Below are 138297 nucleotides of genomic sequence, written 5' to 3'. Positions count from 1 at the left end.
TGTCATTTTTAAATTTAAGATCGACAATACCGACTACGTCGTGTTCGCTACTTCGGAGTCCATGAAGTGTTTCAGGTGTGGGAGCGAGGGGCATGTCATGAGGAACTGTCCCGAGCTGGACAGGGAGCGGGAGGAGGAGCGGGGCGACGCGGGGAGGAATAGAGACACCGGCCCGCAGCCACAGATGCAGCGGGCAGACAGAGATCGAGCCCCGGCGGAGGAGACAGTCGCCGGTCGGACCGATGGTACCACTGATGCCGTGACGGGGGAAGAGCTGCCCGGAGGCGATGACGCACAGCTGGGGGACGGGGTCGAGGCAGCGGGGGATAGTGACGACCGAGACGCCGGGGGGAGATGGTGTTGAGGCGGTGCACGGGGCGCTGGTTAGTGACGAGGAACAACCTCAGCAGCCAGCAGACGGGCGGACAGACACACAGGGTGTAGCCGAGGAGGAGGCAGGGCCAGGCTCGGCGGTACAAGCCGAGGCGCCGGGTGGAAAAAACGCACTAAGAAGGTGCTGGGAGGGAGCACGGACGGTGTTGGTAAATAGTGGCAGTAAAAGAAGTGGTGGCACAGTAGTGAAGCTGGGGTAGCGAGCGGCTTGGTGGGGAAAGGTCCGGCTACACGCTGGAGCATCGCGGCTCGGAGTGACAGTGAGGGCGGCTTCACGGATTCCTCTCTCGCCTCCTCGTCCTCGGTGAGTCAGAGCTGCAGTGAAGGATATCAGGAGGTTTTTAGAGAAAACGAAGGGAAAGAGGTCTGTTGTAGTGGAGCAGTTTTTCCCAGATCGTGCACGCCTGCTGGCCTCTATTAAGTTTTTACAGAAACCCTGACCTATCAATTTGTACAACACTCACTGAAAACCATGGTTGGGGTCAATTCCTGTTTTTCAATTCCAATTCCTCCTACAAATCAATTCAAAATTGCAATTACTTTTTGCATTCACATAATATTCTTTATTGGAATTGAATTGAAAAGGGAATTAAAAATTGAATTGGAATTGACCCCAACCCTGTTGAAAACAAAACAAAAAATACAGATCTGGTTCTTCAAATCTTCACTCTGGTTTCATTCTGTGTCGTAGTTCATTTATCTTGCTGTTAATTGCACCACCAATTACACTCTTTGGGGTACTGGGCAATTTTTTCAAGGTAGCCCCTAAAAAACATGTATCACATAGATTTAATGACTTGCACATAGATATATAAAAATCTTTGAATAAACATACCACATATCTTTGAGAAGGGTTCATTAGTTACATATTGCCACAGTAAATCAACATTTTTGTGTGTGGGTGTATTTAAACGTTTTGGTGTATGCTCTTAAACTTGTCTTACACTAGTTCATAGTAAAATCTGTACTTGGCGAAGCAGCTATGCAAAGGCAGTCTTTTCTCCATTAATACCTTGCTTAAGCATTACATTGATGTGGCACAACTGGACTGAAATGTGAAGTATTTGCTCAAAAGTCAAATTTAAATGAGACATGAAAGTTTATATTGTCAAGGATCCCATGGCACTATTCATTATTATTATGTATTAATATGTCTGAAGCATTAATCCAAGGTGATTTACAAGGTGTTGTTGAAAGAGTGACGTGGCTGAATTCTAAGTCAGGCTTCCCTCAATCAGGTCTAACAAATTTGTTATGACTCCACCTTTACTGCTGTGTAGTAATCTGCTGGTACAAAATGGCTGCACCCCAGAGGGTGGTGGGTGAAGTGAGTCTGTAGAGCACTTCGGGATCTTTCCAGCTGCTACATGTAAGGTATTATTATTTATTAATAAATTAACTCTAGTCTCTGAAACTAAAACAAAGGCCAAAGGAACATTTCAAATGCTAACCCTTTGTGTTCTATACAGTTAAAAAGGAGAGTTAGAAATTTTGTACAACAGCATTTACATACCATATATGGCTTCCACCTTTAAGCGATCCTGAGGTGTCTTTTTCTCCGAAGTTGGATCTCTCTTGCTGCCACCACCACGAAGATTGCTCTTTAATAATGTTGGAAAGTCAAAGACAGCAACCGTCAGGGTTCTTGCATATGACGTATTCGTGCTGCACCTCTCTGCAAGGATCCAGGACAGTTTGTCAATGTAAACTCCAGTGCCTGGGAATATTTCCACCTAAAAGACAATGGTAAATAAAAAACAAGTTTATCCCCAAACTATTCTTATATTATGTTAAGTGGAATACATTATCAGTAAGGCTGTGATTTTGTTACAGAAATGTGTTATTAAAGACCACAGTATGTCTCAATTCTAAGTTTATTAATTTACAGACATAATAAAGTCAGTGAATCTGTGACACCCATAATTCAATTACATTCTTATTATCAACTATAACTATGAATATAACTGATAATGTAGCATCATTAGATTGTTTACAACCAATATTTGTTTTCAATATATATATTTTTACCTTGTCTTTGTAATATTGTAGACCAAGAGTGTTATACCTGTTTTGGTGATTCTTTGTCAGATTCAGAACAATTTGCTGTGGGGCCACTTGATGGTGACACACTTTTGTCTTCATTGCTGATAAATGTGGCTTTTGTTACAATTTTTTTCAGATTGTCCAAAAGGTCTGGAATCTCTGGAGAAAAAAACCTTAGTATTAAATGATAATCATTTCTAGTAATATATTTAATACAAAGTGAAAACAAAACCATCAATGCCTGCAATTATACTTGAGAGACTTGCTCTATGTTATTGGCAAACTGACCTTTTTGTGGGTCATTAACATTAGCTACGAAAAAAATAGAAGAGATAAAATACAAGAATTACCAGGTCTAATGCAATGCATATAGTCATTAATGTAGGATTATGAAGTTATGTTGAAAAACTTTATTTAATAATCAGTATTATTAAACTATTAGACAGTGCACATTAAGAGTCTGTATTGTGGTTCTAGATTACTTCAGTATGATCAACTATAATACATTACTCTGGAATCTAAATTACTGAAGAATAACATTTATCAAGGTAAGGAATTATTTGCTATAAATAAAAAAACTTACCATCAACCATACGGTTTCGAAGACATTGGTTTTCATTTTTAAGTCTTGTGTTTTCCTTTTCGAGCTGCTTAACGTTTTGCTGTAGCACAACTTCACTGGACTCTTTAAATGTCTGTAGAATATGACGGGATCTAATTCTTGATGCTCCATCGGTTTTCTTTCTTATTTTGTGCTGTATTCAGAGAGAAAAAGAGTTTAAAATGAATATATATATATATATATATATGAAAATGATTTAAAAAAAAACAATCCTGCAATACATTTATTTAATATTTGCAGTAATTATCTCACCGGTAACTGTGGTTCATCAAGGTCACTATCATCTGAAATTTGAAGTTTTTTGTTTGGTTTAGGTACTCTCTTCATTTTAGGACAGGGCATTTTTGTTAGGTCATTAAGTTTTCTTCTTAGTTCGCCTTCTTTTCCTAAAATAAAAATAAAATAAATAAAACCCTGCATTATGTCCACAGATATTTGGGGATTATATTTATGTGTCATAAAAATACTGTGCTTTGACCATACAAATTAAGATGAACAGCCAACACTGAATCAAAACTGAAGTTAAATTATATCTGGTTTAATTTATTTTGTGATTTGGGGGATTTTATTGTAAAGCACAACACACAATAAATCGTTCTTACAAATGCCAGTCAAGTATGACGAGTTTTTAGCGCCCTCACCACCACCTACCATGTTATAAGAGTATGTTAGAAGTACAACACATTAATAACTTAAACATTCATTTCAAATATACTGTGATTGTATATATCAAATAGCATGTAAAGACTTTAATGTTATTTTTTTTTTAAATAAACATTGTTACCAGTCATAATGATCTGCGCTTCATGGACAGGCCATCCACCTTTTGGAGGTTTGTTCGTGTCTCTCCACTCTGCTCTGAAGTTTCGAGTCGTCTCTTCGTCATCATCAGCAATGCTGAATAAATCAAAATTGCGAAAGCAAGCAGTGGGAATCACGCTGTAAGAGTCTTTGTCGACCCCGCTTTCCCACTTCACCAACGCGTGCATCACCGCCATACTACCTTCACCTTCTCGTCCGTTTTTTCTGCGCCTTTTTCCCCCAACAAGTCACGGCACAAAAAACAGTCCCGCTCTGCATTCTGGTACTTGGCGTTCTTAATAACACCAACAGGGTGTAATCGCATAGACCATTCGAGTATAAAGTACTACATATCCCATCAGTTACAGTTTTTTTTCATCTTCTGAAACTGCAATTTAGCACTTTCAACTGTTTCTTAGTGATTCCTAGAATTACTAACCGGTATTGTAGTCAATGTGTTTATAACCTTTTTTGTTTAACGATTTGTGTGTTATCCTATGTGATCCCATGGTCTTTGATTTGGTCACGGAAGTGATTTGTCTTTGATTTGTTGATCTAGAGTTGAATTTTAATTAGTTTTTCCCTTTTGTATAGTTAGTGTAGTGCTACATTTAGTCTTTGTTTTTAAATAAATTTGACAATTTATATCTTTGGAATTGGTGTCTGCGTCCAATGATTACAGAAATTGAGTTCTACAAGACTCCAGGATTCGTGATAAGGTGATACTATGAATTCACTTCTTTAATTGAAATTTAAAAGTGTACCTTACGCTACATATATATATATATATGTATGTATGTATGTCCAATTGCTTTGACAATACAAATGAATAGAATTGAGAGGGAGAGAGAGAGAGAGAGAGACAGACAGACAGACAGACTGACAAACAGAAAAACAGACAGACATAGACACACACACACACACACACACACACACAGAGCCAGCCAGCCAGCCAGCTCAGCGATGACATCACGAGCCTCTCTCAGCTGACTGCTATGACATCACAGAGCACGTACATTCCGTTGCTTGCCGTCTGTCAACCACTCAGTCACTGCCAGCCAGACTGGCTGGCTGGCTGGATGTGGGGGCTGCTTGCTGCTGCTGTGTACCTTAGCAAGCTTATTTGCTTGACCGGCCTTCCTACTCCTCTGCCCACATGCCCACCTATGCCCGATCTGCTGTTCACCTGGATCACAGCTCCGCCCCAACAAGGCAGATCCTCCCAAAAATGGTACAAACTCACCCACGATCCCCTCCACGGAAAGCTTTAGCAAAAGGCAAAAGCGTTATACGTAATGAAGAGGAACCCGAGTCCAAGACGCATCCGACCAGCCATACATATTTGTGTGTATTAAAGATCACATTTTCTTACATTTAGTTTTTCTGTACTTTATTACATCTTATTGTGATTTATAAATGTATTGTTTCTTTTCCATATGTATGTATGTATGTATGTGTGTGTGTGTGTGCCTGTCTCTGTGTGAAAGTGAGTGTGTGTGTGTGTGTGTGTGTATGTCTGTCTGTGAAAGTGTGTGTGTGTGGGTGTGAGTGTCTGTCTGTCTGTCTGTCATGTAACTCGCACATCTGTGAGGGCACCATTTTTGCAGAAGAGATGTACACATTTTGGAGCAACATATGCTGCCATCCAGACATCATCTTTTCCAGTGACGTCCCTGCATTTTCAAAAAGATCACATTTTATTACATTTTGTTTATCTGTACTTTATTACATCTTATTGTGATTTATACTTGTAATGTTTCTTTTCCATATATATGTATGTACAGTGGGGGAAAAAAGTATTTGATCCCCTGCTGATTTTGTACGTTTGCCCACTGACAAAGAAATGATCAGTCTATAATTTTAATGGTAGGTGTATTTTAACAGTGAGAGACAGAATAACAGCCACAAAATCCAGAAAAATGCATTTCAAAAAAGTTATAAATTGATTTGCATGTTAATGAGGGAAATAAGTATTTGACCCATTTTCAATGCCCTGGCTTAGGGAAGGAGGTTCTCACCCATGATTTGACGGTACATGGCCCCGTCCATCGTCCCTTTGATGCGGTGCAGTTGTCCTGTCCCCTTAGCAGAAAAACAGCCCCAAAGCATAATGTTTCCACCTCCTTGTTTGATGGTGGGAATGGTGTTCTTGGGGTCATTCCTCCTCCTCCAAACACGGCGAGTTGAGTTGATGGCAAAGAGCTTGATTTTGGTCTCATCTGAGACCACTTTCACCCAGTTCTCCTCTGAATCATTCAGATGTTCATTGGCAAACTTCAGACGGGCCTGTACATGTGCTTTCTTGAGCAGGGGGACCTTGCGGGCGCTGCAGGATTTCAGTCCTTCATGGCGTAGTGTGTTACCAATTGTTTTCTTGGTGACTATGGTCCCAGCTACCTTGAGATCATTAACAAGATCCTCCCATGTAGTTCTGGGCTGATTCCTCACCGTTCTCATGATCATTGAAACTCCACGAGGTGAGATCTTGCATGGAGCCCCAGACTGAGGGAGACTGACAGTTATTTTGTGTTTCTTCCATTTGCGAATAATCGCACCAACTGTTGTCACCTTCTCACCAAGCTGCTTGGTGATGGTCTTGTAGCCCATTCCAGCCTTGTGTAGGTCTACAATCTTGTCCCTGACATCCTTGGACAGCTCTTTGGTCTTGGCCATGGTGGAGAGTTTGGAATCTGATTGATTGATTGCTTCTGTGGACAGGTGTCTTTTATACAGGTAACGAGCTGAGATTAGGAGCACTCCCTTTAAGAGAGTGCACCTAATCTCAGCTCGTTACCTGTATGAAAGACACCTGGGAGCCAGAAATCTTGCTGATTGATAGGGGATCAAATACTTATTTCCCTCATTAACATGCAAATCAATTTATAACTTTTTTGAAATGCGTTTTTCTGGATTTTTTGGCTGTTATTCTGTCTCTCACTGTTAAAATACACCTACCATTAAAATTATAGACTGATCATTTCTTTGTGAGTGGGCAAACGCACAAAATCAGCAGGGGATCAAATACTTTTTTCCCTCACTGTATGTATGTATGTATGTATGTATGTAAGTGTGTGTGTGTCTGTCTCTGTGTGAAAGTGTGTGTGTGTGTGTGTGTGTCTGTGAAAGTGTGTGTGTGTGTGTGTGTGTGTGTGCGTGTGTCTGTCTGTGAAAGTGTGTGTGTGTGTGTGGGTGTGACAGTGTGTATGAGTGTCTGTCTGTCATGTAACTCGCACATCTGTGAGGGCACCATTTTTGCAGAAAGAGATGTACACATTTTGGAGCAACATATGCTGCCATCCAGACATCATCTTTTCCAGGGACGTCCCTGCATTTTTCAGCAGGATAACGCCAAACCACATTCTGCCCAGATTACAAGCGCATGGTTGCGTAGGCAGAGAGTGCGGGTGCTAGCATGGCCTGCCTGCAGTCCTGACCTGTCTCCGAATTGAGAATGTGTGGCGCACTATGAAGTGCAAATTAAGACAACGAAGGCCCTGTGCAGTTGCGCAGCTGAGGAAATGCATAATGGATGAATGGGGGGAAATCCCACTTGCTAAACTTAACCAAGTGGTGTCTTCAGTGCCCAAGTGCTTAATAAGTGTTATTAAAAGAAAAGGTGATGTTACATAGTGGTAAACAGTCGACTGTCCCAACTTTCTTGGTTTCTTTTCACTGCTAATGAGATGCTGTAGAGTGAGTTTTCAGGAGCTCTAATCGTATTGATGAATTCATGCAGCATTTGTAATTGAATTTCAAAAAGAAATCCTTGCTGTCTGGCCTGTGTGTATGAGATGTACTCTGTCAATCTTTGGCTAACAACTGAAACATTGGTAGAACAGAAATGGCAACATAAAAAAGAAAAGTACATTTTAAAAGAGCACATTAAATAGGATGAATATACAGTTTTTTACAATCACTTTGTCACTAATTTCAGAACCTTGATGTCATTTTTCAAAACTAGACACAAAACTCAAAACGGTCATCACTTGTAACACTGCACAATACAATGTTTTGAACATTGAACAGCCTTTCATATCTTTAAAGAAACCTAGCACTTGCAGACTTGTTGGTTCAAATAACTCATTTATCATGAAATACCATAGTAACATAGTAACACAGAAGATACCGATAGTTTCACTGTGTAGTTGTTCGTACAATCATTAAATATTGTAGTACAAAATATGTGATACATGTTTCATTATGGTACTACACATAAATACATCACTGTAAAAGGACTAGTAGAGAGAATACTACAGACACAGTGGAATCATTGAACAAAATCTGAAATGTATTGATGCAATACAATCAAATCACACCATAGGTTTCTTTGAATCCATGCAACAATAATTAGCTACAAAAAAGAACAAAACTACAGTAAAATGTCAACTGCAGTGTTCCTCACCTGGCTTAGTGTAAAAAGCAAAACAAAGGATTGATTACTGTACTTCTAAATTTCCATCAGCCCTGTGTTCAGGTTCAGGTTCTCACAACCATTTTTCACAAGAGGCATCTTGAAACTGAACATACCTGAACATACTCAGTCATCAGCTGCTTCACTCTGTCTGCATTTCTTTCAAAAGGCACACTATACTCTGTGCTACACATTGGTATGCAGTATACAGTCATTTGACAATTGAGAGTAGCCTAATGTTTAGTGCATGCTGAAGACTTGCCGCTTCTCAGTACGGAAATTTCTGATGATTGAGGCCACAGTTGATCCTGAGTTGATTCTGAGGTTTGATTGAATCATTGTAGCTGCCTCAGTCATGGTCATGCCATGATTTACAACATGCTCTACAACTATTTCTCGGATTTCACTAGACACTATTTGCTGTTGCTGCCGCTGTCTGGTCCGTGGCCTTGTCCTCTACCACGTTCCCCCAACACCTCTCAAATGAGGCCCATGGCTGCCTCTCTGGTGAGGCCTAAGCCCTCCTCTATGACGAGGCCCACGACCACCTCTCAGAAGGGGTGCATGTCCCCTTCCATTCCTTTGACCACCACGTCTTCCTCCTCCCACTGCTTGACCTCTATTGTGACCTGGATGACCTGCCGGCTCCATGTTATCACTGTGTTGCTGGGGTGGATAGCACTCATTTCACTCGATACTCGTACCACAATGTGAAATCAATCATCAATAACCAGTTGGCAGTATTGGAAAAGCAATTACAAGGGCCTGCATACATACAGTAATGTCAAATCTGATGTGGAAGAACAATCATCTTCAACCAGGTTGGAGCGTTAGTTGCAATGCCTTTAATACACGCAGCGTGGAGAGGAACAGTGACTCAAGTAGATCCCAAAGTCGCTCTGCCTTCATTTTAACAGTCAGAGCTTTCATACACAAAAATCAAAGAGCTGGTTATAATCAGAAAGTCATTACTATGTTATCTTAAAAGTTAGCTAAGCAGAATTTATATCATTATAGGACAGAGTTCATAGATCAACACATGGATTAGGGAGCAGGCACTTCAATCATACTGTTTGACATTGTCTCCAAGATTCTCATCGTAAATAACAAACAGAAATCAAACTACCTTCTGGCCTGACCTTCTAGCTTGACCTTATCTTTCTTAAGTATACAAGAGAGAAAAACAGGTATTAGAGAAAGAATTTCTAACTTTCCTTCCACACTGAAAACATGGTGTGGAAAAGTGCTACATGATGATGAATGATGATGAAATATTACATCCATAGATAATGTAGTCCAACTGGTTCATGCTCCTCGGTTATTGGTGTCAATGGATCTCATTATCCTGAAACTTTCATGATCGAAACATGGAATATTGTTTGTCAGTTTCCATAAAATTATGCATTAAGAGTAATGCAACAGTCACTTATCATTTTGAGCAGCTGTATCAATTGATAGTTAGATCTTTGTAATGAAATGAATAGACAGTGATCTCAGATGTAATGTGTGAATTGCATTTTGAAATGGTAATACTTTGATGTAAGTTGTGTCATTTTAGTTCAATGAACAAATGATCTGAGGTTGATGTGTATTGTATCCAAGCAATTGTAAAAAAGTGTTAGAGTTTTGAAAAATGTGCATTTTGATCATCGAGTGTGAGTTTAGTGTCTAGAGTTTTGAAAAATGACATCAAGGTTCTGAAATGAGTGCCAAAGTGATTGTAAAAAAGTGTAATATCAGGGGACAGTGGCTATTAGAGATCTGGCCTCTGTATTAATGTAACAGGTCACATTGTATGTGTACACTGATACTTGATAGTATAATATAGTACAAGTAAAAAACATACATAGGTATCATAGAAGTATTTTGCAGAAATGATTATGGATAGTTATCAAAATGGAGAGGAAATGCTAAATCCAGTCTCCCCAGGCTGAGCTTCTATTGCTGCACCTGCTAAGTGGCTGCTGGCCCCACTATATGGATAGAGCCACACCAAGTACAAGAGTCTCCCCATTGCTATTTATATCTCCCTATCCAGTCTTCTATAGGTGTCAGGGTGGGGTGCCTATTCCCCTGCATGCTTTGAAACCTATAGCACCTGGGACGCACACTTGGGATCCGGTTCCTCTGCCCCTCACATACACATGAGGAATCCCAGGTGCTCAATACGTCATACTGTCTCTTTCATCTCATGTGTAAACTATGGACAAATACATGACTAAACGTGTTTAGTTGCTTTTCCCAGAATGCTTTGCGCCACGATATGCAAATAACGGGGACTATGATTGGCTCCCTGACATTACCCACACTGCGACTGATGCTATCCATTTCACTACCCAACAAAGACCCATAATATGCGTGTGTCTGTCTGTCTGTCTGTCAAAGTATGTGTGTGTGTTTCTGTGTGTGTCTGTCTGTCTGTGTGTGAAAGTGTGTGTGTGTCTGTCTGTCTGTCTGTCATGTAACTTGCACATCTGTGAGGGCACCACTAATGCCGAAAGAGATGTACACATATTGTTTATTTTCCATATATATGTATGTATGTATGTATGCATGTCCAATTGCTTTGACAATACAAATGAATTGAATTGAGAGGGAGAGAGAGAGAGAGAGAGAGAGACAGACAGACAGACAGAGAGACACACATACACACACACACACACACAGAGAGCCAGCCAGCCAGCCAGCTCAGTGATGACATGACGAGCCTCTCTCAGCTTACTGCTATGACAGCACAGAGCACGTACATTCCGTTTAACTAATCGTTAAACAAAAAAGGTTATAATTACATTGACTACAATACCGGTTAGTAAGACGAAGGTGAGTCTCTCGTTAGTATTATTAGTCAGACATTAAATAACTACGCAGGTTAGTATTTATGTCAGGTAACTTCTCGTTATATATATATCAGTCTCATTTACGTTTAGGTGCCGAGAAAGATCCTATTTGTTACCACAATTTCCCTTAACTGATTATTATTCAATGATTAAGGATAGGCAGGGCCACCAATAATCTAATGTCTATTAACTTGTGTCAATTTCAGACTAAACAGTTAAACAGGAATGAGAAGATATTTCTCGGCGTTGACAGATTTTATTTCTAAAATTATCAACAAAACAGTTTAATGCAACACACATTTATATTTAAGAAAACTAAATGATATTACACATTCTAGAGTTATGAATCACAGATTAACATTTCTAATTGATTTCTCAAATGTCATGAATCACAAACTCCAAACTGTTAAACTTATCTGAACTTCGTCGCAGAGAGGCCTCTCTGGCTTCGGGCTCAGATAACAGCACACGGCACGAGGTCTGTGTGGTTTGGAACAAAGGCAGTCTGGTTCGGCTTTGTCCAAGAACTTCCACTCAGTCGATGCACCTGGAAGTTGGGGTTTCGGGAATGTAGAGTCTTTTCCAAACAGATTTTCCACTGGTTTGAAGGCTCCAAGACTGTGCACAAAATCTTCTTTGTAAGCAGGGTTCCACCGTAGTTACTTGAAGACGAAGTCTTTGAGGAAAGCAGGGCCCTGTTTGTTCCAAGGGTCAAGTTTCTTAAGACTCAAATAGCTATTTAAGTGACTGACACTTTCGTATTCAGTCGACTTAGTCAATTGTCCAGCTGTAAAACTCCACTGATCAGGTGGGTCTGTAAAGTTATTTATTTAATAAAGTCCTTTAAAAGAATTCTTCGTACGGCTCAATCTCCTTCTCCCAGTTTAACTCTTCTGTTGCCGGCAAAGACTTGGTTGGTTTCTGATTCCGGTTCTGGCAACAGAGCTACAGGTTGAGCTGTGGCAGCGAGTTTCTGGTTCAGGTGAGAGAAAGAGAGAGAGAAAGACTGTCCGCTGTTCCTTAAAGTCTGTCAGATCAGTAGGTGATTGGTCCCTGAGTTCTTGAGATTGGATTTCGGTTTCAGCCCCCAGTGTCCTATTGGAGGGGGGCTTGATTTATGACTGATGTCAATCCATGCCATCTTTTGGAAATGCCGGTTGGCCCGGGTTCGTAGCTCTATGTCGGGATTTCAGCTCTCATCCACTTCAAAGAGTTTTTATCACCTACAGGCCCCTTTCTCCAGACATCTCATAGCAGAATTCCAAACTATTTGGCCTCTTCTCGGTGCCATCCTCCCCAAAACTGTCACTTTGATGCAAACCAGTTCCAAGCTGATGAGCTAAGGAAATCTGATAACTTTGGTGGGGGAGAGGTCTTCTTTAGATCCGTGCTTCAGCTCAGAGCCCAAATACTCTTATCCAAATACACCCAACATAACGCTACATATGTATGTATGTATGTATATATGTGTAGAAGGAAAATTAGAAATTATTTTCTTACACCTGTTTTTCTCTCTTGTATACTTAAGAAAGATACGGTCAAACTAGAAGGTCAGCCCAGAAGATAGTTTGATTTCTGTTTGTTATTTACGATGAGAACCTTGGAGACAATGTCAAACGGTTTGACCTATGTGCCTGTTCCCTAAAACCATGTGTTGACCTATGAACTCTGTTCTATAATGATATATGTTCTGCTTAGTTAGCCTTTAAGATAACATAGTAATGACTTTCTAGCATGTATGGATGTATGTATGTATGTATATATATATATATATATATACACTCACCTAAAGGATTATTAGGAACACCTGTTCAATTTCTCATTAATGCAATTATCTAACCAACCAATCACATGGCAGTTGCTTCAATGCATTTAGGGGTGTGGTCCTGGTCAAGACAATCTCCTGAACTCCAAACTGAATGTCTGAATGGGAAAGAAAGGTGATTTAAGCAATTTTGAGCGTGGCATGGTTGTTGGTGCCAGACGGGCCGGTCTGAGTATTTCACAATCTGCTCAGTAACTGGGATTTTCACGCACAACCATTTCTAGGGTTTACAAAGAATGGTGTGAAAAGGGAAAAACATCCAGTATGCAGCAGTCCTGTGGGCGAAAATGCCTTGTTGATGCTAGAGGACAGAGGAGAATGGGCCGACTGATTCAAGCTGATAGAAGAGCAACTTTGACTGAAATAACCACTCATTACAACCGAGGTATGCAGCAAAGCATTTGTGAAGCCACAACACGTACAACCTTGAGGCGGACGGGCTACAACAGCAGAAGACCCCACCGGGTACCACTCATCTCCACTACAAATAGGAAAAAGAGGCTACAATTTGCACAAGCTCACCAAAATTGGACAGTTGAAGACTGGAAAAATGTTGCCTGGTCTGATGAGTCTCGATTTCTGTTGAGACATTCAGATGGTAGAGTCAGAATTTGGCGTAAACAGAATGAGAACATGGATCCATCATGCCTTGTTACCACTGTGCAGGCTGGTGGTGGTGGTGTAATGGTGTGGGGGATGTTTTCTTGGCACACTTTAGGCCCCTTAGTGCTAATTGTCATCGTTTAAATGCCACGGCCTACCTGAGCATTGTTTCTGACCATGTCCATCCCTTTATGACCACCATGTACCCATCCTCTGATGGCTACTTCCAGCAGGATAATGCACCATGTCACAAAGGTCGAATAATTTCAAATTGGTTTCTTGAACATGACAATGAGTTCACTGTACTAAACTGGCCCCCACAGTCACCAGATCTCAACCCAATAGAGCATCTTTGGGATGTGGTGGAACGGGAGCTTCATGCCCTGGATGTGCATCCCACAAATCTCCATCAACTGCAAGATGCTATCCTATCAATATGGGCCAACATTTCTAAAGAATGCTTTCAGCACCTTGTTGAATCAATGCCACGTAGAATTAAGGCAGTTCTGAAGGCGAAAGGGGGTCAAACACAGTATTAGTATGGTGTTCCTAATAATCCTTTAGGTGAGTGTATATATGTATGTATGTATGTATGTATGTCCAATTGCTTTGACAATACAAATGAATTGAATTGAGAGGAAGAGAGAGAGAGAGAGAGAGAGAGACAGACAGACAGACAGACAGCTCAGCGATGACATCACAAGCCTCTCTCAGCTGACTGCTATGACATCACAGAGCACGTACATTCCGTTGCTTGCCGTCTGTCAACCACTCAGTCACTGCTAGCCAGACTGGCTGGCTGGCTGGATGGGGGGGCTGCTTGCTGCTGCTGCGTACCTTAGCAAGCTTATTTGCTTGACCGGCCTTCCTACTCCTCTGCCCACATGCCCACCTATGCCCGATCTGCTGTTCACCTGGATCACAGCTCCGCCCCAACAAGGCAGATCTTCCCAAAAATGGTACAAACTGATCCACGTTCCCCTCCACGGAAAGCTTTAGCCCAAAATAAGGGACACATTCTGTAACAACATAATGGATGCCCACCCAACCTGTGACAAAACTTAGAAAAAAGAAAAACGGTCAGTCCTCCTGGGGGAGGGACACACAGCCACCCTGGCTGCCCAATATGTCAGCGCCTACCACAGCCTGAGGGACACAGTGACACACGAGCACCGGCTGTAAATATAATGTAAATACTCATTTGTAATGCATGTCATTGTATTTCAAAAAAGGAATCTGGAAATAGTAAACCAATTTTCTTTATTTGTATGTATTTAAGATCACATTTTATTACATTTTCTTTTTCTGTACTTGATAACATCTTATTGTGATTCAAAATTCTATTATTTATTTTCCGTATGTATGTATGTATGTATGTATGTATGTATGTATGTATGTATGTATGTGTGGAAGGAAAGTTAGAAATTCTTTTCTCACACCTGTTAATCTCTCTTGTATACTTAAGAAAGATAAGGTCAAGCTAGAAGGTCAGGCCAGAAGGTAGTTTGATTTCTGTTTGTTATTTACGATGAGAACCTTGGAGACTGTCACGGTCTCCCCTGCTTCTACCTTAGTTCACCACCAGAGGTCTCCCTCTCCCAAATACTAGTTTAGTGCTTCTCTTGTCCTTTGTCCAGTCAAACCAGTCTTTCCACATTCTTCCCTACCAGGTGCACCTGTTCTGTCCTCCTCTCCTATCATTGGTCAATCCTTCATTCACCTCGTTCAATCCCTCTCTCCTTCACAGTACACAGTACCCCTCTGTTTCCTAGATTCATCGCGAAGTCTTGCATTCTCTCCTGAATCAATTCTAAGCCTTGTTTCTTGATTGCCTTCCCGTGTATTTTTGACCTCTTGCTTCCTTCTCTCGTTTACCCCTTTCGGATCTCTCTACTAGCCTGTTCGCTTGATCGTTTGACCTGGACTGTCCCTGTTTATGCTCTCTCGTTTTGCCCTTATTGGATTATCTGCTTCAACTCTAAAGCCTGCACTTGGATCCTTTCCTTTTCCTAAAAAAACCTGTGATTCTTATATGTTCAAACCGAATATTGTAAGGGACATATATGCTGCAAAAAACACATATATAAATTGCATAATATTAATGTATTTTTAATCATATATGTCCTACATACAACTAAAGGCATATAGTTTTTGATGAAGTAAAAACATAGGAAAATAGTGCAAATTTAATATGAATGTCCAGCATATGAAGACATGTATAGAACACAGTGCAGTTTAGCAGTATAAGGCTGTACTTAACTCATGCTCTTGCCTTGTCCTAAGTGGAGCCCTATGCCTATAATCAAACATGGTCATATACTGTATAATCAACCTTAGATCAACTGCTCTTTCAAATCCTGTAGGAAAATGAACAGTCCGCATAAAGGTCAGTGATATTTTGACAGCAGATCCTCGAACCAGTTTCTGCACTGTACAATTTCCAAATTTGCCAACTGCATATAAGTGATATTGGTCATCACTGACACAGAGAAAGTGTGAAACCGTGAAAATACTGCCATCTTTCAATATCACAACCGAGTTGTTCCTTTTCTTTGTCTTTGTGTATGTTTGGCTTTGAATGACCTCTCCGTTGATAACTATTCTGCTGTAGTACCTGCCAATAGAGGTCCCAGGTACATCTAGCAATGCATGCAATGCATTCATATTATTTTCAGACACTGGCCTAATCTTTGGCACTCCAAGTGCAAGTCATATCTAGTATAATTCTTTACATGACGTTTACCAGAGGTCATTTCTGTGTAGAATGATTTAATTTCAGGTGAAACATCATTGGATGAGCAGGCCTTAGCTATGCGTGGCAATGCCCGAGACCATGCTACTCTTTTGCAAAGCTGCTGAGGCACTGCATTACTGCTTTTGACTTGCTTGAGCAAGTAGCCATTATAGCTCTCAAACATGAAAGCAGACTGGGCCCAGAGAGGACCCAAATTCTCAACACTCTTAGTCAAATGCAGAAGTGAATGCATATTGTAGGTCACCTGATCTTCGCCATACAAAGACTGAACTGATTTAACATAAAGCTCAAGAGCCTCATGAGCATGGTCAATATCCTCTTGGCTAATGTCTGAACCTAGCAAAATGCTCACACCCTCCACAAGTAGAGCCCAGTGGCAAAGATACCTGTTTGGAAGTATCCCCTCCAGGACTGGCAAACTGTAATATAAAAGCCAGTTCTGTCATTCGTGAGCTTTCCAAAACCTTAGCTCAACAATAGACCGTGGGATTCTGGAAAAAATGCTTAGAGGCTTGATTGCTAAAAGATTTACATCCACTGTTACAGTGTTCAAACCAACATACCATGGTTTACTATAGCTTTTGGAATCAAACCATAAAGTGGCTATTTGCCGGCAAACCCCCAGCAACACACAATGCATGTAATCAGGGACCATGCCATTGATCAGGTCAAAATCTGGCAAGTCCACAATTGGAGATGGCCCTTTTATGCCCAAAATGCTCTGTTCATTATTTTTGGCAATCTCACCTATTTGCACAGTTGTGTCATGATCTCTAAGGAACACCTGGATGAAGACAGTGCCCACACCCATACTCTCCATTAAACTGCTTGAAATTTTGCAGTAAAGGTCGTGCAACAGCATCACATATGGCACATAATGCATAGACCTTTGTCGTTTTGATTGAGTGATCTACTGGATCCTGCCACTGAAGACCTGTTTGTCCAAGACTTTTGCATTCCTCCACAAAAGGTTTGAGGAAGCTAGTCATTTGTGGTTTTGATGACCCAAACCACAAGGCACATAGTATGACATTTGTATCTCTTTCCTCTGGGGGTAATTCATTAACAGAGCATAGTAAGGGCCATATGCTGTATTTAGATGACTGGAACACTGGCACTCCATCACAATTGAAAGACAGGGAAAAGAATGAATCACTAACTGATTTCAGATATTTGTACAACTTCCCATCTGAAAAATCTGTTATTCCATCTGTTTTGGTCATTGTAAATATTTGGAATAGGCTCATTCTCCAAAAGAGCTTGAAGTTGATTCCTCAAAGGTATACAAATAAAAAATTGACCCAGCTCTAAACTTTGTCTCACAGATGGTATTCTGATTTGTCTACATAATCTTTAAACTCCTTCTCTAGCATGTACTTGCTACTTGGGATGCTTGCAGCATCCCCACTACATAACCTTAACAGCTTCAGTAGGTCCTCCATTAAAGCCTCTGTTACATTGTGCTTCATGGAAAATGCGAGGATGTTCAGCCAACTGGCATCTGTGACATGGTCATTTGAGGGACCTGAAGACACCAGGTTTGATTGGTTGGTATTCTGTAACAAATGGGAAAGAATCCAAATTTGAGTGATCATAAGCAAAGTGTGTACCAAAAGAAACCTGTTTTACTCTAAATGTTGATATTCTTGTTCAACAATATGGCAAGCTGTTTTGACTGTTATTAATTCCCAGGATGTTCATCAAGATTAAAGCTAGTGTTCACAACCCACCCCACCATCTACCTGTATGCTCCTTTCACTTTTACAGACACAATAATACATTACATTTTAGCATTGCTGTTGTGCTTAGATTTATATTGGTGTCTTGAGATGGAAGCCATCTCCATAGGCTACAGATGAATATATTATTATGACATAAAATTATTAGCCATGCATAATATTTTACTGACAGTACTAATGCCAGGCTGCTAATTTATAGAATGTCTGTAAACCTAAAATGGGCGACATATCCTGCTGAGGGACACTAACATTGAGACGCTATGGCGAGCAGTGAAAGCATTGCTCTCATTTCTTGGTTTCATGTCGAAAGGGTGTTTGTTGTGAATATTTAGATATGGTGACTTCGTTCATTGTTCAGTTCACGGGCAGCATTTAAAAACAACATGACCAGCTGTAGTGGGAAATCTACTCGCCTTCAGATATGTTTGTCAATGCATTTTACAACATTTTAAACACATTTTTAAAACCTTAAAACTTAACATAACTTAAACTAAACATTATTTGTACAATTATGTTCAACAATAAGTATAATGCCTATTTATGAATATATTATAGTTTATCATATTTAATACACACATTTCTAGGGCCTATAAATTATCAATATGACCAAAACTTTGCTGGAAAAACAAGTTTTGCCTTGTTTTCCACCTGGTCCGAGTACGACGAGGAATCATTCTTTCTTCTTGGCAACTGTTAAAGCAACACAATTTTCGTTTCGCCATTTTGCATAATAGAAAACACATCGCTACATGTAGGCAAGTGAATTAGGGCCATAAGACCATACAATATGCCGATTGGTTGATGTTTGAACTGCTGCGCGGGATCCAATAGAAATCCAGATCACTGACTCATTGAAGCAGCCAGACAGCGGTAAAACGGGCCGTTGCTTTAAGTTTCAACAGAGGTTTCAGATCGATTAAACATGGATTTCTAACGTCACCCCGAAGGAAAGAATAATTGTATCTTGTTGTAATTATTACTCAGGGATTTGTGTTGATTCAGGTTGGTTCATTTAGTAATTTATAAGCAAAGTAGTTGGTTTGTTCAATAAGACAACAGTTGCAAGAGTTAAGGTTACCTTGCTAGGAGCTAACTGAGCCAGCAACAACTTTGATATTGCCCTTGCTTCGTGTATTTAGGTAACGTGAACTGGATTCATGTATTTGTTGGTTTATGTTGAATGGGTATTATACCGTTAACATTAGACTACATTTACTTTTTTTACTGTCAAGCGATTCAGTTTTGAATCTATTTCATTACACAAATCTACCTACGTTGGTCAGGGGCGGGTGGGTTAATTGAGTTAAAATATTTGAATCGCGTTAGTTTCTCACAACTAACGTTAATGAATCAGATTACCGCGTTAAATCGACAGCCCTCATTATCGATTGTACTAATCTTTCACAGATCTGCAGCTAACTTGCATGCAGCTGACATTTAGCTGGCCTAGCATTATGTCTGTGTCTGGCAAACTGGTCTTACAAAGCAAAAATGATGCCCATGACGCTACAATCAGACTCACAAGACACAAAACTGTGACCTTCCCATGTGAGATCTGATGAAACAGCCGTGATCTAAATTCACTAAAAGCCAAACTCTTCTAAAGCCCAAGGTGTGATGAGAAAGTTTGCAGTGGTCCAATGGGTCAGTGGGGAGGATGCTGGGATGTATAGCGAGGTGGAAACCGAAGCCATACGTAAATATGATGACACCAAGATGGATGACGATGGATACCCGCAAACTGACTGTTCAGCTGCTGTGGAATGGCAGAAAGGGAAAAAGCCAAAACATGGCTGGCCAGTGTACGCTGCCTCTATCAAGTTCGTGAGCAGTAAGTAGACCTATCTAATGCATTTTGTTTTTACACTGTCGGGGCCAATAAATAATGTGAAGCTGTTATGATACACGGATATACGGATTCAGATGAAACTGATGTTGAGAATACACCGGTAAGACTGTTTGTATTCCACTGTCACCGAATGAATGTCATGCATATAATCACACACCATTTACTTAAGTACCAATTCACATAATAATACATTTGAACTTAAAAAACAAAGAAATCTGGTATTAAATCTAGGCTAAGTCCTACTGTTATTTAGAACAGTAAAACCAGCAGTGACAAAAAGTCTATGCAAGGGAAGTCAATCACCTTCATTTATATAGCGCTTTTAACAATATGAATTGTTTGAAAGCAGCTTTCCAGTGATAAGAAATGAAAGTGACAGAGATTGTTTTGGCTTTACAGCAGCTCTAGAATAAAGTTATTGTCCAGCTCAAGTTAGTTTTGATTGATTGACTTGCATGCGAAGATCATTAGTTATTAACGACAACGTTGTAACAGAAAACCCTTAACGCGCTCCGGCCGCCCATCCGCACAAAACAGAGCCTGGTGGCTCAACAACGCGCTCCCGGAAATAGGTTCCAAGGTGCGAGCGATTATCCGCTATCTGTGCGCAAACATACGCAACCTCTGCGCAAACACCGACAACAAAGTAACCTTCTTGTTTTTGCACCTGACTATGTCCAAAATATGCATGTCATTAAGAACTGTGGTAACACTTTATTTGAATAGTCCAGAATGATGCATTAGTTAAGCATAAGTACACTAGTAATTCTGATTAGTAAGGACATATTACCCATTATTTAACATGTATTAAACATTTGAAGGATCAACATTCTTTCATATTAACAACTTAGCAAACCATATTATTTGTGTGTAGTAATGTACCTCACCATCTATTATGTTAACTGGACTATGTTTAGTTATCTTCTACTCATTGATTAGCATATTCTGTCTTGATAATCTCTGAATTGTGTTCAGGGGACGGGGTTTATGTCAATTCTAGGGTTAGTGATGTCACTAACCCAGCCGTTTGTTGTAGTCCTTAAAAAACGATTTCTTTAACAGCAAATATCTCCCTTTGCTTTGAACTTTGAGCTTCGTAACTTTGCAGATGTTGTTTATGCTCAAACAGCAACATTACACACTAACTAAAGTTAGAAAAGTGAAATCATATTCAAGCACCCCGTTAAAGCTCTGATTTCAGAGAGAAGCGCAGAGAGCTGCTATTTGATTTGCGCTCATTTCATTCCTAAAGTTTACACACATTCATTTCACACGGACATTATTGCCTAGTGATTTCAGACATTTAAGTTTCGTGATATGATCCCCTGGCTCACCTGTTATCCATCAAACACAAGCTGTGACTGTCTCAGCCTTAGCCGCATATTATTCGGCAAAATTATTCGTTATTGGTTTTGAAGCCATTATCCGTGCCTTTCCGAATAAGGTATTGTGCTTCGGGACACCCCTAGTGTAAATCTTTACAACAGGGAGTCCAATTCTCTTTAGTACTGTGTTGTTGGCAGTTTAGCCATAATTATTGCCTTATTCTAGGCCAATAAACATAAATATCACTGAATTAGTGCAATAATTAATGTGAATATAACTTTCACTTTAGAACAGGCGGTCAAATTGTCTTTCTTACAATATTTGAGCAATTTATAACTGTAAAACCAGCACTAATTAAACATAGTTACTAGCTTCATATTGTTCAGTTAATTTAATAGATACATTATGTATAAGGTACACTTATAAATTTCAATTAAAGAAGTGAATTTATAGTATTACCTTATCACGAATCCTGGAGTCTTGTAGAACTCAATTTCTGTAATAATTGGACGCAGACAGATATAAATTGTCAAATTTATTCAAAAACAAAGACTAAATGTAGCACTACACTAATTATACAAAAGGGAAAAACTAATTAAAATTCAACTCTAGATCAACAAATCAAAGACAAATCACTTCCGTGACCAAATCAAAGACCATGGGATCGCATATGATAACACACAAATCTTTAAACAAAAAAGGTTATAAACACATTGACTACAATACCGGTTAGTAAGACGAAGGTGAGTCTCTCATTAGTATTGTTAGTCAGACATTAAATAACTACGCAGGTTAGTATTTATGTCAGGTAACTTCTCGTTATATATATATCAGTCTCATTAACGTTTAGGTACAGAGAAAGATCCTATCATTACTTGTTACCACAATTTCCCTTAACTGATTATTATTCAATGATTAAGGATAGGCAGGGCCACCAATAATCTAATGTCTATTCACTTGTGTCAATTTCAGACTAAACAGTTAAACAGGAATGAGAAGATATTTCTCGGCGTTGACAGATTTTATTTCTAAAATTATCAACAAAACAGTTGAATGCAACACACATTTATATTTAAGAAAACTAAATGATATTACACATTCTAGAGTTATGAATCACAGATTAACATTTCTAATTGATTTCTTAAATGTCATGAATCACAAACTCCAAACTGTTAAACTTATGTGAACTTCGTCGCAGAGAGGCCTCTCTGGCTTCGGGCTCAGATAACAGCACACGGCACGAGGTCCGTGTGGTTTGGAACAAAGGCAGTCCGGTTCGGCTTTGTCCAAGAACTTCCACTCAGTCGATGCACCTGGAAGTTGGGGTTTCGCGAATGTAGAGTCTTTTCCAAACAGATTTTCCATTGGTTTGAAGGCTCCAAGGTTGTGCACAAAATCTTCTTTGTAAGCAGGGTTCCACCGTAGTTACTTGAAGACAAAGTCTTTGAGGAAAGCAGGGCCCTGTTCGTTCCAAGGGTCAAGTTTCTTAAGACTCAAATAGCTATTTAAATGACTGACACTTTCGTATTCAGTCGACTTAGTCAATTGTCCAGCTGTAAAACTCCACTGATCAGGTGGGTCTGTAAAGTTATTTATTTAATAAAGTCCTTTAAAAGAATTCTTCGTACGGCTCAATCTCCTTCTCCCAGTTTAATTCTTCTGTTACCGGCAAAGACTTGGTTGGTTTCTGGTTCCGGTTCTGGCAACAGAGCTACAGGTTGCGAGTTTCTGGTTCAGGTGAGAGAGAGAGTAAGAGAGAGAGACCGTACGCTGTTCTTTATAGTCTGTCAGATCAATAGGTGATTGGTTCTTGATTTTTTTAGATTGGATTTCGGTTTCAGCCCCCAGTGTCCTATTGGAGGGGGGCTTGATTTATGACTGATGTCAATCCATGCCATCTTTTGGAAATGCCGGTTGGCCCGGGTTCGTAGCTCTATGTCGGGATTTCGGCTCTCGTCCACTTCAAAGAGTTTTTATTACCTACAGGCCCCTTTCTCCTATCTCATAGCAGGATTCCAAACTATTTGGCCTATTCTCGGTGCCATCCTCCCAAGACTGTCACTTTGATGTAAACCAGTTCACATGCTGATGAGTTAAGGAAATCTGATAAATTTGGGGGGGAGAGGTCTTCTTTAGATCAGTGCTTCAGCTCAGAGCTAAAATGCTCTTATCAGAATACACCCAACATAACGCTACACTGGTTAATTCTGTTCTGGGAAAACCACAATCCTGCAGGTTTAATAAGTCTCTCTACACATCAGTCCCTGAGTACCTTCAACCAATGGTCATTTTGACCAATTAAGCCCAAGAATTGAGTCAATTAAGTTGTCAAGGACTACCCAGTGAAGACGTGAACTCACGACTAGGTCACACTGTGAGCTCACCAGAGCAGACATTACACTGAGCTCACTGTGAGCTCACTTAGCGCTTTTCCAGCGACATGGTGCCGGTGCTGGAGCCGGAGCTGCTGCTCGGCCTGGGATCCAGCTGATCTTTTTTGAACCGGCCCGCTTTTCCACCGGTTTTGACGTCACTGGATGTGGGCGTTCCCAAGCATGGAGTAGAAGTGGAGAAACACAGCAATTGTAATCAGCACCGAGGCGACTGCGTCTTTAAACCCCATTTAACATCACAATCAAACTCATTCCGCGTCTATGGCAAATCGTAACCCTAATGTTACAAATGTTCCCTAAACACCTATTTTGCAGGATCAATAAAAAATTATTAGGATTTTTTAAACTTTTACTGACACACATAGTTAATAGCAATGTGTTATAACTTTACCGAAAATAATAATCTGTATATCTTTAATTGTTTAGACGTTATTAAGATATAATGCATCTTTCACATAGGGAACATTTGTAACATGTTAGGAAAAACAAACAAATGATTTGAAAATATTCATAATTACAGCATACAATTTGTCAGGCTTCATAACAATGGTATTTATAACATACTCTGTAAAAATCAAGCAAATAGCATTTGTGGTTCACGAGAAAATATGTATATATAATCAAAGCTATCAGACTATAGCAGCCGGTGTATGAAGACACATACGATTATACAGCATTATTTGGCAGCTTCGCAAGACCTAATTTTAAACGTTGTTGGTAAGTTAGATAATTAGTGGGGACCCGCTATTTGCAGTTCTTCCCCTCCATAATTGCTAAAATAAAGTTTTACTGACATTTTATTGACCCTACCACTGCATAGGGCACATCTGTAACATGAACGCTACTGAATGGCACATACATTGAAAACTACGGAGAACTGAGACAAATCCACTTTACACTTCATAAATAATCTTAAAACGTTTCCAACCAAGGCAACACCCACTTGAAATACGTTCATTCTCATTTTTGGTAAACAAAAAGAGAGATTGTTACATATGTTCCCTATGATGCATCTACAGAGAGAGAGAGAGAGAGACAGACAGACACTAACTCTCTCTCTCTCTCTCTCTCTCTCTCTCTCTCTCTCAGCTGGGAGTGTGTGGGAGGGGTCTGCAGTGAGCGGGAGTGCTGCTGAGAGCTCTGTCCTTTGGCTGCGTTTTTTTGTTGCTTTACTTTTTTCAGTTTGTTTATTTTGTCTTCTGTTTTCAGTGCTTTTCTTATTGTGGGGGAACAGGGGAGGGGAGGGGGGAGTACCGGTAGTTCTTCCCGGGTCGGGGGGTCGGACCCCCTGAATGCGTCTTTTGAAAAACTGACCCGACGCCATGGAGTCAAGATCGCTCCGGTGCAGTTCTGCCCCCTAGAGCAGTGTGTGTTAGCGGTTGGGGAGGTAGCAGGGTGTGAAAATATCAAGTCTGCTGCCATTGTTATCTTCTTAAAAACCACTGATCTGCTCAATCAGCTAGTGGCTAATGGCACAGTGTTAGACGACACTTTCACCCCGGTGTTGCCGCTCGCTGCTCCTGCCCGGAAGGTAACGCTGTCTAACGTCCCTCCGTTCATCCGCACCGGCTCGGGCAGCTGATGTCCGGCATTAAGAGGGTCCCGCTGGGCTGCAAAGCCCCGCAACTGAAACACGTCGTGTCCTTCCGAAGGCAGCTGTATATGATCCTCAATAACATCAATGAGGATCTTAATGTCATTTTTAAATTTAAGATCGACAATACCGACTACGTCGTGTTCGCTACTTCGGAGTCCATGAAGTGTTTCAGGTGTGGGAGCGAGGGGCATGTCGTGAGGAACTGTCCCGAACAGGACAGGGAGCGGGAGGAGGAGCGGGGCGACGCGGGGAGGAATAGAGACACCGGCCCGCAGCCACAGATGCAGCGGGCAGACAGAGATCGAGCCCCGGCGGAGGAGACAGTCGCCGGTCGGACCGATGGTACCACTGATGCCGTGACGGGGGAAGAGCTGCCCGGAGGCGATGACGCACAGCTGGGGGACGGGGTCGAGGCAGCGGGGGATAGTGACGACCGAGACGCCGGGGGGAGATGGTGTTGAGGCGGTGCACGGGGCGCTGGTTAGTGACGAGGAACAACCTCAGCAGCCAGCAGACGGGCGGACAGACACACAGGGTGTAGCCGAGGAGGAGGCAGGGCCAGGCTCGGCGGTACAAGCCGAGGCACCGGGTGGAAAAAACGCACTAAGAAGGTGCTGGGAGGGAGCACGGACGGTGTTGGTAAATAGTGGCAGTAAAAGAAGTGGTGGCACAGTAGTGAAGCTGGGGTAGCGAGCGGCTTGGTGGGGAAAGGTCCGGCTACACGCTGGAGCATCGCGGCAGCCACCGGGGACGCCTCGGGCTCGGAGTGACAGTGAGGGCGGCTTCACGGATTCCTCTCTCGCCTCCTCGTCCTCGGTGAGTCAGAGCTGCAGTGAAGGATATCAGGAGGTTTTTAGAGAAAACGAAGGGAAAGAGGTCTGTTGTAGTGGAGCAGTTTTTCCCAGATCGTGCACGCCTGCTGGCCTCTATTAAGTTTTTACAGAAACCCTGACCTATCAATTTGTACAACACTCACTGAAAACCATGGTTGGGGTCAATTCCTGTTTTTCAATTCCAATTCCTCCTACAAATCAATTCAAAATTGCAATTACTTTTTGCATTCACAGAATATTCTTTATTGGAATTGAATTGAAAAGGGAATTAAAAATTTAATTGGAATTGACCCCAACCCTGTTGAAAACAAAACAAAAAATACAGATCTGGTTCTTCAAATCTTCACTCTGGTTTCATTCTGTGTCGTAGTTCATTTATCTTGCTGTTAATTGCACCACCAATTACACTCTTTGGGTTACTGGGCAATTTTTTCAAGGTAGCCCCTAAAAAACATGTATCACATAGATTTAATGACTTGCACATAGATATATAAAAATCTTTTAATAAACATACCACATATCTTTGAGAAGGGTTCATTAGTTACATATTGCCACAGTAAATCAACATTTTTGTGTGTGGGTGTATTTAAACGTTTTGGTGTATGCTCTTAAACTTGTCTTACACTAGTTCATAGTAAAATCTGTACTTGGCGAAGCAGCTATGCAAAGGCAGTCTTTTCTCCATTAATACCTTGCTTAAGCATTACATTGATGTGGCACAACTGGACTGAAATGTGAAGTATTAGCTCAAAAGTCAAATTTAAATGAGACATGAAAGTTTATATTGTCAAGGATCCCATGGCACTATTCATTATTATTATGTATTAATATGTCTGAAGCATTAATCCAAGGTGATTTACAAGGTGTTGTTGAAAGAGTGACGTGGCTGAATTCTAAGTCAGGCTTCCCTCAATCAGGTCTAACAAATTTGTTATGACTCCACCTTTACTGCTGTGTAGTAATCTGCTGGTACAAAATGGCTGCACCCCAGAGGGTGGTGGGTGAAGTGAGTCTGTAGAGCACTTTGGGATCTTTCCAGCTGCTACATGTAAGGTATTATTATTTATTAATAAATTAACTCTAGTCTCTGAAACTAAAACAAAGGCCAAAGGAACATTTCAAATGCTAACCCTTTGTGTTCTATACAGTTAAAAAGGAGAGTTAGAAATTTTGTACAACAGCATTTACATACCATATATGGCTTCCACCTTTAAGCGATCCAGAGGTGTCTTTTTCTCCGAAGTTGGATCTCTCTTGCTGCCACCACCACGAAGATTGCTCTTTAATAATGTTGGAAAGTCAAAGACAGCAACCGTCAGGGTTCTTGCATATGACGTATTCGTGCTGCACCTCTCTGCAAGGATCCAGGACAGTTTGTCAATGTAAACTCCAGTGCCTGGGAATATTTCCACCTAAAAGACAATGGTAAATAAAAAACAAGTTTATCCCCAAACTATTCTTATATTATGTTAAGTGGAATACATTATCAGTAAGGCTGTGATTTTGTTACAGAAATGTGTTATTAAAGACCACAGTATGTCTCAATTCTAAGTTTATTAATTTACAGACATAATAAAGTCAGTGAATCTGTGACACCCATAATTCAATTACATTCTTATTATCAACTATAACTATGAATATAACTGATAATGTAGCATCATTAGATTGTTTACAACCAATATTTGTTTTCAATATATATATTTTTACCTTGTCTTTGTAATATTGTAGACCAAGAGTGTTATACCTGTTTTGGTGATTCTTTGTCAGATTCAGAACAATTTGCTGTGGGGCTGTCAGAACCACTTGATGGTGACACACTTTTGTCTTCATTGCTGATAAATGTGGCTTTTGTTACAATTTTTTTCAGATTGTCCAAAAGGTCTGGAATCTCTGGAGAAAAAAACCTTAGTATTAAATGATAATCATTTCTAATAATATATTTAATACAAAGTGAAAACAAAACCATCAATGCCTGCAATTATACTTGAGAGACTTGCTCTATGTTATTGGCAAACTGACCTTTTTGTGGGTCATTAACATTAGCTACGAAAAATATAAAAAAGATAAAATACAAGAATTACCAGGTCTAATGTAATGCATATAGTCATTAATGTAGGATTATGAAGTTATGTTGAAAAACTTTATTTAATAATCAGTATTATTAAACTATTAGACAGTGCACATTAAGAGTCTGTATTGTGGTTCTAGATTACTTCAGTATGATCAACTATAATACATTACTCTGGAATCTAAATTACTGAAGAATAACATTTATCAAGGTAAGGAATTATTTGCTATAAATAAAAAAACTTACCATCAACCATACGGTTTCGAAGACATTGGTTTTCATTTTTAAGTCTTTTTAAGTGTTTTCCTTTTCGAGCTGCTTAACTTTTTGCTGTAGCTCAACTTCACTGGACTCTTTAAATGTCTGTAGAATATGACGGGATCTAATTCTTGAAGCTCCATCGGTTTTCTTTCTTATTTTGTGCTGTATTCAGAGAGGAAAAGAGTTTAAAATGAATATATATATATATATATATATATATATATATATATATATATATATGAAAATGATTAAAAAAAAAACAATCCTGCAATACATTTATTTAATATTTGCAGTAATTATCTCACCGGTAACTGTGGTTCATCAAGGTCACTATCATCTGAAATTTGAAGTTTTTTGTTTGGTTTAGGTACTCTCTTCATTTTAGGAGAGGGCATTTTTGTTAGGTCATTAAGTTTTCTTCTTAGTTTGCCTTCTTTTCCTAAAATAAAAATAAAATAAATAAAACCCTGCATTATGTCCACAGATATTTGGGGATTATATTTATTTGTCATAAAAATACTGTGCTTTGACCATACAAATTAAGATGAACAGCCAACACTGAATCAAAACTGAAGTTAAATTATATCTGGTTTAATTTATTTTGTGATTTGGGGGATTTTATTGTAAAGCACAACACACAATAAATCGTTCTTACAAATGCCAGTCAAGTATGACGAGTTTTTAGCGCCCTCACCACCACCTACCATGTTATAAGAGTATGTTAGAAGTACAACACATTAATAACTTAAACATTCATTTCAAATATACTGTGATTGTATATATCAAATAGCATGTAAAGACTTTAATGTTTTTTTTTTAAATAAACATTGTTACCAGTCATAATGATCTGCGCTTCATGGACAGGCCATCCACCTTTTGGAGGTTTGTTCGTGTCTCTCCACTCTGCTCTGAAGTTTCGAGTCGTCTCTTCGTCATCATCAGCAATGCTGAATAAATCAAAATTGCGAAAGCAAGCAGTGGGAATCACGCTGTAAGAGTCTTTGTCGACCCCGCTTTCCCACTTCACCAACGCGTGCATCACCGCCATACTACCTTCACCTTCTCGTCCGTTTTTTCTGCGCCTTTTTCCCCCGACAAGTCACGGCACAAAAAACAGTCCCGCTCTGCATTCTGGTACTTGGCGTTCTTAATAACACCAACAGGGTGTAATCGCATAGACCACTCGAGTATAAAGTACTACATATCCCATCAGTTACAGTTTTTTTTCATCTTCTGAAACTGCAATTTAGCACTTTCAACTGTTTCTTAGTGATTCCTAGAATTACTAACCGGTATTGTAGTCAATGTGTTTATAACCTTTTTTGTTTAACGATTTGTGTGTTATCCTATGGGATCCCATGGTCTTTGATTTGGTCACGGAAGTGATTTGTCTTTGATTTGTTGATCTAGAGTTGAATTTTAATTAGTTTTTCCCTTTTGTATAATTAGTGTAGTGCTACATTTAGTCTTTGTTTTTAAATAAATTTGACAATTTATATCTTTGGAATTGGTGTCTGCGTCCAATTATTACAGAAATTGAGTTCTACAAGACTCCAGGATTCGTGATAAGGTGATACTATGAATTCACTTCTTTAATTGAAATGTATAAGTGTACCTTACGCTACATATATGTATGTATGTATGTATGTATGTCCAATTGCTTTGACAATACAAATGAATTGAATTGAGAGAGAGAGAGAGAGAGAGAGAGAGACAGACAGACAGACTGACAAACAGAAAAACAGACAGACACAGACACACACACACACAGAGCCAGCCAGCCAGCCAGCTCAGCGATGACATCACGAGCCTCTCTCAGCTGACTGCTATGACATCACAGAGCACGTACATTCCGTTGCTTGCCGTCTGTCAACCACTCAGTCACTGCCAGCCAGACTGGCTGGCTGGCTGGATGGGGGGGCTGCTTGCTGCTGCTGTGTACCTTAGCAAGCTTATTTGCTTGACCGGCCTTCCTACTCCTCTGCCCACATGCCCACCTATGCCCGATCTGCTGTTCACCTGGATCACAGCTCCGCCCCAACAAGGCAGAGCCCCCCAAGAATGGTACAAACTCACCCACGATCCCCTCCACGGAAAGCTTTAGCAAAAGGCAAAAGCGTTATACGTAATGAAGAGGAACCCGAGTCCAAGACGCATCCGACCAGCCATACATATTTGTGTGTATTAAAGATCACATTTTCTTACATTTAGTTTTTCTGTACTTTATTACATCTTATTGTGATTTATAAAAGTATTGTTTCTTTTCCATATGTATGTATGTATGTGTGTGTGTGTGTGTGTGTGTGTCTGTCTCTGTGTGATAGTGTGTGTGTGTGTGTGTCTGTACGTGTGTATATGTCTCTCTGTGAAAGTGTGTGTGTGGGTGTGACAGTGTGTGTGAGTGTCTGTCTGTCTGTCTGTCATGTAACTCGCACATCTGTGAGGGCACCATTTTTGCAGAAGAGATGTACACATTTTGGAGCAACATATGCTGCCATCCAGACATCATCTTTTCCAGTGACGTCCCTGCATTTTCAAACAGATCACATTTTATTACACTTTGTTTATCTGTACTTTATTACATCTTATTGTGATTTATACTTGTAATGTTTCTTTTCCATATATATGTATGTACAGTGGGGGAAAAAAGTAATTGATCCCCTGCTGATTTTGTACGTTTGCCCACTGACAAAGAAATGATCAGTCTATAATTTTAATGGTAGGTGTATTTTAGCAGTGAGAGACAGAATAACAACAAGAAAATCCAGAAAAATGCATTTCAAAAAAGTTATAAAATTGATTTGCATGTTAATGAGGGAAATAAGTATTTGACCCATTTTCAATGCCCTGGCTTAGGGTTCTCACCCATGATTTGACGGTACATGGCCCCGTCCATCGTCCCTTTGATGCGGTGCAGTTGTCCTGTCCCCTTAGCAGAAAAACAGCCCCAAAGCATAATGTTTCCACCTCCATGTTTGATGGTGGGAATGGTGTTCTTGGGGTCATTCCTCCTCCTCCAAACACGGCAAGTTGAGTTGATGGCAAAGAGCTTGATTTTGGTCTCATCTGAGACCACTTTCACCCAGTTCTCCTCTGAATCATTCAGATGTTCATTGGCAAACTTCAGACGGGTCTGTACATGTGCTTTCTTGAGCAGGGGGACCTTGCGGGCGCTGCAGGATTTCAGTCCTTCACGGCATAGTGTGTTACCAATTGTTTTCTTGGTGACTATGGTCCCAGCTACCTTGAGATCATTAACAAGATCCTCCCATGTAGTTCTGGGCTGATTCCTCACCGTTCTCATGATCATTGAAACTCCACGAGGTGAGATCTTGCATGGAGCCCCAGACTGAGGGAGACTGACAGTTATTTTGTGTTTCTTCCATTTGCGAATAATCGCACCAACTGTTGTCACCTTCTCACCAAGCTGCTTGGTGATGGTCTTGTAGCCCATTCCAGTCTTGTGTAGGTCTACAATCTTGTCCCTGACATCCTTGGACAGCTCTTTGGCCATGGTGGAGAGTTTGGAATCTGATTGATTGATTGCTTCTGTGGACAAGTGTCTTTTATACAGGTAACGAGCTGAGATTAGGAGCACTCCCTTTAAGAGAGTGCTCCTAATCTCAGCTCGTTACCTGTATGAAAGACACCTGGGAGCCAGAAATCTTGCTGATTGATAGGGGATCAAATACTTATTTCCCTCATTAACATGCAAATCAATTTATAACTTTTTTGAAATGCGTTTTTCTGGATTTTCTTGTTGTTATTCTGTCTCTCACTGCTAAAATACACCTACCATTAAAATTATAGACTGATCATTTCTTTGTCAGTGGGCAAACGTACAAAATCAGCAGGGGATCAAATACTTTTTTCCCTCACTGTATGTATGTATGTATGTATGTATGTATGTAAGTGTGTGTGTGTCTGTCTCTGTGTGAAAGTGTGTGTGTGTGTCTGTCTGTGAAAGTGATTGTGTGTGAAAGTGTGTGTGTCTGTCTGTCTGTCTGTGAAAGTGTGTGTGTGTGTGTGTGTGTGTGTGCGTGTGTCTGTCTGTGAAAGTGTGTGTTTGTGTGTGTATGGGTGTGACAGTGTGTATGAGTGTCTGTCATGTAACTCGCACATCTGTGAGGGCACCATTTTTGCAGAAAGAGATGTACATATTTTGGAGCAACATATGCTGCCATCCAGACATCATCTTTTCCAGGGACGTACCTGCATTTTTCAGCAGGATAACGCCAAACCACATTCTGCCCAGATTTCAAGCGCATGGTTGCATAGGCAGAGAGTGCGGGTGCTAGCATGGCCTGCCTGCAGTCCTGACCTGTCTCCGAATTGAGAATGTGTGGCGCACTATGAAGTGCAAATTAAGACAACGAAGGCCCTGTGCAGTTGCGCAGCTGAGGAAATGCATAATGGATGAATGGGGGAAAATCCCGCTTGCTAAACTTAACCAAGTGGTGTCTTCAGTGCCCAAGTGCTTAATAAGTGTTATTAAAAGAAAAGGTGATGTTACATAGTGGTAAACAGTCGACTGTCCCAACTTTCTTGGTTTCTTTTCACTGCTAATGAGATGCTGTAGAGTGAGTTAGTTATATTGCTTTCAGGAGCTCTAATCGTATTGATGAGTTCATGCAGCATTTGTAATTGAATTTCAAAAAGAAATCTTTGCTGTCTGGCCTGTGTGTATGAGATGTACTCTGTCAATCTTTGGCTAACAACTGAAACATTGGTAGAACAGAAATGGCAACATAAAAAAGAAAAGTACATTTTAAAAGAGCACATTAAATAGGATGAATATACAGTTTTTTACAATCACTTTGTCACTAATTTCAGAACCTTGATGTCATTTTTCAAAACTCTAGACACAAAACTCAAAACGGTCATCACTTGTAACACAGGCTGTCCAATGTTCAAAACATTGCATTGTGCATTCATATCTTTATAGAAACCTAGCACTTGCAGACTTGTTGGTTCAAATAACTCATTTATCATGAAATACCATAGTAACATAGTAACACAGAAGATACCGATAGTTTCACTGTGTAGTTGTTCATACAATCATTAAATATTGTAGTACAAAATATGTGATACATGTTTCATTATGGTACTACACATAAATACATCACTGTAAAAGGACTAGTAGAGAGAATACTACAGACACAGTGGAATCATTGAACAAAATCTGAAATGTATTGATGCAATACAATCAAATCACACCATAGGTTTCTTTGAATCCATGCAAAAATAATTAGCTACAAAAACGAACAAAACTACAGTAAAATGTCAACTGCAGTGTTCCTCACCTGGCTTAGTGTAAAAAGCAAAACAAAGGATTGATTACTGTACTTCTAAATTTCCATCAGCCCTGTGTTCAGGTTCAGGTTCTCACAACCATTTTTCACAAGAGGCATCTTGAAACTGAACATACCTGAACATACTCAGTCATCAGCTGCTTCACTCTGTCTGCATTTCTTTCAAAAGGCACACTATACTCTGTGCTACACATTGGTATGCAGTATACAGTCATTTGACAATTGAGAGTAGCCTAATGTTTAGTGCATGCTGAAGACTTGCCGCTTCTCAGTACGGACATTTCTGATGATTGAGGCCACAGTTGATCCTGAGTTGATTCTGAGGTTTGATTGAATCATTGTAGCTGCCTCAGTCATGGTCATGCCATGATTTACAACATGTTCTACAACTATTTCTCGGATTTCACTGGACACTATTTGCTGTTGCTGCCGCTGTCTGGTCCGTGGCCTTGTCCTCTACCACGTTCCCCCAACACCTCTCAAATGAGGCCCATGGCTGCCTCTCTGGTGAGGCCTAAGCCCTCCTCTATGACGAGGCCCACGACCACCTCTCAGAAGGGGTGCATGTCCCCTTCCATTCCTTTGACCACCACGTCTTCCTCCTCCCACTGCTTGACCTCTATTGTGACCTGGATGACCTGCCGGCTCCATGTTATCACTGTGTTGCTCGGGTGGATAGCACTCATTTCACTCGATACTCGTACCACAATGTGAAATCAATCATCAATAACCAGTTGGCAGTATTGGAATAGCAATTACAAGGGCCTGCATACATACAGTAATGTCAAATCTGATGTGGAAGAACAATCATCTTCAACCAGGTTGGAGCGTTAGTTGCAATGCCTTTAATACACGCAGCGTGGAGAGGAACAGTGACTCAAGAAGATCCCAAAGTCGCTCTGCCTTCATTTTAACAGTCAGAGCTTTTATACACAAAAATCAAAGAGCTGGTTATAATCAGAAAGTCATTACTATGTTATCTTAAAAGTTAGCTAAGCAGAATTTATATCATTATAGGACAGAGTTCATAGATCAACACATGGATTAGGGAGCAGGCACTTCAATCATACTGTTTGACATTGTCTCCAAGATTCTCATCGTAAATAACAAGCAGAAATCAAACTACCTTCTGGCCTGACCTTCTAGCTTGACCTTATCTTTCTTAAGTATACAAGAGAGAAAAACAGGTATTAGAGAAAGAATTTCTAACTTTCCTTCCACACTGAAAACATGGTGTGGAAAAGTGCTACATGATGATGAATGATGATGAAATATTACATCCATAGATAATGTAGTTCAACTGGTTCATGCTCCTCGGTTATTGGTGTCAATGGATCTCATTATCCTGAAACTTTCATGATCGAAACATGGAATACTGTTCGTCAGTTTCCATAAAACTATGAATTAAGAGTAATGCAACAGTCACTTATCATTTTGAGCAGCTGTATCAATTGATAGTTAGATCTTTGTAATGAAATGAATAGACAGTGATCTCAGATGTAATGTGTGAATTGCATTTTGAAATGGTAATACTTTGACGTTAAGTTGTATCATTTTAGTTCAATGAACAAATGATCTGAGGTTGATGTGTATTGTATCCAAGCAATTGAAAAATGTGCATTTTGATCATCGGGTGTGAGTTTAGTGTCTAGAGTTTTGAAAAATGACATCAAGGTTCTGAAATGAGTGCCAAAGTGATTGTAAAAAAGTGTAATATCAGGGGACAGTGGCTATTACTGATCTGGCCTTCCGTGGCCTCTGTATTAATGTAACAGGTCACATTGTATGTGTACACTGATACTTGATAGTATAATATAGTACAAGTAAAAAACATACATAGGTATCATAGAAGTATTTTGCAGAAATGATTAAGGATACTTATCAAAATGGAGAGGAAATGCTAAATCCAGTCTCCCCAGGCTGAGCTTCTATTGCTACACCTGCTAAGTGGCTGCTGGCCCCACTATATGGATAGAGCCACACCAAGTACAAGAGTCTCCCCATTGCTATTTATATCTCCCTATCCAGTCTTCTATACGTGTCAGGTATACAAGTGTGTGTGTGTGTGTGTGTGTCTGTCTGTCTGTCTGTCTGTCTGTGAAAGTGTGTGTGTGTGTGTGTGTGTGTGAAAGTGTGTGTGAGTGTCTGTCTGTCTGTCTGTCATGTAACTTGCACATCTGTTAGGGCACCATTAATGCAGAGATGTACACATATTGTTTATTTTCCATATATATGTATGTATGTATGTATGTATGCATGTCCAATTGCTTTGACAATACAAATGCACTGAATTGAGACAGAGAGAGAGAGAGAGAGAGAGAGAGAGGTGCTAAGGCACATTTGTAACATAAATTAGGGAACATTTGAAACATGCTTAGGGAACATTCATAAGAACATAAGAACATAAGAAAGTTTACAAACGAGAGGAGGCCATTCGACCCATCATGCTCGTTTGGTGTCCATTAATATCTAAGTGATCCATGGATCCTATCCAGTCTATTTTTAAATGTTCCCAAACTTTCAGCTTCTACCACTTTCCATCTTGAATGCCTTGAAGCCCAATTTCCATTTGTTGTCCCCTGGTGCGTGTGTCCCTGCTGATCTGGAAAAGCTCCTCTGGTTTGAGGAACCTTTCATGATTTTGAAGACTTGGATCAAGTCCCCACGTAATCTCCTCTGTTCCAGGGTGAAAAGGTTCAGTTCCCTCAGTCTCTCCGAGTAGGACTTTCCCTTCAGACCTGGAATAAGTCTGGTTGCTCTCCTCTGAACTGTCTCTAAAGCAGCAATATCCTTCTTGAAGTGTGGTGCCCAGAACTGTACACAGTATTCCAGATGAGGTCTAGCGCATTGTACAGTCTTAACATTACTTAAATTCTACACTTTTGACGATATACCCTAGCATTCTGTATGCCTTTTGTATTGCTTCCCCACATTGTTTGGATGGAGAAAGTGAATCCACATAGATTCCTAGGTCTTTCTCATGCATTACTTCATCTAGATCTGTACCTCCCATAGTGTAATTATAGTGGACATTTTTGTTTTACTGCATGTATTACCTTGCACTTGTCCACATTGAATTTCATTTGCCAGGTGTCAGCCCACAACTGAATTTATCTAAGTTCCTCTGAATAGCATGTGCTGCCAAGATTGTATCTGCTAAGCCACCTATTTTAGTATCATCTGCAAATTTGACAAGGTTGCTAAGTATCCCAGAGTCCAGATCATTAATATAGATTAGAAAAAGCAAAGGCCCTAGTACTGATCCCTGTGGAACTCCACTAACAACCTCACTCCAGTTAGAAGTGACTCCTCTAATCTGTTTCCTATACATCAACCAGTTCATAATCCATCTACTTACATGACCCTGAATGCCTACAGCTTCCAATTTGAGGATCAGTCTTTGGTGTGGAACCTTATCAAAAGCTTTTTGGAAATCTAAGTATATCATATCATATGCTTTCACGTGATCTACAGCTGCAGTTGCATGTTCAAAAAAATGTATTAAGTTAGTAAGACATGATCTGCCTCGTCTAAACCCATGTTGACTATCTCCAAGAATATGGTTTTCATTGAGATGCTCCTCTATTTTCTGTCTAATCATTTTTTCCAACATTTTACAGGTGATGCAGGTGAGACTGATTGGTCTGTAATTTCCTGGCTCAGTTTTGTCCCCTTTCTTGTGGATTGGTATGAAATTTGCTGTCTTCCAGTCAGTGGGAACATCCCCTGTTCTAAGTGTCATTTGAAATAATCGAGTTAACGGCCTATACATAATTTCCCTCATTTCTTTAAGTACTGTTGGAAATATCCCATCTGGCCCAGGTGATTTGTTTGATTTTAATTCTGCTAGTCCCTTTAGTACCTCCTCCTCATTTATCCTGATCTCTCTTAGGGTTTGACTGGATTGATTGTCAACCTGTGGCATGTCATCTGTTTTTTCTTTTGTAAAAACCTCTGTGAAATACTCATTTAGAATATTTGCCACATCTTGTTCGTTTTCCAAGATACCTCCATTTTTGCCCTTTATCTGTTTCACCTCCTCCTTAATTGACCGCTTGCTGTTGTAATTTTGAAAAAAGCTCATTGCATTGGTTGTAGCTCCAAGAGCTATGTTTCTTTCTATTTCCCTCTTTGCTTTCCTGATCCCTTTCTTAAGATCTCTTTGCAGCTCAACATATTCTATGTATTTTGTTTCATCACCATCCCTTTTGTATGTGCTATACAACATTTTCTTCCTCTTTATATTTTTTTGCATGCCTCTGGTTTGTATGTATGTATGTATGTATGTATGTATGTATGTATGTATGTATGTGTGGAAGGAAAGTTAGAAATTCTTTTCTCACAACTGTTTTTCTCTCTTGTATACTTAAGAAAGATAAGGTCAAGCTAGAAGGTCAGGAGGCCATAAGGTAGTTTGATTTCTCTTTGTTATTTACAATGAGAACCTTGGAGACAATGTCAAACAGAATGACCTACGTGCCTGTTCACTAATACCATGTATAGACCTATGAACTCTGTTCGATAATGATATATGTTCTGCTTAGTTAGCCTTTAAGATAACATAGTAATGACTTTCTAGCATGTATGTATGCATGTATATATATATATATATATATATATATATGTATGAATGTATGTATGTCCAATTGCTTTTGACAATACAAATGAATTGAGAGGGAGAGAGAGAGAGAGAGACAGACAGACAGACTGACAAACAGAAAAACAGACACACACACAAACACACACACACACAGAGCCAGCCAGCCCGCCAGCCAGCCAGCCAGCCAGCCAGCTCAGCGATGACATCACGAGCCTCTCTCAGCTGACTGCTATGACATCACAGAGCACGTACATTCCGTTGCTTGCCGTCTGTCAACCACTCAGTCACTGCCAGCCAGACTGGCTGGCTGGCTGGATGTGGGGGCTGCTTGCTGCTGCTGCGTACCTTAGCAAGCTTATTTGCTTTGACCGGCCTTCCTACTCCTCTGCCCACATGCCCACCTATGCCTCTACTCCAAGATACTTATACAATAGAAAAACTATGGTAATAATAATATAGCCCAAGACAAAAAATATTAATCTTTCTAGACTGTATTAAAGTTCAGCACTTCGGAAAAATAGAATTATTTTGTATTTCAATAAAACAAAAATTATTACTGGTATCCACACACCCAACCAATGTAAATGTCACGGACGGTGTTAATTAGCTCCTTAATCACCATTACTTATTATATTTATATTTCACTTCACTTTATGCAATATGGCTTGTGTATTTTGTTTGGTTCTATATTGCCATTATTTTGTGTGTTGATTATCTTTCACTTTATTGTTTAATTTGTTATTCACTTAGTATTATTTTGATTGTTTGCACGCGTGCCTTATTATTTTTGTTTCTTCTTTCTTTCACAACTCACCTGGGTCCACCTGCACTCTTCACACGCGTCCCCACTTAATCACCCTGCCCTGGGAGAGGAGAGGATTATCTGCTGTAGTCCACTTTCCAATGTGGGAGGTCTCTGCGGCTCATATCTCATTCAATTATTTATTCATTTATCCTACATCAAGTTTATTTATTTTCCCACGTTTCATTCAATCACCATCAGAAGCTCTCTGTGCTAAAAGTGGCAGCACATTTGTCTCACACACATCAAACTCACCTTTTCCTGCTTCCCAAGCCTTATCAACTTACTCAGACCCTCGTCAACTTACTCAAACCCTCTTCAACTTTGGTTAACATTGCTCTGCATTCTAACAGCTATTCTTTCTCCTATTCTTAATTTCTTACAAGAAATGTATTCAGGTTTTTTTATCAATATGTTTTATTTATATTTATACAGATGTCACTCCATTATTCGTTTATTGAAGTCATATATGTACCTAACAAAATATTAGCCAATAGGCCATTGATCTCAATAATGATTCCCATAATCCTAGGACACCTTCTCTTTTACTCTTCCTTTCCATTCTTACTTTTCTCCTGTAAAGCATTTTATATTACTTGAGCTTACTTATTCTATAGTTGTAATCTTATACTTCTGCGGTATCTTACCCTTTTCCTACATCACTCATCTTAAAACCATGGTCTACTTTGACTTTCATTTCAGGTATTATATGCTAGGCACCAATAACCAAACATTTTCTGAAAGACTGTAACATGTCACCAGACTGTTTACATTCTCCTGCTTTCACAGGCTGTCAGGGCTGCACCAGGCTCTCTTCTAGCCTTTCGTTTCCTTGAATTTGACTTTTGACAGAGCTTGTCCATAACATGATGTTTAACAAACAAATTCTGGTTCTTCTTGTGGAGACACCATGACTATTTATGTATTACTATTATTATCCATCTGTTTATTCAATGTATATTTTGGATTACTTTTCTTATAATAGTCTTTCTTTCTGATTTCTGATGCTTGAGGCACTCTGTATAGAGCCAAAGATCCTCATGAATATGATAAATCTGTTGTTACATTTTTAAATATAATTCTAAAATGATTGCCAAAACATAGACATTTACCTTATATCACCTTCAAACTATACATATTCATAAACACACAAAGCACATACACATTGATATCTAAAGATAATTCAGATATCCGATCTGTGGCATGTTTTATTGACCCTGCAGTGTCTCAAACAGCCCTTATAACTTATTATTTAAGCTTATGATTATTTAGAATAAAATGTCAAATAATCCCACTCGATTATTTCATTATTTCACTATCTCAGTTTTCTTGATCCATTGTGAAAAAGTTCTGTTATTTCCTCCTCATCTGTAGAGGCTACATTAGCCCACTCCCCGGTCTGATATTCTCGTAGTAACTGTATCCAAATGTTGGGCGGACATTTAGCCTTCACGATGATGTGTACATCGTGCGGGTGAAGGAGGTGAATAACCATCTTTTCATCTAGAATATCCCAAAAAGTTGTGTTACCCTGGTTTGGTTTTAATTTTGGGAGGGACACCCATATCATTTCTTTTTCTCCTGGGGAGAAGGGGACATGGGTTTAGTCGTATAGACTATTGATTGACCTTCCTCTTTACTCTGTCTAGTTTTGACTTGCATGGGTGCAGCTGGGACCGTTTTCAGAGCGGTCAGATCTGGATACAATGTATTATTATAACCAAAATCAGTGATTGATTTATATTCCGGATTATATGGGGGAGGAGCGCTAGCAAAACCTCCTTTTTCATATTCCCATGCTTTGCGATCTAAATCATCCCAATCGGGCCTGTCGTCCTCGGAGTGATCTGTGTCGCGACGCGCTGCTAACACGGCAGCACATCGCGCACCTACACCTTCACCTTTTCTGACCACTTTTCTTGCCCTTCTAATTTGCCTTGTAGTTCTATTAATTCTATCGTATTTTTCACAACTTCTTCTCTCAATTCACATTACTGTTTATGATGATCTTCCATTTCTGTTATTTTCTTTTCTTGATTCTCACCAACCTGACACAATATCACAATTCCTTTCTCTGTCTTATCTGGTTGTTGTTGCTTCCACCAGTCCCGGTGCTCCTTCGGAGACCAGTCTTTCTCCCAACTTCCTTCCAACATTTTCTTCTCTACATTCTGTTTTTTTATTTCTCAAAAAACCAATAATGCTGGTGTCACTCACTGTGACGATTTATCTGAAATATTACATTATTATATATTATTTTATGTATATATATTATAATAAAAACAAACACTCCAGTAAGGTACGGACACCCGTACATGACACTGGCTAAGGTAAGGGAACCCATAAACAACCATAAGCACCCCCGGACCTAGGACAGACTGTAACTTGCTAACTTGCTAACTTGCTAACTGTTTTGTTTGCTTCACATCGTTTGCTGCTAGTTGCATGCCAAACGAGTTCGTTCTGTCCAAAATATAAGCTTTTTTCTTCTAATAAACTCAATAAAAATACAGTGCACTAGCAACTATTTCCCTTTCAAAAGTTGTAGTCCCGTTTCAGTTAAAACAAAATGTGTTCTTCAAACAAAGAAAATACTTGTGTTTCTTTTCCCTCTTTACCTGCTCTTATCACAAAGCTTCTCAACACAATCTCAGGTGCAGGTGCACTCTGCGCTATCCTTTGCCCGAGCTTTGTCCAGGAAAACTCACTGTAGCCATCTTAGTTCAACACGGGCTCTCCTTACCTGCGAGTCACACGGGTCCAGTTCACTTTGCAAGTGAACAGTCTCTTCTCAGAAACAATAAGGAAACTTGGAAAGAAACACAATCCCAGGTCGGTGTTAAAAAAAAGTTCTTTGTTTTCATATTAAAAGAAAACATTTGTATTTTCTCTGCACACTTCACAGCTCCAATTAGCACACTCAACTAATCCCTGCCCCCCTCAGAACCGTCACTAATGAAAGGTACTCACAGTCATTTTAAATATGACATCCTGTAGTGTTTCATTTCAAAATATGATCTTATTATCACTTGAACCAAATAAATCCTTTGACCCACTAATACCAAATTACAGTTATGGGGGCCACAGATGTGATTTGAAAATACGATCTTCCATGTCTTTCTGTTGTGTTTTGACCTGGGGATCTGTAATTGTCCAAGTGGCTACTGCACATGTACTTATTTAATATTAAATGTGTTATTTAATTAGGCTTGGTTCTGGTGAGCATGTACAAGACGTCAGCTTTTTAAATAACTGTGTGTATTGGATCATACACATTTTAGAAATACTCTCTCAAACTTCCCGCATTGGTACCTCACCAGGGAGGTAGAAAACAGCAATAGCATTGAAAAAGTGTGATTGTAGTTCTGCTCTTCTGCAATATATTTCTACAATATCTTTAACATCTTCTTTAACATTGTTTTAAAGGCTGGGACCAATATGGTGGAATATCTCCAACACACGGACATTGAGAGACTCGACCCCTTTGTGCTGCTGCTCAGAGACCAACTCTCAGTTGTCTCTGAGTAGGCTATGGATCAACTTCCTTTCCTAATATGAAGGAGACCATGGATACAAAACCTATGAAAAACAGGTGATTATTGTTATTCTTCTCATTATAAACTACTTAATACATCTCTCGCATAAAGTACAACAGGATAGTGGTGACGTCATTCAGGATTGGATTGCCATTGGTCAAAAGCCCTCTGAGAGAAATTGTGTGGCGACACTCCACACTCTTAGAAGAAATTGTTCTGCACAGAACCATAAAGGGTTCCTCGAGTAATCGCTCTGGTGGATCCCTTTATGGTTCTATGTAGAACCCCTTCAAAGGGGTTACATGAAGAACCCCCAAACATAGCGTTCTACACAGAACCATTCGTTTTAAAATGTTATATATAGAACCCATTCAAAAGGGGGACACGTGCTATACCTGAATTTGTTTTCCAAATACAATCTTTAAAAAATGTATGAGTTCATATATACAAACACACATACACAACGTAGAAATCGCACTACTAGTGAAGTAACTTCATTTACATTATATGCCACAACTCCTCAATTTGGAACGCAAAAACAAGACATCTGATGTAAAAGTGTAAACTAATTACGAACAGCACTTTTGATTTTTATCTTCAATTCAGGGGCTACTTATTCGAACAGTAAACTGTATTCTCTCTTCAGAGTGACTGGAATGTTTTTGCCTACATTCAACTTAAATATGAAAGTTTCCAAAAACGGCATAGTTTTCTTTAAGGCTATTCAATGCCAAACACAAAATTCTCTCTGCTTTCAGTGCTTGTCCTTCAGCACAATTACACAGGTTCATGATGTTCTCATTTCAATACATTGTTTTCTTATTTAAACTATTTGACTTTGAGCTTACATTGAGAATAAAATCACTTTTGCAAGTAAAACCTGGCCAAGAAAGGAAGCAGCACTACAATAAAACAATACACAGAATACAAAGCAGTTCCTTCAAAAGTGAAAGTGATAAAGAGTGATGTCTGTCAGTAAATTACGTTGAGATACATATTGGTTATTTTGAATTAGGAGTCCAACTTCAATAACTTCTATTAACAAGCCAAAATACAGATCAGAATTACGGGTAATTGAAAATAATATGTAGCGCCTAGGTAAGCTTGGATGTGTTCAGAGAAACACTAAAAACGGACCTTCCTCACACCCGTCTTGTTGAGGTGGACGTGGTCATACAGGTGATGTGGCTGGATGTCTCAGTGGTGTGCCAGGTGGACGTTGGGGAGGAGGGCACATCTTCGGGATACTTCTGCGTTGATGGCCTGGATGATGTGCAGGGGCACGTCTGTGCGGGGCAGCAGTGTGGAGATGGTGATTTTGGCAGTTTGGAATTCCTCTGTGGCTTTCTTTGCCACCTGTCTCAGGGCTGAGGCCACATCGCCCCTGCGGGCACTCAGGTCGTTAGTGCCGGTGTGGATGAGGATGTGTTTGACCTGGCACAGCCTCCTCTTGGAGAGCAGCTCCAGGGCTCTCTGTGCTGTCGGGCACCAAAGCTTTTTCACTTTTCGCCCAGGGAAGAGGCGCCTCTCATCCAGGAACTTCCCATTGGAGTCGCTCAGAATGACCACCTCTGTGTTGACCTGCCACTCCGGGTTTTGCGTCGGGAGTGGTGGGGGCAGCGGGTGTGTTTTAGGGGAGTGGCGTTTCAGGGGTTTGTGTATTAGTGGCAGGTCTGGTGATAGTGGGGGTGTCAGGAGTGGTGGGGAGTGTGGGTGGATCAGTGGGTGCGTCAGTGGGTGCGTCAGGGGTTGTAGGTGTTGTGGGGTCAGTGCAGTGCAGTCTCTGTGCTCCTCTCTTAGCTTCTCCAGCTGGCTCTGCAGGCTCCTCAGCTGGCTGTGCTGGGGTGTCCTGGTCAGCTCCTCCCTCGCTCTGTGCAGCTCCGTCCTCAGGGTTTGGCTCTGCTCCTCCTGGTCTCTTACTGCTGCTCTCAGCTTATGGATCTCAGCCTTGTGGTGCATCTTTAGTCCCTGAACTCCGCAAACTTCAGCTCCAGCACTGATAGGCATTCCTTTAGTGTTTTAATGTTGCTGGAGAGTTTTGGGGAGACAGGGGGGCAGTCTGTGGGAGATGGGGCACTGTCTGGCTCCGTGTGGCTGGGGGCAGACTGCAGGGTGGCCGGCTCTGGCTCGTGTTTCTCTACCTCAGTCTGCTGCTTTGAGGTGTGGAAGCCGAGAGATAATTGGTCCAGGCTGCTCTCGCTGTCCTGCACCATGATGGTCCCGTTGTGGTATACATTAAAAGTGAGCATCACACTGTCTGTGTCTTTCTCTACCAGCACTGAGATCTGCCTGCCTCTGCTAATGCCCCTCTTGTTGTTATTGGGGTATGTCTGGCACAGGGTTTTGTGAAAGGCGGTGTAGAACAGTAGATTGTTCTTGACCCTGTTTTCTCCTTTACCGGTGTAGTCTAGGATGAGGGTCTCAGGAGATGCTCTCATCACAGCTTGTTTGTAGTCCTTCTTAGGCTGTGCAGAGCGAATGTCTTCAGGGTATCGGATTTCAAAAGGCAGCTCTGCAGTCAGACTGCTGTTCGATAGATTTGTATCAGTCTCAGTGGCAGTTGGGCTCTCTCCTACTGTCACTCTATTCAAATTGGAGCTCTGCATTTTCATTGGCTGAGTCAACTACTGAGAATGCTTATTTATTTTATTAATACATATTTTTTTGTTTAATTATTTGTCTCTATAGGTGAAAGGTCTTACCTCCAATTCTTGTCTTCAGCTTTTCTTTTCTGACTTTTCTTCCTGAACTGTCTCTCTGCTTTCTTCTTTTTGTGTTTCTCTTAAAATTATTATTTTTTGAATACTTTTTCTTCTGAATTTCTATTCCATGTCTTCTGTGTATGTTTATAGTGCTATATATTCATTTGTAAATGACAAATTAAATCCGCTTATGTATAAAAACAAATGTTTTTTAGGAGCTCATATTCCTCTCTCTCTCTCTCTCTCTCTCTTTCTCTCTCTCCCTCTCAATTCAATTCATTTGTATTGTCAAAGCAATTGGACATACATACATATACATACATACATACATACATACATACATACATCTACACGGAAAATAAATAATAGAATTATGAATCACAATAAGATGTAATGAAGTACAGAAAATGAAAATGTAAAAAAATGTGATCTTTAATACATACAAATAAAGAAAATAGGTTTACTATTTCCAGATTCCTTTTTTGAAATACAATGACATGCATAACAAACAAGTATTTACATTATATTTACAGCCGGTGCTCGTGTGTCACTGTGTCCCTCAGGCTGTGGTAGGCGCTGACATATTGGGCAGCCAGGGTGGCTGTGTGTCCCTCCCCCAGGAGGACTGGCGTTTTTCTTTTTTCTCAGTTTTGTCACAGGTTGGGTGGGCATCCATTATGTTGTTACAGAATTTGTCCCTTATTTTGGGCTAAAGCTTTCCGTGGAGGGGAACGTGGATCAGTTTGTACCATTTTTGGGAGAATCTGCCTTGTTGGGGCGGAGCTGTGACCAGGTGAACAGCAGATCGGGCATAGGTGGGCATGTGGGCAGAGGAGTTGGAAGGCCGGTCAAGCAAATAAGCTTGCTAAGGTACGCAGCAGCAGCAAGCATCCCCCACATCCAGCCAGCCAGCCAGTCTGGCTGGCGGTGATTGAGTGGTTGTCAGACGGCAAGCAACGGAATGTACGTGCTCTGTGATGTCATAGCAGTCAGCTGAGAGAGGCTCGTGATGTCATCGCTGAGCTGGCTGGCTGGCTGGCTCTGTGTGTGTGTGTGTATGTCTGTGTGTGTGTGTGTGTGTCTGTTTGTCTGTTTTTCAGTCTGTCTGTCTCTCTCTCTCTCTCTCTCTCTCTCTCTCTCTCTCTCCCTCTCAATTCAATTCATTTGTATTGTCAAAGCAATTGGACATACATACATTCATACATACATATATATATATATATATATATATATACATACATACATGCATACATGCTAGAAAGTCATTACTATGTTATCTTAAAGGCTAACTAAGCAGAACATATATCATTATAGAACAGAGTCCATAGGTCTACACATGGTTTTAGGGAACAGGCACGTAGGTCATACCGTTTGACATTGTTTCCAAGGTTCTCATCGTAAATAACAAACAGAAATCAAACTAGCTTCTGGCCTGACCTTCTAGCTTGACTCTATCTTTCCGCCTTATATACTTGGTGAATAATTGAGGAAGTAGCACCAAGTGACCACATTAGGCTGCCTGAGGGTTTCTGGGGAGTGTAGTTGTCTAGGGTCGGTTTTCTTCCCTAGAGTGCAGACCTTGCAGCAGACCTGGCCTGACATGTCTGCCATGTATGACCCTGCCCCTTGGTTTGTCCCACATCCTCCCCCCCAGCTGCGACCCCATAGGTCGAGCGACAGCCGCAAAAAAGCATGCACCCGGGACAGCCCATCAACATTCCCCATGGCCTTCCCTGGCCTGTGCTGCAGGGTGAAATGAAAATGTTGGAGACTCAAAAACCACCTCATCACACGGGCATTCCTGTCTTTCGAACGATGCATCCAAGTGAGGGGGGCATGGTCAGTGATCAGGGTGAAGTGCCTGCCCAACAAATAGTATCGAAGACTGTCCAAAGCCCACTTCACTGCCAAACATTCTTCTTCAACTACCAAATAATTTATTTCATTGGATTCCAACTTTCTGCTAAGGAACAACACCGGGTGTTCGTGATCACCCATTCTTTGGGACAAAACCACTCCGATCCCCACCTCAGAGGCGTCCGTCTGGACTATAAATTCTTTCTGAAAGTCAGGTACCATTAAAACGGGGTTGCGGCAGAGCGCCTCCTGTAGGCTCCGGAAAGCCCGGTTTGCTGTATCACCCCATCTAACCATATTGGGTTCTGTAGCCTTAGTCATATCAGTCAGAGGGGCCGCTAAGGTAGCATAGTTGGGAATAAACCTCCGGTAATACCCAGTTAACCCTAAAAATGCCCTAACCTGCTTTTTATTGACAGGCCTAGGCCAAGAGTTTATGGCTTCAACCTTGGATATTTGGCGTTTCACCATACCCCTCCCTACTGTATAGCCCAAGTATTTGGCCTCTTCCAACCCCAAATTGCATTTGGTTGGATTAGCCATCAGGCCTGCTGCATGTATTGAATCCAATACCGCTTGGAGCTGAGACAAATGTGATTCCCAATCTGGACTGTGAATGACCACATCATCTAAATATGCTGCCGCATACGTCCTGTGTGGTCTAAGTATGTGGTCCATCAACCTTTGAAAGGTGGCAGGAGCACCATGCAGGCCAAAGGGCATCACTGTGTAGTGAAACAGACCATCTGGGGTTGCAAAGGCTGTTTTTTCTTTGGCACCCGGGGTCAAGGGAATCTGCCAGTAGCCCTTGGCTAAGTCAATAGTTGAAATATAGCGAGCATTCCCAATATTCTCTAACAATTCATCTACTCGGGGCATTGGGTATGCATCAAACTTTGAAATTTCATTAACCTTTCTAAAATCATTACAGAATCTCCAGGAGCCATCAGGTTTGGAAACCATGACTATAGGGCTGGACCACTCACTGTGGGATTCTTCAATAACCCCTGCCTCCAGCATTTCCTTAACCTCATTTCTAATAGTGTTCCTGCGAGCTTCTGGTACCCTGTAAGGCCTCATATTTACCTTCTTTCCTGGGAGAGACACAATGTTGTGAGAGACTAAATGGGTACGCCCCGGTATGCCTGAGAAAACTTCCCTATTACGTATTATCAAGTCGTTCACCTCCTTCAACTGGTCAGGTGACAAGGCAGCTGCAATATTCACCTTCGGTGTCCCTAGTGGCTGAGGGGGGTAAGTCAACATCAACACTTCCCTGTCCTTCCAGGCTTTTATTAAGTTGACATGATATATTTGTTCTGGGGGTCGGCGGCCGGGTTGCTGAACCTTATAGTTCACTTCCCGTATTCGCTCTATAATCTCATAAGGTCCCATCCACGTAGCCAGAAATTTACATTCTACAGTGGGAACCAACACCAACACCCTATCACCAGGCTGGAACACCCTCAGTGTAGCCTGACGATTATAGGCGAATTGTTGGTGTTCCTGTGCCTGCCTTAGGTGCTCTCTCACAATGGGAGTGACTGTGGCTATTCTCTCTTGCATAGCATTGATGTGCTCGACTACACTCCGGAAAGGAGTGGACTCGTGTTCCCACGTTTCACGGGCTATGTCTAATATCCCCCTGGGGTGCCTCCCATATAACAGTTCAAAAGGCGAAAAGCCCAGGGAAGCCTGTGGGACTTCCCTAATGGCAGACATCAAGTAGGGCAGCATGAATTCCCAATTTTTCCCATCCTTATCGATTACCTTTCTTAGCATGGACTTCAGGGTCCTATTAAATCTCTCAACCAACCCATCTGTTTGTGGGTGGTAGACTGATGTTCTCAACTGCTTAACCTGCAACAATTTACACAGATCGGTCATAACCTTAGACATAAAGGGTGTGCCCTGATCTGTTAATATCTCCCTCGGTATCCCCACCCTACTACACATCAACATTAGCTCTTTTGCAATACCTTTTGAAGCCATGGTCCGCAGTGGAATGGCTTCTGGGTACCTGGTGGCATAATCCAAAATAACCAGTATATACTGATGCCCTCTGGCTGATTTCGGGAGAGGTCCCACCACATCCATAGCTATCCTAGCAAAGGGGGTCTCTATGATGGGCAAAGGGACCAGTGGGCTTCTGAAGGCTGGTTTAGGAGCATGTAGTTGACATTCAGGACATGAGCTACAATGTTCTGTCACGTCTGCATGTACGCCTGGCCAGTAAAACCTCCTCAGGAGTCTATCCTTGGTTTTGTCCATCCCCAGATGTCCCCCCAGGATATGCCCATGTGCCAGATTGAGAACTGTTCGTCTGAATGGGGTGGGAACTAGCAATTGCTCCACAATGTCCACCCCTATCTTATTTACACGGTACAATAGGTCATTTTTTACCATAAAATAAGGATAAGCTGTTGGCGGGTCTGCAGTAGTCATAGGGGTCCCATTTACTACCTTCACATTTTCTTTAGCATAGTGTAGAGTGAGATCTCGCACCTGTGCGCTGCCAAAATCAGTGGGGAGTCCCTCTAACACTGACACTTCTACATTGTCAGCTTCAGGGGTCTCTATGAATGGATTCTCACCCACCCTGCTAGTGCTGGGTTCCTCACCCTCCATAGGGTCATCTACGTCACTACATTCCACCCCTATGTTTTCAGTTTAATTTTCCCCAACCAAAACCTTCACTGTCGACTCAACTGGAACCAGGTCTACTTTTAGCTCTAGTTGTGGGATCGAGGCAACTTCTGGCTTACAGTTTTCAGTGTGCATTTCCAATTTACTATGTTTTCTATCTAGTTTTCCAAAATTAGGAAAATATCGTCCCAGTATCACATCATATGGCATGTTGGGTACCACACCGACTTCGTAATCTAGTTTCCCGGCCTCTGTCTGTATGTTTACAAGGGCTGTGGGATAGGGGCGTGTGTCACCATGTGTGCATGTGATACTGAGCTCCTGATGTCTATCCAGCTTGTTGGTCGCTACTAATTTTTCTGTGACCAGTGTAACCATACTGCCAGAGTCGAGTAGAGCAGCCACTTCTTTCTCATCGACTATCACTGTACACATGTGTTTTGGATTAGGTACTCCGCCTATGAAAACATCCGTCCCAACAGGGCAGGCATAAAATACCGGTTTCTCTTTCCCCATATCACACACATTACATTGCATTGGTTCCTCTCTACCTGGGCAGTGGGCCGCAATATGTCCTACTTTGTCACAATTGTAGCAGACAATTGGTTGTGATGGTGACCCCCTATAACCCTTAGTCTCGGCTTTAGGCCCCACCTTTGCCCCCCCCAGTCTTGCTCTTTTCTTCCAACCCAGCGCGTCATGTTTCCCAGAGTACTTTGGAACCATCTTACCCGGTCCGCTGGTTCGTCATGGCCTGGGGAACGAGTTTTTAACCTCCGGTACATGCTCTGCTGCTCCGGCTGTATAGAACCGCTCTACAATGGCCACCAAGGTGTCAGCGGACAGCACCTCATTCTGGCCAACCCAGCGTCGAACGTCCTTGGGCAAACAGCGTTGGTAGTTGTCAAGGACTATGGCCTCCACCACCTCGGCTGATGAATGGACCTCTGGCTGTAGCCATTTCCTGGCCAGATGGATCAGATCAAACATCTGCGTTCGGATTGGTTGTCCTGGTTGGTAGGCCCACTGCTGAAACCGATGTGCCCTCACTGCGGTGGTCACGCCCAATCGGGTCATTATCTCCGCTTTCAATTTATCATAGTCCTGGGCGTCCTTCAGCTCCAGATCAAAGTACGCTTTCTGTGCATCCCCTGCCAGATAAGGTGCCACAAGCCCTGCCCAGGAATCTTTTGGCCATCCCTCTCTCCGCTGTCCTCTCAAAGGTCATAAGGAAGGCCTCAACATCGTCCTGTTTTGTCATTTTCTGCAGAAAGTGATTGGTGCGGGGAGTGGAATGGGTTGCAGCCCCCTGTGGCCCAATCCTGGTTGCAAGTGCTTCAACACTCTCTTTCAGCTCTTTAGTCACCTTTTCCTGCTCTTCTCTAAACATTTTATTTGTATCATGCTGGACCTGCAGTGCTTCCTGATGCATCCGCATAGCATCCTGGTGAGCCACCTGCTGCACCCTGGTCGCTTCCTGTTGGGCTATTACAGCCTGTAGTTTTTTTTTTTTTGGATAAAAAAATTCACTCAGCCAGTCTGGGTTTCATGAGGTGCTGCCCGCATTCTACACCAAATGTGACAAAACGCCTTGGCTGTACACATGTGCGGGTCTTCTCTGTGATCTTCTTAGGAGTAAAAACCAGTCATGACCCAGGGAGGAGGTTGCAAATACAGGGCTGTGCCTGTATGTTTACTTCAAACAAAACAAATCTGAAAACAAAACCTAACTCACACTGGAGTTGTAACTAATCTTACATAATCATTCTATTTTAAACAAAGTCTGGAATAAATAAGTCTTGGCTTTCTCCTTATGAGCTACCTCTGTTTTCCAGATAACTCACCCTATTGTCTCTCACTTCTCTCTCTCTCAGGCCCGCCTTATATACCTGGTGAATAATTGAGGAAGTAACACCAAGTGACCACATTAGGTGCTAGAATGGCTGCCTGAGGGTTTCTGGGGAGTGTAGTTGCCTAGGGTCGGTATTCTACCCTAGAGTACACACCTTGCAGCAGACCTGGCCTGACATATCTGCCATGTATGACCCTGCCCCTTGGTTTGTCACAATACATACATACATACATATACACGGAAAATAAATAATAGAATTATGAATCACAATAAGATGTAATGAAGTACAGAAAAAGAAAATGTAATAAAATGTGATCTTTAATACATACAAATAAAGAAAATAGGTATACCATTTCCAGATTCCTTTTTTGAAATACAATGACATGCATTACAAACGAGTATTTACATTATATTTACAGCCGGTGCTCGTGTGTCACTGTGTCCCTCAGGCTGTGGTTGGCGCTGACATATTGGGCAGAATGTGTCCCTTATTTTGGGCTAAAGCTTTCTGTGGAGGGGAACGTGGATCAGTTTGTACCATTTTTGGGAGGATCTGCCTTGTTGGGGCGGAGCTGTGACCAAGGTGAACAGCAGATCGGGCATAGGTGGGCATGTGGGCAGAGGAGTAGGAAGGCCGGTCAAGCAAATAAGCTTGCTAAGGTACACAGCAGCAGCAAGCAGCCCCCCCATCCAGCCAGCCAGCCAGTCTGGCTGGCAGTGACTGAGTGGTTGACAGACGGCAAGCAACGGAATGTTCATGCTCTGTGATGTCATAGCAGTCAGCTGAGAGAGGCTTGTGATGTCATCGCTGAGCTGGCTGGCTGGCTGGCTGGCTGGCTGTGTGTGTGTCTGTGTGTGTGTGTGTGTGTGTGTGTGTGTGTGTGTCTGTTTGTGTTTGTCAGTCTGTCTGTCTGTCTGTCTCTCTCTCTCTCTCTCTCTCTCTCTCTCTCTCTCTCTCTCTCTCTCTCCCTCTCAATTCAATTCATTTGTATTGTCAAAGCAATTGGACATACATACATACATACATACATGCTAGAAAATCATTACTATGTTATCTTAAAGGCTAACTAAGCAGAACATATTTCATTATAGAACAGAGTTCATAGATCTACACATGGTTTTAAGGAACAGGCACGTAGGTCATACCGTTTGACATTGTCTCCAAGGTTCTCATCGTAAATAACAAACAGAAATCAAACTACCTTATGGCCTCCTGACCTTCTAGCTTGACCTTATCTTTCTTAAGTATACAAGAGAGAAAAACAGGTTTGAGAAAATCATTTCTAACTTTCCTTCCATACAATAATACATACATACATACATACGGAAAATAAATAATAGAATTATGAATCTCAATATAATGTAATGAAGTACAGAAAAAGAAAATGTAATAAAATGTGATCTTTAATACATTCAAATAAAGAAAATAGGTTTACTATTTCCAGATTCCTTTCTGAAATACAATGACATGCATTACAAACGAGTATTTACATTATATTTACAGCCGGTGCTCGTGTGTCACTGTGTCCCTCAGGCTGTTGTAGGCGCTGACATATTGGGCAGCCAGGTTGGCTGTGTGTCCCTCCACCAGGAGGACTGAGCGTTTTTCTTTTTTCTCAGTTTTGTCACAGGTTGGGTGGGCATTCGTTATGTTGTTACAGAATGTGTCCCTTATTTTGGGCTAAAGCTTACCGTGGAGGGGAACGTGGATCAGTTTGTACCATTTTTGGGAGGATCTGCCTTGTTGGGGCGGAGCTGTGATCCAGGTGAACAGCAGATCGGGCTTAGGTGGGCATGTGGGCAGAGGAGTAGGAAGGCCGGTCAGGCAAATTAGCTTGCTAAGATACGCAGCAGCAGCAAGCAGCCCCCCCATCCAGCCAGCCAGCCAGTCTGGCTGGCAGTGACTGAGTGGTTGACAGACGGCAAGCAACGGAATGTACGTGCTCTGTGATGTCATAGCAGTCAGCTGAGAGAGGCTCGTGATGTCATGGCTGAGCTGGCTGGCTGTCTGGCTGGCTGGCTCTGTGTGTGTGTGTGTGTGTGTGTGTGTGTGTGTGCGTGTGTCTGTCTGTCTGTCAATTCATTTCAATTCAATTCAATGGTGCTTTATTGGCATGATCTATCACAATATTGCCAAAGCAGATACAAATGTTCTATCAATCAAGACAAAACATTGCAATACAAGATTCAGTGGAACAAATATAGTACACATTGAAATAAAATTAAGTAGGATATAAACCATATTTGTTGTTTGTATCAAAATTTGTGTCATGACATCAGAAAAATCACTGTTTTTATTTTGTTTTGCAAATGGAGTGCCACAGGCTGGTGTCTACACACTGTCTCGCAGGCTGTGGCAGGTGGATACATATTGCGCTGCTAAGAAGGCAGTGCGCTCCTCCTCTCCCAGCAGGACGGGGAGTTTGCAGCAATCGGGGATCATGCTGAACTCAGGGATATGCATTTTTAATATTTTAAAGTATGTCTCCCTGATTTTTGTGTATTTAGGGCAGGACAGCAGGAAATGCGCCTGTGTTTCGACCTCCCCTAGGTCACACTGGCTGCACAGCCGCTCTTCTCTGGCAACCCAGAATTTTCTGTAGCGGCCTTTTTCAATGGCGAGGCTGTGGTCACTGAGCCTGTATTTAGTTAGATTTTGTCTCTCTTTTATATTTTGGATTTTTAAGTATTCAGCCAATGTAATGTTTCTATTCAGGGCCCGGTAGCATTCCAATTTGTTTTGTAATTCTAATTCATGTCTCTAATCTTTTGTGTATTTGCTTTTCAGGTACATGTCAATTTTCCCAATTGTTGTTGTTTTGGTCATTGTGTGTTCGGGCTCTGTGAGCCTCAGAGCCGTGGGGGCGTTTCTGTGTACGTGTAAGATGTTTTTATTAAATTCTAGGTGGAATATTTCCATGGGGCTTTTGTCCCAATTGTTGTTATTGAGGTTCATGAGGGGACCCCACACTTCGCTCCCATATAGCAGGATTGGTTGGATGATGGAGTTTAATATTTTAATCCAAATAGTTATTGGTATTGTTGTTTTCCCAAATTGTGTCTTTATGGCATAAAATGCCCGGCGTGCCTTGTCTTTTAATGCGTTTATAGCCAGGCTGAAGCTCCCTGACGCACTGATGGTCAGGCCAAGGTAGTTGTATCTGGTGCAGTGCTCTAATCCAGTGCTGCCCAGAGTGAAGCGGTACCTGTTTCCCTGAGATGGGGCTTTTTTCTGGAAAACCATAACTCTGGTCTTGTCCAGATTGACTGCCAGGGCCCATTTCTGACAGTACTGCTCTAGCAGCGCCAGGTTCTGCTGAAGCCCCTGCTCTGTGGGCGACAGCAGCACCAGGTCGTCTGCGTAGAGCAGGAACTTGATCTCTGTGTCATGGAGAGTTAGGCTGCGGGCGTCAGACTGCTCCAACACTGTGGCCAACTCGATGATGTAGATGTTGAACAGTGTTGGACTCAGACTGCAGCCCTGTCTCACTCCCCGCCCCTGAGTGAAGAACTCTGTTCTTGAGTTGCCAATTTGAACTCCGCATTTGTTTTCAGAATACATTGATTTAATGATGTCATAAACTTTACCCCCTACACCACTCTGTAGAAGTTTATAAAATAATCCCTTGTGCCAGATTGAGTCAAATGCCTTTCTAAAGTCTACAAAACAGGCAAATATTTTTCCTTTATTGTTTTGGGTATATTTATTTATGAGGGTGTGTAGAGTGTAAATATGATCGGTTGTGCGGTGTTTTGGTAGGAAGCCAATCTGACTCTTATTCAGGACACTGTGCTTGGTAAGGAAGGCCAGTATCTGGGCGTTGATGATACTGCAGAACACCTTCCCCAGGTTACTGCTCACACAGCTGCCCCAGTAGTTATTGGGGTCTAATTTGTCTCCACTTTTAAAAATCGGGGTGATCAATCCTTGATTCCCGACCTCAGGGAAACACCCGGCTCTCAGCACCAGGTTAAAGAGTTTGAGCAGAGCCTCCTGCAGCTGCGGGCTGCTGTGCTTCAGCATCTCAGGGCTGATGCTGTCGGGGCCGCTGGCTTTCCTGGGTTTGAGGATTTTGAGTTGATGTTTTAGTTCCTGTATTGTAAATGGGTTATCTAAGGGATTTTGGTTATTCTTAATGATTTCTTCCAATTTATTTAGGTTTTTTAATATTTTAACCTGTTCTGGCTTTGGATTGTTTTCAACATTTTGGTAAAGTTTTTCAAAGTGTGTTTTCCAGATTTCTCCATTTTGAATTGGTATTTCATTTTTTGTTTTTGGGGTATTTATTCTGCCCATATAGTGGTCTTTTTTCTTACTGAGGAGTTGCTTGTAGTGCCGCAGGGCCTGGCAGTAGCTGAGGCGAGCCTCCTGGTTGTCGGGCTCTCTGTGTTTAGTGTTGGAGAGATGTCTCAGGTGTTTCCTAGAAGTTTCACACTCCTGGTCACACCACTGTTCTTTTTTTCTTTTAGACGATTTCATATTTTGGTTTTTAATTGTTTTAATGTTTGATTTTAAAGCCAGTCTCTCAAATATTTCATTCAGTGTTTTGGTGGCTGAGTTTATTCCGTTTTGGTTTATTTGATAGTGTGAGGATTGATATCTGTCTAACATGTTTTCAATCTCATCACTATTCAGGGCTCTTGTGTAGTTCTCTGTGCTGGGCTCTGACCATCTCTAACTGGGTGGCAGGGAGACCAGTTTTGTGGGAAGTTTGGCTCTGACTTGTGGCTGCGCTGATCTTTTTAGGTAAAGTGTTATTTGGCTGTGGTCTGATAGTGGAGATTGTTGTCTGACTATAAACGCATTGTTGGCTTGTGGGTCCAGGTCAGTTATGGCGTAGTCCACCACACTGCTGCCCAGAGCCGAGCAGTATGTGAATCTCCCCAGAGAGTACCCCCTGGTCCTGCCATTGATGATATATAGACCCAGGCTTTTACATAGGCGCACTACCTGCTTCCTGCTCTTGTTTACCACGCTGTCGTGGCTGTGTCAGTGTGGAGGTGTGTGTGTGGCACAGCGGGGAGTCTCCGAACAGGTGTGTGTTCCCCTCTGTATTGATGTAGTCCATCTCTCTGCCAGTCCTGGCATTGAGATCGCCACACAGCAGTACAGAGCCCAGGGTCTGGAAGTGGCAGATTTCGTTTTGAAGCTCATGAAAGCCTTCCTCATTATAGTAGGGGGAGTCTGCGGGTGGCATATAAATTGCACATAGGTATATATCTGTGTTATTTTGTAGGGTGTCTTTTCTGATTTTCATCCACAGGTGTGTGTCTCCTCTCTGTACTGGGCATAGGGCTGCTCGGAGCTCCTCCCTGTACCACACGATAATCCCCCACGAGGCCCTGCCACACCTGACTTTGGGTTTTATATAGGAGGGCACAATCAGCTCCCTGTATCCATTGTATCCATCCAGTGTATAGACATATCTGCACAGCACCAAGTCTCTACAAGAATGAAAACATCTGAACTATTTACAGTGTTGATCAGTTCAGGGCCTGTGCTCTTCATTCCAAAAGTTGAGGAGCGTAAACCCTGCATATTCCAACTGCTTATTTTAAAGGACATGTTAATATATTTTATTATACTTGTCTCTTCTACATAAGAAAGTTTAATTTGTGGTCTACAACTGATATTATATTACTATTAATAATTATATATGGATATACATAATAATCACTCAAAGATTTTATGTTTGCATCAAAATATCAGAATAATTAAATCACATTTTTTCTTACTCTCCATCTCCACAACCATATATATGTGTGTTGAGGCTCAGTTAACTCAGCAGTGTGGAACAGATGACACTGAGGAGTTGCCTTATCTGGGCCAGCTGGGCAGCATCGGGCCTCCAGGCTCTGGAAGCCGCTGCTGCGTGGCTGTGTGGCTGTGCTGGTCCCCGGCTGTCCGCTCTGCTGTGCTGGACGGGCCCTCTGGGGATGGGGGGGTGGGGAATGGGGCCGCGGGGTCTCAGGGGCTGGGGCTGGGGTGGAGCCGGTGGCTGGGGATGTGGCCGGGGGCTGGGGGGTTTGCTACTGGTCTCGAGGTGGGGGTGTGTGGGGTTTCGGCCCAGGGTTGTGTCCTTGAGGACCTTTGAGATGATCCTCACACCCGTCTTGTTGAGGTGGACGTGGTCATACAGGTGATGTGGCTGGATGTCTCAGTGGTGTGCCAGGTGGACGTTGGGGAGGAGGGCACATCTTCGGGACACTTCTGCGTTGATGGCCTGGATGATGTGCAGGGGCACGTCTGTGCGGGGCAGCAGTGTGGAGATGGAAATTTTGGCAGTTGGGAATTCCTCTGTGGCTTTCGTTGCTACCTGTCTCAGGGCTGAGGCCACATCGCCCCTGCGGGCACTCAGGTCGTTAGTGCCGGTGTGGATGAGGATGTGTTTGACTTGGCAAAGCCTCCTCTTGGAGAGCAGCTCCAGGGCTCTCTGTGCTGTGGAGCACCAAAGCTTTTTCACTTTTCGCCCAGGGAAGAGGCGCCTCTCAACCAGGAACTTCCCATTGGATTCGCTCAGAATGACCACCTCTGCGTTGACCTGCCACTCCGGGTTTGCGTCGGGAGTGGTGGGGGCAGCGGGTGTGTTTTGGGGGAGTGGCGTTTCAGGGGGTTGTGTATTAGTGGCAGGTCTGGTGATAGTGGGTGTGTCAGGAGTGGTGGGGAGTGTGGGTGGATCAGTGGGTGCGTCAGGGGTTGGAGGTGTTGTGGGGTCAGTGCAGTGCAGTCTCTGTGCTCCAGTGATGTGTAGCTCCTCTCTTAGCTCCTCCAGCTGGCTCTGCAGGCTCCTCAGCTAGCTGTGCTGGGGTGTCCAGGTCAGCTCCTCCCTCGCTCTGCGCAGCTCCGTCCTCAGGGTTTGGCTCTGCTCCTCCAGGTCTCTCACTGCTGCTCTCAGCTCATGGATCTCAGCCTTGTGCTGCATCTTTAGTCTGTGCATCTCATCCCGGAGCTGATCACACAAGGAGGTCTGGGCCAGGGTGCTCAAGGTCTGCTCCCTGAACTCCGCAAACTCCAGCTCCAGCACTGATAGGCATTCCTTTAGTGTTTTAATGTTGCTGGAGAGTTTTGGGGAGACAGGGGGGCAGTCTGTGGGAGATGGGGCACTGTCTGGCTCCGTGTGGCTGGGGGCAGACTGCAGGGTGGCCGGCTCTGGCTCTTGTTTCTCTACCTCAGTCTGCTGCTTTGAGGTGTGGAAGCCGAGAGCTAATTGGTCCAGGCTGCTCTCGCTGCCCTGCACCATGATGGTCCCGTTGTGGTATACATTAAAAGTGAGCATCACACTGTCTGTGTCTTTCTCTACCAGCACTGAGATCTGCCTGCCTCTGCTAATGCCCCTCTTGTTGTTATTGGGGTATGTCTGGCACAGGGTTTTGTGAAAGGCGGTGTAGAACAGTAGATTGTTCTTGACCCTGTTTTCTCCTTTACCGGTGTAGTCTAGGATGAGGGTCTCAGGAGATGCTCTCATCACAGCTTGTTTGTAGTCCTTCTTAGCCTGTGCAGAGCGAATGTCTTCAGGGTATCGGATTTCAAAAGGCAGCTCTGCAGTCAGACTGCTGTTCGATAGATTTCTATCAGTCTCAGTGGCAGTTGGGCTCTCTCCTACTGTCACTCTATTCAAATCGGAGCTCTGCATTTTCATTGGCTGAGTCAACTACTGAGAATGCTTATTTATTTTATTAATACATATTTTTTTGTTTAATTATTTGTCTCTTACCTCCAATTCTTGTCTTCAGCTTTTCTTTTCTGACTTTTCTTCCTGAACTGTCTCTCTGCTTTCTTCTTTTTGTGTTTCTCTTAAAATTATTATTTTTTGAATACTTTTTCTTCTGGATTTCTATTCCATGTCTTCTGTGTATGTTTATAGTGCTATATATTCATTTGTAAATCACAAATTAAATCCGCTTATGTATAAAAACAAATGTTTTTTAGGAGCTCATATTCCTCTCTCTCTCTCTCTCTCTCTCTCTCTCTCTCTCTCTCTCTCTCTCTCTCTCTCAATTCATTTCATTTGTATTGTCAAAGCAATTGGACATACATACACATACATACATATACACTCACCTAAAGGATTATTAGGAACACCTGTTCAATTTCTCATTAATGCAATTATCTAATCAACCAATCACATGGCAGTTGCTTCAATGCATTTAGGGGTGTGGTCCTGGTCAAGACAATCTCCTGAACTCCAAACTGAATGTCTGAATGGGAATGAAAGGTGATTTAAGCAATTTTGAGCGTGGCATGGTTGTTGGTGCCAGACGGGCCGGTCTGAGTATTTCACAATCTGCTCAGTTACTGGGATTTTCACGCACAACCATTTCTAGGGTTTACAAAGAATGGTGTGAAAAGGGAAAAACATCCAGTATGCGGCAGTCCTGTGGGCGAAAATGCCTTGTTGATGCAAGAGGTCAGAGGAGAATGGGCCGACTGATTCAAGCTGATAGAAGAGCAACTTTGACTGAAATAACCACTAGTTACAAATGAGGTATGCAGCAAAGCATTTGTGAAGCCACAACACGTACAACCTTGAGGCGGATGGGCTACAACAGCAGAAGACCCCACCGGGTACCACTCATCTCCACTACAAATAGGAAAAAGAGGTGAGACATTCAGATGGTAGAGTCAGAATTTGGCGTAAACAGAATGAGAACATGGATCCATCATGTCTTGTTACCACTGTGCAGGCTGGTGGTGGTGGTGTAATGGTGTGGGGGATGTCTTCTTGGCACACTTTAGGCCCCTTAGTACCAATTGGGCATCGTTTAAATGCTACGGCCTACCTGAGCATTGTTTCTGACCATGTCCATCCCTTTTTGACCACCATGTACCCATCCTCTGATGGCTACTTCCAGCAGGATAATGCACCATGTCACAAAGGTCGAATCATTTCAAATTGGTTTCTTGAACATGACAATGAGTTCACTGTACTAAACTGGCCCCCACAGTCACCAGATCTCAACCCAATGGAGCATCTTTGGGATGTGGTGGAACGGGAGCTTCGTGCCCTGGATGTGCATCCCACAAATCTCCATCAACTGCAAGATGCTATCCTATCAATATGGGCCAACATTTCTAAAGAATGCTTTCAGCACCTTGTTGAAGCAATGCCACGTAGAATTAAAGCAGTTCTGAAGGCGAAAGGGGGTCAAACACAGTATTAGTATGGTGTTCCTAATAATCCTTTAGGTGAGTTCATCGTAGCTCTTAATACTCTCTTTCTGTCTGGAGGAGATATAATTGAAGTATTGTACACGTACCCGGCTACTTTCAACACCCATTGCTGCACTGATATTTTTCCCTCCATTTTTCTTTATCCATTTTTTTTTTGCTGGAAGTTCCGTCAATACCCGCCAGCCTTTAAGAGACATCATGCAGCCAGGCATCTCGGCTTGCGGCCACACCATCCTGAACGCGCCCGATCTTGTCAGATCTCGGGAAGCTAAACGGGGCAGGGCCTGGTCAGTACTTGGATGGGAGACCTCCTAGAAATACCAGGTGCTGCAAGCTTTTTACGTCTCCTGGGTAACTTCATCGTAGCTCTTAATACTCTCTTTCTGTCTCCAGGAGATATAATTGAAGAATTGTACACGTACCCGGCTACTTTCAACACCCTTTGCTGCACTGGTATATTTCCCTCCATTTTTCTTTTTTTTTTTTGCTGGCAGTTCCGTCAATACCCGCCAGCCTTTAAGAGACATCATGCAGCCAGGCATCTCGGCTTGCGGCCACACCATCCTGAACGCGCCCGATCTCGTCAGATCTCGGAAGCTAAACGGGGCAGGACCTGGTCAGTACATGAAAGTGAGACCTCCTGGAAATACCTAGTGCTGCAAGCTTTTACGTCTCCTGGGTAACTTTATCGTAGCTCTTAATACTCTCTCTCTGTCTGGAGGAGATATAATTGAAGTATTGTACACGTATCCAGCTACTGTCAACACCCTTTGCTGCACTGATATTTTTCCATCCATTTTTCTTTTTTCTTTTTTTGTTTTTTTTTTTTGCTGGAAGTTCCGTCAATACCCGCCAACCTTTAAGAGACATCATGCAGCCAGGCCTCTTGGCTTGCGGCCACACCGTCCTGAACGTGCCCGATCTCGTAAGATCTCGGAAGCTAAACGGGGCAGGACCTGGTCAGTACTTGGATGGGAGACCTCCTGGAAATACCTGGTGCTGCAAGCTTTTACGTCTCCTGGGTAACTTTATCGTAGCTCTTAATTCTCTCTTTCTGTCTGGAGGAGATATAATTGAAGAATTGTACACGAACCCAGCTACTGTCAATACCCTTTGCTGCACTGATATTTTTCCATCCATTTTTCTTTTTTTTTTTTTTTTTTTTTTTTTTTTGCTGGAAGTTCCGTCAATACCCGCCAGCCTTTAAGAGACATCATGCAGCCAGGCATCTCGGCTTGCGGCCACACCATCCTGAACGCGCCCGATCTTGTCAGATCTCGGGAAGCTAAACGGGGCAGGGCCTGGTCAGTACTTGGATGGGAGACCTCCTAGAAATACCAGGTGCTGCAAGCTTTTTACGTCTCCTGGGTAACTTCATCGTAGCTCTTAATACTCTCTTTCTGTCTCCAGGAGATATAATTGAAGAATTGTACACGTACCCGGCTACTTTCAACACCCTTTGCTGCACTGGTATATTTCCCTCTATTTTTCTTTTTTTTTTTTGCTGGCAGTTCCGTCAATACCCGCCAGCCTTTAAGAGACATCATGCAGCCAGGCATCTCGACTTGCGGCCACACCATCCTGAACGCGCCCGATCTCGTCAGATCTCGGAAGCTAAACGGGGCAGGACCTGGTCAGTACATGAAAGTGAGACCTCCTGGAAATACCTAGTGCTGCAAGCTTTTACGTCTCCTGGGTAACTTTATCGTAGCTCTTAATACTCTCTCTCTGTCTGGAGGAGATATAATTGAAGTATTGTACACGTATCCAGCTACTGTCAACACCCTTTGCTGCACTGATATTTTTCCATCCATTTTTCTTTTTTCTTTTTTTTTGTTTTTTTTTTTTGCTGGAAGTTCCATCAATACCCGCCAACCTTTAAGAGACATCATGCAGCCAGGCCTCTTGGCTTGCGGCCACACCGTCCTGAACGTGCCCGATCTCGTAAGATCTCGGAAGCTAAACGGGGCAGGACCTGGTCAGTACTTGGATGGGAGACCTCCTGGAAATACCTGGTGCTGCAAGCTTTTACGTCTCCTGGGTAACTTTATCATAGCTCTTAATTCTCTCTTTCTGTCTGGAGGAGATATAATTGAAGAATTGTACACGTACCCAGCTACTGTCAATACCCTTTGCTGCACTGATATTTTTCCCTCCATTTTTCTTTTTATTTTATTTTTTTGCTGGAAGTTCCGTCAATATCCGCCAGCCTTTAAGAGACATCATGCAGCCAGGCCTCTTGGCTTATAGTCACACCGTCCAGAACGCGCCCGATCATATCAGATTTCGGAAGCTAAACGGGGCAGGGCCTGCTCAGTACTTGGATGGGAGACCTCCTGGAAATACCAGGTGCTGCAAGCTTTTTACGTCTCCTGGGTAACTTCATCGTAGCTCTTAATTCTCTCTTTCTGTCTCCAGGAGATATAATTGAAGAATTGTACACTTACCCGGCTACTTTCAACACCCTTTGCTGCACTGGTATATTTCCCTCTATTTTTCTTTTTTTTTTTTGCTGGCAGTTCCGTCAATACCCGCCAGCCTTTAAGAGACATCATGCAGCCAGGCATCTCGGCTTGCGGCCACACCATCCTGAACGCGCCCGATCTCGTCAGATCTCGGAAGCTAAACGGGGCAGGACCTGGTCAGTACATGAATGTGAGACCTCCTGGAAATACCTCGTGCTGCAAGCTTTTACGTCTCCTGGGTAACTTTATCGTAGCTCTTAATACTCTCTATCTGTCTGGAGGAGTTATAATTGAAGTATTGTACACGTACCCAGCTACTGTCAACACCCTTTGCTGCACTGATATTTTTCCATCCATTTTTTTTTTTTTTTTTGCTGGAAATTCCGTCAATACCCGCCAGCCTTTAAGAGACATCATGCAGCCAGGCATCTCGGCTTGCGGCCACACCATCCTGAACTCGCCCGATCTCGTCAGATCTTGGAAGCTAAACGGGGCAGGACCTGGTCGGTACATGAATGTGAGACCTCCTGGAAATACCTGGTGCTGCAAGCTTTTACGTCTCCTGGGTAACTTTATCGTAGCTCTTAATACTCTCTATCTGTCTGGAGGAGATATATATGAAGTATTGTACACGTACCCAGCTACTGTCAACACCCATTGCTGCACTGATATTTTTCCATCCATTTTTCTTTTTTTTTTTTTTTTTTGCTGGAAGTTCCGTCAATACCCGCCAACCTTTAAGAGACATCATGCAGCCAGGCCTCTTGGCTTGCGGCCACACTGTCCTGAATGCGCCCGATCTCGTCAGATCTCGGAAGCTAAACGGGGCAGGGCCTGGTCAGTACTTGGATGGGAGACCTCCTAGAAATACCAGGTGCTGCAAGCCTTTTACGTCTCCTGGGTAACTTCATCGCAGCTCTTAATACTCTCTTTCTGTCTCCAGGAGATATAATTGAAGAATTGTACACGTACTAGACTACTTTCAACACCCTTTGCTGCACTGATATTTTTCCCTCCATTTTTCTTTTTATTTTATTTTTTTGCTGGAAGTTCCGTCAATATCCGCCAGCCTTTAAGAGACATCATGCAGCCAGGCCTCTTGGCTTGTAGTCACACCGTCCTGAACGCGCCCGATCATATCAGATTTCGGAAGCTAAACGGGGCAGGGCCTGGTCAGTACTTGGATGTGTGACCTCCTGGAAATACCAGGTGCTGCAAGCTTTTTACGTCTCCTGGGTAACTTCATCGTAGCTCTTAATACTCTCTATCTTTCTCCAGGAGATATAATTGAAGAATTGTACACGTACCCGGCTACTTTCAACACCCTGTGCTGCACTGGTATATTTCCCTCTATTTTTCTTTTTTTTTTTTGCTGGCAGTTCCGTCAATACCCGCCAGCCTTTAAGAGACATCATGCAGCCAGGCATCTCGGCTTGCGGCCACACCATCCTGAACGCGCCCGATCTCGTCAGATCTCGGAAGCTAAACGGGGCAGGACCTGGTCAGTACATGAATGTGAGACCTCCTGGAAATACCTGGTGCTGCAAGCTTTTACGTCTCCTGGGTAACTTTATCGTAGCTCTTAATACTCTCTATCTGTCTGGAGGAGATATAATTGAAGTATTGTACACGTACCCGGCTACTTTCAAAACCCATTACTGCACTGATATTTTTCCCTCCATTTTTCTTTTTCTTTTTTTTTTTTTTTTGTTTTTTGCTGGAAGTTCCGTCAATACCCGCCAGCCATTAAGAGACATCATGTAGCCAGGCCTCTCGGCTTGCGGCCACACCGTCCTGAATGCGCCCGATCTCGTCAGATCTCGGAAGCTAAACGGGGCAGGGCCTGGTCAGTACTTGGATGGGAGACCTCCTAGAAATACCAGGTGCTGCAAGCTTTTTACGTATCCTGGGTAACTTCATCGTAACTCTTAATACTCTCTTTCTGTCTCCAGGAGATATAATTGAAGAATTGTACACGTACCCGGCTACTTTCAACACCCTTTGCTGCACTGGTATATTTCCCTCTATTTTTCTTTTTTTTTTTTGCTGGCAGTTCCGTCAATACCCGCCAGCCTTTAAGAGACATCATGCAGCCAGGCATCTCGGCTTGCGGCCACACCATCCTGAACGCGCCCGATCTCGTCAGATCTCGGAAGCTAAACGGGGCAGGACCTGGTCAGTACATGAATGTGAGACCTCCTGGAAATACCTGGTGCTGCAAGCTTTTACGTCTCCTGGGTAACTTTATCGTAGCTCTTAATACTCTCTATCTGTCTGGAGGAGATATAATTGAAGTATTGTACACGTAACCGGCTACTTTCAAAACCCATTACTGCACTGATATTTTTCCCTCCATTTTTCTTTTTCTTTTTTTTTTTTTTTTTTTTTTGCTGGAAGTTCCGTCAACACCCGCCAGCCATTAAGAGACATCATGAAGCCAGGCCTCTCGGCTTGCGGCCACACCGTCCTGAATGCGCCCGATCTCGTCAGATCTCGGAAGCTAAACGGGGCAGGGCCTGGTCAGTACTTGGATGGGAGACCTCCTAGAAATACCAGGTGCTGCAAGCTTTTTACGTCTCCTGGGTAACTTCATCGTAGCTCTTAATACTCTCTTTCTGTCTCCAGGAGATATAATTGAAGAATTGTACACGTACCCGGCTACTTTCAACACCCTTTGCTGCACTGGTATATTTCCCTCTATTTTTCTTTTTTTTTTTTGCTGGCAGTTCCGTCAATACCCGCCAGCCTTTAAGAAACATCATGCAGCCAGGCATCTTGGCTTGCGGCCACACCATCCTGAACGCGCCCGATCTCGTCAGATCTCGGAAGCTAAACGGGGCAGGGCCTGGTCAGTACTTGGATGGGAGACCTCCGAGAAATACCAGGTGCTGCAAGCCTTTTACGTCTCCTGGGTAACTTCATCGTAGCTCTTAATACTCTCTTTCTGTCTGGAGGAGATATAATTGAAGAATTGTACACGTACTAGGCTACTTTCAACACCCTTTGCTGCACTGATATTTTTCCCTCCATTTTTCTTTTTATTTTATTTTTTTGCTGGAAGTTCCGTCAATATCCGCCAGCCTTTAAGAGACATCATGTAGCCAGGCCTCTCGGCTTGCGGCCACACCGTCCTGAATGCGCCCGATCTCGTCAGATCTCGGAAGCTAAACGGGGCAGGGCCTGGTCAGTACTTGGATGGGAGACCTCCTAGAAATACCAGGTGCTGCAAGCTTTTTACGTATCCTGGGTAACTTCATCGTAACTCTTAATACTCTCTTTCTGTCTCCAGGAGATATAATTGAAGAATTGTACACGTACCCGGCTACTTTCAACACCCTTTGCTGCACTGGTATATTTCCCTCTATTTTTCTTTTTTTTTTTTGCTGGCAGTTCCGTCAATACCCGCCAGCCTTTAAGAGACATCATGCAGCCAGGCATCTCGGCTTGCGGCCACACCATCCTGAACGCGCCCGATCTCGTCAGATCTCGGAAGCTAAACGGGGCAGGACCTGGTCAGTACATGAATGTGAGACCTCCTGGAAATACCTGGTGCTGCAAGCTTTTACGTCTCCTGGGTAACTTTATCGTAGCTCTTAATACTCTCTATCTGTCTGGAGGAGATATAATTGAAGTATTGTACACGTAACCGGCTACTTTCAAAACCCATTACTGCACTGATATTTTTCCCTCCATTTTTCTTTTTCTTTTTTTTTTTTTTTTTTTTTTGCTGGAAGTTCCGTCAACACCCGCCAGCCATTAAGAGACATCATGAAGCCAGGCCTCTCGGCTTGCGGCCACACCGTCCTGAATGCGCCCGATCTCGTCAGATCTCGGAAGCTAAACGGGGCAGGGCCTGGTCAGTACTTGGATGGGAGACCTCCTAGAAATACCAGGTGCTGCAAGCTTTTTACGTCTCCTGGGTAACTTCATCGTAGCTCTTAATACTCTCTTTCTGTCTCCAGGAGATATAATTGAAGAATTGTACACGTACCCGGCTACTTTCAACACCCTTTGCTGCACTGGTATATTTCCCTCTATTTTTCTTTTTTTTTTTTGCTGGCAGTTCCGTCAATACCCGCCAGCCTTTAAGAAACATCATGCAGCCAGACATCTCGGCTTGCGGCCACACCGTCCTGAACGCGCCCGATCTCGTCAGATCTCGGAATTTAAACGGGGCAGGGCCTGGTCAGTACTTGGATGGGTGACCTCCTAGAAATGCCAGGTGCTGCAAGCTTTTTACGTCTCCTGGGTAACTTCATCGTAGCTCTTAATACTCTCTTTCTGTTCGGAGGAGATATAATTGAAGAATTGTACACGTACCCGGCTACTTTCAAAACCCATTACTGCACTGATATTTTTCCCTCCATTCTTCTTTTTCTTTTTTTTTTTTTTTTTTTTTTTGCTGGAAGTTCTGTCAATCCCCGCCAGCCATTAAGAGACATCATGCAGCCAGGCCTCTCGGCTTGCGGCCACACCGTCCTGAACGCGCCCGATCTCGTCAGATCTCAGAATTTAAACGGGGCAGGGCCTGGTCAGTACTTTTATGGGTGACCTTCTGGAAATACGAGGTGCTGCAAACTTTTTACGTCTCCTGGGTAACTTCATCGTAGCTCTTAATTCTCTCTTTCTGTCTGGAGGAGATATAATTGAAGAGTTGTACACGTACCCGGCTACTTTCAACAGCCTTAGCTGCACTGATATTTTTCCCTCCATTTCTCTTTTTTTTTTTGCTGGCTGTTCCGTCAATACCCGCCAGCCTTTAAGAGACATCATGCCGCCAGGCATCTTGGCTTGCGGCCACACCGTCCTGAACGCGCCCGATCTCGTCAGATCTCGGAAGCCAAACGGGGCAGGGCCTGGTCAGTACTTGGATGGGTTTCCTCCTGGAAATACCAGGTGCTGCAAGCTTTTTACGTCTCCTGTGTAACTTCATCGTAGCTCTTAATACTCTCTTTCTGTTCGGAGGAGATATAATTGAAGAATTGTACACGTACCCGGCTACTTTCAAAACCCATTACTGCACTGATATTTTTCCCTCCATTCTTCTTTTTCTTTTTTTTTTTTTTTTTTTTTTTTGCTGGAAGTTCTGTCAATACCCGCCAGCCATTAAGAGACATCATGCAGCCAGGCCTCTCGGCTTGCGGCCACACCGTCCTGAACGCGCCCGATCTCATCAGATCTCAGAATTTAAACGGGGCAGGGCCTGGTCAGTACTTTTATGGGTGACCTTCTGGAAATACGAGGTGCTGCAAACTTTTTACGTCTCCTGGGTAACTTCATCGTAGCTCTTAATTCTCTCTTTCTGTCTGGAGGAGATATAATTGAAGAGTTGTACACGTACCCGGCTACTTTCAACAGCCTTAGCTGCACTGATATTTTTCCCTCCATTTCTCTTTTTTTTTTTGCTGGCTGTTCCGTCAATACCCGCCAGCCTTTAAGAGACATCATGCCGCCAGGCATCTTGGCTTGCGGCCACACCGTCCTGAACGCGCCCGATCTCGTCAGATCTCGGAAGCCAAACGGGGCAGGGCCTGGTCAGTACTTGGATGGGTTTCCTCCTGGAAATACCAGGTGCTGCAAGCTTTTTACGTCTCCTGTGTAACTTCATCGTAGCTCTTAATACTCTCTTTCAATCTGGAGGAGATATAATTGAAGAATTGTACACGTACCTCGCTACTTTCAACACCCTTTGCTGCACTGATATTTTTACCACCATTTCTCTTTTTTTTTTTTTGCTGGCAGTTCCGTCAATACCCGCCAGCCTTTAAGAGACATCATGCAGCCAGGCGTCTCGGCTTGCGGCCACACCATCCTGAACGCGCCCGATCTCGTCAGATCTCGGAAGCTAAACGTGGCAGGACCTGGTCAGTACTTGAATGTGAGACCTCCTGGAAATACCTGGTGCTGCAAGCTTTTACAACTCCTGGGTAACTTCATCGTAGCTCTTAATACTCTCTTTCTGTCTGGAGGAGATATAATTCAAGTATTGTACACGTACCCGGCTACTTTCAACACCCTTTGCTGCACTGGTATTTCTCCCTCCATTTCTCTTTTTTTTTTTTGCTGGCAGTTCCGTCAATACCCGCCAGCCTTTAAGAGACATCATGCAGCCAGGATCTCGGCTTGCGGCCACACCATCCTGAACGCGCCCGATCTCGTCAGATCTCGGAAACTGAATGGGGCAGGGCCTGGTCAGTACTTGGATGGGAGACCTCCTGGAAATACCAGGTGCTGCAAGCTTTTTACGTCTGCTGGGTAAGTTTATCGTAGCTCTTAATACTCTCTTTCTGTCTGGAGGAGATATAATTGAAGTATTGTACACGTACCCGGTTACTTTCAACACCCATTGCTGCACTGATATTTTTCCCTCCATTTTTCTTTTTCTTTATTATTATTTCTGGAAGTTCCGTCAATATCCGCCAGCCTTTAAGAGACATCATGCAACCAGGCCTCTCGGCTTGCGGACACACAGTCCTGAACGCGCCCGATCTCGGTAGATCTCGGAAACTAAACGGGACAGGACCTGGTCAGTACTTGGATGGGAGATCGTCTGGAAATACCAGGTGCTGCCAGCTTTTTACGTCTCCTGGGGAACTTCATCGTAGCTCTTAATACTCTCTTTCTGTCTGGAGAATATATAATTGAAGAATTGTACACGTACCCGGCTACTTTCAACACCCTTTGCTGCACTGGTATTTTTCCCTCTATTTTTCTTTTTTTTTTTTTTTTTTTTTGCTGGAAGTTCCGTCAATACCCACCAGCCTTTAAGAGACATCATGCAGCCAGGCCTCTTGGCTTGCGGCCACATTGTCCTGAACGCGCCTGATCTCGTTAGATCTCGGAAGCTAAACGGGGCAGGGCCTGGTCATTACTTGAATGTGGGACCTCCTGGAAATACCTGGTGCTGCAAGCTTTTTACGTCTCCTGGGTAACTTTATCGTAGCTCTTAACACTCTCTTTCTGTCTGGAGGAGATATAATTGAAGAATTGTTCACGTAACCGGCTACATTCAACACCCCTTGCTGCACTGATATTTTTCCCTCCATTTTTCTATTTATTTTTTTCTTTTTTTTTTGCTGGAAGTTCCGTCAATACCCGCCAGTCTTTAAGAGACATCATGCAGCCAGGACTCTCGGCTTGTGGCCACACCGTACTGAATGCGCCCGATCTCGTCAGATCTCGGAAACTAAACGGGGCAGGGCCTGGTCAGTACTTGGATGGGAGACCTCCTGGAAATACCAGGTGCTGCAAGCCTTTTACGTCTCCTGGGTAACTTCATCGTAGCTCTTAATACTCTCTATCTGTCTGGAGGTGTTATAATTGAGGAATTGTACACGTACCCTGCTACTTTCAACAGCCTTTGCTGCACTGATATTTTTCCCTCCATTTTTCTTATTATTATTTTTTTTTGCTGGAAGTTCTGTCAATACCCTCCAGCCTTTAAGAGACATCATGCAGCCAGGCCGCTTGGCTTGCGGCCACACCGTCCTGAACGCGCCCGATCTTGTCAGATCTTGGAAGCAAAACGGGGCAGGGCCTGGTCAGTACTTGGATGGGAGACCTCCTGGAAAAACCAGGTACTGAAAGCTTTTTACGTCTCCTGGGTAACTTCATCGTAGCTCTTAATACTCTCTATCTGTCTGGAAGAGATATAATTGAAGTATTGTACACGTACCTGGCTACTTTCAACAGCCTTTGCTGCACTGATATTTTTCCCTCCATTTTTCTTTTTTCTTCTTTATTTTGCTGGAAGTTCCGTCAATACCCTCCAGCCTTTAAGAGACATCATGCAGCCAGGCCTCTTGGCATGCGGACACATTGTCCTGAACGCGCCCGAACTCATCAGATCTCGGAAGCTAAACGGGGCAGGGCCTGGTCAGTACTTGAATGTGAGAACTCCTAGAAATACCAGGTCCTGCAAGCTTTTTACGTCTCCTGGGTAACTTCATCGTAGCTCTTAATACTCTCTATCTGTCTGGAGGAGATATAATTGAAGAATTGTATACGTACCCGGCTACTTTCAACACCCTTTCCTGCACTGATATTTTTCCATCCATTTTTTTATTTTTATTTTTATTTTATTTTTCTGCTGGAAGTTCCGTCAATACCCACCAACCTTTAAGAGACATCATGAAGCCAGGCGTCTTGGCTTGTGGCCACACCGTCCTGAATGCGCCCGATCTCGTCAGATCTCGGAAGCTAAACGGGGCAGGGCCTGATCAGTACTTGGATGGGAGACCTCCTGGAAATACCAGGAGCTGCAAGCTTATTACGTCACTTGGGTAACTTCATCGTAGCTCTTAATACTCTCTTTCTGTCTGGAGGAGATATAATTGAAGTATTGTACACGTACCCGGCTACTTTCAACACCCTTTGCTGCACTGAAATTTTTCCATCCATTTTTCTTATTTCTTTTTTTTTGCTGGCAGTTCCGTCAATACCCGCCAGCCTTTAAGAGACATCATGCAGCCAGGCCTCTTGGTTTGCGGCCACACCGTCCTGAATGCGCCCGATCTCGTCAGATCTCGGAAGCTAAACGGGGCAGGGCCTGGTCAGTACTCAGATGGGAGACCTCCTGGAAATACCAGGTGCTGCAAGCTTTTTACATCACTTGGGTAACTTCATCGTAGCTCTTAATACTCTCTTTCTGTCTGGAGGAGATATAATTGAAGAATTGTACACGTACCCGGCTACTTTCAACAACCTCTCCTGCACTGATATTTTTCCCTCCATTTTTCTATTTTTTTTTTTTTTTTTTTGCTGGAAATTCCGTCAATACCCGCCAGCCGTTAAGAGACATCAGGCAGCCAGGAATCTCGGCTTGTGGCCACACCATCCTGAACGTGCCCGATCTCGTCAGATCTCGGAAGCTAAACGGGGCAGGACCTGGTCAGTACTTGAATGTGAGACCTCCTGGAAATACCTGGTGCTGCAAGCTTTTACGTCTCCTGGGTAACTTTATCGTAGCTCTTAATACTCTCTTTCTGTCTGGAGGAGATATAATTGAAGTATTGTACACGTACCCAGCTACTGTCAACACCCTTTGCTGCACTGATATTTTTCCATCCATCTTTTTATTTTTCTTTTTCTTTTTTCTTTTTTCTGGAAGTTCCGTCAATATCCGCCAGCCTTTAAGAGACATCATGCAGCAAGGCCTCTTGGCTTGCGGCCACACCGTCCTGAACGCGCCCCATCTCGTCAGCTCTCGGAAGCTAAACTGGGCAGGGCCTGGTCATTACTTGAATGTGAGACCTTCTGGAAATTCCAGGCGCTGCAAGCTTTTTTCGTCACCTGGGGAACTTCGTCGTAGCTTTTAATACTCTCTTTCTGTCTGGAGGAGATTTAATTGAAGAATTGTACACGTACCCGGCTACTGTCAACACCCTTTGCTGCACTGATTTTTTTCCCTCCGTTTTTCTTTTTTTCTTTTTTTTTTTTTATTTGCTGGAAGTTCCGTCAATACCCGCCAGCCTTTAAGAGACATCATGCAGCCAGGCCTCTCGGCTTGCGGCCACACCGTCCTGAACGCGCCCGATCTTGTCAGATCTCGGAAGCTGAACGGGGCAGGGCCTGGTCAGTACTTGGATGGGTGACCTCCTGGAAATACCAGGTGCTGCAAGCTTCTTACGTCTCCTGGGTAACTTCATCATAGCTCTTAATACTCTCTTTCTGTCTGGAGGAGATATAATTGAAGAATTGTACACGTACCCGGCTACTTTCAACTCCCTTTGCTGCACTGAAATTTTTCACTCCATTTTTCTTATTTCTTTTTTTTTTGCTGGCAGTTCCGTCAATACCCGCCAGCCTTTAAGAGACATCATGCAGCCAGGCCTCTTGGTTTGCGGCCACACCGTCCTGAACGCGCCCAATCTCATCAGATCTCGGAAGCTAAACGGGGCAGTGTCTATTCTGTACTTGGATGGGAGACCTCCTGGAAATACCAGGTGCTGCAAGCTTCTTACGTCTCCTGGGTAACTTCATCATAGCTCTTAATACTCTCTTTCTGTCTGGAGGAGATATAATTGAAGAATTGTACACGTACCCGGCTACTTTCAACTCCCTTTGCTGCACTGATATTTTTCCCTCCATTTTTCTTTTTTCTTCTTTATTTTGCTGGAAGTTCTGTCAATATCCTCCAGCCTTTAAGAGACATCATGCAGCCAGGCATCTCGGCTTGTGGCCACACCATCCTGAATGCGCACGATCTCGTCAGATCTCGGAAGCTAAACGGGGCAGGGCCTGGTCAGTACTTAGATGGGAGACCTCCTGGAGATACCAGGTGCTGCAAGCTTTTTACATCACTTGGGTAACTTCATCGTAGCTCTTAATACTCGCTTTCTGTCTGGAGGAGATATAATTGAAGTATTGTACACGTACCCAGCTACATTTAACACCCTTTGCTGCACTGATATTTTTCCCTCCATTTTTCTTATTTCTTTTTTTTTTGCTGGAACTTCCGTCAATACCCGCCAGCCTTTAAGAGACATCATGCAGCCAGGCATCTCGGCTTGCGGCCACACCGTCCTGAACGTGCCCGATCTCATCAGACCTTGGAAACTAAACGGGCCAGGGCCTGGTTAGTACTTGGATGGGTGACCTCCAGGAAATACAAGGTGATGCAAGCTTTTTACGTCTCCTGGGTAACTTCATCGTAGCTCTTAATACTCTTTATCTGTCTGGAGGAGATATAATTGAAGTATTGTACACTTTGTCTTAGGGACAGTCTGGCTAGCAGTGACTGAGTGGTTGACAGACGACAAGCAACGGAATGTACGTGCACTGTGATGTCATAGCAGTCAGCTGAGAGAGGCTCGTGATGTCATCGCTGAGCTGTCTGTCTGTCTGTCTGTCTCTCTCTCTCTCTCTCTCTCTTCCTCTGAATTCAATTCATTTGTATTGTCAAAGCAATTGGACATACATACATATATATATATATATATATATATACATACATACATACATCCATACATGCTAGAAAGTCATTACTATGTTATCTTAAAGGCTAACTAAGCAGAACATATATCATTATAGAACAGAGTTCATAGGTCAACACATGGTTTTAGGGAACAGGCACGTAGGTCATACCGTTTGACAATGTCTCCAAGGTTCTCATCGTAAATAACAAACAGAAATCAAACTATCTTCTGGGCTGACCTTCTAGCTTGACCGTATCTTTCTTAAGTATACAAGAGAGAAAAACAGGTGTAAGAAAATAATTTCTAATTTTCCTTCTACACATATATACATACATACATACATATGTAGCGTTATGTTGGGTGTATTTGGATAAGAGCATTTGGGCTCTGAGCTGAAGCACTGATCTAAAGAAGACCTCTCCCCCCCCAAAGTTATCAGATTTCCTTAGCTCATCAGCTTGGAACTGGTTTGCATCAAAGTGACAGTTTTGGGGAGGATGGCACCGAGAAGAGGCCAAATAGTTTGGAATTCTGCTATGAGATGTCTGGAGAAAGGGGCCTGTAGGTGATAAAAACTCTTTGAAGTGGATGAGAGCCGAAATCCCGACATAGAGCTACGAACCCAGGCCAACCGGCATTTCCAAAAGATGGCATGGATTGACATCAGTCATAAATAAAGCCTCCCTCCAATAGGACACTGGGGGCTGAAACCGAAATCCAATCTCAAGAACTCAGGGACCAATCACCTACTGATCTGACAGACTATAAGGAACAGCGGACAGTCTTTCTCTCTCTCTCTCTCTCACCTGAACCAGAAACTCGCTGCCACAGCTCAACCTGTAGCTCTGTTGCCAGAACCGGAATCAGAAACCAACCAAGTCTTTGCCGGCAACAGAAGAGTTAAACTATGAGAAGGAGATTGAGCGAAGAATTATTTTAAAGGACTTTATTAAATAAATAACTTCACAGACCCACCTGATCAGTGGAGTTTTACAGCTGGACAATTGACTAAGTCGACTGAATACGAAAGTGTCAGTCACTTAAATAGCTATTTGAGTCTTAAGAAACTTGACCCTTGGAACAAACAGGGCCCTGCTTTCCTCAAAGACTTCGTCTTCAAGTAACTACGGTGGAACCGTGCTTACAAAGAAGATTTTGTGCACAACCTTGGAGCCTTCAAACCATAGGAAAATCTGTTTGGAAAAGACTCTACATTCGCGAAACCCCAACTTCCAGGTGCATCGACTGAGTGGAAGTTCTTGGACAAAGCCGAACCGGACTGCCTTTGTTCCAAACCACACGGACCTCGTGCCGTGTGCTGTTATCTGAGCCCGAAGCCAGAGAGGCCTCTCTGCGATGAAGTTCACATAACTTTAACAGTTTGGAGTTTGTGATTCATGACATTTGAGAAATCAATTAGAAATGTTAATCTGTGATTCATAACTCTAGAATGTGTAATATCATTTAGTTTTCTTAAATATAAATGTGAGTTGCATTAAACTGTTTTGTTGATAATTTTAGAAATAAAATCTGTCAACGCCGAGAAATATCTTCTCATTCCTGTTTAACTGTTTAGTCTGAAATTGACACAAGTTAATAGACATTAGATTATTGGTGGCCTTGCCTATCCTTAATCATTGAATAATAATCAGTTAAGGGAAATTGTGGTAACAAATAGGATCTTTCTCGGCACCTAAATGTAAATGAGACTGATATATATATAACGAGAAGTTACCTGACATAAATACTAACCTGCGTAGTTATTTAATGTCTGACTAATAATACTAACGAGAGACTCACCTTCGTCTTACTAACCGGTATTGTAGTCAATGTGTTTATAACCTTTTTTGTTTAACGATTTGTTAAACGGAATGTACGTGCTCTGTGATGTCATAGCAGTAAGCTGAGAGAGGCTCGTCATGTCATCGCTGAGCTGGCTGGCTGGCTCTCTGTGTGTGTGTGTGTGTGTGTGTGTGTGTCTCTCTGTCTGTCTGTCTGTCTGTCTCTCTCTCTCTCTCTTACTCTCTCTCTCTCCCTCTCAATTCAATTCATTTGTATTGTCAAAGCAATTGGACATGCATACATACATACATACATATATATGGAAAATAAACAATATGTGTACATCTCTTTCTGCATTAGTGGTGCCCTCACAGATGTGCAAGTTACATGACAGACAGACAGACAGACACACACACACTTTCACACACAGACAGACAGACACAGACACACACAGAAACACACACACATACTATGCATACACGCATATTATGGGTCTTTGTTGGGTAGTGAAATGGGTAGCATCAGTCGCAGTGTGGGTAATGTCAGGGAGCCAATCATAGTCCCCCTTATTTGCATATCGTGGCACAAAGCATTCTGGGAAAAGCAACTAAACACGTTTAGTCATGTATTTGTCCATAGTTTACACATGAGATGAAAGAGACAGTATGACGTATTGAGCACCTGGGATTCCTCATGTGTATGTGAGGGGCAGAGGAACCGGATCCCAAGTGTGCGTCCCAGGTGCTATAGGTTTCAAAGCATGCAGGGGAATAGGCACCCCACCCTGACACTTAAAGAAGACTGGATAGGGAGATATAAATAGCAATGGGGAGACTCTTGTACTTGGTGTGGCTCTATCCATATAGTGGGGCCAGCAGGTGCAGCAATAGAAGCTCAGCCTGGGGAGACTGGATTTAGCATTTCCTCTCCATTTTGATAACTATCCATAATCATTTCTGCAAAATACTTCTATGATACCTATGTATGTTTTTTACTTGTACTATATTATACTATCAAGTATCAGTGTACACATACAATGTGACCTGTTACATTAATACAGAGGCCACGGAAGGCCAGATCACTAATAGCCACTGTCCCCTGATATTACACTTTTTTACAATCACTTTGGCACTCATTTCAGAACCTTGATGTCATTTTTCAAAACTCTAGACACTAAACTCACACTCGATGATCAAAATGCACATTTTTCAAAACTCTAACACTTTTTTACAATTGCTTGGATACAATACACATCAACCTCAGATCATTTGTTCATTGAACTAAAATGACACAACTTACATCAAAGTATTACCATTTCAAAATGCAATTCACACATTACATCTGAGATCACTGTCTATTCATTTCATTACAAAGATCTAACTATCAATTGATACAGCTGCTCAAAATGATAAGTGACTGTTGCATTACTCTTAATGCATAGTTTTATGGAAACTGACAAACAGTATTCCATGTTTCGATCATGAAAGTTTCAGGATAATGAGATCCATTGACACCAATAACCGAGGAGCATGGTTTCTTAGGGTTACCATAGACTTGACTGTGTCTTCTTGTTTGTGAAGGAACAGGACTGTGTTTTCCTGTCTGGGTTCCCGCAGGCTTAAGTGTGTTTGTAAACTGCAGCGTAGGTTTGACCTACTATTAGAAAAAAAAAAAAAAAGGAGCGCTAATTAATTGTTCAATATCTGATACGCCGGTGATAATATAAAATAACGTGTTTATAGTTTATAGAAGTTTATAGTGTTTATGGTAAATGAAGAAAAGTCATTAAGTTATATACAAGTTCTATAAATGCAAACATTGAAAAGCATGTTTGTTGTTATTCCTATATAGGATTTAGTATTATTTGTGTTTTCTTGTTTTTTGCTATGTTTTCTCCCCTGTCGTTTATTGTTATTTTGCGGGCTTGCACGCCTTGGTTGTTGTGTACAAAACGATACATAGAAAATGGGAAAACGTGTTACTGTGTGGGAACAGCTCTAGTAAGACGGGCGACCCGCCACTTAAAGGTACACATGTAAGGTACATGTATGATAACTATGGAGTGAAGCGGTGCGTTTGACTGGACAATAGGTGACAGAAAATTAAGGTTTCCAGAAGATGGGACTTTTGATTCAGATAGACTTGAGCACCTAAAAACGGTTTTGCAAAATAGGAATACAAAGCATTAAGAAATGAGAAACCAAAGCTAGCTATCTTAAAACATTTGTTAGAGAAAAGAAAGAAAAGACAACAGGCATAATTCAATCTGAATGCCCCGAAGACAAATTAAAAATATATATATATGTTTTTCAGTATAAATGACAGTCCTCAAGATACTGAAGGAAAATTACTAGATAAGTAATAAATAAGGGTAGTTTGAGACACTGCAGGTCAATATAACATGCCAACCAAAACCATGGTATCTGAATTTACTATGGATATAAATTAATATGTGTCTCTTTGTATGTTTGTACGTTTTCAGTTTGCGCAAGGTAAATGTCCATATTTTGACTTTTTCATGTACTGTATAGTCCAGAATATGACTAAGAGAGTCATAAGTCACAAATAGTTACAGAATGATAGCTAAAAAACGCCAGTTAAATATGTTGTAATAACAGACCTACAAGAAAGTCAGCATTTAACTGTACACAGAATGCTATTGCAAACAGAAATAATAATACAAAATTAAGTTATTTAAATAGGTCTTACGAATACAGAAGTTAAAAGTAACATGTTAGAAATGGAATTAGAGCCAAATTTAGAAATAGGAATCCGAGGCAACCACAAACATTCGGTGAAGGTTTCTTACATATTGATAAATAGATAACCAGATACTCCAGGAAATTAACGATGTGCTCATTTGGAAGCTATGAGTTCCACAATGAAGAGTTTTTAAATCCCTAGAAATAGATCCCTAAATACAATGTGTAGGTAAGAAATTAACTATTGATCAGTTCAATCTGGATTCGGGAACAGTTCTTCTGAACCTGTACTGGTGTAGATTGGACTTCAATAGGAGGAAGTGACACAATAAAGACATGAGCCGCGCAGGAGGACAGTCTTAGTGCCCACGCAGGTTCTTAGTTGGGGAAATCATTGACTGGACACATTTTTTGAAAATGTGCTTTCCTGAAGTACCTGGACATCATTATTGAGATCAATGAAAAGGCTTATTTTCCAAAGATTAAATACATTCATTAACTACAATAATGTAGTGAAATGTATATAAATAGTAATAATACAAATCGATCAAATATAACTTGCATTTTCTTGTAAGAAATTAGGAATAGGAGAAAGAACAGCTGTTGGGATGCAGTGCGATGTTATCCAAAATTGAAAGCGGTTGAGAAAGGAGAGTTTGTTCTGTGTGAGACAAATGTACTGCCACGAGAGACTCTGATGGTGATTGACTGGAATATGAGGGAAAATAATGAAGTTACTACAGGTATAACTAAAGGTGTAACATAACTAATTTAATGAAACATAGTCATGGCAAGTTATAAAACTGTTTGGAAATAGTCCTTTCACAAACAGAAATACCCTATCAATTAGGAAGAGGGGGGCAGGGGGCAAGGGCCGTATGTGCTCCTCTGCTCCCCCTGTTCGCCTGAGCAGACAAGCAGCCTGAGATGAGAGAGAGAGAGAGAGAGAGAGAGAGAGAGAAGTCAGAGACAAGGCAGAGACTGTAAGTACGTGTAAGGGTTCATAACTTATTACAAACAGAGCAAGAGTGTAATGAATGGTAATTTACACTGCTTGTATTAATAATGATAATAATATTGATGTTGATACAGACGAATACATCACATACTAGATGACAACCGCATAAAACTAATAATAATGAAAATAGGAATAATAGGAGTATGGAAATAATTTCAAATTATGGTTTATTGGTAAAAAATGAATTGAGAAACAAAGATTAATAACTGCCATCATTTACCCAACTACTATTAACTATGGTGTTGAAGGAGCTGCTGTAATAGTTATTGTAATGTTCTCAGGTATTTAAGTTAGATAAAAGGACAAAGATAAGCACATTGTTTTGAAACTTTGACAACTCCACACAAAAAGAGTATCTACACTAGGAAGTAAAGCTGATTCAATAAACACAGGAGATATGATGCTGCTGACGACAGCTGAGTGCTGTACTGAAATAATTTGATAAATGAGATAAATTAGAATCAAGATTATTATTATTTTGAATTGTCCCTTTACTAGAAACCTTATAGATTGTGCGAATGTCAACTAATGTGATAGAGATGCCTTTTATAAGGACGATCTCTGATGTTGTGTGAACCACACATTGTGTCTTCAGACTGATTTATTCCACATGGCAGATATGCATATTATGAATCGTGTCCTGAAGGAACCGATGTCTGACCCATATGGAGAAGATGCTGGTGTTCTTGTTGAGACACAGTAGGCCGAGGGCGCGGCTTTAAAGACAGCCTCACAGCAACTTGAACAGACCAATGCTGAGGTCCACTACGCTGAAGTGATGCTTGACTCAGTGGAGAAATAAGTTAAAATACTATAATTAAAGGTTTTCCAGATTATAGGAATCTACAATATATTGTGAAACTGCTCAGATGACGTCCGCAGTAGCACATATTCTTCTATTGATAGTTTAATTTATAATGTACTATTAGTGGAGATGTCACATTATTCAAATGAATAGAATGACAGCCATGAAGTCAGAATCAGTCCATTGCCCTTCACTTAAGATTTGTACAATGTATAATGTTTATAAATCAAAACACAACAAATATATGTACAATACAGTTTACAAACTGAATTTGTAAAAAAGAATGTTTTGCTGACTTTTGTATTCTCTTTGAAGCAACAAAATGTATGTGTTATGTATGTCGTAACTAGGGTTTGACTTTTATGACCTGGGGCTGGATGAAATTTAATTTGAGATGCACTGTAAAAGCTCCAGGAAATTGCAACTGGCCACTGCACCTTCCATAAGAGAGCTCAAACATTTGCTAATGCATTGGTTGCCTCACAGGCACTCTTTCCCTGGTTTGCCCATGTGGCGCATGGTGTTGGCCACACGGGCAAAGGGGGGATGTGTGCATCAGTCTTTTAAATTGGTTTGCCCCAGGTTTTATAGTAACAGCTTAGCAATATTGTAGAACTTGCCACATTTGTCAAGCTCATAATCCTGCAATATGCAAATAGATTGTGTTCAAAAGCTTAAATGTTGTGGATATGAATATATACTTGTAATAATATATAGGTGTTCTAAATGGGTTGAAGCCTATCCCGTAGGAAGGCTGAAGTAGTAAAAGTAGCAAAAATACAGTTAAGGGATGTTATATGTAGATTTCGCATTCCAGGGAAATTTCCAGTGATAGGAACACTCACTTCACTGGGACAATAGTGCAGGAACTATGCAAAGCCCTGCGAGGTAAACAACATTTTCACTGCCCCATCAGGCTCAGTCAGCTGGAGCAGTGGAGAAACAAAATGGGATATTAAAGAATAAGCTGTCTAATATATGCAAACAAACAGGACTCAAACGTCCAGATCCCCTTCCTATAGTCCTAATGACAATGAAATCGTCAGCAAATTGAGAAAAACAGGTCTTTCTCTGTGTGAGATTATTATGGGATGACTTATGAGACTCTCCATCACTCCTCCATTGTCTGTAAGGGAAATGGACATCCACTTGATGGATGATGCTCTGTTGTCTTTTTGTATGGGACTAACACGTGCTTTCGAAGCTGTCCATTCACAGATGAAAGCCGCCCAGACTGAACCATCCCAGCAGGTTTACCACCCCTTCCAGCAAGGTGACTGTGTATATCAAAGCACACAAGAGAAAGTCCTCCCAACAGCCCAGGTGGACAGGGCCCTACCAGGTGCTCCTGACCACCCACACAGCTGTGAAGTGCCTAGGAACGACGACATGGATCCACTCCTCACACTGCAAACTTGCCAATCGAGGCGAACAGCACAACCCTGGTGGAGAACAGAGGGATAAAGGAATTGTTCTTCCACATCAGATTTGACATTACTGTATGTATGCAGGCCCTTGTAATTGCTTTTCCAATACTGCCAACTGGTTATTGATGATTGATTTCACATTGTGGTACGAGTATCGAGTGAAATGCGTGCTATCCACCTCAACAACACAGCGATAACATGGAGCCGGCAGGTGATCCAGGTCACAATAGAGGTCAAGCAGTGGGAGGAGGAAGACGTGGTGGTCAAAGGTGTAGCGTAAGGTACACTTATAAAATTCAATTAAAGAAGTGAATTTATAGTATCACCTTATCACGAATCCTGGAATCTTGTAGAACTCAATTTCTGTAATAATTGGACGCAGACACCAATTCCAAAGATATAAATTGTCAAATTTATTCAAAAACAAAGACTAAATGTAGCACTACACTAATTATACAAAAGGGAAAAACTAATTAAAATTCAACTCTAGATCAACAAATCAAAGACAAATCACTTCCGTGACCAAATCAAAGACCATGGGATCGCATATGATAACACACAAATCATTAAACAAAAAAGGTTATAAACACATTGACTACAATACCGGTTAGTAAGACGAAGGTGAGTCTCTCATTAGTATTGTTAGTCAGACATTCAATAACTATGCAGGTTAGTATTTATGTCAGGTAACTTCTCGTTATATATATATCAGTCTCATTAACGTTTAGGTGGAGAGAAAGATCCTATCATTACTTGTTACCACAATTTCCCTTAACTGATTATTATTCAATGATTAAGGATAGGCAGGGCCACCTATAATCTGGTGTCTATTAACTTGTGTCAATTTCAGACTAAACAGTTAAACAGGAATGAGAAGATATTTCTCGGCGTTGACAGATTTTATTTCTAAAATTATCAACAAAACAGTTGAATGCAACACACATTTATATTTAAGAAAACTAAATGATATTACACATTCTAGAGTTATGAATCACAGATTAACATTTCTAATTGATTTCTCAAATGTCATGAATCACAAACTCCAAACTGTTAAACTTATGTGAACTTCGTCGCAGAGAGGCCTCTCTGGCTTCGGGCTCAGATAACAGCACACGGCACGAGGTCCGTGTGGTTTGGAACAAAGGCAGTCCGGTTCGGCTTTGTCCAAGAACTTCCACTCAGTCGATGCACCTGGAAGTTGGGGTTTCGCGAATGTAGAGTCTTTTCCAAACAGATTTTCCACTGGTTTGAAGGCTCCAAGGTTGTGCACAAAATCTTCTTTGTAAGCAGGGTTCCACCGTAGTTACTTGAAGACAAAGTCTTTGAGGAAAGCAGGGCCCTGTTCGTTCCAAGGGTCAAGTTTCTTAAGACTCAAATAGCTATTTAAATGACTTTCGTATTCAGTCGACTTAGTCAATTGTCCAGCTGGATGGCTGGGCACAGGCGGGCAGCGCAGTCTGTAAAGTTCTTTATTTAATAAAGTCCTTTAAAAGAATTCTTCGTACGGCTCAATCTCCTTCTCCCAGTTTAACCCTTCTGTTGCTGGTAAAGACTTAGTTGGTTTCTGGTTCCGGTTCTGGCAACAGAGATACAAGTTGAGCTGTGGCAGCGAGTTACTGGTTTAGGTGAGAGAGAGAGAGAGATGCCGTGCGTTACCCTTTATACGCCTGTCAGATCAATAGGTGATTGGTTCTTTAGTTTGTGAGATTGGATTTCGGCTTCAGCCCCCAGTGTCCTATTGGAGGGGGGCTTGATGTATGACTGATGTCAATCCATGCCATCTTTTGGAAATGCCGGTTGGCACGGGTTCGTAGCTCTGTGTCGGGATTTCGGCTCTCGTCCATTTCAAAGAGTTTTTATTTCCTACAGGCCCCCTTCCCCAGACATCTCACAGCAGGGATTCCAAGCTATTTGGCCCATTCTTGGTGCCATCCTCCCAAGACTGTCACTTTGATGTAAACCAGTTCACATGCTGATGAGTTAAGGAAATCTGATAAATTTGGGGGGGAGAGGTCTTCTTTAGATCAGTGCTTCAGCTCAGAGCTAAAATGCTCTTATCAGAATACACCCAACATAACGCTACACTGGTTAATTCTGTTCTGGGAAAACCACAATCCTGCAGGTTTAATAAGTCTCTCTACACATCAGTCCCTGAGTACCTTCAACCAATGGTCATTTTGACCAATTAAGCCCAAGAATTGAGTTGTCATGGACTACCCAGTGAAGACGTGAACTAACGACTAGGTCACACTGTGAGCTCACCAGAGCAGACATTACACTGAGCTCACTGTGAGCTCACTTAGCGCTTTTCCAGCGACATGGTGCCGGTGCTGGAGCCGGAGCTGCTGCTCGGCCTGGGATCCAGCTGATCTTTTTTGAACCGGCCCGCTTTTCCACCGGTTTTGACGTCACTGGATGTGGGCGTTCCCAAGCATGGAGTAGAAGTGGAGAAACACAGCAATAGTAATCAGCACCGAGGCGACTGCGTCTTTAAACCCCATTTAACATCACAATCAAACTCATTCCGCGTCTATGGCAAATCGTAACCCTAATGTTACAAATGTTCCCTAAACACCTATTTTGCAGGATCAATAAAAAATTATTAGGATTTTTTAAACTTTTACTGACACACATAGTTAATAGCAATGTGTTATAACTTTACCGAAAATAATAATCTGTATATCTTTAATTGTTTAGACGTTATTAAGATATAATGCATCTTTCACATAGGGAACATTTGTAACATGTTAGGAAAAACAAACAAATGATTTGAAAATATTCATAATTACAGCATACAATTTGTCAGGCTTCATAACAATGGTATTTATAACATACTCTGTAAAAATCAAGCAAATAGCATTTGTGGTTCACGAGAAAATATGTATATATAATCAAAGCTATCAGACTATAGCAGCCGGTGTATGAAGACACATACGATTATACAGCATTATTTGGCAGCTTCGCAAGACCTAATTTGAAACGTTGTTGGTAAGTTAGATAATTAGTGGGGACCCGCTATTTGCAGTTCTTCCCCTCCATAATTGCTAAAATAAAGTTTTACTGACATTTTATTGACCCTACCACTGCATAGGGCACATCTGTAACATGAACGCTACTGAATGGCACATACATTGAAAACTACGGAGAACTGAGACAAATCCACTTTACACTTCATAAATAATCTTAAAACGTTTCCAACCAAGGCAACACCCACTTGAAATACGTTCATTCTCATTTTTGGTAAACAAAAAGAGAGATTGTTACATATGTTCCCTATGATGCATCTACAGAGAGAGAGAGAGAGAGACAGACAGACACTAACTCTCTCTCTCTCTCTCTCTCTCTCTCTCTCTCAGCTGGGAGTGTGTGGGAGGGGTCTGCAGTGAGCGGGAGTGCTGCTGAGAGCTCTGTCCTTTGGCTGCGTTTTTTTGTTGCTTTACTTTTTTCAGTTTGTTTATTTTGTCTTCTGTTTTCAGTGCTTTTCTTATTGTGGGGGAACAGGGGAGGGGAGGGGGGAGTACCGGTAGTTCTTCCCGGGTCGGGGGGTCGGACCCCCTGAATGCGTCTTTTGAAAAACTGACCCGACGCCATGGAGTCAAGATCGCTCCGGTGCAGTTCTGCCCCCTAGAGCAGTGTGTGTTAGCGGTTGGGGAGGTAGCAGGGTGTGAAAATATCAAGTCTGCTGCCATTGTTATCTTCTTAAAAACCACTGATCTGCTCAATCAGCTAGTGGCTAATGGCACAGTGTTAGACGACACTTTCACCCCGGTGTTGCCGCTCGCTGCTCCTGCCCGGAAGGTAACGCTGTCTAACGTCCCTCCGTTCATCCGCACCGGCTCGGGCAGCTGATGTCCGGCATTAAGAGGGTCCCGCTGGGCTGCAAAGCCCCGCAACTGAAACACGTCGTGTCCTTCCGAAGGCAGCTGTATATGATCCTCAATAACATCAATGAGGATCTTAATGTCTCCGAAGTTGGATCTCTCTTGCTGCCACCACCACGAAGATTGCTCTTTAGTAATGTTGGAAAGTCAAAGACAACAACCGTCAGGGTTCTTGCATATGACGTATTCGTGCTGCACCTCTCTGCAAGGATCCAGGACAGTTTGTCAATGTAAACTCCAGTGCCTGGGAACTTTTCCACCTAAAAGACAATGGTAAATAAAAAACAAGTTTATCCCCAAACTATTCTTATATTATGTTAAGTGGAATACATTATCAGTAAGGCTGTGATTTTGTTACAGAAATGTGTTATTAAAGACCACAGTATGTCTCAATTCTAAGTTTATTAATTTACAGACATAATAAAGTCAGTGAATCTGTGACACCCATAATTCAATTACATTCTTATTATCAACTATAACTATGAATATAACTGATAATGTAGCATCATTAGATTGTTTACAACCAATATTTGTTTTCAATATATATATTTTTACCTTGTCTTTGTAATATTGTAGACCAAGAGTGTTATACCTGTTTTGGTGATTCTTTGTCAGATTCAGAACAATTTGCTGTGGGGCTGTCAGAACCACTTGATGGTGACACACTTTTGTCTTCATTGCTGATAAATGTGGCTTTTGTTACAATTTTTTTCAGATTGTCCAAAAGGTCTGGAATCTCTGGAGAAAAAAACCTTAGTATTAAATGATAATCATTTCTAGTAATATATTTAATGCAAAGTGAAAACAAAACCATCAATGCCTGCAATTATACTTGAGAGACTTGCTCTATGTTATTGGCAAACTGACCTTTTTGTGGGTCATTAACATTAGCTACGAAAAAAATAAAAAAGATAAAATACAAGAATTTCCAGGTCTAATGTAATGCATATAGTCATTAATGTAGGATTATGAAGTTATGTTGAAAAACTTTATTTAATAATCAGTATTATTAAACTATTAGACAGTGCACATTAAGAGTCTGTATTGTGGTTCTAGATTACTTCAGTATGATCAACTATAATACATTACTCTGGAATCTAAATTACTGAAGAATAACATTTATCAAGGTAAGGAATTATTTGCTATAAATAAAAAAACTTACCATCAACCATACGGTTTCGAAGACATTGGTTTTCATTTTTAAGTCTTGTGTTTTCCTTTTCGAGCTGCTTAACGTTTTGCTGTAGCTCAACTTCACTGGACTCTTTAAATGTCTGTAGAATATGACGGGATCTAATTCTTGAAGCTCCATCGGTTTTCTTTCTTATTTTGTGCTGTATTCAGAGAGGAAAAGAGTTTAAAATTAAAATATATATATATATATATGAATATGATTAAAAAAAAACAATCCTGCAATACATTTATTTAATATTTGCAGTAATTATCTCACCGGTAACTGTGGTTCATCAAGGTCACTATCATCTGAAATTTGAAGTTTTTTGTTTGGTTTAGGTACTCTCTTCATTTTAGGACAGGGCATTTTTGTTAGGTCATTAAGTTTTCTTCTTAGTTCGCCTTCTTTTCCTAAAATAAAAATAAAATAAATAAAACCCTGCATTATGTCCACAGATATTTGGGGATTATATTTATTTGTCATAAAAATACTGTGCTTTGACCATACAAATTAAGATGAACAGCCAACACTGAATCAAAACTGAAGTTAAATTATATCTGGTTTAATTTATTTTGTGATTTGGGGGATTTTATTGTAAAGCACAACACACAATAAATCGTTCTTACAAATGCCAGTCAAGTATGACGAGTTTTTAGCGCCCTCACCACCACCTACCATGTTATAAGAGTATGTTAGACGTACAACACATTAATAACTTAAACATTCATTTCAAATATACTGTGATTGTATATATCAAATAGCATGTAAAGACTTTAATGTTTTTTTTTTAAATAAACATTGTTACCAGTCATAATGATCTGCGCTTCATGGACAGGCCATCCACCTTTTGGAGGTTTGTTCGTGTCTCTCCACTCTGCTCTGAAGTTTCGAGTCGTCTCTTCGTCATCATCAGCAATGCTGAATAAATCAAAATTGCGAAAGCAAGCAGTGGGAATCACGCTGTAAGAGTCTTTGTCGACCCCGCTTTCCCACTTCACCAACGCGTGCATCACCGCCATACTACCTTCACCTTCTCGTCCGTTTTTCCCCCGACAAGTCACGGCACAAAAAACAGTCCCGCTCTGCATTCTGGTACTTGGCGTTCTTAATAACACCAACAGGGTGTAATCGCATAGACCACTCGAGTATAAAGTACTACATATCCCATCTGTTACAGTTTTTTTTCTTCTTCTGAAACTGCAAGCGCACTACATAAAGTTTGGCAAATGAAGAAATTTGGATGATGAGTTTACAATCTTATAAACAGTATTTAAGTAAACCTAGATATGCAATTCCAAAAAGAACAGCATCGAGATGGAGAAACAGGATACAAAAATAATAATACAATGTTTATACTTTTTGTATTTTAATTACAGTATGTAATTATTGCCTTTTGATTTACATTTACAGAAAAAGAACGGCGGCAAACGTGGACTACCCAACAAGAAGCAACAAAGTTACTAAAATATCAGATTCTCAGGTAAGCTTCATGCAGCCATACATGTATAATTATAAAATCAATCCAAAAAATAGACCTTGTTTACCCTACAACTGATTTGAGTGTTAATTCTATTTAAGATATAAAAAAATATTTTATTTTCTGAACTAATAATCTGTGAACATTCTATTATCTCTATAATTTTAATTAATACATTTATTTTATTATTGGTGGAACATTATGTTTTTCAGCTCAGATGATTTCACGTACCATCAATTTTTCTGTTAATAAATGTGCAAAAACAAATCAGATGGATAGGCCCCTACATATGAACATTAAGTTAAAGGCCTAGAGTGAGTGTTCTTCACTTCCAGTCATGGCGGGCCACAATCCAGCTCTTTGTAACTCATCAACAACCAAAGACCTGGGAAAAGGGTTAAATGGCTTCAGTTAAGCCAATTAGGTAATTAAGAGCTCAACTGGAAAAAAAACAGCAGGCATAGGGGTACTTTAGGACCACAGTCACTGATATAACCTACAATGTTGTTGTAATGAAAATCAGCAGACAGTGGGCCTCCTCCAGGACTAAGGTTGAGAAGCACTGGTCTTGAAGACCACAATAACAATCGACCTCAAGGGCTAGGGATATTCGAGGTGATGCTAAACCAGTCCTGAATGTTTAAATATAATGTTATTTTCTTGTAGTGTGCCGTTGCTGTTAATGCAACCAGTTATATTGAGCCATCAAATACAGAAGCTGACGAAAGACATCAACATGTAAATTTAGTTGTAAATTTAAAGTGTGTGTGAAAAGTATTTTGTATATGGAGATTAACCCATAGTTTCACAGATAAATTGTGGACCAGTGATATTCAGGATCTTCAAAACAAGTCCTGAATGCTCAAACTTAACACTTCTTTTTTTAGAGTGTCGTTGCTGTCAATCCAGCCAGTGATGTGGAGCCATCAGATACAGAAGCTGATGAAAAACAACATGTAAATTTCCTAAATTAATATGGTGCATCAAAATACTTATTTAGCACTTTCAACTGTTTCTTTGTGATTCCTAAAATTACTTTACAGGCTGGGGCTGGGGGAAGACACTGCGCCCGCCTGGAGAAGCCTGTACAAGCCCCCCTCAATAAGAGAGCTGGCAATCTGCAGTGGAGGGTGTTACACACCATTATTGCTGTCAATTCTTTTATTACTGTTCTTAACCCTGCTGTGTCCGACGCCTGCCCATTCTGTGCTCAGAGAGAGACCGTGTTTCACTGTTTCAGCACTTGCTCTCGGTTGTCACCCATTTTTAGTCTTTTAACTCGTCTTTTTACTGATCTTAACCTGATTTTTAACACAAAGGTTTTTATTTTAGGGGCGCGATACACCAGAAAGACCAAACATGTGGACCAGCTGGTAAACTTCTTGCTGGGCCAGGCTAAAATGGCCGTCTATAAGACTAGGAAGAACAGAGTGTGTGGGGAGGGCAGTGAGGATGCAGTGAGAGTGTTTGCCATGCTGGTCAAGTGCAGAGTCAGACTAGAGTTTAACTATTACAGGCTGATGAATGATTTGGAGAGTTTTGAACAGGTCTGGTGTATTAATGATGCCCTTTGTGAATTGTATGACAGGGAGTTGGTTTTTATTATGTAATTCATTTATAGGGTTTAGTATTTGATGGTTGTTTTGTTGTGTGTATTGGGTTGCTTTCTTTAAAAGTGTACAGATCAGTGGCGGAGTTAATGCTTGTTGGGGGGAGACAAACAAAGGGGAACACTATTTTTTATTTATTTATTTATTTTCTTTTGTATGAATTATTGCGTGTTGCAAACAGGCAATGAAGTCTGATAAAAGTCAAAAAGTCTCTCTCTCTCTCACACACACACACACAGCCAGCAAGACACACAGAGCCAGCCAGCTCAGCGATGACATCACAAACATCTCTCTCAGGTGACTCCTATGACATCACAGAGCACGTACATTCCGTTGCTTGCCGTCTGTCAACCACTCAGTCACTGCCAGCCAGACTGGCTGGCTGACTGGATGGTGGGGCTGCTTGCTGCTGCTGCGTACCTTAGCAAGCTTATTTGCTTGACCGGCCTTCCTCCTCCGCCCACATGCCCACCTATGTCCGATCTGCTGTTCACCTGGATCACAGCTCCGCCCCAACAAGGCAGAGCCTCCCAAGAATGGTACAAACTCACCCACGATCCCCTCCACGGAAAGCTATAGCAAAAGGCAAAAGCATTATACGTAATGAAGAGGAACCCGAGTCCAAGACGCATCCGACCAGCCATACATATTTGTGTGTATTAAAGATCACATTTTATTACATTTAGATTTTCTGTACTTTATTACATCTTTTTGTGATTTTTAAATGTATTGTTTCTTTTCCTTATATATGTATGTATGTATGTATGTATGTGTGTGTGTGTCTGTGTGAAAGTGTATGTGTTTGTGTGTCTCTGTGTGAAAGTGAGTGTGTGTGTGTCTGTCTCTGTGTTTGTGTGTCTGTCTCTGTGTGAAAGTGAGTGTGTGTGCGTGTGTCTGTCTGTGAAAGTGTGTGTGTGTGTGTGGGTGTGACAGTGTGTATGAGTGTCTGTCTGTCATGTAACTCGCACATCTGTGAGGGCACCATTTTTGCAGAAAGAGATGTACACATTTTGGAGCAACATATGCTGCCATCCAGACATCGTCTTTTCCAGGGACGTCCCTGCATTTTTCAGCAGGATAACGCCAAACCACATTCTGCCCAGATTACAAGCGCATGGTTGCGTAGGCAGAGAGTGCGGGTGCTAGCATGGCCTGCCTGCAGTCCTGACCTGTCTCCGAATTGAGAATGTGTGGCGCACTATGAAGTGCAAATTAAGACAACGAAGGCCCTGTGCAGTTGCGCAGCTGAGGAAATGCATAATGGATGAATGGGGGGAAATCCCACTTGCTAAACTTAACCAAGTGGTGTCTTCAGTGCCCAAGTGCTTAATAAGTGTTATTAAAAGAAAAGGTGATGTTACATAGTGGTAAACAGTCGACTGTCCCAACTTTCTTGGTTTCTTTTCACTGCTAATGAGATGCTGTAGAGTGAGTTAGTTATATTGCTTTCAGGAGCTCTAATCGTATTGATGAGTTCATGCAGCATTTGTAATTGAATTTCAAAAAGAAATCTTTGCTGTCTGGCCTGTGTGTATGAGATGTACTCTGTCAATCTTTGGCTAACAACTGAAACATTGGTAGAACAGAAATGGCAACATAAAAAAGAAAAGTACATTTTAAAAGAGCACATTAAATAGGATGAATATACAGTTTTTTACAATCACTTTGTCACTAATTTCAGAACCTTGATGTCATTTTTCAAAACTCTAGACACAAAACTCAAAACGGTCATCAATTGTAACACAGGCTGTCCAATGTTCAAAACATTGCATTGTGCATTCATATCTTTAAAGAAACCTTGCACTTGCAGACTTGTTGGTTCAAATAATTCATTTATCATGAAATACCATAGTAACATTTATTTAGATCACCCACACAGAAGATACCGATAGTTTCACTGTGTAGTTGTTCGTACAATCATTAAATATTGTAGTACAAAATATGTGATACATGTTTCATTATGGTACTACACATAAATACATCACTGTAAAAGGACTAGTAGAGAGAATACTACAGACACAGTGGAATCATTGAACAAAATCTGAAATGTATTGATGCAATACAATCAAATCACACCATAGGTTTCTTTGAATCCATGCAACAATAATTAGCTACAAAAAAGAACAAAACTACAGTAAAATGTCAACTGCAGTGTTCCTCACCTGGCTTAGTGTAAAACAAAGGATTGATTACTGTACTTCTGAATTTCCATCAGCCCTGTGTTCAGGTTCAGGTTCTCACAACCATTTTTCACAAGAGGCATCTTGAAACTGAACATACCTGAACATACTCAGTCATCAGCTGCTTCACTCTGTCTGCATTTCTTTCAAAAGGCACACTATACTCTGTGCTACACATTGGTATGCAGTATACAGTCATTTGACAATTGAGAGTAGCCTAATGTTTAGTGCATGCTGAAGACTTGCCGCTTCTCAGTACGGAAATTTCTGATGATTGAGGCTACAGTTGATCCTGAGTTGATTCTGAGGTTTGATTGAATCATTGTAGCTGCCTCAGTCATGGTCATGCCATGATTTACAACATGCTCTACAACTATTTCTCGGATTTCACTGGACACTATTTGCTGTTGCTGCCGCTGTCTGGTCCGTGGCCTTGTCCTCTACCACGTTCCCCCAACACCTCTCAAATGAGGCCCATGGCTGCCTCTCTGGTGAGGCCTAAGCCCTCCTCTATGACGAGGCCCACGACCACCTCTCAGAAGGGGTGCATGTCCCCTTCCATTCCTTTGACCACCACGTCTTCCTCCTCCCACTGCTTGACCTCTATTGTGACCTGGATGACTTGCCGGCTCCATGTTATCACTGTGTTGCTGGGGTGGATAGCACTCAATTCACTCGATACTCGTACCACAATGTGAAATCAATCATCAATAACCAGTTGGCAGTATTGGAAAAGCAATTACAAGGGCCTGCATACATACAGTAATGTCAAATCTGATGTGGAAGAACAATCATCTTCAACCAGGTTGGAGCGTTAGTTGCAATGCCTTTAATACACGCAGCGTGGAGAGGAACAGTGACTCAAGTAGATCCCAAAGTCGCTCTGCCTTCATTTTAACAGTCAGAGCTTTTATACACAAAAATCAAAGAGCTGGTTATAATCAGAAAGTCATTACTATGTTATCTTAAAAGTTAGCTAAGCAGAATTTATATCATTATAGGACAGAGTTCATAGATCAACACATGGATTAGGGAGCAGGCACTTCAATCATACTGTTTGACATTGTCTCCAAGATTCTCATCGTAAATAACAAACAGAAATCAAACTACCTTCTGGCCTGACCTTCTAGCTTGACCTTATCTTTCTTAAGTATACAAGAGAGAAAAACAGGTATTAGAGAAAGAATTTCAAACTTTCCTTCCACACTGCAAACATGGTGTGGAAAAGTGCTACATGATGATGAATGATGATGAAATATTACATCCATAGATAATGTAGTCCAACTGGTTCATGCTCCTCGTTTATTGATGTCAATGGATCTCATTATCCTGAAACTTTCATGATCGAAACATGGAATATTGTTTGTCAGTTTCCATAAAATTATGCATTAAGAGTAATGCAACAGTCACTTATCATTTTGAGCAGCTGTATCAATTGATAGTTAGATCTTTGTAATGAAATGAATAGACAGTGATCTCAGATGTAATGTGTGAATTGCATTTTGAAATGGTAATACTTTGATGTTAAGTTGTGTCATTTTAGTTCAATGAACAAATGATCTGAGGTTGATGTGTATTGTATCCAAGCAATTGTAAAAAAGTGTTAGAGTTTTGAAAAATGTGCATTTTGATCATCGGGTGTGAGTTTAGTGTCTAGAGTTTTGAAAAATGACATCAAGGTTCTGAAATGAGTGCCAAAGTGATTGTAAAAAAGTGTAATATCAGGGGACAGTGGCTATTAGTGATCTGGCCTTCCGTGGCCTCTGTATTAATGTAACAGGTCACATTGTATGTGTACACTGATACTTGATAGTATAATATAGTACAAGTAAAAAACATACATAGGTATCATAGAAGTATTTTGCAGAAATGATTATGGATAGTTATCAAAATGGAGAGGAAATGCTAAATCCAGTCTCCCCAGGCTGAGCTTCTATTGCTGCACCTGCTGGCCCCACTATATGGATAGAGCCACACCAAGTACAAGAGTCTCCCCATTGCTATTTATATCTCCCTATCCAGTCTTCTTTAAGTGACGATATGCAAATAACGGGGACTATGATTGGCTCCCTGACATTACCCACACTGCGACTGATGCTACCCATTTCACTACCCAACAAAGACCCATAATATGCGTGTGTCTGTCTGTCTGTCTGTCAAAGTATGTGTGTGTGTTTCTGTGTGTGTCTGTGTCTGTCTGTCTGTGTGTGAAAGTGTGTGTGTGTCTGTCTGTCTGTCTGTCATGTAACTTGCACATCTGTGAGGGCACCACTAATGCAGAAAGAGATGTACACATATTGTTTATTTTCCATATATATGTATGTATGTATGTATGCATGTCCAATTGCTTTGACAATACAAATGAATTGAATTGAGAGGGAGAGAGAGAGAGTAAGAGAGAGAGAGAGAGACAGACAGACAGACAGACAGAGAGAGACACACACACACACACACACACACACAGAGAGCCAGCCAGCCAGCTCAGCGATGACATGACGAGCCTCTCTCAGCTTACTGCTATGACATCACAGAGCACGTACATTCCGTTTAACAAATCGTTAAACAAAAAAGGTTATAAACACATTGACTACAATACCGGTTAGTAAGACGAAGGTGAGTCTCTCGTTAGTATTATTAGTCAGACATTAAATAACTACGCAGGTTAGTATTTATGTCAGGTAACTTCTCGTTATATATATATCAGTCTCATTTACGTTTAGGTGCCGAGAAAGATCCTATTTGTTACCACAATTTCCCTTAACTGATTATTATTCAATGATTAAGGATAGGCAGGGCCACCAATAATCTAATGTCTATTAACTTGTGTCAATTTCAGACTAAACAGTTAAACAGGAATGAGAAGATATTTCTCGGCGTTGACAGATTTTATTTCTAAAATTATCAACAAAACAGTTTAATGCAACTCACATTTATATTTAAGAAAACTAAATGATATTACACATTCTAGAGTTATGAATCACAGATTAACATTTCTAATTGATTTCTCAAATGTCATGAATCACAAACTCCAAACTGTTAAACTTATGTGAACTTCGTCGCAGAGAGGCCTCTCTGGCTTCGGGCTCAGATAACAGCACACGGCACGAGGTCCGTGTTATTTGGAACAAAGGCAGTCCGGTTCGGCTTTGTCCAAGAACTTCCACTCAGTCGATGCACCTGGAAGTTGGGGTTTCGGGAATGTAGAGTCGTTTCCAAACAGATTTTCCATTGGTTTGAAGGCTCCAAGGTTGTGCACAAAATCTTCTTTGTAAGCATGGTTCCACCGTAGTTACTTGAAGACGAAGTCTTTGAGGAAAGCAGGGCCCTGTTTGTTCCAAGGGTCAAGTTTCTTAAGACTCAAATAGCTATTTAAGTGACTGACACTTTCGTATTCAGTCGACTTAGTCAATTGTCCAGCTGTAAAACTCCACTGATCAGGTGGGTCTGTGAAGTTATTTATTTAATAAAGTCCTTTAAAATAATTCTTCGCTCAATCTCCTTCTCATAGTTTAACTCTTCTGTTGCCGGCAAAGACTTGGTTGGTTTCTGATTCCGGTTCTGGCAACAGAGCTACAGGTTGAGCTGTGGCAGCGAGTTTCTGGTTCAGGTGAGAGAGAGAGAGAGAGAAAGACTGTCCGCTGTTCCTTATAGTCTGTCAGATCAGTAGGTGATTGGTCCCTGAGTTCTTGAGATTGGATTTCGGTTTCAGCCCCCAGTGTCCTATTGGAGGGAGGCTTTATTTATGACTGATGTCAATCCATGCCATCTTTTGGAAATGCCGGTTGGCCTGGGTTCGTAGCTCTATGTCGGGATTTCGGCTCTCATCCACTTCAAAGAGTTTTTATCACCTACAGGCCCCTTTCTCCAGACATCTCATAGCAGAATTCCAAACTATTTGGCCTCTTCTCGGTGCCATCCTCCCCAAAACTGTCACTTTGATGCAAACCAGTTCTAAGCTGATGAGCTAAGGAAATCTGATAACTTTGGGGGGGGAGAGGTCTTCTTTAGATCAGTGCTTCAGCTCAGAGCCCAAATGCTCTTATCCAAATACACCCAACATAACGCTACATATGTATGTATGTATGTATATATGTGTAGAAGGAAAATTAGAAATTATTTTCTTACACCTGTTTTTCTCTCTTGTATACTTAAGAAAGATACGGTCAAGCTAGAAGGTCAGCCCAGAAGATAGTTTGATTTCTGTTTGTTATTTACGATGAGAACCTTGGAGACATTGTCAAACGGTATGACCTACGTGCCTGTTCCCTAAAACCATGTGTTGACCTATGAACTCTGTTCTATAATGATATATGTTCTGCTTAGTTAGCCTTTAAGATAACATAGTAATGACTTTCTAGCATGTATGGATGTATGTATGTATGTATATATATATATATATATATATATATGTATGTATGTCCAATTGCTTTGACAATACAAATGAATTGAATTCAGAGGAAGAGAGAGAGAGAGAGAGAGAGACAGACAGACAGACAGACAGCTCAGCGATGACATCACGAGCCTCTCTCAGCTGACTCCTATGACATCACAGAGCACGTACATTCCGTTGCTTGTCGTCTGTCAACCACTCAGTCACTGCTAGCCAGACTGTCCCTAAGACAAAGTGTACAATACTTCAATTATATCTCCTCCAGACAGATAAAGAGTATTAAGAGCTACGATGAAGATACCCAGGAGACGTAAAAAGCTTGCATCACCTGGTATTTCCTGGAGGTCACCCATCCAAGTACTAACCAGGCCCTGGCCCGTTTAGTTTCCAAGGTCTGACGAGACCGGGCACGTTCAGGACGGTGTGGCCGCAAGCCGAGATGCCTGGCTGCATGATGTCTCTTAAAGGCTGGCGGGTATTGACGGAATTTCCAGCAAAAAATAAAAAATAAAAAAATAAAAAAATGGAGGGAAAAATAACAGTGCAGGAAAGGGTGTTGAAAGTAGCCGGGAACGTGTACAATTCTTCAATTATATCTCCTCCAGACAGAAAGAGAGTATTAAGAGCTACGATGAAGTTACCCAGGAGACGTAAAAAGCTTGCAGCACCTGGTATTTCTAGGAGATCTCCCATCCAAGTACTGACCAGGCCATGCCCCGTTTAGCTTCCGAGATCTGACGAGACGGGGTGCGTCCAGGACGGTGTAGCCGCAAGCAGAGAGGCCTGGCTGCATAATGTCTCTTAAAGGCTGACGGGTGTTGACGGAACTTCCAGCAAATAAAAAAAGAAAAATGGAGGGAAAAATATCAGTTCAGCAAAGGGTGTTGAAAGTAGCCGGGTACGTGTACATTTCTTCAATTATATCTCCTCCAGACAGAAAGAGAGTATTAAGATCTACGATGATGTTACCCAGGAGACGTATAAAGCTTGCAGCACCTGGTATTACCAGGAGGTCACCCATCCAAGTACTGACCAGGCCCTGCCCTGTATAGCTTCCGAGATCTGATGAGATCAGTCGCGTTCAGGACGGCGTGGCCGCAAGCCGAGACGCCTGGCAGCATGATGTCTCTTAAAGGCGGGCGGGTTTTGACGGACCTTCCAGCAAAAAAAAAAAGAAAAAAGAAAAATGGAGGGAAAAATATCAGTGCAGCAAAGGGTGTTGAAAGTTGCCGGGTACGTGTACATTTCTTCAATTGTATCTTCTCCTGACAGAAAGAGAGTATTAAGAGCTACGATGAAGTTACCCAGGAGACGTAAAAAGTTTGCAGTACCTAGTTTTTCCAGGAGGTCACCAATCCAAATACTGACCAGGTCCTGCCACGTTTTGCTTCCTAGATCTGACAAGATCGGGCGCGTTCAGGACGGTGTGGCCGCAAGCCAAAAAGCCTGGCTGCATGATGTCTCTTAAAGGCTGGCGGGTATTGACGGAACATCCAAGAAAAAAAATTAAAAAAAAAATAGAAAAATGGAGGGAAAAATATCAGTGCAGGAAAGGGTGTTGAATGTAGCCGGGTACGTGTACAATACTTCAATTATATCTCCTCCAGACAGAAAGAGAGTATTAAGAGCTACGATGAAGTTACCCAAGTGACGAAAAAAGCTTGCAGCACCTGGTATTTCCAGGAGGTCACCCATCCAAATACTGACCAGGCCCTGCCCCGTTCAGCTTCCGAGATCTGACGAGATCGGGCGCGTTCAGGACGGTGTGGCCGCAAGCCAAGAGGCCTGGATGTATGAAGTCTCTTAAAGGCTGGCGGGTATTGACGGAAGTTCCAGCAAAAAAAAAAGAAATAAGAAAAATGGAGGGAAAAATATCAGTGCAGCAAAGGGTGTTAAATGTAGCTGGGTACGTGTACAATACTTCAATTATATCTCCTCCAGACAGAAAGCGAGTATTAAGAGCTACGATGAAGTTACCCAAGTGATGTAAAAAGCTTGCAGCACCTGGTATCTCCAGGAGGTCTCCCATCTAAGTACTGACCAGGCCCTGCCCCGTTTAGCTTCCGAGATCTGACGAGATCGTGCGCATTCAGGATGGTGTGGCCACAAGCCGAGATGCCTGGCTGCATGATGTCTCTTAAAGGCTGGAGGATATTGACAGAACTTCCAGCAAAATAAAGAAGAAAAAAGAAAAATGGAGGGAAAAATATCAGTGCAGCAAAGGGAGTTGAAAGTAGCCGGGTACGTGTACAATTCTTCAATTATATCTCCTCCAGACAGAAAGAGAGTATTAAGAGCTATGATGAAGTTACCCAGGAGACGTAAGAAGCTTGCAGCACCTGGTATTTCCAGGAGGTCTCCCATCCAAGTACAGAATAGACACTGCCCCGTTTAGCTTCCGAGATCTGATGAGATTGGGCGCGTTCAGGACGGTGTGGCCGCAAACCAAGAGGCCTGGCTGCATGATGTCTCTTAAAGGCTGGCGGGTATTGACGGAACTGCCAGCAAAAAAAAAAGAAATAAGAAAAATGGAGTGAAAAATTTCAGTGCAGCAAAGGGAGTTGAAAGTAGCCGGGTACGTGTACAATTCTTCAATTATATCTCCTCCAGACAGAAAGAGAGTATTAAGAGCTATGATGAAGTTACCCAGGAGACGTAAGAAGCTTGCAGCACCTGGTATTTCCAGGAGGTCTCCCATCCAAGTACTGATCAGGCCCTGCCCCGTTCAGCTTCCGAGATCTGACGAAATCGGGCACGTTCAGGACGGTGTGGCCGCAAACAAAGAGGCCTGTCTGCATGATGTCTCTTAAAGGCTGGCGGGTATTGATGGAACTTCCAGCAAAAAAAATAAGAAAAAAGAAAAATGGAGAGAAACAAATCAGTACAGCAAAGGGTTTTGAAAGTAGCCGGGTACGTGTACAATTCTTCAATTATATCTCCTCCAGACAGAAAGAGAGTATAAAGAGCTACGATGAAGTTTCCCAGGAGACGTAAAAATCTTGCAGCACCTGGTTTTTCCAGGAGGTCACCCATCGAAGTACTGACCAGGCCCTGCCCCATTTAGCTTCCGAGATCTGACGAGATCGGGCGCGTTCAGGACGGTGTGGCCGCAAACCAAGAGGCCTGGCTGCATGATGTCTCTTAAAGGCTGGCGGGTATTGACGGAACTTCCAGCAAAAAAAAAAAGAAAAAAGAAAAATGGAGTGAAAAATATCAGTGCAGCAAAGGGTGTTGAAAGTAGCCGGGTATGTGAACAATACTTCAATTATATCTCCTCCAGACTGAAAGAGAGTATTAAGAGCTACGATGAAGTTACCCAAGTGACGAAAAAAGCTTGCAGCACCTGGTATTTCCAGGAGGTCACCCATCCAAGTACTGATCAGGCCCTGCCCCGTTCAGCTTCCGAGATCTGACGAGATCGGGCGCGTTCAGGACGGTGTGGCCGCAAGCCAAGAGGCCTGGCTGCATGAAGTCTCTTAAAGGCTGGAGGGTATTGACGGAACTTCCAGCAAAAAATAAAAGAAAAAAGAAAAATGGAGGGAAATATATCAGTGCAGCAAAGGGTGTTGAAAGTAGCCGGGTACGTGTACAATTCTTCAATTATATCTCCTCCAGACTGTAAGAGAGTATTAAGAGCTACGATGAAGTTACCCAAGTGATGTAAAAAGCTTGCAGCACCTGGTATTTCCAGGAGGTCTCCCATCTAAGTACTGACCAGGCCCTGCCCCGTTTAGCTTCCGAGATCTGACGAGATCGGGTGCAATCAGGACGGTGTGGCCACAAGCCAAGACGCCTGGCTGCATGATGTCTCTTAAAGGTTGGCGGGTATTGACGGAACTTCCAGCAGAAAAATAAAATAAAAATAAAAATAAAAAGATGGATGGAAAAATATCAGTGCAGCAAAGGGTGTTGACAGTAGCTGGGTACGTGTACAATACTTCAATTATATCTCCTCCAGACAGAAAGAGGGTATTAAGAGCTACGATAAAGTTACCCAGGAGACGTAAAAGCTTGCAGCATCAGGTATTTGCAGGAGGTCTCACATTCAAGTACTGACCAGGTCCTGCCCCGTTTAGCTTCCGAGATCTGACGAGATCGAGCGCGTTCAGGACGGTGTGGCCGCAAGCCGAGATTCCTGGCTGCCTGATGTCTCTTAACGGCTGGCGGGTATTGACGGAATTTCCAGCAAAAAAAAAAAAAAAAAAAATAGAAAAATGGAGGGAAAAATATCAGTGCAGGAGAGGTTGTCGAAAGTAGCCGGGTACGTGTACAATTCTTCAATTATATCTCCTCCAGACAGAAAGAGAGTATTAAGAGCTACGATGAAGTTACCCAAGTGATGTAAAAAGCTTGCAGCACCAGGTATTTCCAGGAGGTCTCCCATCTAAGTACTGACCAGGCCCTGCCCCGTTTAGCTTCCGAGATCTGACGAGATCGGGCGCGTTCAGGACGGTGTGGCCGCAAACCAAGAGGCCTGGCTGCATGATGTCTCTTAAAGGCTGGCGGGTATTGACGGAACTTCCAGCAAAAAAAAAAAGAAAAAAGAAAAATGGAGTGAAAAATATCAGTGCAGCAAAGGGTGTTGAAAGTAGCCGGGTATGTGAACAATACTTCAATTATATCTCCACCAGACTGAAAGAGAGTATTAAGAGCTACGATGAAGTTACCCAAGTGACGAAAAAAGCTTGCAGCACCTGGTATTTCCAGGAGGTCACCCATCCAAGTACTGACCAGGCCCTGCCCCGTTCAGCTTCCGAGATCTGACGAGATCGGGCGCGTTCAGGACGGTGTGGCCGCAAGCCAAGAGGCCTGGCTGCATGAAGTCTCTTAAAGGCTGGAGGGTATTGACGGAACTTCCAGCAAAAAAGAAAAGAATAAAGAAAAATGGAGGGAAATATATCTGTGCAGCAAAGGGTGTTGAAAGTAGCCGGGTACGTGTACAATTCTTCAATTATATCTCCTCCAGACTGTAAGAGAGTATTAAGAGCTACGATGAAGTTACCCAAGTGATGTAAAAAGCTTGCAGCACCTGGTATTTCCAGGAGGTCTCCCATCTAAGTACTGACCAGGCCCTGCCCCGTTTAGCTTCCAAGATCTGACGAGATCGGGCGCATTCAGGACGGTGTGGCCACAAGCCGAGACGCCTGGCTGCATGATGTCTCTTAAAGGTTGACGGGTATTGATGGAACTTCCAGCAAAATAAAGAAGAAAAAAGAAAAATGGAGGGAAAAATATCAGTGCAGCAAAGGGAGTTGAAAGTAGCCGGGTACGTGTACAATTCTTCAATTATATCTCCTCCAGACAGAAAGAGAGTATTAAGAGCTATGATGAAGTTACCCAGGAGACGTAAGAAGCTTGCAGCACCTGGTATTTCCAGGAGGTCTCCCATCCAAGTACAGAACAGGCACTGCCCCGTTTAACTTCCGAGATCTGATGAGATTGGGCGCGTTCAGGACGGTGTGGCCGCAAACCAAGAGGCCTGGCTGCATGATGTCTCTTAAAGGCTGGCGGGTATTGACGGAACTGCCAGCAAAAAAAAAGAAATAAGAAAAATGGATGGAAAAATTTCAGTGCAGCAAAGGGTGTTAAAAGTAGCCGGGTACGTGTACAATACTTCAATTATATCTCCTCCAGACAGAAAGAGAGTATTAAGAGCTACGATGAAGTTACCCAAGTGACGTAATAAGCTTGCAGCTCCTGGTATTTCCAGGAGGTCTCCCATCCAAGTACTGATCAGGCCCTGCCCCGTTTAGCTTCCGAGATCTGACGAGATCGGGCGCATTCAGGACGGTGTGGCCACAAGCCAAGACGCCTGGCTGCATGATGTCTCTTAAAGGTTGGCGGGTATTGACGGAACTTCCAGCAGAAAAATAAAATAAAAATAAAAATAAAAAAATGGATGGAAAAATATCAGTGCAGGAAAGGGTGTTGAAAGTAGCCGGGTACGTATACAATTCTTCAATTATATCTCCTCCAGACAGATAGAGAGTATTAAGAGCTACGATGAAGTTACCCAGGAGACGTAAAAAGCTTGCAGCACCTGGTATTTCTAGGAGTTCTCACATTCAAGTACTGACCAGGCCCTGCCCCGTTTAGCTTCCGAGATCTGATGAGTTCGGGCGCGTTCAGGACAATGTGTCCGCATGCCAAGAGGCCTGGCTGCATGATGTCTCTTAAAGGCTGGAGGGTATTGACGGAACTTCCAGCAAAATAAAGAAGAAAAAAGAAAAATGGAGGGAAAAATATCAGTGCAGCAAAGGCTGTTGAAAGTAGCCAGGTACGTGTACAATACTTCAATTATATCTCTCCCAGACAGATAGAGAGTTTTAAGAGCTACGATGAAGTTACCCAGGAGACGTAAAAAGCTTTCAGTACCTGGTTTTTCCAGGAGGTCTCCCATCCAAGTACTGACCAGGCCCTGCCCCGTTTTGCTTCCAAGATCTGACAAGATCGGGCGCGTTCAGGACGGTGTGGCCGCAAGCCAAGCGGCCTGGCTGCATGATGTCTCTTAAAGGCTGGAGGGTATTGACAGAACTTCCAGCAAAAAAAAAAAAAAATAAGAAAAATGGAGGGAAAAATATCAGTGCAGCAAAGGCTGTTGAAAGTAGCATGGTACGTGTACAATTCCTCAATTATAACACCTCCAGACAGATAGAGAGTATTAAGAGCTACGATGAAGTTACCCAGGAGACGTAAAAGGCTTGCAGCACCTGGTATTTCCAGGAGGTCTCCCATCCAAGTACTGACCAGGCCCTGCCCCGTTTAGTTTCCGAGATCTGACGAGATCGGGCGCATTCAGTACGGTGTGGCCACAAGCCGAGAGTCCTGGCTGCATGATGTCTCTTAAAGACTGGCGGGTATTGACGGAACTTCCAGCAAAAAAAAAAGAAAAAAATAAATAGAAAAATGGAGGGAAAAATATCAGTGCAGCAAAGGGTGTTGAATGTAGCCGGTTACGTGAACAATTCTTCAATTATATCTCCTCCAGACAGAAAGAGAGTGTTAAGAGCTACGATAAAGTTACCCAGGAGACGTAAAAAGCTTGCAGCACCAGGTATTTCCAGGAGGTCCCACATTCAAGTAATGACCAGGCCCTGCCCCGTTTAGCTTCCGAGATCTGACGAGATGGGGCGCGTTCAGGACGTTGTGGTTGCAAGCCAAGAGGCCTGGCTGCATGATGTCTCTTAAACGCTGGAGGGAATTGATGGAACTTCCAGCAAGAAAAAAAAAAAAAAAAATAGAAAAATGGAGGGAAAAATATCAGTGCAGCAAAGCGTGTTGAAAGTAGCAGGGTACGTGTACAATTCTTCAATTATATCTCCTGCAGACAGAAAGAGAGTATTAAGAGCTACGATGAAGTTACCCAGGAGACGTAAAAACCTTGCAGCACCTGGTATTTCTAGGAGGTCTCCCATTCAAGTACTGACCAGGCCCTGCCCCGTTTAGCTTCCGTGATCTGACGAGATCGGGACTGTGTGGCCACAAGCCAAGAGGCCTGGCTGCATGATGTCTCTTAAAGGCTGGCGGGTATTGACGGAACATCCAAAAAAAAAAAAAAAAAAAAAAGAAAAATGGAGTGAAAAATATCAGTGCAGGAAAGGGTGTTGAAAGTAACTGGGTACGTGTACAATACTTCAATTATATCTCCTCCAGACAGAAAGAGAGTATTAAGAGCTACGATGAAGTTACCCAGGAGACGTAAAAAGCTTGCAGCACCAGGTATTTCCAGGAGGTCTCACATTCAAGTACTGACCAGGTCCTGCCCCGTTTAAATTCCGAGATCTGACGAGATCGGGCGCGTTCAGGATGGTGTGGCCGCAAGCCAAGAGGCCGGGCTGCATGATGTCTCTTAATGGTTGGCGGGTTTTGACGGAACATCCAGCAAAAAAAAAAAAGAGAAATGGAGGGAGAAATACCAGTGCAGCAAAGGGTGTTGAAAGTAGCCGGGTACGTGTACAATTCTTCAATTATATCTCCTGCAGACAGAAAGAGAGTATTAAGAGCTACGATGAAGTTACCCAGGAGACGTAAAAAGCTTGCAGCACCTGGTATTTCTAGGAGGTCAGCCATCCAAGTACTGACCAGGCCCTGCCCCGTTTAGCTTCCGAGATCTTACGAGATCGGGCGCATTCAGGACGGTGTGGCCACAAGCCGAGAGGCCTGGCTGCATGATGTCTCTTAAAGGTTGGCGGGTATTGACGGAATTTCCAGCAAAAAAAAAAAAAAAAAAAAAAAAAGAAAAATGGATGGAAAAATATCAGTGCAGCAAAGGGTGTTGACAGTAGCTGGGTACGTGTACAATACTTCAATTATGTCTCCTCCAGACAGAAAGAGAGTATTAAGAGCTACGATGAAGTTACCCAGGAGACGTAAAAAGCTTGCAGCACCTGGTATTTCTAGGAGGTCAGCCATCCAAGTACTGACCAGGCCCTGCCCCGTTTAGCTTCCGAGATCTTACGAGATCGGGCGCATTCAGGACGGTGTGGCCACAAGCCGAGAGGCCTGGCTGCATGATGTCTCTTAAAGGTTGGCGGATATTGACGAACTTCCAGCAAAAAAAAAAAAGAAAAATGGAGGGAAAAATATCAGTGCAGCAAAGGCTGTTGAAAGTAGCCGGGTACGTGTACAATTCTTCAATAATATCTCCTCCAGACTGAAAGAGAGTATTAAGAGCTACGATGAAGTTACCCAGGAGACGTAAAAAGCTTGCAGCACCTGGTATTTCCAGGAGGTCACCCAACCAAGTACTGACCAGACCCTGCCCCGTTTAGCTTCCGAGATATGATGAGATCAGGCGCGTTCAGGACGGTGTGGCCGCAAGCCGAGAGGCCTGGCTGCATGATGTCTCTTAAAGGCTGGCAAGTATTGACGGAACTTCCAGCAAAAAAAAAAAAAAAAAAAAATAGAAAAAGGGAGGGAAAAATATCAGTGCAGCAAAGGGTGTTGAAAGTAGCCGGGTACGTGTACAATTCTTCAATTATATCTCCTCCAGACAGAAAGAGAGAATTACGAGCTACGATAAAGTTACCCAGGAGACGTAAAAGCTTGCAGCACCAGGTATTTCCAGGAGGTCTCCCATCCAAGTACTGACCAGGCCCTGCCCCATTCAGTTTCCGAGATCTGACGAGATCGGGCGCGTTCAGGATGGTGTGGCCGCAAGCCGAGATTCTGGCTGCATGATGTCTCTTAAAGGCTGGCGGGTATTGACGGAACTGCCAGCAAAAAAAAAAAGAGAAATGGAGGGAGAAATACCAGTGCAGCAAAGGGTGTTGAAAGTAGCCGGGTACGTGTACAATACTTGAATTATATCTCCTCCAGACAGAAAGACAGTATTAAGAGCTACGATGAAGTTACCCAGGTGACGTAAAAAGCTTGCAGCACCTGGTATTTCTAGGAGGTCTCCAATCCAAGTATTGACCAGGCCCTGCCCCGTTTAGCTTCCGAGATCTGACGAGACCGGGCGCATTCAGGACGGTGTGGCCACAAGCCGAGAGGCCTGGCTGCATGATGTCTCTTAAAGGTTGGCGGGTATTGACGGAACTTCCAGCAAAAAAAAAAAAAAGAAAAATGGATGGAAAAATATCAGTGCAGCAAAGGGTGTTGACAGTAGCTGGGTACGTGTACAATACTTCAATTATATCTCTTCCAGACAGATAGAGAGTATTAAGAGCTACGATGAAGTTACCCAGGAGTTGTAAAAGCTTGCAGCACCAGGTATTTCCAGGAGGTCTCACATTCAAGTACTGACCAGGTCCTGCCCCGTTTAGCTTCCGAGATCTGACGAGATCGGGCGCGTTCAGGATGGTGTGGCCGCAAGCCGAGACGCCTGGCTGCATGATGTCTCTTAAAGGCTGGCGGGTATTGACGGAACTGCCAGCAAATAAAAAAAAAGAGAAATGGTGGTAAAAATATCAGTGCAGCAAAGGGTGTTGAAAGTAGCCAGGTACGTGTACAATTCTTCAATTATATCTCCTCCAGATTGAAAGAGAGTATTAAGAGCTACGATGAAGTTACACAGGAGACGTAAAAAGCTTGCAGCATCTGGTATTTCCAGGAGGAAACCCATCCAAGTACTGACCAGGCCCTGCCCCGTTTGGCTTCCGAGATCTGACGAGATCGGGCGCGTTCAGGACGGTGTGGCCGCAAGCCGAGATGCCTGGCTGCATGATGTCTCTTAAAGGCTGGCGGGTATTGACGGAACTGCCAGCAATAAAAAAAAGAGAAATGGAGGGAGAAATACCAGTGCAGCAAAGGGTGTTGAAAGTAGCCGGGTACGTGTACAATACTTGAATTATATCTCCTCCAGACAGAAAGAGAGAATTAAGAGCTACGATGAAGTTACCCAGGAGACGTAAAAAGTTTGCAGCACCTCGTATTTCCAGAAGGTCACCCATAAAAGTACTGACCAGGCCCTGCCCCGTTTAAATTCTGAGATCTGACGAGATCGGGCGCGTTCAGGACGGTGTGGCCGCAAGCCGAGAGGCCTGGCTGCATGATGTCTCTTAATGGCTGGCGGGTATTGACAGAACTTCCAGCAAAAAAAAAAAAAAAAAAAAAAGAAAAAGAAAAATGGAGGGAAAAATATCAGTGCAGTAATGGGTTTTGAAAGTAGCCGGGTACGTGTACAATTCTTCAATTATATCTCCTCCGGACAGAAAGAGAGTATTAAGAGCTACGATGAAGTTACCCAGGAGACGTAAAAAGCTTGCAGAACCTGGCATTCCTAGGAGGTCACCCATCCAAGTACTGACCAGGCCCTGCCCCGTTTAAATTCTAAGATCTGATGAGATCGGGGGCGTTCAGGACGGTGTGGCTGCAAGCCAAGAGGCCTGGCTGCATGATGTCTCTTAATGGTTGGCGGGTTTTGACGGAACATCCAGCAAATAAAAAAAAAGAGAAATGGTGGTAAAAATATCAGTGCAGCAAAGGGTGTTGAAAGTAGCCAGGTACGTGTACAATTCTTCAATTATATCTCCTCCAGACTGAAAGAGAGTATTAAGAGCTACGATGAAGTTACCCAGGAGACGTAAAAAGCTTGCAGCACCTGGTATTTCCAGGAGGACACCCATCCAAGTACTGACCAGGCCCTGCCCCACTCAGTTTCCGAGATCTTACGAGATCGGACGCGTTCAGGACGGTGTGGCCGCAAGCCGAGATGCCTGGCTGCATGATGTCTCTTAAAGGCTGGCGGGTATTGACGGAACTGCCAGCAATAAAAAAAAGAGAAATGGAGGGAGAAATACCAGTGCAGCAAAGGGTGTTGAAAGTAGCCGGGTACGTGTACAATACTTGAATTATATCTCCTCCAGACAGAAAGAGAGTATTAAGAGCTACGATTAAGTTTCCCAGGAGACGTAAAAAGCTTGCAGCACCTGGTATTTCCAGGAGGACACCCATCCAAGTACTGACCAGGCCCTGCCCCACTCAGTTTCCGAGATCTTACGAGATCGGACGCGTTCAGGACGGTGTGGCCGCAAGCCGAGAGGCCTGGCTGCATGATGTCTCTTAATGGCTGGCGGGTATTGACAGAACTTCCAGCAAAAAAAAAAAAAAAAACAAAAAAGAAAAAGAAGAATGGAGGGAAAAATATCAGTGCAGTAATGGGTTTTGAAAGTAGCCGGGTATGTGTACAATTCTTCAATTATATCTCCTCCAGACAGATAGAGAGTATTAAGAGCTACGATTAAGTTTCCCAGGAGACGTAAAAAGCTTGCAGCACCAGGTATTTCCTGGAGGTCTCCCATCCAAGTACTGACCAGGCCCTGCCCCGTTTAGCTTCCGAGATCTAACGAGATCAGGCGCGTTCAGGACAATGTGGCCGCAAGCCAAGAGGCCTGGCTGCATGATGTCTCTTAAAGGCTGGTGGGTATTGACGGAACTTCCAGCAAAAAAAAAAAAAAAAAAAAGAAAAATAGAGGGAAAAATACCAGTGCAGCAAAGGGTGTTGAAAGTAGCCGGGTACGTGTACAATTCTTCAATTATATATTCTCCAGACAGAAAGAGAGTATTAAGAGCTACGATGAAGTTCCCCAGGAGATGTAAAAAGCTGGCAGCACCTGGTATTTCCAGAAGGTCACCCATAAAAGTACTGACCAGGCCCTGCCCCGTTTAAATTCTGAGATCTGACGAGATCGGGCGCGTTCAGGACGGTGTGGCCGCAAGCCGAGAGGCCTGGCTGCATGATATCTCTTAATGGCTGGCGGGTATTGACAGAACTTCCAGCAAAAAAAAAAAAAAAAAAAAAAAAGAAAAAGAAGAATGGAGGGAAAAATATCAGTGCAGTAATGGGTTTTGAAAGTAGCCGGGTATGTGTACAATTCTTCAATTATATCTCCTCCGGACAGAAAGAGAGTATTAAGAGCTACGATGAAGTTACCCAGGAGACGTAAAAAGCTTGCAGCACCTGGCATTTCTAGGAGGTCACCCATCCAAGTACTGACCAGGCCCTGCCCCGTTTAAATTCCAAGATCTGATGAGATCGGGGGCGTTCAGGACGGTGTGGCTGCAAGCCAAGAGGCCTGGCGGCATGATGTGTCTTAAAGGCTGGCGGGTATTGATGGAACTTCCAGCAAAAAACAAAAGAAAAAAGAAAAATGGAGGGAAAAATATCAGTGCAGCAAATGGTGTTGACAGTAGCTGGGTACGTGTACAATTCTTCAATTATATCTCCTCCAGACAGATAGAGAGTATTAAGAGCTACGATAAAGTTACCCAGGAGACGTAAAAGCTTGCAGCACCAGGTATTTCCAGGAGGTCTCACATTCAAGTACTGACCAGGTCCTGCCCCGTTTAGCTTCCGAGATCTGACGAGATCGGGCGCGTTCAGGACGGTGTGGCCGCAAGCCGAGATGTCTGGCTGCATGATGTTTCTTAAAGGCTGGCGGGTATTGACGGAACTGCCAGCAAAAAAAAAAAAGAAAAATAGAGGGAAATATACCAGTGCAGCAAAGGGTGTTGAAAGTAGCCGGGTACGTGTACAATTCTTCAATTATATCTCCTGGAGACAGAAAGAGAGTATTAAGAGCTACGATGAAGTTACCCAGGAGACATAAAAAGCTTGCAGCACCTGGTATTTCTAGGAGGTCTCCCATCCAAGTACTGACCAGACCCTGCCCCGTTTAGCTTCCGAGATCTGACGAGATCGGGCGCATTCAGGACGGTGTGGCCGCAAGCCGAGAGGCCTGGCTACATGATGTCTCTTAATGGCTGGCGGGTATTGACGGAACTTCCAGCAAAAAAAAAAAAAAAAAAAAAAGAAAAAGAAAAATGGAGGGAAAAATATCAGTGCAGTAATGGGTTTTGAAAGTAGCCGGGTACGTGTACAATACTTCAATTATATCTCCTCCAGACAGATAGAGAGTATTAAGAGCTACGATAAAGTTACCCAGGAGACGTAAAAGCTTGCAGCACCAGGTATTTCCAGGAGGTCTCACATTCATGTACTGACCAGGTCCTGCCCCGTTTAGCTTCCGAGATCTGACGAGATCGGGCGCGTTCAGGATGGTGTGGCCGCAAGCCGAGATGCCTGGCTGCATGATGTCTCTTAAAGGCTGGCGGGTATTGACGGAACTGCCAGCAAAAAAAAAAAAAAAAAATAGAGGGAAATATACCAGTGCAGCACAGGGTGTTGAAAGTAGCCGGGTACGTGTACAATTCTTCAATTATATCTCCTGGAGAAAGAAAGAGAGTATTAAGAGCTACGATGAAGTTACCCAGGAGACGTAAAAAGCTTGCAGCACCTGGTATTTCCAGGAGGTCACACATCCAAGTACTGACCAGGCCCTGCCCCGTTTAGCTTCCGAAATCTGATATGATCGGGCTCGTTCAGGACGGTGTGACTACAAGCCAAGAGGCCTGGCTGCATGATGTCTCTTAAAGGCTGGCGGATATTGACGGAACTTCCAGCAAAAAAATAAAATAAAAAGAAAAATGGAGGGAAAAATATCAGTGCAGCAAAGGGTGTTGAAAGTAGCCTAGTACGTGTACAATTCTTCAATTATATCTCCTGGAGACAGAAAGAGAGTATTAAGAGCTACGATGAAGTTACCCAGGAGACGTAAAAGGCTTGCAGCACCTGGTATTTCTAGGAGGTCTCCCATCCAAGTACTGACCAGGCCCTGCCCCGTTTAGCTTGCGAGATCTGACGAGATCGGGCGCATTCAGGACGGTGTGGCCGCAAGCCGAGAGGCCTGGCTGCATGATGTCTCTTAAAGGTTGGCGGGTATTGACGGAATTTCCAGCAAAAAAAAAAAAAAAAATGGATGGAAAAATATCAGTGCAGCAAAGGGTGTTGACAGTAGCTGGGTACGTGTACAATACTTCAATTATAACTCCTCCAGACAGATAGAGAGTATTAAGAGCTACGATAAAGTTACCCAGGAGACGTAAAAGCTTGCAGCACGAGGTATTTCCAGGAGGTCTCACATTCATGTACTGACCAGGTCCTGCCCCGTTTAGCTTCCGAGATCTGACGAGATCGGGCGCGTTCAGGATGGTGTGGCCGCAAGCCGAGATGCCTGGCTGCATGATGTCTCTTAAAGGCTGGCGGGTATTGACGGAACTTCCAGCAAAAAAAAAAAAGAAAAATAGAGGGAAATATACCAGTGCAGCACAGGGTGTTGAAAGTAGCCGGGTACGTGTACAATTCTTCAATTATATCTCCTGGAGAAAGAAAGAGAGTATTAAGAGCTACGATGAAGTTACCCAGGAGACGTAAAAAGCTTGCAGCACCTGGTATTTCCAGGAGGTCACACATCCAAGTACTGACCAGGCCCTGCCCCGTTTAGCTTCCGAAATCTGATATGATCGGGCGCGTTCAGGACGGTGTGACTACAAGCCAAGAGGCCTGGCTGCATGATGTCTCTTAAAGGCTGGCGGATATTGACGGAACTTCCAGCAAAAAAAAAAAAAAAAAAGAAAAATGGATGGAAAAATATCAGTGCAGCAAAGGGTGTTGACAGTAGCTGGGTACGTGTACAATACTTCATATATATCTCCTCCAGACAGATAGAGAGTATTAAGAGCTACGATAAAGTTACCCAGGAGACGTAAAAGCTTGCAGCACCAGGTATTTCCAGGAGGTCTCACATTCATGTACCGACCAGGTCCTGCCCCGTTTAGCTTCCAAGATCTGACGAGATCGGGCGAGTTCAGGATGGTGTGGCCGCAAGCCGAGATGCCTGGCTGCATGATGTCTCTTAAAGGCTGGCGGGTATTGACGGAATTTCCAGCAAAAAAAAAAAAAAAAATGGATGGAAAAATATCAGTGCAGCAAAGGGTGTTGACAGTAGCTGGGTACGTGTACAATACTTCAATTATAACTCCTCCAGACAGATAGAGAGTATTAAGAGCTACGATAAAGTTACCCAGGAGACGTAAAAGCTTGCAGCACGAGGTATTTCCAGGAGGTCTCACATTCATGTACTGACCAGGTCCTGCCCCGTTTAGCTTCCGAGATCTGACGAGATCGGGCGCGTTCAGGATGGTGTGGCCGCAAGCCGAGATGCCTGGCTGCATGATGTCTCTTAAAGGCTGGCGGATATTGACGGAACTTCCAGCAAAAAAATAAAATAAAAAGAAAAATGGAGGGAAAAATATCAGTGCAGCAAAGGGTGTTGAAAGTAGCCTAGTACGTGTACAATTCTTCAATTATATCTCCTCCAGACAGAAAGAGAGTATTAAGAGCTACGATGAAGTTACCCAGGAGACGTAAAAGGCTTGCAGCACCTGGTATTTCTCGGAGGTCTCCCATCCAAGTACTGACCAGGCCCTGCCCCGCTTAGCTTCCGAGATCTGACGAGATCGGGCGCGTTCAGGATGGTGTGGCCGCAAGCCGAGATGCCTGGCTGCATGATGTCTCTTAAAGGCTGGCGGGTATTGACGGAACTGCCAGCAAAAAAAAAAAAAAAAAAAAAAAGAAAAAGAAAAATGGAGGGAAAAATATCAGTGCAGTAATGGGTTTTGAAAGTAGCCGGGTACGTGTACAATACTTCAATTATATCTCCTCCAGACAGATAGAGAGTATTAAGAGCTACGATAAAGTTACCCAGGAGACGTAAAAGCTTGCAGCACCAGGTATTTCCAGGAGGTCTCACATTCATGTACTGACCAGGTCCTGCCCCGTTTAGCTTCCGAGATCTGACGAGATCGGGCGCGTTCAGGATGGTGTGGCCGCAAGCCGAGATGCCTGGCTGCATGATGTCTCTTAAAGGCTGGCGGGTATTGACGGAACTGCCAGCAAAAAAAAAAAAGAAAAATAGAGGGAAATAAACCAGTGCAGCACAGGGTGTTGAAAGTAGCCGGGTACGTGTACAATTCTTCAATTATATCTCCTGGAGAAAGAAAGAGAGTATTAAGAGCTTCGATGAAGTTACCCAGGAGACGTAAAAAGCTTGCAGCACCTGGTATTTCCAGGAGGTCACACATCCAAGTACTGACCAGGCCCTGCCCCGTTTAGCTTCGGAATCTGATATGATCGGGCGCGTTCAGGACGGTGTGACTACAAGCCAAGAGGCCTGGCTGCATGATGTCTCTTAAAGGCTGGCGGATATTGACGGAACTTCCAGCAAAAAAATAAAATAAAAAGAAAAATGGAGGGAAAAATATCAGTGCAGCAAAGGCTGTTGAAAGTAGCCTAGTACGTGTACAATTCTTCAATTATATCTCCTCCAGACAGAAAGAGAGTATTAAGAGCTACGATGAAGTTACCCAGGAGACGTAAAAGGCTTGCAGCACCTGGTATTTCTCGGAGGTCTCCCATCCAAGTACTGACCAGGCCCTGCCCCGTTTAGCTTCCGAGATCTGACGAGATCGGGCGCGTTCAGGATGGTGTGGCCGCAAGCCAAGATGCCTGGCTGCATGATGTCTCTTAAAGGCTGGCGGGTATTGACGGAACTGCCAGCAAAAAAAAAAAGAAAAATAGAGGGAAAAATACCAGTGCAGCAAAGGGTGTTGAAAGTAGCCGGGTACGTGTACAATTCTTCAATTATATCTTCTCCAGACAGAAAGAGAGTATTAAGAGCTACGATGAAGTTCCCCAGGAGACGTAAAAAGCTGGCAGCACCTGGTATTTCCAGGAGGTCTCACATTTAAGTACTGACCAGGTCCTGCCCCGTTTAGCTTCCGAGATCTGACAAGATCGGGCGCGTTCAGGACGGTGTGGCCGCAAGCCGAGATGTCTGGCTGCATGATGTCTCTTAAAGGCTGGCGGGTATTGACGGAACTGCCAGCAAAAAAAAAAAAGAAAAATAGAGGGAAATATACCAGTGCAGCAAAGGGTGTTGAAAGTAGCCGGGTAAGTGTACAATTCTTCAATTATATCTCCTGGAGACAGAAAGAGAGTATTAAGAGCTACGATGAAGTTACCCAGGAGACGTAAAAAGCTTGAAGCACCTGGTTTTTCTAGGAGGTCTCCCATCCAAGTACTGACCAGGCCCTGCCCCGTTTAGCTTCCGAGATCTGACGAGATCGGGCGCATTCAGGACGGTGTGGCCACAAGCCGAAAGGCCTGGCTGCATGATGTCTCTTAAAGGTTGGCGGGTATTGACGGAACTTCCAGCAAAAAAAAAAAAAAAAAAAAATAGAAAAATGGAGGGAAAAATATCAGTGCAGGAAAGGGTGTTGAAAGTAGCCGGGTACGTGTACAATTCTTCAATTATATCTCCTGCAGACTGAAAGAGAGTATTAAGAGCTACGATAAAGTTACCCAGGAGACGTAAAAGTTTGCAGCACCTGGTATTTCCAGGAGGTCTCACATTCAAGTACTGACCAGGTCCTGCCCCGTTTAGCTTCCGAGATCTGACGATATCATGCGCATTCAGGACGGTGTGGCCGAAAGCCGAGAGGCACGGCTGCATGATGTCTCTTTAAGGCTGGCGGGTATTGACGGAACTTACAGCAAAAAAAAAAAGAAAAAAGAAAAATGGAGGGAAAAATATCAGTGCAGCAAAGGGTGTTGACAGTAGCTGGATACGTGTACAATACTTCAATTATATCTCCTCCAGACAGAGAGAGAGTATTAAGAGCTACGATAAAGTTACCCAGGAGACGTAAAAGCTTGCAGCACTAGGTATTTCCAGGAGGTATCACTTTCATGTACTGACCAGGTCCTGCCCCGTTTAGCTTCCGAGATCTGACGAGATCGGGCGCGTTCAGGATGGTGTGGCCGAAAGCCGAGATGCCTGGCTGCATGATGTCTCTTAAAGGCTGGCGGGTATTGACGGAATTTCCAGCAAAAAAAAAAAAAAAAAATAGAAAAATGGAGGTAAAAATATCAGTGCAGGAAAGGGTGTTGAAAGTAGCCGGGTACGTGTACAATTCTTCAATTATATCTCCTGGAGACAGAAAGAGAGTATTAAGAGCTACGATGAAGTTACCCAGGAGACGTAAAAAGCTTGCAGCACCTGGTATTTCTAGGAGGTCTCCCATCCAAGTACTGACCAGGCCCTGCCCCGTTTGGCTTCCGAGATCTGACGAGATCGGGCGCGTTCAGGACGGTGTGGCCGCAAGCCAAGATGCCTGGCGGCATGATGTCTCTTAAAGGTTGGCGGGTATTGACGGAACTTCCAGCAAAAAAAAAAAAAAAAAAGAAAAATGGATGGAAAAATATCAGTGCAGCAAATGGTGTTGACAGTAGCTGGGTACGTGTACAATACTTCAATTATATCTCCTCCAGACAGAAAGAGAGTATTAAGAGCTACGATGAACTCACCTAAAGGATTATTAGGAACACCATACTAATACTGTGTTTGACCCCCTTTCGCCTTCAGAACTGCTTTAATTCTACGTGGCATTGCTTCAACAAGGTGCTGAAAGCATTCTTTAGAAATGTTGGCCCATATTGATAGGATAGCATCTTGCAGTTGATGGAGATTTGTGGAATGCACATCCAGGGCACGAAGCTCCCGTTCCACCACATCCCAAAGATGCTCCATTGTGTTGAGATCTGGTGACTGTGGGGGCCAGTTTAGTACAGTGAACTCATTGTCATGTTCAAGAAACCAATTTGAAATGATTCGACCTTTGTGACATGGTGCATTATCCTGCTGGAAGTAGCCATCAGAGGATGGGTACATGGTGGTCAAAAAGGGATGGACATGGTCAGAAACAATGCTCAGGTAGGCCGTAGCATTTAAACGATGCCCAATTGGTACTAAGGGGCCTAAAGTGTGCCAAGAAGACATCCCCCACACCATTACCCCACCACCACCAGCCTGCACAGTGGTAACAAGACATGATGGATCCATGTTCTCATTCTGTTTACGCCAAATTCTGACTCTACCATCTGAATGTCTCACCTCTTTTTCCTATTTGTAGTGGAGATGAGTGGTACCCGGTGGGGTCTTCTGCTGTTGTAGCCCATCCGCCTCAAGGTTGTACGTGTTGTGGCTTCACAAATGCTTTGCTGCATACCTCGTTTGTAACTAGTGGTTATTTCAGTCAAAGTTGCTCTTCTATCAGCTTGAATCAGTCGGCCCATTCTCCTCTGACCTCTTGCATCAACAAGGCATTTTCGCCCACAGGACTGCCGCATACTGGATGTTTTTCCCTTTTCACACCATTCTTTGTAAACCCTAGAAATGGTTGTGCGTGAAAATCCCAGTAACTGAGCAGATTGTGAAATACTCAGACCGGCCCGTCTGGCACCAACAACCATGCCACGCTCAAAATTGCTTAAATCACCTTTCATTCCCATTCAGACATTCAGTTTGGAGTTCAGGAGATTGTCTTGACCAGGACCACACCCCTAAATGCATTGAAGCAACTGCCATGTGATTGGTTGATTAGATAATTGCATTAATGAGAAATTGAACAGGTGTTCCTAATAATCCTTTAGGTGAGTGTATATGTATGTATGTGTATGTATGTCCAATTGCTTTGACAATACAAATGAAATGAATTGAGAGAGAGAGAGAGAGAGAGAGAGAGAGAGAGAGAGAGAGAGAGAGAGGAATATGAGCTCCTAAAAAACATTTGTTTTTATACATAAGCGGATTTAATTTGTGATTTACAAATGAATATATAGCACTATAAACATACACAGAAGACATGGAATAGAAATTCAGAAGAAAAAGTATTCAAAAAATAATAATTTTAAGAGAAACACAAAAAGAAGAAAGCAGAGAGACAGTTCAGGAAGAAAAGTCAGAAAAGAAAAGCTGAAGACAAGAATTGGAGGTAAGACCTTTCACCTATAGAGACAAATAATTAAACAAAAAAATATGTATTAATAAAATAAATAAGCATTCTCAGTAGTTGACTCAGCCAATGAAAATGCAGAGCTCCGATTTGAATAGAGTGACAGTAGGAGAGAGCCCAACTGCCACTGAGACTGATAGAAATCTATCGAACAGCAGTCTGACTGCAGAGCTGCCTTTTGAAATCCGATACCCTGAAGACATTCGCTCTGCACAGGCTAAGAAGGACTACAAACAAGCTGTGATGAGAGCATCTCCTGAGACCCTCATCCTAGACTACACCGGTAAAGGAGAAAACAGGGTCAAGAACAATCTACTGTTCTACACCGCCTTTCACAAAACCCTGTGCCAGACATACCCCAATAACAACAAGAGGGGCATTAGCAGAGGCAGGCAGATCTCAGTGCTGGTAGAGAAAGACACAGACAGTGTGATGCTCACTTTTAATGTATACCACAACGGGACCATCATGGTGCAGGGCAGCGAGAGCAGCCTGGACCAATTAGCTCTCGGCTTCCACACCTCAAAGCAGCAGACTGAGGTAGAGAAACAAGAGCCAGAGCCGGCCACCCTGCAGTCTGCCCCCAGCCACACGGAGCCAGACAGTGCCCCATCTCCCACAGACTGCCCCCCTGTCTCCCCAAAACTCTCCAGCAACATTAAAACACTAAAGGAATGCCTATCAGTGCTGGAGCTGGAGTTTGCGGAGTTCAGGGAGCAGACCTTGAGCACCCTGGCCCAGACCTCCTTGTGTGATCAGCTCCGGGATGAGATGCACAGACTAAAGATGCAGCACAAGGCTGAGATCCATGAGCTGAGAGCAGCAGTGAGAGACCTGGAGGAGCAGAGCCAAACCCTGAGGACGGAGCTGCGCAGAGCGAGGGAGGAGCTGACCTGGACACCCCAGCACAGCTAGCTGAGGAGCCTGTAGAGCCAGCTGGAGGAGCTAAGAGAGGAGCTACACATCACTGGAGCACAGAGACTGCACTGCACTGACCCCACAACACCTCCAACCCCTGACGCACCCACTGATCCACCCACACTCCCCACCACTCCTGACACACCCACTATCACCAGACCTGCCACTAATACACAACCCCCTGAAACGCCACTCCCCCAAAACACACCCGCTGCCCCCACCACTCCCGACGCAAACCCGGAGTGGCAGGTCAACGCAGAGGTGGTCATTCTGAGCGAATCCAATGGGAAGTTCCTGGTTGAGAGGCGCCTCTTCCCTGGGCGAAAAGTGAAAAAGCTTTGGTGCTCCACAGCACAGAGAGCCCTGGAGCTGCTCTCCAAGAGGAGGCTTTGCCAAGTCAAACACATCTTCATCCACACTGGCACTAACGACCTGAGTGCCCGCAGGGGCGATGTGGCCTCAGCCCTGAGACAGGTAGCAACGAAAGCCACAGAGGAATTCCCAACTGCCAAAATTTCCATCTCCACACTGCTGCCCCGCACAGACGTGCCCCTGCACATCATCCAGGCCATCAACGCAGAAGTGTCCCGAAGATGTGCCCTCCTCCCCAACGTCCACCTGGCACACCACTGAGACATCCAGCCACATCACCTGTATGACCACGTCCACCTCAACAAGACGGGTGTGAGGATCATCTCAAAGGTCCTCAAGGACACAACCCTGGGCCGAAACCCCACACACCCCCACCTCGAGACCAGGAGCAAACCCCCCAGCCCCCGGCCACATCCCCAGCCACCGGCTCCACCCCAGCCCCAGCCCCTGAGACCCCGCGGCCCCATTCCCCACCCCCCCATCCCCAGAGGGCCCGTCCAGCACAGCAGAGCGGACAGCCGGGGACCAGCACAGCCACACAGCCACGCAGCAGCGGCTTCCAGAGCCTGGAGGCCCGATGCTGCCCAGCTGGCCCAGATAAGGCAACTCCTCAGTGTCATCTGTTCCACACTGCTGAGTTAACTGAGCCTCAACACACATATATATGGTTGTGGAGATGGAGAGTAAGAAAAAATGTGATTTAATTATTCTGATATTTTGATGCAAACATAAAATCTTTGAGTGATTATTATGTATATCCATATATAATTATTAATAATAATATAATATCAGTTGTAGACCACAAATTAAACTTTCTTATGTAGAAGAGACAAGTATAATAAAATATATTAACATGTCCTTTAAAATAAGCAGTTGGAATATGCAGGGTTTACGCTCCTCAACTTTTGGAATGAAGAGCACAGGCCCTGAACTGATCAACACTGTAAATAGTTCAGATGTTTTCATTCTTGTAGAGACTTGGTGCTGTGCAGATATGTCTATACACTGGATGGATACAATGGATACAGGGAGCTGATTGTGCCCTCCTATAAAAAACCCAAAGTCAGGTGTGGCAGGGCCTCGTGGGGGATTATCGTGTGGTACAGGGAGGAGCTCCGAGCAGCCCTATGCCCAGTACAGAGAGGAGACACACACCTGTGGATGAAAATCAGAAAAGACACCCTACAAAATAACACAGATATATACCTATGTGCAATTTATATGCCACCCGCAGACTCCCCCTACTATAATGAGGAAGGCTTTCATGAGCTTCAAAACGAAATCTGCCACTTCCAGACCCTGGGCTCTGTACTGCTGTGTGGCGATCTCAATGCCAGGACTGGCAGAGAGATGGACTACATCAATACAGAGGGGAACACACACCTGTTCGGAGACTCCCCGCTGTGCCACACACACACCTCCACACTGACACAGCCACGACAGCGTGGTAAACAAGAGCAGGAAGCAGGTAGTGCGCCTATGTAAAAGCCTGGGTCTATATATCATCAATGGCAGGACCAGGGGGTACTCTCTGGGGAGATTCACATACTGCTCGGCTCTGGGCAGCAGTGTGGTGGACTACGCCATAACTGACCTGGACCCACAAGCCAACAATGCGTTTATAGTCAGACAACAATCTCCACTATCAGACCACAGCCAAATAACACTTTACCTAAAAAGATCAGCGCAGCCACAAGTCAGAGCCAAACTTCCCACAAAACTGGTCTCCCTGCCACCCAGTTAGAGATGGTCAGAGCCCAGCACAGAGAACTACACAAGAGCCCTGAATAGTGATGAGATTGAAAACATGTTAGACAGATATCAATCCTCACACTATCAAATAAACCAAAACGGAATAAACTCAGCCACCAAAACACTGAATGAAATATTTGAGAGACTGGCTTTAAAATCAAACATTAAAACAATTAAAAACCAAAATATGAAATCGTCTAAAAGAAAAAAAGAACAGTGGTGTGACCAGGAGTGTGAAACTTCTAGGAAACACCTGAGACATCTCTCCAACACTAAACACAGAGAGCCCGACAACCAGGAGGCTCGCCTCAGCTACTGCCAGGCCCTGCGGCACTACAAGCAACTCCTCAGTAAGAAAAAAGACCACTATATGGGCAGAATAAATACCCCAAAAACAAAAAATGAAATACCAATTCAAAATGGAGAAATCTGGAAAACACACTTTGAAAAACTTTACCAAAATGTTGAAAACAATCCAAAGCCAGAACAGGTTAAAATATTAAAAAACCTAAATAAATTGGAAGAAATCATTAAGAATAACCAAAATCCCTTAGATAACCCATTTACAATATAGGAACTAAAACATCAACTCAAAATCCTCAAACCCAGGAAAGCCAGCGGCCCCGACAGCATCAGCCCTGAGATGCTGAAGCACAGCAGCCCGCAGCTGCAGGAGGCTCTGCTCAAACTCTTTAACCTGGTGCTGAGAGCCGGGTGTTTCCCTGAGGTCGGGAATCAAGGATTGATCACCCCGATTTTTAAAAGTGGAGACAAATTAGACCCCAATAACTACTGGGGCAGCTGTGTGAGCAGTAACCTGGGGAAGGTGTTCTGCAGTATCATCAACGCCCAGATACTGGCCTTCCTTACCAAGCACAGTGTCCTGAATAAGAGTCAGATTGGCTTCCTACCAAAACACCGCACAACCGATCATATTTACACTCTACACACCCTCATAAATAAATATACCCAAAACAATAAAGGAAAAATATTTGCCTGTTTTGTAGACTTTAGAAAGGCATTTGACTCAATCTGGCACAAGGGATTATTTTATAAACTTCTACAGAGTGGTGTAGGGGGTAAAGTTTATGACATCATTAAATCAATGTATTCTGAAAACAAATGCGGAGTTCAAATTGGCAACTCAAGAACAGAGTTCTTCACTCAGGGGCGGGGAGTGAGACAGGGCTGCAGTCTGAGTCCAACACTGTTCAACATCTACATCATCGAGTTGGCCACAGTGTTGGAGCAGTCTGACGCCCGCAGCCTAACTCTCCATGACACAGAGATCAAGTTCCTGCTCTATGCAGACGACCTGGTGCTGCTGTCGCCCACAGAGCAGGGGCTTCAGCAGAACCTGGCGCTGCTAGAGCAGTACTGTCAGAAATGGGCCCTGGCAGTCAATCTGGACAAGACCAGAGTTATGGTTTTCCAGAAAAAAGCCCCATCTCAGGGAAACAGGTACCGCTTCACTCTGGGCAGCACTGGATTAGAGCACTGCACCAGATACAACTACCTTGGCCTGACCATCAGTGCGTCAGGGAGCTTCAGCCTGGCTATAAACGCATTAAAAGACAAGGCACGCCGGGCATTTTATGCCATAAAGACACAATTTGGGAAAACAACAATACCAATAACTATTTGGATTAAAATATTAAACTCCATCATCCAACCAATCCTGCTATATGGGAGCGAAGTGTGGGGTCCCCTCATGAACCTCAATAACAACAATTGGGACAAAAGCCCCATGGAAATATTCCACCTAGAATTTAATAAAAACATCTTACACGTACACAGAAACGCCCCCACGGCTCTGAGGCTCACAGAGCCCGAACACACAATGACCAAAACAACAACAATTGGGAAAATTGACATGTACCTGAAAAGCAAATACACAAAAGATTAGAGACACGAATTAGAATTACAAAACAAATTGGAATGCTACCGGGCCCTGAATAGAAACATTACATTGGCTGAATACTTAAAAATCCAAAATATAAAAGAGAGACAAAATCTAACTAAATACAGGCTCAGTGACCACAGCCTCGCCATTGAAAAAGGCCGCTACAGAAAATTCTGGGTTGCCAGAGAAGAGCGGCTGTGCAGCCAGTGTGACCTAGGGGAGGTCGAAACACAGGCGCATTTCCTGCTGTCCTGCCCTAAATACACAAAAATCAGGGAGACATACTTTAAAATATTAAAAATGCATATCCCTGAGTTCAGCATGATCCCCGATTGCTGCAAACTCCCCGTCCTGCTGGGAGAGGAGGAGCGCACTGCCTTCTTAGCAGCGCAATATGTATCCACCTGCCACAGCCTGCGAGACATTGTGTAGACACCAGCCTGTGGCACTCCATTTGCAAAACAAAATAAAAACAGTGATTTTTCTGATGTCATGACACAAATTTTGATACAAACAACAAATATGGTTTATATCCTACTTAATTTTATTTCAATGTGTACTATACTTGTTCCACTGAATCTTGTATTGCAATGTTTTGTCTTGATTGATAGAACATTTGTATCTGCTTTGGCAATATTGTGATAGATCATGCCAATAAAGAACCTTTGAATTGAATTGAAATGAATTGACAGACAGACAGACACACGCACACACACACACACACACACACACACACACACACACACACAGAGCCAGCCAGCCAGACAGCCAGCCAGCTCAGCCATGACATCACGAGCCTCTCTCAGCTGACTGCTATGACATCACAGAGCACGTACATTCCATTGCTTGCCGTCTGTCAACCACTCAGTCACTGCCAGCCAGACTGGCTGGCTGGCTGGATGGGGGGGCTGCTTGCTGCTGCTGCGTATCTTAGCAAGCTAATTTGCCTGAACGGCCTTCCTACTCCTATGCCCAAATGCCCACCTAAGCCTCGTTTGTAATGCATGTCATTGTATTTCAAAAAGGAATCTGGAAATAGTAAACCTATTTTCTTTATTTGAATGTATTAAAGATCACATTTTATTACATTTTCTTTTTCTGTACTTCATTACATTATATTGAGATTCATAATTCTATTATTTATTTTCCGTATGTATGTATGTATGTATTATTGTATGGAAGGAAAGTTAGAAATGATTTTCTCAAACCTGTTTTTCTCTCTTGTATACTTAAGAAAGATAAGGTCAAGCTAGAAGGTCAGGAGGCCATAAGGTAGTTTGATTTCTGTTTGTTATTTACGATGAGAACCTTGGAGACAATGTCAAACGGTATGACCTACGTGCCTGTTCCTTAAAACCATGTGTAGATCTATGAACTCTGTTCTATAATGAAATATGTTCTGCTTAGTTAGCCTTTAAGATAACATAGTAATGATTTTCTAGCATGTATGTATGTATGTATGTATGTCCAATTGCTTTGACAATGAATTGAATTGAGAGGGAGAGAGAGAGAGAGAGAGAGAGAGAGAGACAGACAGACTGACAAACACAAACAGACACACACACACACACACACACACACACACACACACAGACACACACACAGCCAGCCAGCCAGCTCAGCGATGACATCACAAGCCTCTCTCAGCTGACTGCTATGACATCACAGAGCATGAACATTCCGTTGCTTGCCGTCTGTCAACCACTCAGTCACTGCCAGCCAGACTGGCTGGCTGGCTGGATGGGGGGGCTGCTTGCTGCTGCTGTGTACCTTAGCAAGCTTATTTGCTTGACCGGCCTTCCTACTCCTCTGCCCACATGCCCACCTATGCCCGATCTGCTGTTCACCTGGATCACAGCTCCGCCCCAACAAGGCAGATCCTCCCAAAAATGGTACAAACTGATCCACGTTCCCCTCCACAGAAAGCTTTAGCCCAAAATAAGGGACACATTCTGCCCAATATGTCAGCGCCAACCACAGCCTGAGGGACACAGTGACACACGAGCACCGGCTGTAAATATAATGTAAATACTCGTTTGTAATGCATGTCATTGTATTTCAAAAAAGGAATCTGGAAATGGTATACCTATTTTCTTTATTTGTATGTATTAAAGATCACATTTTATTACATTTTCTTTTTCTGTACTTCATTACATCTTATTGTGATTCATAATTCTATTATTTATTTTCCGTGTATATGTATGTATGTATGTAATGTGACAAACCAAGGGGCAGGGTCATACATGGCAGATATGTCAGGCCAGGTCTGCTGCAAGGTGTGTACTCTAGGGTAGAATACCGACCCTAGGCAACTACACTCCCCAGAAACCCTCAGGCAGCCATTCTAGCACCTAATGTGGTCACTTGGTGTTACTTCCTCAATTATTCACCAGGTATATAAGGCGGGCCTGAGAGAGAGAGAAGTGAGAGACAATAGGGTGAGTTATCTGGAAAACAGAGGTAGCTCATAAGGAGAAAGCCAAGACTTATTTATTCCAGACTTTGTTTAAAATAGAATGATTATGTAAGATTAGTTACAACTCCAGTGTGAGTTAGGTTTTGTTTTCAGATTTGTTTTGTTTGAAGTAAACATACAGGCACAGCCCTGTATTTGCAACCTCCTCCCTGGGTCATGACTGGTTTTTACTCCTAAGAAGATCACAGAGAAGACCCGCACATGTGTACAGCCAAGGCGTTTTGTCACATTTGGTGTAGAATGCGGGCAGCACCTCATGAAACCCAGACTGGCTGAGTGAATTTTTTTATCCAAAAAAAAAAAACTACAGGCTGTAATAGCCCAACAGGAAGCGACCAGGGTGCAGCAGGTGGCTCACCAGGATGCTATGCGGATGCATCAGGAAGCACTGCAGGTCCAGCATGATACAAATAAAATGTTTAGAGAAGAGCAGGAAAAGGTGACTAAAGAGCTGAAAGAGAGTGTTGAAGCACTTGCAACCAGGATTGGGCCACAGGGGGCTGCAACCCATTCCACTCCCCGCACCAATCACTTTCTGCAGAAAATGACAAAACAGGACGATGTTGAGGCCTTCCTTATGACCTTTGAGAGGACAGCGGAGAGAGGGATGGCCAAAAGATTCCTGGGCAGGGCTTGTGGCACCTTATCTGGCAGGGGATGCACAGAAAGCGTACTTTGATCTGGAGCTGAAGGACGCCCAGGACTATGATAAATTGAAAGCGGAGATAATGACCCGATTGGGCGTGACCACCGCAGTGAGGGCACATCGGTTTCAGCAGTGGGCCTACCAACCAGGACAACCAATCCGAACGCAGATGTTTGATCTGATCCATCTGGCCAGGAAATGGCTACAGCCAGAGGTCCATTCATCAGCCGAGGTGGTGGAGGCCATAGTCCTTGACAACTACCAACGCTGTTTGCCCAAGGACGTTCGACGCTGGGTTGGCCAGAATGAGGTGCTGTCCGCTGACACCTTGGTGGCCATTGTAGAGCGGTTCTATACAGCCGGAGCAGCAGAGCATGTACCGGAGGTTAAAAACTCGTTCCCCAGGCCATGACGAACCAGCGGACCGGGTAAGATGGTTCCAAAGTACTCTGGGAAACATGACGCGCTGGGTTGGAAGAAAAGAGCAAGACTGGGGGGGGCAAAGGTGGGGCCTAAAGCCGAGACTAAGGGTTATAGGGGGTCACCATCACAACCAATTGTCTGCTACAATTGTGACAAAGTAGGACATATTGCGGCCCACTGCCCAGGTAGAGAGGAACCAATGCAATGTAATGTGTGTGATATGGGGAAAGAGAAACCGGTATTTTATGCCTGCCCTGTTGGGACGGATGTTTTCATAGGCGGAGTACCTAATCCAAAACACATGTGTACAGTGATAGTCGATGAGAAAGAAGTGGCTGCTCTACTCGACTCTGGCAGTATGGTTACACTGGTCACAGAAAAATTAGTAGCGACCAACAAGCTGGATAGACATCAGGAGCTCAGTATCACATGCACACATGGTGACACACGCCCCTATCCCACAGCCCTTGTAAACATACAGACAGAGGCCGGGAAACTAGATTACGAAGTCGGTGTGGTACCCAACATGCCATATGATGTGATACTGGGACGATATTTTCCTAATTTTGGAAAACTAGATAGAAAACATAGTAAATTGGAAATGCACACTGAAAACTGTAAGCCAGAAGTTGCCTCGATCCCACAACTAGAGCTAAAAGTAGACCTGGTTCCAGTTGAGTCGACAGTGAATGTTTTGGTTGGGGAAAATTAAACTGAAAACATAGGGGTGGAATGTAGTGACGTAGATGACCCTATGGAGGGTGAGGAACCCAGCACTAGCAGGGTGGGTGAGAATCCATTCATAGAGACCCCTGAAGCTGACAATGTAGAAGTGTCAGTGTTAGAGGGACTCCCCACTGATTTTGGCAGCACACAGGTGCGAGATCTCACTCTACACTATGCTAAAGAAAATGTGAAGGTAGTAAATGGGACCCCTATGACTACTGCAGACCCGCCAACAGCTTATCCTTATTTTATGGTAAAAAATGACCTATTGTACCGTGTAAATAAGATAGGGGTGGACATTGTGGAGCAATTGCTAGTTCCCACCCCATTCAGACGAACAGTTCTCAATCTGGCACATGGGCATATCCTGGGGGGACATCTGGGGATGGACAAAACCAAGGATAGACTCCTGAGGAGGTTTTACTGGCCAGGCGTACATGCAGACGTGACAGAACATTGTAGCTCATGTCCTGAATGTCAACTACATGCTCCTAAACCAGCCTACAGAAGCCCACTGGTCCCTTTGCCCATCATAGAGACCCCCTTTGCTAGGATAGCTATGGATGTGGTGGGACCTCTCCCGAAATCAGCCAGAGGGCATCAGTATATACTGGTTATTTTGGATTATGCCACCAGGTACCCAGAAGCCATTCCACTGCGGACCATGGCTTCAAAAGGTATTGCAAAAGAGCTAATGTTGATGTGTAGTAGGGTGGGGATACCGAGGGAGATATTAACAGATCAGGGCACACCCTTTATGTCTAAGGTTATGACCGATCTGTGTAAATTGTTGCAGGTTAAGCAGTTGAGAACATCAGTCTACCACCCACAAACAGATGGGTTGGTTGAGAGATTTAATAGGACCCTGAAGTCCATGCTAAGAAAGGTAATCGATAAGGATGGGAAAAATTGGGAATTCATGCTGCCCTACTTGATGTCTGCCATTAGGGAAGTCCCACAGGCTTCCCTGGGCTTTTCGCCTTTTGAACTGTTATATGGGAGGCACCCCAGGGGGATATTAGACATAGCCCGTGAAACGTGGGAACACGATTCCACTCCTTTCCGGAGTGTAGTCGAGCACATCAATGCTATGCAAGAGAGAATAGCCACAGTCACTCCCATTGTGAGAGAGCACCTAAGGCAGGCACAGGAACACCAACAATTCGCCTATAATCGTCAGGCTACACTGAGGGTGTTCCAGCCTGGTGATAGGGTGTTGGTGTTGGTTCCCACTGTAGAATGTAAATTTCTGGCTACGTGGATGGGACCTTATGAGATTATAGAGCGAATACGGGAAGTGAACTATAAGGTTCAGCAACCCGGCCGCCAACCCCCAGAACAAATATATCATGTCAACTTAATAAAAGCCTGGAAGGACAGGGAAGTGTTGATGTTGACTTACCCCCCTCAGCCACTAGGGACACCGAAGGTGAATATTGCAGCTGCCTTGTCACCTGACCCGTTGAAGGAGGTGAACGACTTGATAATACGTAATAGGGAAGTTTTCTCAGGCATACCGGGGCGTACCCATTTAGTCTCTCACAACATTGTGTCTCTCCCAGGAAAGAAGGTAAATATGAGGCCTTACAGGGTACCAGAAGCTCGCAGGAACACTATTAGAAATGAGGTTAAGGAAATGCTGGAGGCAGGGGTTATTGAAGAATCCCACAGTGAGTGGTCCAGCCCTATAGTCATGGTTTCCAAACCTGATGGCTCCTGGAGATTCTGTAATGATTTTAGAAAGGTTAATGAAATTTCAAAGTTTGATGCATACCCAATGCCCCGAGTAGATGAATTGTTAGAGAATATTGGGAATGCTCGCTATATTTCAACTATTGACTTAGCCAAGGGCTACTGGCAGATTCCCTTGACCCCGGGTGCCAAAGAAAAAACAGCCTTTGCAACCCCAGATGGTCTGTTTCACTACACAGTGATGCCCTTTGGCCTGCATGGTGCTCCTGCCACCTTTCAAAGGTTGATGGACCACATACTTAGACCACACAGGACGTATGCGGCAGCATATTTAGATGATGTGGTCATTCACAGTCCAGATTGGGAATCACATTTGTCTCAGCTCCAAGCGGTATTGGATTCAATACATGCAGCAGGCCTGATGGCTAATCCAACCAAATGCAATTTGGGGTTGGAAGAGGCCAAATACTTGGGCTATACAGTAGGGAGGGGTATGGTGAAACCCCAAATATCCAAGGTTGAAGCCATAAACTCTTGGCCTAGGCCTGTCAATAAAAAGCAGGTTAGGGCATTTTTAGGGTTAACTGGGTATTACCGGAGGTTTATTCCCAACTATGCTACCTTAGCGGCCCCTCTGACTGATATGACTAAGGCTACAGAACCCAATATGGTTAGATGGGGTGATACAGCAAACCGGGCTTTCCGGAGCCTACAGGAGGCGCTCTGCCGCAACCCCGTTTTAATGGTACCTGACTTTCAGAAAGAATTTATAGTCCAGACGGACGCCTCTGAGGTGGGGATCGGAGTGGTTTTGTCCCAAAGAATGGGTGATCACGAACACCCGGTGTTGTTCCTTAGCAGAAAGTTGGAATCCAATGAAATAAATTATTTGGTAGTTGAAGAAGAATGTTTGGCAGTGAAGTGGGCTTTGGACAGTCTTCGATACTATTTGTTGGGCAGGCACTTCACACTGATCACTGACCATGCCCCCCTCACTTGGATGCATCGTTCGAAAGACAGGAATGCCCGTGTGATGAGGTGGTTTTTGAGTCTCCAACATTTTCATTTCACCCTGCAGCACAGGCCAGGGAAGGCCATGGGGAATGTTGATGGGCTGTCCCGGGTGCATGCTTTTTTGCGGCTGTCGCTCGACCTATGGGGTCGCAGCTGGGGGGGAGGATGTGGGACAAACCAAGGGGCAGGGTCATACATGGCAGACATGTCAGGCCAGGTCTGCTGCAAGGTCTGCACTCTAGGGAAGAAAACCGACCCTAGACAACTACACTCCCCAGAAACACTCAGGCAGCCTAATGTGGTCACTTGGTGCTACTTCCTCAATTATTCACCAAGTATATAAGGCGGAAAGATAGAGTCAAGCTAGAAGGTCAGGCCAGAAGCTAGTTTGATTTCTGTTTGTTATTTACGATGAGAACCTTGGAAACAATGTCAAACGGTATGACCTACGTGCCTGTTCCCTAAAACCATGTGTAGACCTATGGACTCTGTTCTATAATGATATATGTTCTGCTTAGTTAGCCTTTAAGATAACATAGTAATGACTTTCTAGCATGTATGCATGTATGTATGTATATATATATATATATATATATATATATATATATATATATGTATGTATGAATGTATGTATGTCCAATTGCTTTGACAATACAAATGAATTGAATTGAGAGGGAGAGAGAGAGAGAGAGAGAGAGAGAGAGAGAGAGAGAGACAGACAGACTGAAAAACAGACAAACAGACACACACACACACACACAGACATACACACACACACACAGAGCCAGCCAGCCAGCCAGCTCAGCGATGACATCACGAGCCTCTCTCAGCTGACTGCTATGACATCACAGAGCACGTACATTCCGTTGCTTGCCGTCTGACAACCACTCAGTCACTGCCAGCCAGACTGGCTGGCTGGCTGGATGTGGGGGATGCTTGCTGCTGCTGCGTACCTTAGCAAGCTTATTTGCTTGACCGGCCTTCCAACTCCTCTGCCCACATGCCCACCTATGCCCGATCTACTGTTCACCTGGTCACAGCTCCGCCCCAACAAGGCAGATTCTCCCAAAAATGGTACAAACTGATCCACGTTCCCCTCCACGGAAAGCTTTAGCCCAAAATAAGGGACAAATTCTGTAACAACATAATGGATGCCCACCCAACCTGTGACAAAACTGAGAAAAAAGAAAAACGCCAGTCCTCCTGGGGGAGGGACACACAGCCACCCTGGCTGCCCAATATGTCAGCGCCTACCACAGCCTGAGGGACACAGTGACACACGAGCACCGGCTGTAAATATAATGTAAATACTTGTTTGTTATGCATGTCATTGTATTTCAAAAAAGGAATCTGGAAATAGTAAACCTATTTTCTTTATTTGTATGTATTAAAGATCACATTTTTTTACATTTTCATTTTCTGTACTTCATTACATCTTATTGTGATTCATAATTCTATTATTTATTTTCCGTGTAGATGTATGTATGTATGTATGTATGTATGTATGTATGTATGTATATGTATGTATGTCCAATTGCTTTGACAATACAAATGAATTGAATTGAGAGGGAGAGAGAGAAAGAGAGAGAGAGAGAGAGAGAGAGGAATATGAGCTCCTAAAAAACATTTGTTTTTATACATAAGCGGATTTAATTTGTCATTTACAAATGAATATATAGCACTATAAACATACACAGAAGACATGGAATAGAAATTCAGAAGAAAAAGTATTCAAAAAATAATAATTTTAAGAGAAACACAAAAAGAAGAAAGCAGAGAGACAGTTCAGGAAGAAAAGTCAGAAAAGAAAAGCTGAAGACAAGAATTGGAGGTAAGACCTTTCACCTATAGAGACAAATAATTAAACAAAAAAATATGTATTAATAAAATAAATAAGCATTCTCAGTAGTTGACTCAGCCAATGAAAATGCAGAGCTCCAATTTGAATAGAGTGACAGTAGGAGAGAGCCCAACTGCCACTGAGACTGATACAAATCTATCGAACAGCAGTCTGACTGCAGAGCTGCCTTTTGAAATCCGATACCCTGAAGACATTCGCTCTGCACAGGCTAAGAAGGACTACAAACAAGCTGTGATGAGAGCATCTCCTGAGACCCTCATCCTAGACTACACCGGTAAAGGAGAAAACAGGGTCAAGAACAATCTACTGTTCTACACCGCCTTTCACAAAACCCTGTGCCAGACATACCCCAATAACAACAAGAGGGGCATTAGCAGAGGCAGGCAGATCTCAGTGCTGGTAGAGAAAGACACAGACAGTGTGATGCTCACTTTTAATGTATACCACAACGGGACCATCATGGTGCAGGACAGCGAGAGCAGCCTGGACCAATTATCTCTCGGCTTCCACACCTCAAAGCAGCAGACTGAGGTAGAGAAACACGAGCCAGAGCCGGCCACCCTGCAGTCTGCCCCCAGCCACACGGAGCCAGACAGTGCCCCATCTCCCACAGACTGCCCCCCTGTCTCCCCAAAACTCTCCAGCAACATTAAAACACTAAAGGAATGCCTATCAGTGCTGGAGCTGAAGTTTGTGGAGTTCAGGGACTAAAGATGCACCACAAGGCTGAGATCCATAAGCTGAGAGCAGCAGTAAGAGACCAGGAGGAGCAGAGCCAAACCCTGAGGACGGAGCTGCACAGAGCGAGGGAGGAGCTGACCAGGACACCCCAGCACAGCCAGCTGAGGAGCCTGCAGAGCCAGCTGGAGAAGCTAAGAGAGGAGCACAGAGACTGCACTGCACTGACCCCACAACACCTACAACCCCTGACGCACCCACTGACGCACCCACTGATCCACCCACACTCCCCACCACTCCTGACACCCCCACTATCACCAGACCTGCCACTAATACACAAACCCCTGAAACGCCACTCCCCTAAAACACACCCGCTGCCCCCACCACTCCCGACGCAAAACCCGGAGTGGCAGGTCAACACAGAGGTGGTCATTCTGAGCGACTCCAATGGGAAGTTCCTGGATGAGAGGCGCCTCTTCCCTGGGCGAAAAGTGAAAAAGCTTTGGTGCCCGACAGCACAGAGAGCCCTGGAGCTGCTCTCCAAGAGGAGGCTGTGCCAGGTCAAACACATCCTCATCCACACCGGCACTAACGACCTGAGTGCCCGCAGGGGCGATGTGGCCTCAGCCCTGAGACAGGTGGCAAAGAAAGCCACAGAGGAATTCCAAACTGCCAAAATCACCATCTCCACACTGCTGCCCCGCACAGACGTGCCCCTGCACATCATCCAGGCCATCAACGCAGAAGTATCCCGAAGATGTGCCCTCCTCCCCAACGTCCACCTGGCACACCACTGAGACATCCAGCCACATCACCTGTATGACCACGTCCACCTCAACAAGACGGGTGTGAGGAAGGTCCGTTTTTAGTGTTTCTCTGAACACATCCAAGCTTACCTAGGCGCTACATATTATTTTCAATTACCCGTAATTCTGATCTGTATTTTGGCTTGTTAATAGAAGTTATTGAAGTTGGACTCCTAATTCAAAATAACCAATATGTATCTCAACGTAATTTACTGACAGACATCACTCTTTATCACTTTCACTTTTGAAGGAACTGCTTTGTATGCTGTGTATTGTTTTATTGTAGTGCTGCTTCTTTTCTTGGCCAGGTTTTACTTGCAAAAGTGATTTTATTCTCAATGTAAGCTCAAAGTCAAATAGTTTAAATAAGAAAACAATGTATTGAAATGAGAACATCATGAACCTGTGTAATTGTGCTGAAGGACAAGCACTGAAAGCAGAGAGAATTTTGTGTTTGGCATTGAATAGCCTTAAAGAAAACTATGCCGTTTTTGGAAACTTTCATATTTAAGTTGAATGTAGGCAAAAACATTCCAGTCACTCTGAAGAGAGAATACAGTTTACTGTTCGAATAAGTAGCCCCTGAATTGAAGATAAAAATCAAAAGTGCTGTTCGTAATTAGTTTACACTTTTACATCAGATGTCTTGTTTTTGCGTTCCAAATTGAGGAGTTGTGGCATATAATGTAAATGAAGTTACTTCACTAGTAGTGCGATTTCTACGTTGTGTATGTGTGTTTGTATATATGAACTCATACATTTTTTAAAGATTGTATTTGGAAAACAAATTCAGGTATAGCACGTGTCCCCCTTTTGAATGGGTTCTATATATAACATTTTAAAACGAATGGTTCTTTGTAGAACGCTATGTTTGGGGGTTCTTCATGTAACCCCTTTGAAGGGGTTCTACATAGAACCATAAAGGGATCCACCAGAGCGATTACTCGAGGAACCCTTTATGGTTCTGTGCAGAACAATTTCTTCTAAGAGTGTGGAGTGTCGCCACACAATTTCTCTCAGAGGGCTTTTGACCAATGGCAATCCAATCCTGAATGACGTCACCACTATCCTGTTGTACTTTATGGGAGAGATGTATTAAGTAGTTTATAATGAGAAGAATAACAATAATCACCTGTTTTTCATAGGTTTTGTATCCATGGTCTCCTTCATATTAGGAAAGGAAGTTGATCCATAGCCTACTCAGAGACAACTGAGAGTTGGTCTCTGAGCAGCAGCACAAAGGGGTCGAGTCTCTCAATGTCCGTGTGTTGGAGATATTCCACCATATTGGTCCCAGCCTTTAAAACAATGTTAAAGAAGATGTTAAAGATATTGTAGAAATATATTGCAGAAGAGCAGAACTACAATCACACTTTTTCAATGCTATTGCTGTTTTCTACCTCCCTGGTGAGGTACCAATGCGGGAAGTTTGAGAGAGTATTTCTAAAATGTGTATGATCCAATACACACAGTTATTTAAAAAGCTGACGTCTTGTACATGCTCACCAGAACCAAGCCTAATTAAATAACACATTTAATATTAAATAAGTACATGTGCAGTAGCCACTTGGACAATTACAGATCCCCAGGTCAAAACACAACAGAAAGACATGGAAGATCGTATTTTCAAATCACATCTGTGGCCCCCATAACTGTAATTTGGTATTAGTGGGTCAAAGGATTTATTTGGTTCAAGTGATAATAAGATCATATTTTGAAATGAAACACTACAGGATGTCATATTTAAAATGACTGTGAGTACCTTTCTTTAGTGACGGTTCTGAGGGGGGCAGGGATTAGTTGAGTGTGCTAATTGGAGCTGTGAAGTGTGCAGAGAAAATACAAATGTTTTCTTTTAATATGAAAACAAAGAACTTTTTTTTAACACCGACCTGGGATTGTGTTTCTTTCCAAGTTTCCTTATTGTTTCTGAGAAGAGACTGTTCACTTGCAAAGTGAACTGGACCCGTGTGACTCGCAGGTAAGGAGAGCCCGTGTTGAACTAAGATGGCTACAGTGAGTTTTCCTGGACAAAGCTCGGGCAAAGGATAGCGCAGAGTGCACCTGCACCTGAGATTGTGTTGAGAAGCTTTGTGATAAGAGCAGGTAAAGAGGGAAAAGAAACACAAGTATTTTCTTTGTTTGAAGAACACATTTTGTTTTAACTGAAACGGGACTACAACTTTTGAAAGGGAAATAGTTGCTAGTGCACTGTATTTTTATTGAGTTTATTAGAAGAAAAAAGCTTATATTTTGGACAGAACGAACTCGTTTGGCATGCAACTAGCAGCAAACGATGTGAAGCAAACAAAACAGTTAGCAAGTTAGCAAGTTAGCAAGTTACAGTCTGTCCTAGGTCCGGGGGTGCTTATGGTTGTTTATGGGTTCCCTTACCTTAGCCAGTGTCATGTACGGGTGTCCGTACCTTACTGGAGTGTTTGTTTTTATTATAATATATATACATAAAATAATATATAATAATGTAATATTTCAGATAAATCGTCACAGTGAGTGACACCAGCATTATTGTTTTTTTGAGAAATAAAAAAACAGAATGTAGAGAAGAAAATGTTGGAAGGAAGTTGGGAGAAAGACTGGTCTCCGAAGGAGCACCGGGACTGGTGGAAGCAACAACAACCAGATAAGACAGAGAAAGGAATTGTGATATTGTGTCAGGTTGGTGAGAATCAAGAAAAGAAAATAACAGAAATGGAAGATCATCATAAACAGTAATGTGAATTGAGAGAAGAAGTTGTGAAAAATACGATAGAATTAATAGAACTACAAGGCAAATTAGAAGGGCAAGAAAAGTGGTCAGAAAAGGTGAAGGTGTAGGTGCGCGATGTGCTGCCGTGTTAGCAGCGCGTCGCGACACAGATCACTCCGAGGACGACAGGCCCGATTGGGATGATTTAGATCGCAAAGCATGGGAATATGAAAAAGGAGGTTTTGCTAGCGCTCCTCCCCCATATAATCCGGAATATAAATCAATCACTGATTTTGGTTATAATAATACATTGTATCCAGATCTGACCGCTCTGAAAACGGTCCCAGCTGCACCCATGCAAGTCAAAACTAGACAGAGTAAAGAGGAAGGTCAATCAATAGTCTATACGACTAAACCCATGTCCCCTTCTCCCCAGGAGAAAAAGAAATGATATGGGTGTCCCTCCCAAAATTAAAACCAAACCAGGGTAACACAACTTTTTGGGATATTCTAGATGAAAAGATGGTTATTCACCTCCTTCACCCGCACGATGTACACATCATCGTGAAGGCTAAATGTCCGCCCAACATTTGGATACAGTTACTACGAGAATATCAGACCGGGGAGTGGGCTAATGTAGCCTCTACAGATGAGGAGGAAATAACAGAACTTTTTCACAATGGATCAAGAAAACTGAGATAGTGAAATAATGAAATAATCGAGTGGGATTATTTGACATTTTATTCTAAATAATCATAAGCTTAAATAATAAGTTATAAGGGCTGTTTGAGACACTGCAGGGTCAATAAAACATGCCACAGATCGGATATCTGAATTATCTTTAGATATCAATGTGTATGTGCTTTGTGTGTTTATGAATATGTATAGTTTGAAGGTGATATAAGGTAAATGTCTATGTTTTGGCAATCATTTTAGAATTATATTTAAAAATGTAACAACAGATTTATCATATTCATGAGGATCTTTGGCTCTATACAGAGTGCCTCAAGCATCAGAAATCAGAAAGAAAGACTATTATAAGAAAAGTAATCCAAAATATACATTGAATAAACAGATGGATAATAATAGTAATACATAAATAGTCATGGTGTCTCCAATAGAAGAACCAGAATTTGTTTGTTAAACATCATGTTATGGACAAGCTCTGTCAAAAGTCAAATTCAAGGAAACGAAAGGCTAGAAGAGAGCCTGGTGCAGCCCTGACAGCCTGTGAAAGCAGGAGAATGTAAACAGTCTGGTGACATGTTACAGTCTTTCAGAAAATGTTTGGTTATTGGTGCCTAGCATATAATACCTGAAATGAAAGTCAAAGTAGACCATGGTTTTAAGATGAGTGATGTAGGAAAAGGGTAAGATACCGCAGAAGTATAAGATTACAACTATAGAATAAGTAAGCTCAAGTAATATAAAATGCTTTACAGGAGAAAAGTAAGAATGGAAAGGAAGAGTAAAAGAGAAGGTGTCCTAGGATTATGGGAATCATTATTGAGATCAATGGCCTATTGGCTAATATTTTGTTAGGTACATATATGACTTCAATAAACGAATAATGGAGTGACATCTGTATAAATATAAATAAAACATATTGATAAAAAAACCTGAATACATTTCTTGTAAGAAATTAAGAATAGGAGAAAGAATAGCTGTTAGAATGCAGAGCAATGTTAACCAAAGTTGAAGAGGGTTTGAGTAAGTTGACGAGGGTCTGAGTAAGTTGATAAGGCTTGGGAAGCAGGAAAAGGTGAGTTTGATGTGTGTGAGACAAATGTGCTGCCACTTTTAGCACAGAGAGCTTCTGATGGTGATTGAATGAAACGTGGGAAAATAAATAAACTTGATGTAGGATAAATGAATAAATAATTGAATGAGATATGAGCCGCAGAGACCTCCCACATTGGAAAGTGGACTACAGCAGATAATCCTCTCCTCTCCCAGGGCAGGGTGATTAAGTGGGGACGCGTGTGAAGAGTGCAGGTGGACCCAGGTGAGTTGTGAAAGAAAGAAGAAACAAAAATAATAAGGCACGCGTGCAAACAATCAAAATAATATTAAGTGAATAACAAATTAAACAATAAAGTGAAAGATAATCAACACACAAAATAATGGCAATATAGAACCAAACAAAATACACAAGCCATATTGCATAAAGTGAAGTGAAATATAAATATAATAAGTAATGGTGATTAAGGAGCTAATTAACACCGTCCGTGACATTTACATTGGTTGGGTGTGTGGATACCAGTAATAATTTTTGTTTTATTGAAATACAAAATAATTCTATTTTTCCGAAGTGCTGAACTTTAATACAGTCTAGAAAGATTAATATTTTTTGTCTTGGGCTATATTATTATTACCATAGTTTTTCTATTGTATAAGTATCTTGGAGTAGAGGCATAGGTGGGCATGTGGGCAGAAGAGTAGGAAGGCCGGTCAAGCAAATAAGCTTGCTAAGGTACGCAGCAGCAGCAAGCAGCCCCCACATCCAGCCAGCCAGCCAGTCTGGCTGGCAGTGACTGAGTGGTTGACAGACGGCAAGCAACGGAATGTACGTGCTCTGTGATGTCATAGCAGTCAGCTGAGAGAGGCTCGTGATGTCATCGCTGAGCTGGCTGGCTGGCTGGCTGGCTGGCGGGCTGGCTGGCTCTGTGTGTGTGTGTGTTTGTGTGTGTGTCTGTTTTTCTGTTTGTCAGTCTGTCTGTCTGTCTCTCTCTCTCTCTCTCTCCCTCTCAATTCATTTGTATTGTCAAAAGCAATTGGACATACATACATTCATACATATATATATATATATATATATATATATATATATATATATATATATACATGCATACATACATGCTAGAAAGTCATTACTATGTTATCTTAAAGGCTAACTAAGCAGAACATATATCATTATCGAACAGAGTTCATAGGTCTATACATGGTATTAGTGAACAGGCACGTAGGTCATTCTGTTTGACATTGTCTCCAAGGTTCTCATTGTAAATAACAAAGAGAAATCAAACTACCTTATGGCCTCCTGACCTTCTAGCTTGACCTTATCTTTCTTAAGTATACAAGAGAGAAAAACAGTTGTGAGAAAAGAATTTCTAACTTTCCTTCCACACATACATACATACATACATACATACATACATACATACAAACCAGAGGCATGCAAAAAAATATAAAGAGGAAGAAAATGTTGTATAGCACATACAAAAGGGATGGTGATGAAACAAAATACATAGAATATGTTGAGCTGCAAAGAGATCTTAAGAAAGGGATCAGGAAAGCAAAGAGGGAAATAGAAAGAAACATAGCTCTTGGAGCTACAACCAATGCAATGAGCTTTTTTCAAAATTACAACAGCAAGCGGTCAATTAAGGAGGAGGTGAAACAGATAAAGGGCAAAAATGGAGGTATCTTGGAAAATGAACAAGATGTGGCAAATATTCTAAATGA

At 42.8% G+C, this 138297-nt stretch overlaps 31 non-coding genes and 64 pseudogenes across 31 annotated transcripts; 39 read left to right on the top strand and 56 right to left on the bottom strand.

Annotated features, from left to right (window-relative positions):
* Positions 1 to 5059: 5059 nt before the first annotated feature.
* LOC136762295 (U5 spliceosomal RNA) lies at positions 5060 to 5174 on the bottom strand. Its single transcript, XR_010820500.1, has one exon. It is a non-coding gene; the product is annotated as a U5 spliceosomal RNA (small nuclear RNA).
* Positions 5175 to 30389: 25215 nt separating this feature from the next.
* LOC136762269 (U5 spliceosomal RNA) lies at positions 30390 to 30504 on the bottom strand. Its single transcript, XR_010820474.1, has one exon. It is a non-coding gene; the product is annotated as a U5 spliceosomal RNA (small nuclear RNA).
* A 30547-nt stretch (positions 30505 to 61051) lies between these two features.
* Positions 61052 to 61171, top strand: LOC136761040 (uncharacterized; annotated as a pseudogene).
* Positions 61172 to 61381: 210 nt separating this feature from the next.
* On the top strand, positions 61382 to 61500 carry LOC136761816 (uncharacterized; annotated as a pseudogene).
* Positions 61501 to 61724: 224 nt separating this feature from the next.
* LOC136762589 (5S ribosomal RNA) lies at positions 61725 to 61843 on the top strand. Its single transcript, XR_010820784.1, has one exon. It is a non-coding gene; the product is annotated as a 5S ribosomal RNA (ribosomal RNA).
* Positions 61844 to 62068: 225 nt separating this feature from the next.
* Positions 62069 to 62188, top strand: LOC136761039 (uncharacterized; annotated as a pseudogene).
* Positions 62189 to 62398: 210 nt separating this feature from the next.
* On the top strand, positions 62399 to 62517 carry LOC136761994 (uncharacterized; annotated as a pseudogene).
* A 226-nt stretch (positions 62518 to 62743) lies between these two features.
* Positions 62744 to 62862, top strand: LOC136762588 (5S ribosomal RNA). The gene has a single exon (XR_010820783.1). It is a non-coding gene; the product is annotated as a 5S ribosomal RNA (ribosomal RNA).
* Positions 62863 to 63077: 215 nt separating this feature from the next.
* LOC136761862 (uncharacterized) lies at positions 63078 to 63196 on the top strand (annotated as a pseudogene).
* A 210-nt stretch (positions 63197 to 63406) lies between these two features.
* LOC136761688 (uncharacterized) lies at positions 63407 to 63525 on the top strand (annotated as a pseudogene).
* A 208-nt stretch (positions 63526 to 63733) lies between these two features.
* On the top strand, positions 63734 to 63852 carry LOC136761900 (uncharacterized; annotated as a pseudogene).
* Positions 63853 to 64067: 215 nt separating this feature from the next.
* On the top strand, positions 64068 to 64186 carry LOC136762368 (5S ribosomal RNA). Its single transcript, XR_010820569.1, has one exon. It is a non-coding gene; the product is annotated as a 5S ribosomal RNA (ribosomal RNA).
* Positions 64187 to 64402: 216 nt separating this feature from the next.
* LOC136761370 (uncharacterized) lies at positions 64403 to 64521 on the top strand (annotated as a pseudogene).
* A 210-nt stretch (positions 64522 to 64731) lies between these two features.
* On the top strand, positions 64732 to 64850 carry LOC136761213 (uncharacterized; annotated as a pseudogene).
* A 226-nt stretch (positions 64851 to 65076) lies between these two features.
* Positions 65077 to 65195, top strand: LOC136760959 (5S ribosomal RNA). The gene has a single exon (XR_010820305.1). It is a non-coding gene; the product is annotated as a 5S ribosomal RNA (ribosomal RNA).
* Positions 65196 to 65405: 210 nt separating this feature from the next.
* LOC136761212 (uncharacterized) lies at positions 65406 to 65524 on the top strand (annotated as a pseudogene).
* Positions 65525 to 65749: 225 nt separating this feature from the next.
* LOC136760948 (5S ribosomal RNA) lies at positions 65750 to 65868 on the top strand. Its single transcript, XR_010820304.1, has one exon. It is a non-coding gene; the product is annotated as a 5S ribosomal RNA (ribosomal RNA).
* A 210-nt stretch (positions 65869 to 66078) lies between these two features.
* On the top strand, positions 66079 to 66197 carry LOC136762401 (5S ribosomal RNA). The gene has a single exon (XR_010820601.1). It is a non-coding gene; the product is annotated as a 5S ribosomal RNA (ribosomal RNA).
* Positions 66198 to 66413: 216 nt separating this feature from the next.
* Positions 66414 to 66532, top strand: LOC136760937 (5S ribosomal RNA). The gene has a single exon (XR_010820303.1). It is a non-coding gene; the product is annotated as a 5S ribosomal RNA (ribosomal RNA).
* Positions 66533 to 66742: 210 nt separating this feature from the next.
* LOC136761211 (uncharacterized) lies at positions 66743 to 66861 on the top strand (annotated as a pseudogene).
* A 225-nt stretch (positions 66862 to 67086) lies between these two features.
* Positions 67087 to 67205, top strand: LOC136760926 (5S ribosomal RNA). Its single transcript, XR_010820302.1, has one exon. It is a non-coding gene; the product is annotated as a 5S ribosomal RNA (ribosomal RNA).
* Positions 67206 to 67415: 210 nt separating this feature from the next.
* On the top strand, positions 67416 to 67534 carry LOC136762659 (5S ribosomal RNA). Its single transcript, XR_010820853.1, has one exon. It is a non-coding gene; the product is annotated as a 5S ribosomal RNA (ribosomal RNA).
* A 227-nt stretch (positions 67535 to 67761) lies between these two features.
* LOC136761783 (uncharacterized) lies at positions 67762 to 67880 on the top strand (annotated as a pseudogene).
* Positions 67881 to 68089: 209 nt separating this feature from the next.
* On the top strand, positions 68090 to 68208 carry LOC136762550 (5S ribosomal RNA). Its single transcript, XR_010820746.1, has one exon. It is a non-coding gene; the product is annotated as a 5S ribosomal RNA (ribosomal RNA).
* A 228-nt stretch (positions 68209 to 68436) lies between these two features.
* Positions 68437 to 68555, top strand: LOC136761712 (uncharacterized; annotated as a pseudogene).
* A 209-nt stretch (positions 68556 to 68764) lies between these two features.
* LOC136762548 (5S ribosomal RNA) lies at positions 68765 to 68883 on the top strand. Its single transcript, XR_010820745.1, has one exon. It is a non-coding gene; the product is annotated as a 5S ribosomal RNA (ribosomal RNA).
* A 211-nt stretch (positions 68884 to 69094) lies between these two features.
* On the top strand, positions 69095 to 69213 carry LOC136761223 (uncharacterized; annotated as a pseudogene).
* A 208-nt stretch (positions 69214 to 69421) lies between these two features.
* On the top strand, positions 69422 to 69540 carry LOC136761007 (uncharacterized; annotated as a pseudogene).
* Positions 69541 to 69756: 216 nt separating this feature from the next.
* LOC136762158 (uncharacterized) lies at positions 69757 to 69875 on the top strand (annotated as a pseudogene).
* A 219-nt stretch (positions 69876 to 70094) lies between these two features.
* LOC136761858 (uncharacterized) lies at positions 70095 to 70213 on the top strand (annotated as a pseudogene).
* Positions 70214 to 70435: 222 nt separating this feature from the next.
* Positions 70436 to 70554, top strand: LOC136760745 (uncharacterized; annotated as a pseudogene).
* Positions 70555 to 70770: 216 nt separating this feature from the next.
* On the top strand, positions 70771 to 70889 carry LOC136761702 (uncharacterized; annotated as a pseudogene).
* A 216-nt stretch (positions 70890 to 71105) lies between these two features.
* Positions 71106 to 71224, top strand: LOC136761841 (uncharacterized; annotated as a pseudogene).
* Positions 71225 to 71448: 224 nt separating this feature from the next.
* LOC136762461 (5S ribosomal RNA) lies at positions 71449 to 71567 on the top strand. Its single transcript, XR_010820660.1, has one exon. It is a non-coding gene; the product is annotated as a 5S ribosomal RNA (ribosomal RNA).
* Positions 71568 to 71781: 214 nt separating this feature from the next.
* Positions 71782 to 71900, top strand: LOC136761644 (5S ribosomal RNA). The gene has a single exon (XR_010820377.1). It is a non-coding gene; the product is annotated as a 5S ribosomal RNA (ribosomal RNA).
* Positions 71901 to 72119: 219 nt separating this feature from the next.
* LOC136761166 (uncharacterized) lies at positions 72120 to 72238 on the top strand (annotated as a pseudogene).
* Positions 72239 to 72461: 223 nt separating this feature from the next.
* Positions 72462 to 72580, top strand: LOC136762148 (uncharacterized; annotated as a pseudogene).
* Positions 72581 to 72803: 223 nt separating this feature from the next.
* LOC136760628 (5S ribosomal RNA) lies at positions 72804 to 72922 on the top strand. Its single transcript, XR_010820247.1, has one exon. It is a non-coding gene; the product is annotated as a 5S ribosomal RNA (ribosomal RNA).
* Positions 72923 to 73137: 215 nt separating this feature from the next.
* Positions 73138 to 73256, top strand: LOC136761955 (uncharacterized; annotated as a pseudogene).
* Positions 73257 to 73472: 216 nt separating this feature from the next.
* Positions 73473 to 73591, top strand: LOC136760918 (uncharacterized; annotated as a pseudogene).
* Positions 73592 to 73806: 215 nt separating this feature from the next.
* LOC136761510 (uncharacterized) lies at positions 73807 to 73925 on the top strand (annotated as a pseudogene).
* A 16675-nt stretch (positions 73926 to 90600) lies between these two features.
* On the bottom strand, positions 90601 to 90715 carry LOC136762320 (U5 spliceosomal RNA). The gene has a single exon (XR_010820523.1). It is a non-coding gene; the product is annotated as a U5 spliceosomal RNA (small nuclear RNA).
* A 6263-nt stretch (positions 90716 to 96978) lies between these two features.
* Positions 96979 to 97097, bottom strand: LOC136761347 (uncharacterized; annotated as a pseudogene).
* A 221-nt stretch (positions 97098 to 97318) lies between these two features.
* Positions 97319 to 97437, bottom strand: LOC136761797 (uncharacterized; annotated as a pseudogene).
* A 209-nt stretch (positions 97438 to 97646) lies between these two features.
* LOC136761101 (uncharacterized) lies at positions 97647 to 97765 on the bottom strand (annotated as a pseudogene).
* A 216-nt stretch (positions 97766 to 97981) lies between these two features.
* On the bottom strand, positions 97982 to 98100 carry LOC136762228 (uncharacterized; annotated as a pseudogene).
* Positions 98101 to 98320: 220 nt separating this feature from the next.
* Positions 98321 to 98439, bottom strand: LOC136760682 (5S ribosomal RNA). Its single transcript, XR_010820278.1, has one exon. It is a non-coding gene; the product is annotated as a 5S ribosomal RNA (ribosomal RNA).
* A 215-nt stretch (positions 98440 to 98654) lies between these two features.
* On the bottom strand, positions 98655 to 98773 carry LOC136760917 (uncharacterized; annotated as a pseudogene).
* Positions 98774 to 98989: 216 nt separating this feature from the next.
* Positions 98990 to 99108, bottom strand: LOC136761954 (uncharacterized; annotated as a pseudogene).
* A 215-nt stretch (positions 99109 to 99323) lies between these two features.
* On the bottom strand, positions 99324 to 99442 carry LOC136761069 (uncharacterized; annotated as a pseudogene).
* A 216-nt stretch (positions 99443 to 99658) lies between these two features.
* Positions 99659 to 99777, bottom strand: LOC136760650 (5S ribosomal RNA). The gene has a single exon (XR_010820268.1). It is a non-coding gene; the product is annotated as a 5S ribosomal RNA (ribosomal RNA).
* Positions 99778 to 99993: 216 nt separating this feature from the next.
* On the bottom strand, positions 99994 to 100112 carry LOC136762449 (5S ribosomal RNA). Its single transcript, XR_010820648.1, has one exon. It is a non-coding gene; the product is annotated as a 5S ribosomal RNA (ribosomal RNA).
* A 216-nt stretch (positions 100113 to 100328) lies between these two features.
* LOC136760623 (5S ribosomal RNA) lies at positions 100329 to 100447 on the bottom strand. The gene has a single exon (XR_010820242.1). It is a non-coding gene; the product is annotated as a 5S ribosomal RNA (ribosomal RNA).
* Positions 100448 to 100670: 223 nt separating this feature from the next.
* On the bottom strand, positions 100671 to 100789 carry LOC136761722 (uncharacterized; annotated as a pseudogene).
* Positions 100790 to 101009: 220 nt separating this feature from the next.
* LOC136761450 (5S ribosomal RNA) lies at positions 101010 to 101128 on the bottom strand. The gene has a single exon (XR_010820356.1). It is a non-coding gene; the product is annotated as a 5S ribosomal RNA (ribosomal RNA).
* A 216-nt stretch (positions 101129 to 101344) lies between these two features.
* LOC136762360 (5S ribosomal RNA) lies at positions 101345 to 101463 on the bottom strand. Its single transcript, XR_010820561.1, has one exon. It is a non-coding gene; the product is annotated as a 5S ribosomal RNA (ribosomal RNA).
* Positions 101464 to 101679: 216 nt separating this feature from the next.
* Positions 101680 to 101798, bottom strand: LOC136762503 (5S ribosomal RNA). The gene has a single exon (XR_010820700.1). It is a non-coding gene; the product is annotated as a 5S ribosomal RNA (ribosomal RNA).
* A 216-nt stretch (positions 101799 to 102014) lies between these two features.
* LOC136761325 (uncharacterized) lies at positions 102015 to 102133 on the bottom strand (annotated as a pseudogene).
* A 214-nt stretch (positions 102134 to 102347) lies between these two features.
* Positions 102348 to 102466, bottom strand: LOC136762460 (5S ribosomal RNA). The gene has a single exon (XR_010820659.1). It is a non-coding gene; the product is annotated as a 5S ribosomal RNA (ribosomal RNA).
* A 224-nt stretch (positions 102467 to 102690) lies between these two features.
* On the bottom strand, positions 102691 to 102809 carry LOC136761834 (uncharacterized; annotated as a pseudogene).
* Positions 102810 to 103025: 216 nt separating this feature from the next.
* Positions 103026 to 103144, bottom strand: LOC136761700 (uncharacterized; annotated as a pseudogene).
* Positions 103145 to 103360: 216 nt separating this feature from the next.
* Positions 103361 to 103479, bottom strand: LOC136760744 (uncharacterized; annotated as a pseudogene).
* A 222-nt stretch (positions 103480 to 103701) lies between these two features.
* Positions 103702 to 103820, bottom strand: LOC136762184 (uncharacterized; annotated as a pseudogene).
* Positions 103821 to 104366: 546 nt separating this feature from the next.
* On the bottom strand, positions 104367 to 104485 carry LOC136761257 (uncharacterized; annotated as a pseudogene).
* A 210-nt stretch (positions 104486 to 104695) lies between these two features.
* Positions 104696 to 104814, bottom strand: LOC136760699 (uncharacterized; annotated as a pseudogene).
* A 223-nt stretch (positions 104815 to 105037) lies between these two features.
* Positions 105038 to 105156, bottom strand: LOC136760698 (uncharacterized; annotated as a pseudogene).
* Positions 105157 to 105365: 209 nt separating this feature from the next.
* LOC136761118 (uncharacterized) lies at positions 105366 to 105484 on the bottom strand (annotated as a pseudogene).
* A 220-nt stretch (positions 105485 to 105704) lies between these two features.
* Positions 105705 to 105823, bottom strand: LOC136761024 (uncharacterized; annotated as a pseudogene).
* Positions 105824 to 106031: 208 nt separating this feature from the next.
* Positions 106032 to 106150, bottom strand: LOC136761490 (uncharacterized; annotated as a pseudogene).
* A 211-nt stretch (positions 106151 to 106361) lies between these two features.
* LOC136760808 (uncharacterized) lies at positions 106362 to 106480 on the bottom strand (annotated as a pseudogene).
* Positions 106481 to 106691: 211 nt separating this feature from the next.
* LOC136760925 (uncharacterized) lies at positions 106692 to 106810 on the bottom strand (annotated as a pseudogene).
* A 209-nt stretch (positions 106811 to 107019) lies between these two features.
* LOC136761782 (uncharacterized) lies at positions 107020 to 107138 on the bottom strand (annotated as a pseudogene).
* Positions 107139 to 107364: 226 nt separating this feature from the next.
* LOC136761484 (uncharacterized) lies at positions 107365 to 107483 on the bottom strand (annotated as a pseudogene).
* A 211-nt stretch (positions 107484 to 107694) lies between these two features.
* Positions 107695 to 107813, bottom strand: LOC136761540 (uncharacterized; annotated as a pseudogene).
* A 209-nt stretch (positions 107814 to 108022) lies between these two features.
* LOC136761539 (uncharacterized) lies at positions 108023 to 108141 on the bottom strand (annotated as a pseudogene).
* Positions 108142 to 108369: 228 nt separating this feature from the next.
* On the bottom strand, positions 108370 to 108488 carry LOC136760963 (uncharacterized; annotated as a pseudogene).
* A 218-nt stretch (positions 108489 to 108706) lies between these two features.
* On the bottom strand, positions 108707 to 108825 carry LOC136761411 (uncharacterized; annotated as a pseudogene).
* A 228-nt stretch (positions 108826 to 109053) lies between these two features.
* Positions 109054 to 109172, bottom strand: LOC136760947 (uncharacterized; annotated as a pseudogene).
* A 215-nt stretch (positions 109173 to 109387) lies between these two features.
* Positions 109388 to 109506, bottom strand: LOC136760862 (uncharacterized; annotated as a pseudogene).
* A 210-nt stretch (positions 109507 to 109716) lies between these two features.
* Positions 109717 to 109835, bottom strand: LOC136762486 (5S ribosomal RNA). The gene has a single exon (XR_010820684.1). It is a non-coding gene; the product is annotated as a 5S ribosomal RNA (ribosomal RNA).
* A 225-nt stretch (positions 109836 to 110060) lies between these two features.
* Positions 110061 to 110179, bottom strand: LOC136761210 (uncharacterized; annotated as a pseudogene).
* Positions 110180 to 110389: 210 nt separating this feature from the next.
* Positions 110390 to 110508, bottom strand: LOC136761731 (uncharacterized; annotated as a pseudogene).
* A 216-nt stretch (positions 110509 to 110724) lies between these two features.
* LOC136762617 (5S ribosomal RNA) lies at positions 110725 to 110843 on the bottom strand. Its single transcript, XR_010820811.1, has one exon. It is a non-coding gene; the product is annotated as a 5S ribosomal RNA (ribosomal RNA).
* Positions 110844 to 111051: 208 nt separating this feature from the next.
* On the bottom strand, positions 111052 to 111170 carry LOC136761687 (uncharacterized; annotated as a pseudogene).
* A 210-nt stretch (positions 111171 to 111380) lies between these two features.
* LOC136761368 (uncharacterized) lies at positions 111381 to 111499 on the bottom strand (annotated as a pseudogene).
* A 215-nt stretch (positions 111500 to 111714) lies between these two features.
* On the bottom strand, positions 111715 to 111833 carry LOC136761899 (uncharacterized; annotated as a pseudogene).
* Positions 111834 to 112041: 208 nt separating this feature from the next.
* LOC136761686 (uncharacterized) lies at positions 112042 to 112160 on the bottom strand (annotated as a pseudogene).
* A 216-nt stretch (positions 112161 to 112376) lies between these two features.
* LOC136761462 (5S ribosomal RNA) lies at positions 112377 to 112495 on the bottom strand. Its single transcript, XR_010820357.1, has one exon. It is a non-coding gene; the product is annotated as a 5S ribosomal RNA (ribosomal RNA).
* Positions 112496 to 112721: 226 nt separating this feature from the next.
* On the bottom strand, positions 112722 to 112840 carry LOC136761209 (uncharacterized; annotated as a pseudogene).
* Positions 112841 to 113050: 210 nt separating this feature from the next.
* LOC136762057 (uncharacterized) lies at positions 113051 to 113168 on the bottom strand (annotated as a pseudogene).
* A 216-nt stretch (positions 113169 to 113384) lies between these two features.
* Positions 113385 to 113503, bottom strand: LOC136762400 (5S ribosomal RNA). The gene has a single exon (XR_010820600.1). It is a non-coding gene; the product is annotated as a 5S ribosomal RNA (ribosomal RNA).
* A 209-nt stretch (positions 113504 to 113712) lies between these two features.
* Positions 113713 to 113831, bottom strand: LOC136761595 (uncharacterized; annotated as a pseudogene).
* A 210-nt stretch (positions 113832 to 114041) lies between these two features.
* Positions 114042 to 114160, bottom strand: LOC136762632 (5S ribosomal RNA). Its single transcript, XR_010820826.1, has one exon. It is a non-coding gene; the product is annotated as a 5S ribosomal RNA (ribosomal RNA).
* A 554-nt stretch (positions 114161 to 114714) lies between these two features.
* On the bottom strand, positions 114715 to 114833 carry LOC136762180 (uncharacterized; annotated as a pseudogene).
* A 218-nt stretch (positions 114834 to 115051) lies between these two features.
* On the bottom strand, positions 115052 to 115170 carry LOC136762441 (5S ribosomal RNA). The gene has a single exon (XR_010820640.1). It is a non-coding gene; the product is annotated as a 5S ribosomal RNA (ribosomal RNA).
* Positions 115171 to 138297: the final 23127 nt, after the last annotated feature.

This window comes from Amia ocellicauda, chromosome 10 (genome assembly GCF_036373705.1).
Source record: "Amia ocellicauda isolate fAmiCal2 chromosome 10, fAmiCal2.hap1, whole genome shotgun sequence".
In the NCBI taxonomy this organism is placed as follows: Eukaryota; Metazoa; Chordata; class Actinopteri; order Amiiformes; family Amiidae; genus Amia; species Amia ocellicauda.
Note: the sequence above shows the minus strand (reverse complement) of the source record. Positions and strands in the feature narration are given on the sequence as shown.